Genomic DNA, 144,179 nt, shown 5'->3' with positions numbered 1-144,179 from the left:
CTCACACTCTCCCTCTGTCCCTCTCTCCCTCTCTGGCTGCTGGGGTCTGGGGGAGATAATTTTCGGCTACATTGGCAGCAGTCTCCATGTCCCTCCATTCCCCCAGCGAGCCAGCCAAGTCCCCTTGATGAAAGCCATCAGTCACTGCTGACCAACGGCTCTGGTCACTGGACTGTGAAGGGGATGTCTCTATAAGCACCTCTCTGCCCACCGCCAAATTATGATTTAATGCCTTTAATTCCCACCTTCCCGGGGCTTATCAAAAGGTTAGTTCAGGAGCACCCTGACAAGTTTATAAGGGCCTTGTTGGGTGTTTGGCTGGGGGACACTGCAATGCAATTGCTTTGGACTCCGGACACACAAGCTATGTATGGCTTGTTGAAAGCATATTTTGGTGGTTGTTGGTTACCACCGGGGCTGTTGGTGGTTGTTGGTTACCACCAGGGCAGTTGGTGGTTGTTGGTAGTTGTTGGTTACCACCGGGGCCGTTGGTGATTGTTGGTGGTTGTTGGTTACCACTGGGGCTCTTGGTGGTTGTTGGTTACCCCCGGGGCAGCTGGTGGTTGTTGGTTACCCCCGGGGCAGTTGGTGGTTGTTGGTAGTTGTTGGTTACCACTGGGGCTGTTGATGATTGTTGGTGGTTTTTGTTACCACCGGGTCTGTTGGTGGTTGTTGGTTACCACCAGGGCTCTTGGTGGTTGTTGGTTACCACAGGGTTGTTGGTGGTTGTTGGTTACCAACGAAGCTGTTTGGGTTTGTTGGTTACCACCGGGGCTGTTGGGGAATGTTGGTTACCACCGGGGCTGTTGGTGGTTGTTGGCATTACAGTCATATATTCTTTAGGCAGAGCATGCTCTACACTTTCCCAAACACACACACACACACACACACACACACACACACACACACACACACACACACACACACACACACACACACACAACCCTCTCCTGCCCCCAAACATACACACACTGGGAGTAAGAATGATGTTTGACTGAGTGAGATCAATGTGTGGAAAATGTTACATATGCTCTTGGTGTCTGTGTAGATGAAGAGTGATGTCTTGGGGAGTGACATGTTGAAAATAACATGGAGTGATGAGAGGATAGTCCCATGATTGTAGATAACACACAAACATTTAGAGGGGATAGTTTTCTTGACTGCTTAAACCAGACTAAATGCTGCAATCAACATTGTGAAACAACGTTCAGTCAGTTTCAACCAGGCTAATCCAACAACGTTCAGTCAGTTTCAACCAGGCTAATCCACCAACGTTCAGTCAGTTTCAACCAGGCTAATCCACCAACGTTCAGTCAGTTTCAACCAGGCTAATCCAACAACGTTCAGTCAGTTTCAACCAGGCTAATCCACCAACGTTTTTCCTACACATACATGGGTCTCTGTCAATCACCCTCATCATGTCTTCTTATGGAGTGATTTACACAAAATATATTCTGATCGAAAGGTAGTCATAATAAGATGCAGCTGCCATACTCGAACACACACACACGCACACACGCGCACACACACGCACACGCACACGCACACACACACACAGACATGCTCCCATGATTTCATGAGTGGTGTGCAAAACAGATCGTGCCTAAGCATTGGATTTATCTGTCAGCACCAATTTATGACTGTCATCATCATTATCATTGGGAGTAATGTCTTTGGAGTACATATGGAGCTGTAAATTCTATTCCTGGGTGGGTTGTTAATGGTGAATATTACTCCTACACAGCCTATCTAACAGAGGTGTCATACACTGTCTGTCTGAGTACATAATCTGGTTATAGGATGGATATGCCTGAGGATCCTCCCAATCTACAACATGTGGGAGAACAAGATAGCTTTTATCTAGGGGGAATTGGGATACTGTTGTATGTCTCTATAAGAATTGTTTTAAATGATGGTGATTATGTTGATGGTGATGAGGATTTTGTTGTTGATGATGAAAACATCAATGGAAAATACAAATATAATTGTTGATCTCCTCCTTTATATGATATGGGCTTGTTAGGAATGACTTACAAAGACAAGCATTTTGATATTCACTACACTCTTAAAAAAAGGGTTCCAAAAGGGTTCTTCTGCTGTCCCCATAGGTTGGGTTCTACATGGAACTCAAAAGGGTTCTACCTGGAACCAAAAGGGTTCTTTAAAGGGTTCTCCTAAGGGGATAGTCGAAGCACCCTTTCAGTGTTCTAGATAGCACCTTTATTCCTACGAGTGTACTGTAGGCCTAATAAAGCATTGTCACCATATGCTTATGGCTGTTCAATATGATTACCCATAGGTGCCTCCTCTCCTCAGCCCAGTGACAAACCATCAAATGGAGAACATAAAAGTTTACTAGTAGAGTTGTGAGAATGGCACGGATGAAAGAACCTGTTTTCAAAGGGACTCCTTTTCTTTGTACTGTGTCATGCACATTTAAACCAATATTCTCCAACACAACACAACACAGTGACCTGGATCTGATCTGAAGCCTGTGTGGAGGAAACCAAATAATGAAAGTAGCTATAGTTCCAGTGGATTTTTTTATCCTTAGATAATTAAAGATTTGCCAAACCGATTCCTCTGTAAGGTGTAACCACGTAAGTGAACGTTTGATTTATTTTATTTTAGAAAAGAGGATTTGGATTTGTGATTCTATATCAGACTCGTCATGGTTGAGGAAATAACTATCAAAGACTGGAGAAAAAATGATTCTCCCCAATCCCGAATGAAAAGGAAATGTATTTCTAAGATCTCTGAGCCAGATATGTCTTTTTGTTTTGCTAGAGGTAATTACTTTGCTGCATTTAATAACTGCTCTTTTTACATGTCCTCGAATCAAAACAAGACTGGAAATGTTTTATTCAAAACAAGTTATTTAATGAATGTAGGTCAGATCATTCTATATATATATATATATAAAGACATCTGCATATTTCTCTATTTCATTTAAAAACAATATTTCTGTTGTTGTTGGATGTCTGCCAAGATAGAATTACAGTTTTTTTTGATTGCTAAACGACAGTGGACACAACTGGAGTCACATGTGCAAAACTCTAACTACAGTCTGCACAGCAGCAGTTCATGTGGACCAAACTCTAGTTCATTTTTCATTGCTTGAACACAGTTTTCAAAACTCTACACACTTATCCCATGACTTTAACCACAACCTGCACAACACTGTGGATTTACAGCACTTTGTTCAAATGCTAACACACTGCTGTCAAATCTGTGAACCACACATTCAAAACGGAATAGATTTCAGCCTTGTGCCTTTCAAACACTGCTGATTGCAATTTCAGCTGAAAGGCTAAGCAGGTGTCTTGTTTTAGACTTGTTAGTGAACACACACACATATTACAGTATATATAGGTAGAGCTCAGAAAGACTCATTTTGGAAATGGAACAAGGAAGATGGGTTCGTGGAGGGAGAAGGGTGACAGGGAGAGGGCGGATGCGTGGAGGAAGACAAAGAAGACAAAGAGCTGTTATTTCAGATGAAATAAGGGCTACACTTATAGACCATGTCGTGAACCATGGTCTCTCATTGAGAGAGGCAGGGGTGAGGGTGCAACCCAATCTGCAAAGATCCACAGTGGCATCTGTAATGCGAATTTTCCATCATGCAAACAGGTGAGAGTTACATCCTTACAGTAAATGAAAACATTACAGGAATCTATTTTGTATTGAAATTATAGAATATTTACACAGATATATATTACAGTAAGTTTGACTGTAAAATATATTTTTACAACAGGACCCAAAGGCTGCCCCCAATAGGGGGAAGAGGAAAAATATTTTCAGATGTGCAGGAAAATGCTATTGTTGACATGGTTGTTGTCAACAATGCAATAAAACTGCGGGAGATTCAAGATAGAGTGCTGGCTGATAATGATATATTTGAAAATGTTAATTCTGTCAGCACAACTATTGCTCGAGTCCTAAAGAAACACCAAGTTACAATGAAACAGTTATACACTGTACCGTTCGAGAGAAACAGTGAACGGGTAAAAGAGCAAAGATACCAATATGTCCAGGTAAGACGTCTGAGGTTACGTACACAGCTATACAAAATATTTACAGTAAAAAAAAACACTAGCATTTCTACAGTAAAACTGTGCACTTACTGTTTTTCAGAGAGTAATGGAGGTGGAAGCACTGGAAAGACCACATTCATTTGTATTTATCGATGAAGCTGGATTTAACCTTGCCAAAACACGGCGCAGAGGAAGGAATGTTATAGGTCAAAGGGCCAGTGTGGAGGTTCCAGGCCAAAGGGGGGGAAATATCACCATGTGTGCTGCAATGGCCAATGATGGTTTGCTTCTCAACACACCACTCATTGGCCCATACAACACAGAAAGGCTTATAGCTTTCCTAGAACAGCTCAGCTAGTGCCAGCAGAACAGGGGGAGCCAGTAAGAAACCCCCAAGTTTTTGTCATAGTTTGCGATAACGTTGCTTTTCACCACTCTGCAGCTGTCACAGATTGGTTTGCAGCACATCACAGATTTATGGTTTTGTACCTGCCTGCATATTCACCCTTCTTCAACCCAATAGAGAAGTTTTTCTCTGCCTGGAGGTGGAAAGTGTTTGGTCATCACCCACATGACCAAATGTCTCTTTTGGAAGCCATGCGTGCCGGATGTGAGGACACGAGTCCAGAGGACTGCCAGGGATGGATAAGGCACTCCAGAAGGTTCTTCCACAGGTGCATGGCAAGAGAAAACATTAGATGTGATGTTGAAGAAAACCTGTGGCCTGATGCTAGAGAGAGGCAGGATTAGCCCCTCAATTATTTGTTCGAATTACAGTATGTACTTTTAGTTTCTACCTTTTTTTTCTCATTACTGTAATTCCGTAAATTACTACAGACTATTGAAGCAAACTGCAAATTTTCATTTACCTTAAAGAATTGTTATGTTCTAAAAATGTTAATAAATCATGTGAAAGAATGTCACTCTTTTCTTTGAAGAAAATATGACTTTGTATGAAGTCACTGAAATTGTTCAAACTGTAAAGATGAAAAGTTAGTATTTTCTGTATTGGTGATGCTAGTGTTTTTACTCTCAGTGTGTTCTGAGTGACAGTGTGTTATCTCAGTGAGGGTTGTGCATAGTGTTTTTACTCTCAGTGTGTTCTGAGTGACAGTGTGTGTTATCTCAGTGAGGGTTGTGCATAGTGTTTTTACTCTCTGTGTTCTGAGTGACAGTGTGTGTTATCTCAGTGAGGGTTGTGCATAGTGTTTTTACTCTCAGTGTGTTCTGAGTGACAGTGTGTGTTATCTCAGTGAGGGTTGTGCATAGTGTTTTTACTCTCTGTGTTCTGAGTGACAGTGTGTGTTATCTCAGTGAGGGTTGTGCATAGTGTTTTTACTCTCAGTGTGTTCTGAGTGACAGTGTGTGTTATCTCAGTGAGGGTTGTGCATAGTGTTTGGCTGCACTGAGCGTGTTTTGAGCCATGTGTTAAGAGTTGTGTTGCTTGGAATGAGTTTTGCAGGTGATGTGAACTGTTTAGCTCAGGTGACTGTTGGTAGTGCAGACTGTAGTTAGAGTTTTGCACATGTGACTCCAGTTGTGCCCACTGTCGTTTAGCAATCGAAAAAAACTGTAACATGGACAAAATAAGGATGAAATTATGATACCACTTATGTAGAGTACTTGTGAATGTGTTAAAATAAAATACTGAACAAAAATATAAACGCAACGTGCAACAGTTTCAACAATTTTACTGAGTTACAGTTCATATAAGGAAGTCTAAATTATATTATAATAAATTAATAAATTAGGCCCTAATTTATGGATGTAATTTGAATGGGTATAAGCACACCCACTTGGGAGCCAGGCCCAGCCAATCAGAATGAGTTTTCCCCCACAATAGGGCTTTATTACAGACAGTAATACTCCTCAGTTTCATCAGCTGTCCGGTTGGCAGGTCTTAGACAATCTGGCAGGTGAAGAAGCCGGATGTGAAGGTCCTGGGCTGGCGTGGTTTCACATGATCTGTGGTTGTGATCCCGGTTAGACGTACTGCAAAGTTCTCTAAACTGACATTTGTGGCGGCTTATGGTCGAGAAATTAATATTAAATTGCATGCTCCCTCAACTTGAGACATCTGTCGCATTGTGTTGTGTGACAAAACTGCATATGTTGGAGTGGTCCCCAGCACAAGGTAAGCAAACCTGTGAGCACACCAAGCACAACTGTGTAATCAGCTTCTTGATATGCCTCACCAACAGGGATGTATACAAAGTTGTGCACAACATTTGAGAGAAATACGTTTTTTGTGCGTATGGAAAACTTCCGGGATCTTTTATTTCAGCTCATGAAACATGGGACTTTTCATGTTGCATTTATATTTTTGTTCAGTAATAGTTTGGGCTAAATGAAGAAAACAAACAGTTCTTATATGAGACTGGCACCCTGGCCCATCCTCTTTCCCCGCCTCCCCAGAACTTATGTGGGTCCTCAAACTGACCTTTGACTGCAGTAGTGAGGAAACATGACTTATACAGTAAGGCAACCAAATACTTTGAAGCGCAACTATTTATTTTTTTAGACCCTTTTTCTCCCTAATTTTGTGGTATCCAATTGTTAGTAGTTACTGTCTTGTCTCATCGCTGCAACTCCCGTACAGACTTGGGAGAGGTGAAGGTCGAGAGCCATGCTGTCACGACTTCCGCTGAAGTTGGCTCCCCTGCCTGTTCGGGCGGTGCTCGGCGGTCGTCGTCACCGTCCTACTAGCCGCCACCGATCCCTTTTTCCTTTTCTGTTTGTTTTGTCTTATTAGTTGCACCTGTGTCTTTTGTGTTTGCTTGATGGGCTTCCTTATTTAAAGTTAGTATACCCGCCCTTGTTTTGTGCGGGATTATTCTTGTGTTACCTGTGTGTGTTATTAGGTGTGTTCGTGCTCTGGACCTGGTACCCTGTGTTTTGGGTTGGTCCATATTTTTCTGCGCCCTGTGTTGTGGGCATTGCTTTTGGTGCCGTATTAAAGTGCAATTCTTCCTGTGGAACTCTCTGCTCTCTGCACTTGATTCTTCCCCACACACCTAGTCTCTCGTGACACATGCATCCTCCGAAACACAACCCAACCAAGCCGCACTGCTTCTTAACACAGCGCGCATCCAACCCGGAAGCTAGCCACACCAATGTGTCGGAGGAAACACTGTACACCTCCCGGGTGGCGCAGTGGTTAAGGGCGCTGTACTGCAGCGCCAGCTGTGCCACCAGAGACTCTGGGTTCACGCCCAGGCTCTGTCGTAACCGTTTCCTCTGACACATTGGTGCAGCTGGCTTCCGGGTTGGATGCGCGCTGTGTTAAGAAGCAGTGCGGCTTGGTTGGGTTGTGTATTGGAGGACGCATGACTTTCAGTCTCTCCCGAGCCCATATGGGAGTTGTAGCGATGAGACAAGATAGTAGCTACTAACAATTGGATACCATGAAATTGGGGAGAAAAAGGGGTAAAATTCAACAACAAAAAACACACAAAGAGGAGTTGCTAGTGCGTGATGAGACAAGAATATCCCTGCCGGCCAAACCCTCCCTAACCCGGATGACGCTAGGCCAATTGTGTGCCACCCATGGGCCTCCCGGTCAGAGCCTGGGCTCGAACCCAGAGTTTCTGGTGGCACAGCTAGCACTGTGATGTAGTGCCCTAAACCACTGCACCACCCAGGAGGCACAGTGGTTTAATGTTTTAATGTTAGGATATTATGTTTACTCAGATAACCCAATTCAAGCCTGTTTAATATTCATACTGCCAGTGCATGTATGATCCTAATTTACTCTCAACATCACAGCATAATGTAGCATAATGTAACTGGCCACATAAGGACTCAAGCTTGTTTTGTATTGTTCAATTCTTCATTTTTTTTTTTTATCTTAAAAATAAACCAGAATTCCTAGGAGATGACTAAAGAATATGTGCAGCCACAACACTTAGCGATAATGAGGCAGACTACAAACTAAAGAGCGAAGAACTACAGACAACAACACAACTCGTTTCTGAAGTAGTGTGTGTGTGTCTTCTGTGCGGTTGAAGCAACCTTGAGTGTGTAGCTAAGCTAAGGGCTGCATACCCACTGATGGCTCTGTATCGAACAGACGGTGTCGTCTGCCACTCCAGGCCATTCACGCAGACTCTCGGCAGAGGATAGTGAAATATGAACAGCTGTCTCTTTTTGCAATTCATCTTATTCTGCTGTCCAGCAATGAGGTATGGTCCTGTTTCAAGGTTATTCAAGTTCTGTGTTTCTATATTAGTTTTAGTTTACTATAATAACCTTGTCTTGTATTACCGTATTGATCGCTTGGGAGGACTGTAATATACTGTATTATTGACAGAGAAAAAAGGAAAACGTTCTTGATAGAAACAGTTCTCAATGCCACCGAGGTAGTCAACGGATCATCTCACTGAAGGAGAAGTTCATAGCACTGAATGACACTGTACTGCCCATAGTTCAACTATACCATCATGGTATTAACCTGACCATGAACTTTCTTATTATCACCATTGTCCCACGTCTGCACTGACTATCCGATGAGTTCTACAGCAACGAAGGCAATAGTTGACCACTAACACTGTAGCGTTCCTATCTTCTTCTAGACTTTGCTGAGAATCGCAGTGAAACTGGCTTTAGTGGAATCCTTCACTCCGATATTACAGAACCAGACGAGGTCATGTAATCATTTGAGTCTCACAATTTTGTAGTGTATTGAATATCTAAATACCTACTGCTCTGTGGCCGGCGAAGCCTGAGATGCACTGACAATATTACCTCTAATATTGGAGATTTAGACTGGATCTGTCGATGTTAATACCTGGAACAATTCCCCTCCATCTCAACTTACTGCAGCCAGCCACTCAGGTCAGAACTCATAATCCAAAAACCTGAAAAGTTTCAAAAAGTTGTATTTCTCCTGTTGGCAAAGCGCGGACTGTGAAGTGAAGAAAATGATTGTGGAAGCCAGACAAATTTACACCTTGGCGGAATATCATGAGTCCTGCAATTTCACACAGACACAGTTTTTTGCTCCACAGAAACAGCCAGGAAAACAGCCAAGTCTGCCACTTTCCAGATGGAGGGTATGCTTATGAATAATGACTAACTCCGAAAGTTGACTCTGACTGCCGGTGTTACAATGTTAGCTAAGGCGCAAATTTTCATCCACATTACTTATATAATCGAGGATAAGTGTGTGTTCATTTGGGGCCAAAGTTTCTTCATTGTTACCAAGCACAGGGCTTTAAAGGTAATAAGAATATGCAATTACAGTATGACAGCATTGTAATATACTGAAGAGGCTATTTGTTTACTGACATGAAAAACACATACTATCAGGTATGAAGGTAAGACCCAGATGCAGACAACGTTGAATTAACAATGGTTTAATAATCCAACAGGGGCAATAGACAGGTCAAGGCAGGCAGGGGTCAGTAAACCAGAGGTGGAGCAACGGTACCGGCAGGCAGGCTCAGGGTCAGGGTAGGCAGAGGTCAATAATCCAGAGGTGTGGCAAAGGTACAGGTCGGCAGGCAGGCTCAGGGTTAGGACAGGCAAGGGTCAAAACCAGGAGGGCGAGAAAAAGAGAGACTGGAAAAGCAGGAGCTGAGACACAAAACGCTGGTTGACTTGACAAACAAGATGAACTGGCAACAGACAAACAAAGAATCCAGGTATAAATACACAGGGGATAATAGGGAAGATGCGCGACACCTGGAGGGGGGTGGAGACAATCACAAAGACAGGTGAAACAGATCACGGTGTGACACATTCAGCGCATTCGGAAAGTATTCAGACCCCATGACATTTTGTTACATAACAATTTTATGCTAAAATCAATCTACACACAATACCCCATAATTACAAAGCAAAAAAAGTTTTGGGGAAATGTTTGCAAATTTCATTTAAAAAAACCTGAAATATCACATTTCCATAAGTATTCCGACCCTTTACTCAGTATTTTGTTGAAGCACCATTGGCAGCGATTACAGACTTGCGTTCGGAGACCGAGCATCATACCCAGGTCTTCTTGGGTATGGCTCTACAAGCTTGGTGTACCTGTATTTGGAGAGTTTCAAATCCAATTTTATTTGTCACGTGTGGAATACAACAGGTGTAGACCTTACAGTGAAATGCTTATTTACAAGCCCTTAACCAACAATGCAGTTTTAATACCCCCCAAAGAGTAAAAGATAAGAATAAGCAGTACATTTAAATGTTGTATTTTATTTAACCTTCATTTAACTAGGCAAGTCAGTTAAGAACAAATGATTATTTACAATGATGGCCTATCAAAAGGCAAAGGGCCTCCTGCGGGGACGGGGGTCTGGGATTATAAAAATATAAAAATAAATACAATATAAAAATATAGGACAAAACACACATCACAACAAGAGAGACAACACAACACTACATAAAGAGAGACCTATATAACACAACAACATAGCAAGGCAGCAACACATGACAACAGAGTATGGTAGCAACACAACATAACAACAACATGGTAACAACACAACATGGTAGCAGCCCAAAACATGGTACAAACATGATTGGGCACAGTCAACAGCACAAAGCAGCCACAACTGTCAATAAGAGTGTCCATGATTGAGTCTTTGAAAAAAGAGATTGAGATAAAACTGGCCAGTTAGAGTATTTGTTGCAGCTCGTTCCAGTCGCTAGCTGCAACAAACTGAAAAGATGAGCGACCCAGAGATGTGTGTGCTTTGGGGACCTTTAACAGAATGTGACTGGCAGAACGGGTGTTGCATGTGGAGGAGGGGGGCTGCAGTAGATATCTCAGATAGGGGGGGGATTGAGGCCTAAGGGTTTAAAGAGATGACCAGTTTATAGAGGAGTATAGAGTGCAGTGATATGTCCTATAAGAAGCATTGGTGGCAAATCTGATGGCCAAATGGTGAAGAACATCTAGCCGCCCGAGAGCACCATTACCTGCCGATCTATAAATGATGTCTCCGTAATCTAGCATGGGTAGGATGGTCATCTGAATCAGGGTTAGTTTTGCAGCTCTGGGGTGAAAGAGTAGCGTTTACGATAGAGGAAACCAGGTCTAGATTTAACTTTAGCATGCAGCTTTGATATGTGCTGAGAGAAGGACAGTGCACCGTCTAGCAATACTCCCAAATACTTGTATGAAGTGACTACCTAAAGCTCTAAACCCTCAGTGGTAGTAATAACACCTGTGGGAAGACGGGCATTCTTCTTCTTACCAAACCACCTGCCCTTTGTTTTGGAAGTATTCAGAACAAGGTTACGGGTAGAGAAAGCTTGTTGGACACTAAGAAAGCTTTGTTGTAGAGCATTTAACACAACATCCAGGGAGGGGCCAGCTGAGTATAAGACTGTATCATCTGCATTATAAATGGATGAGAGAGCTTCCTACTGCCTGAGCTATGTTGAGTATAACAATAGCGGGGCTATATACAGGGGATACCGGTTGGTACAGAGTCAATGTGCGGGGCACCGGTGTCAAGGTAATTAAGGTAATATGTACAGTTGAAGTCGGAAGTTTACATACACCTTAGCCAAATACATTTAAACTCAGTTTTTCACAATTCCTGACATTTAATCCTAGTAAAAATGTGTTAGGATCACCACTTTATTTTAAGAATGTGAAATGTCAGAATAATAGTAGAGAGAATGATTTATTTTATATTTTCTTTCTTTCATCACATTCCCAGTGGGTCAGAAGTTTACATATACTCAATTAGTATTTGGTTTCATTGCCTTCCACAAGCTTCCCACAAGAAGTTAGATGAGTTTTGGCCCATTCCTCCTGACAGAGCTGGTGTAACTGAGTCAGGTTTGTAGGCCTCCTTGCTCGCACACGCTTTTCAGTTCTGCCCACAAAGTTTCTATAGGATTGAGGTTAGGGCTTTGTGATGGCCACTCCAATACCTTGACATTGTTGTCCTTAAGCCATTTTGCCACAACATTGGAAGTATGCTTGGAGTCATTGTCCATTTGGAAGACCCATTTGCGACCACGCTTTAACTTCCTGACTAATGTCTTGAGATGTTGATTCAATATATCAACATAATTTTCCTCCCTCATGACGCCATCTATTTTGTGAAGTGCACCAGTCCCTCCTGCAGCAAAGAACCCCCACAACATGATGCTGCTACCCCCGTGCTTCATGGTTGGGATGGTGTTCTTCGGCTTGCAAGCCTCTCCCTTTTTCCTCCAAACATAACGATGGTCATTATGGCCAAACTGTTCTATGTTTGTTTCATCAGACCAGAGGACATTTCTCCAAAAAGTATGATCTTTGTCCCCATGTGCAGTTGCAAACCGTAGCTTGGCTTTTTTATGACGGTTTTGGAGCAGTGGCTTCTTCCTTGTTGAGCGGCTTTTCAGGTTATGTTGATATAGGACTCGTTTTACTGTGGATATAGATACTTTTGTATCTGTTTTCTCCAGCATCTTTGCAAGGTTCTTTGCTGTTGTTCTGGGATTGATTGGAAACAAGGTAGGTTATTCTCTAGGAGACAGAACGCATCTCCTTCCTGGGCGGTATGACGGCTGCGTGGTCCCATGGTGTTTATACAGATGAACGTGGTACCTTCAGGCATTTTGACATTTTTCCCAAGGATGAACCAGACTAGTGGAGGTCTACAATTTTTTTTCTGAGGTCTTGGCTAATTTCCTTTGAGCTTCTGATGCCATGACATACTTTTCTGGAATTTTCCAAGCTGTCTAAAGGCACAGTCAACTTAGTGTTTGTAAACATCTGACCCACTGGAATTGTGATACAGTGAAATAATCTGTCTGTAGACAATTGTTGGAAAAATTACTTGTGTCATGCACAAAGTCCTAACCGACTTGCCAAAACTATACTTTGTTAACAAGAAATTTGTGGAGTGGTTGAAAAACAAGTTTCAATGACTCCAACCTAAGTACATGTAAACTTCTGACTCCAACTGTACATGTAGGTAAAGTTATTAAAGTGACTATGCATAGATATTAACAGAGAGTAGCAGCAGCGTAGAAGGGCAATGAAAATGGTCTAGGTAGCAATTTGATTAGCTGTTCAGGAGTCTTATGGCTTGGGGATAGAAGCTGTTTAGAAGCCTCTTGGACCTAGACTTGGTGCTCCGGTATTGCTTGCTGTGCGGTAGCAGAGAGAACAGTCTATGACTAGGGTGGCAAGAGTCTTTGACAATATTCCTCTGTCACCGCTTGGTATATAGATCCTGGATGGCAGGAAGCTTAGTCCTGGTGATGTACTGGGCCGTATGCACTACCCTCTTTAGTGCCTTGAGGTCGGGGACCGAGCAGTTGCCTTACCAGGCAGTGATGCAACCGGTCAGGATGCTTTCGATGGTGCAGCTGTAAAACCTTTTGAGGATCTGAGGACCCATGCCAAATCTTTTCAGTCTCCTGAGGGGGAATAGGTTTTGTCGTGCCCTCTTCACGACTTTCTTGGTGTGCTTGGACCATGTTAGTTTGTTGGTGATGTGGACGCCAAGGAACTCGAAGCTCTCAACCTGCTCCACTACAGCTCTGTAGATCCTCTTAAGCTTTGTCAGGTTGGATGGGGAACGTCGCTGCACAGCTATTTTCAGGACTCTCCAGAGATGTTCGATCAGATTCAAGTCTGGGCTCTGGCTGGGCCACTCAAGGACATTCAGAGACTTGCCCCGAAGCCACTCCTGCGATGTATTGGCTGTACGCTTAGGGTTGTTGTCCTGTTGGAAGGTGAACCTTCGCCCCAGTCTGAGGTCCTGAGCGCTCTGGAGCAGGTTTTCATCAAGGATATCTCTGTACTTTGCTCTGTTCAGCTTTCCCTTGATCCTGACTAGTCTCCCAGTCCCTGCCACTGGAAAACATCCCCACAACATGATGCTGCCACCACCATGCTTCAACTTAGGGATGGTGCCAGGTTTCCTCCAGAAGTGAAGCTTGGTATTCAGGTCAAATAGTTCAATCTTGGTTTCATCAGACCTGAGAATCTTGTTTCTTATGGTCTGAGAGTCCTTAAGGTTCCTTTTGGCAAACTCCAAGTGGGCTGTCATGTTCCTTTTAGTGAGGAGTGGCTTTCGTCTGGCCACTCTACCATAAAGGCCTGATTGGTGGAGTGATGCAGAGATGGTTGTCCTTTTGGAAGGTTCTCCCATCTCCACAGAGGAACTCTGGAGTTCTGTCAGATTGACCATTGGGTTCTTGGTCACCTCCGTGACCAAGGCCCTTCTCCCCCGATTGCTCAGTTTGGCTGGGTGGCCAGCTCTAGGAAGAGTCTTCGTGGTTCCAAACTTCTTTAATTTAAGAATGATGGAGGCCACTTTGTTCGTGGAGACCTTCAATGCTTCAGACATTTTTTGGTACCCTTCCCCAGATCTGTGCCTCGACACAATCCTGTCGCGGAGCTCTATGGACAATTCAACCTCAAGACTTGGTTTTTGCTCTGACATGCACTGTCAACTGTGGGACCTTATATAGACAGGTGTGTGCCTTTCCAAATCATGTCCAATCAATTGAATTTACCACAGGTGGGACTCCAATCAAGTTGTAGAAACATCTCAAGGAAGATCAATGGAAACAGGATGCACCTGAGCTGAATTTCAAGACATAGCAAAGGGTCTGAATACTAATGTAATTAAGGTATTTCTGTTTTTATTATTCATAAATTAGCAAACATGTCAACCTGTTTTCTCTTTGTCATTATGTGGTATTGTGTGGAGATTGATGAGGGAAAAAAATAATTGTATCAATTTCAGAATAAGGCTGTAATGTAACAAAATGTAGAAAAAGCCAAGGTGTCTGAATAATTTCCGAATGCAGTGTATATAGAAGACATTTGACAAAATGACTTGTTGGAAAGGTGGCATCCTATGCCCCGTTAAAAGTCACTGAGCTCTTCTTCAATCAGGCCATTCTACTGCCAATGTTTGGCTATGGAGATTGCATGGCTGTGTGCTCGATTTTATAGCATAGCCGAATCCACTCATTTGAAGGGGTGTCCACATACTTTTGTATATATAGTGTTTATATTATATAAAATAAACATGTGAAATGAAGAAGAAATACACAAAGAAAGCTTGCAGTGAGTGGTCACACTTCCTCCGATAGTGTAACTACCGTTGGTGGAAGAAGGTGAGGACCAAGATGCAGCGTGGTAAGTGTTCATCATTGTTTTAATAATCTGAACACTAAATACAACAAGGAACAAAAGAAACAACTGAAACAGCTCCGTCAGGTGCAAAACACACAAAACAGAAAATAACTACCCACCAACACCAGGTGGGAACAGGATACCTAAGTATGGTTCTCAATCAGAGACAGCGATTGACAGCTGCCTCTGATTGGGAACCATACCAGGCCAAACACAGAAATACAAAACATAGAACAAAAACATAGAATGCCCACCCCAACTCACGCCCTGACCAAACTAAAATAGAGACATAAAAAAGGAACTAAGGTCAGGACGTGACAGATATGTTACATTTCACTGAAGAAACCCCTCCCCTTTTACTCCTTTCAGGCTAGTAGGCATTCCCTCCATTCCTCCCCTCCACCCCACTTTCCCCAGAGCTCTCCACCTAGCAGCAGCTACTCCTTCCTCAAAATTGAAAAGCACTAAAACCTGACAGCACTTGCGGCAAGTCTCCGAGAGAAAGAGAGAGAGAGAGAGAGAGAGAGAGAGAGTCAATTGAAAAAAAGTGAATTGAATTGAATTGAGAGAGAGAGAGAAAGAGAGAGGAAGAGCAAGAAATACAAGTCTCCAAGAGAGAGAGAGAGGGAGAGAGCGAGCGAGAGAAATATGCCTGAGATACAAAGAAAGATAGCGAGAGATAGCGAGAGATAGAGAGAGTGAGAGCGAGAGAGGCACTAAAACAGCCGCCTGGCTGTGGCCTAGATTTTCTTTTCAAATCCACTCTGGAAGCCCTAGTCTCTCATCCTCAGCTGCACTGTACCACGAGCTCCGAGCTCTGAGTGGAGCTAGGCAGCCGTCTCTCGCCTCGCCGATCTGTGCAACACAGCACATCAAATCCCAATCTGTGTTAATTTGAGTGTGGGTCATTGTTTATTTTTAGCAACTGCCCTGGTTCTTGGGAAACAGGCAGTGATTTATTTTTGCTCTGATGACTCCAAACCTAGAGAGAGACTGGCTGAATATGTACTGTATGTAGACGCATGTTTCTCCTTTATGGATACTGTATTTGATACGTTCTGTATATTCATGCTGTTTCAATAAGTTGTGATAAATCAAGACTACAGTAGTTCTAGTTTGTTTTCTTTCGTCCATCTTCACAATTTTTAGAATTTAGACCTATTTAGGACTTAGACCAATTATTTTCTAATCCATATGGAGTAAAGTAATTAGCCTTAAATGCATTATAATTAAGGAGTAAGGCACGGGGGAGTGTGGTATATGGTCAATATACCACGGCTAAGGGCTGTTCTTACGTACAGCGCAACGCGGAGCGCCTGGATACAGCCCTTAGCCGTGGTATATTGGCCATATACCACAACCCCCTGAGGTGCCTTATTGCTATTATAAACTGGTTACCAACGTAATTAGAGCAGAACAAAAAAGGTTTTGTCATACCCGTGGTATATGTTCTGATATACCACAGCTGTCAGCCAATCAGCATTCAGGGCTCGAACCCCCCAGTTTATAATTATAAACAGTATTTACTTTCCTATCACTCCATGTAGTCCAAGTCAGGTCAGTCAGTGTGAGTGAGTCAAAGCAGTGCTGTACTGAGTTTGGTAGCCACCCACCCTGACACATTGTATGGCATGTTATGCAACCAGTATCAACTAAATCACCAGTGACAACACATAGTGTTCTATACTATAGCCTAATCCCTACTAACAGTGCAATATTATTGTCCAGGGCCCACTATTAGGAAATAGGGTGCCATTTCAAACACAATCCCAGTAAGCAACCCAATTTGTGACGAGTTTGGTAGCTGTCCACCCTGACACATAGTATGGTGCGTTATGCAATCAAGTGTCACAGCCTCCTAATTGCCAGTGACATCGCTCAGAATGCTTCACTGTGAAATGAATCACAACACAAGCGCCAGGCAGCTCTACATATTTTACACCCAGTGCGGCTTGTAATTCACAACAGACGAGCTAATTAATAAACCACATGCAACACAAATAACAATGAGCTACATTACAAAACACTTGATGTCTAAATGATCATCGGCCACCTGTAAAACGATGCGGGGGACTCCGAGTCAGAATACCAAGCGGATAATTTTTTATATCTTTTCTTTCACTAATTGGTCTTTTTGCCAATCACATCAGATCTTTCCCATCAGATTTGTTTCAGAGCAGATCTGATTGGGCAAAAGATCATTTAGTGAAAAACTCATTTGGGCTGCCTGTGTAAATGCAGCCTTAAGAGCAATATCCAGAATCAGTTTGCTTCTAGGTACAGCATGGACAGATAGAACTGATTGTATTTAGGACCACGGTGTACATCCAACTCAAAATACATTCAAAGCTCATTATAAATTGGGTGGTTCGAGCCCTGAATGCTGATTGGCTGACAGCTGTGGTATATCAGAATGTATACCACAGGTATGAAAAAACATAGATTTTTACTGCTCTAATTACGTTGGTAACCAGTTTATCTGGGTTTGTGCTACACTACCAGTCAAACGTTTTAGAACACAACTCTTTGGTCTTGGCCATAGTGGAGTTTGGAGTGTGACTGTTTGAGGTTGTGGACAGGTGTCCTTTATACTGATAACAAGTTCAAACAAGTGCCATTAATACAGGTAACGAGTGGAGGACAGAGGAGCCTCTTAAAGAAGAAGTTACGGGTCTGTGAGAGCCAGAAATCTTGCTTACTTGTAGGTGACCAAATACTTATTTTCCACCATAATTTCCAAATAAATTCATTAAAAATCCTACAATGTGATTTTCTGGATTCTTTTCTCATTTTGTCGGTCATAGTTGAAGTGTACCTATGATGAAAATTACAGGCCTCTCTCATATTTTTAAGTGGGAGAACTTGCACAATTGGTGGCTGACTAAATACTTTTTGACCCACTGTATGCTGAGCACTTGTTGGCTGCTTTTCCTTCACTCTGCGGTCCGACTCATCCCAAACCATCCCAATTAAGGTTGAGGTCGGGGGATTGTGGAGGCTAGGTTATCTGTATAATGTATGTTTTGTTCGATAAAGTTCATATTTATATAAAAAAAATCTCAGTATACATTGGAGCGTTATGTTCAGTAGTTTCAAAAACATCCGGTGATTTTGCAGAGAGCCACATCAATTTACAGAAATACTCATTATAAATGTTGATGAAAATACAAGTGTTATACATGAAACTTTAGATACACTTCTCCTTAATGCAACTGCTGTGTCAGATATAAAAAAATATTAACGGAAAAAGCAAACCATGCAATAATCTGAGTACAGTGCTCAACAAGCCAAAAAGATATCCGCCATATTGTCCAGTCAACAGAAGTCAGAAATAACATTATAAATATTCACTTATCTTTGATGATCTTCATCAGAATGCACTCCCAGGAATCCCAGTTCCACAATAAATGTTTGTTTTGTTCGACAATGTCCATCATTTATGTCCAAATAGCTACTTTTGTTAGCGCGTTTTGTAAACAAATCCAAAGTCACGAAACACGTTCACTAGGAGCAGAAAGTTCCGTTACAGTATGTAGAAACATGTCAAACGATGTGAATGTTTTTAACATGAATCCTCAATAATGTTCCAACCTGAGAATTCCTTTGCCTGTAGAAAACCAATGGAACGAGAGCTACCTCTCACATGAACGAGCGTCACAAGCTTGTGGCACTCTGCCAGACCACTGACTCAAAGAGCCCTTATGAGCCCCTCCTTTACAGTAGAAGCCTCAAGCAAGTTTCTAAAGACTGTTGACATCTAGTGGAAGCCTTAGGAAGTGCAACATGACCAATATCCCACTGTATCTTCAATAGGGAATTAGTTGAAAATCGACCAACCTCAGATTTCCCACTTCCTGGTTGGATTTTTCCTCAGGTTTCTGCCATACGAGTTCTGTTATACTCACAGACATCATTCAAACAGTTTTTGAAACTTCAGAGTGTTTTCTATCCAAATATACTAATAATATGCATATATTAGCAACTGGGACTGAGTAGCAGGCAGTTTACTCTGGGCACCTCTGGGCACCTTATTCATCCAAGCTACTCAATACTGCCCCCAGCCATAAGAAGTTATTAACACAGTTTGGTAAATGTATCCTTATTTCCAAATGACTGAGCTATTAATGTTGTGCCTGGTATTAATAATTTAGTTATTCTATTGTCACGATAGGTTGAATAAGATATAATATGAAGATAGCATGTCATGAAGTTACATTTCGAGAGCTTGGGTGTCATGTATCTCCCCAAGGAGAAGTGGGTGGGGAGTCAGGCGCAGGAGAGAGCAAACTTCGAAAAATAACAGGAACAGGACTACAACAGTAGCCTCAAAACAACCGGACACCGTCCAGAAAAAAAGACCTGTTCAACAGAACACAAGAAAACGCAACACAAACAAAATGACAGCTAACGTATCAATCCCGCACAAAACCCAGAGGGTATGGCGAGATTAAAATACCCCCCTAATTACTCTAAATCGAACACAGGTGAAACACAAGACAGACATAACCAAACGAAAAGGAAAAAGGATCGGTGGCAGCTAGTAGACCGGCGACGACGACCGCCGAGCGCCGCCCGAACAGGGAGAGGAGTCACCTTTGGTGGAAGTCGTGACATTGGGGCTATATCTGCAACAAGATGATTCTGAGATAATTTACTTTAAAGTTCCAAAACCTCATTGGTTTGAATGGTGTCAGCAATTTTTATATTTATATTCTTTTTTTGAGTACTATATAGGTAGAGAACATTGAACAGAACAAGACTATGTCAATAACTACATTTTGACAAAAATGCAGATATAACCTTATAGTCCTAAACTCTCGATTTGTTTGGAGAGGTAATGCAGGGAAAATGGCGGCCTCAGACCCATCATAAAGTTATGCTGGAAATGGTCTGTATCTGGGCACCCATGAAGAGAGTTTTATCCCCTCCCGTTTTCTTAGCATATAAATATATGAACGGTTCCCTCAGAAACACACATGACTGTACATAGAAGGAGTCAAGCATAATCGATGTGACATGCCTTTCACATTTAGTACACTTTAACTTCTGGAAGGGCTGGTTCTGACCGGTTTCTGATGTTTGGAACACATACGCCCGGCATGGAGAGATAGTAAGCTGCCCAATTTGGGACGAAGCACAGGCTAATTGGTTTGACATCTCGCTTTTGTTTAATGAGTGTTAAAATTAGGTTGGGATCATGTTTACCTGCTGGTAAACTGTGTTTCTTTTCAGGGTTCTATGATTAGCTTTGATCTTTGGCGAGGGCTTCGAAGTATAATTGCTCAGATTGTTTTTTTGTCTGAAAAATACAAAGAAAATAAGTTGCCTTTTCCGTCGAGACATCTTTAAGATGGAGAGCAGACAGACAATTAGTTTATTTTTACAACATTGAAAAAGATGTGAAAAAGTCAAACATTGCTCTTTAGATAACTGTTGATTCTGAAGTTCCTTATTGGTCAGAAGTTCTTTGTTATTCTCCACACGAATGCCCAATGAAGTTATGCTTCATCCATGAATGACATGAGATCTCAGTCTCAAATTTGATCACCAGTGCATCCAGACTGTCTTGTTCTCTGAATAGCATAGCTTCAAGGTGTCTGTGTGAGTTAGTGACAGGTCATTTCACCATATTTTTCCACCCTTCTCTGAGGCAATCCTTTGCTGCCTCCCACCTGCTCTGGTTGAGATGAGTGTATGTGTGTGTGCATGCGTAAATTCATACGTGTGTGTGTGTGTGTGTGGGTAGAATGAGTCAGATTGGGCAGACGGCGAGGAGAGGGAGACATTCAGGAAGCTGGCTACAGCCGCTGGTCGACCAGATTGAATACAGTACTTTAATCAATTTAAGAGATGTGGAGCACCACAAATCAACCAAAGAGAAGGGGAACACCACAGATTAACCAAAGAGATGGTGAACGCCACAGATTATCTAAAGAGATGGTGAACGCCACATATTATCTAAAGAGATGGGGAACGCCACAGATTATCTAAAGAGATGGGGAACGCCACAGATTAACTAAAAGAGAAGGGGAACGCCACATATTAACTAAAAGAGAAGGGGAACGCCACATATTAACTAAAAGAGAAGGGGAACGCCACATATTAACTAAAAGAGAAAGGGAACGCCACATATTAACTAAAAGAGAGGGGGAACGCCACAGACTAACTAAAAGAGAGGCGGAACGCCACAGACTAACTAAAGAGAGGGGGAACGCCACAGACTAACTAAAGAGAAGGGGAACGCCACATATTAACTAAAAGAGAAGGGGAACGCCACATATTAACTAAAAGAGAGGGGGAATGTCACAGACTAACTAAAAGAGAGGGGGAACGCCACAGACTAACTAAAGAGAGGGGGAACGCCACAGACTAACTAAAGAGAGGGGGAACGCCACATATTTAACTAAAGAGAGGGGGAACGCCACAGACTAACTAAAGAGAGGGGGAACGCAACAGACTAACTAAAGAGAGGGGGAACGCCACAGACTAACTAAAGAGAGGGGGAACGCCACAGACTAACTAAAGAGAGGGGGAACGCCACAAATTAACTAAAGAGATGAGATGGTGAATGCCACAGATTAACTAAAGAGATGTGGAGCGCCACAAATCAACTAAAGAGATGGGGAACACCACAGATTAACTAAAGAGACGGGTGTTAAGGTTTTCTAAGTGTGGTGAAGGAGAGTCGGACCAAACTGCAGCGTGTCGATTGCGATCCATGTTTATTTAAACAAACGTAAACACGACTAAACACGAACACTACAAAAACAATAAACGAAAACCGAAAACAGCCTATACTTGTGTCAACTAACATCAAACAAGGACATCAAGACACTCAGGACAAATAGGACAATCACCCACGACAAACTCAAAGAATATGGCTGCCTAAATATGGTTCCCAATCAGAGACAACGATAAGCACCTGCCTCTAATTGAGAACCACTCCAGACAGCCATAGACCTTGCTAGATAACCCCACTAGCTACAATCCCAAAAACATACACACCAAAACCCCAAGACAAAACACACCACAATACAAAAACTCCATGCCACACCCTGGCCTGACCCAATACATGAAGAAAAACACAAAATACTTAGGCCAGGGCGTGACAACGGGGAACACCGAACACAGACTAACTAAAGAGATGGGGAACACCACAGACTAACTAAAGAGATGGGGAATGCCACAGATTAACTAAAGAGATGGGGAACGCCACAGATTAACTAAAGAGATGGGGAACACCACAAATCACCTAAAGAGATGGGGAACACCACAGATCAACTAAAGAGAGGGGGAACACCACAGATTAACTAAAGAGAAGGGGAACACCACAGACTAACTAAAGAGATGGGGAACACCACAGATTAACTAAAGAGAAGGGGAACACCACAGATTCTCTAAAGAGATGGGGAACACCACAAATTAACTAAAGAGATGAGATGGTGAATGCCACAGATTAACTAAAGAGATGGGGAATGCCACAGATTATCTAAAAGAGATGGGGAACACCACGAATCACCTAAAGAGATGGGGAACGCCACAGATTAACTAAAGAGAAGGGGAACACCACAGATTCTCTAAAGAGATGGGGAACACCACAAATTAACTAAAGAGATGAGATGGTGAACGCCACAAATCACCTAAAGAGATGGGGAACGCCACAGATTATCTAAAAGAGATGGGGAACGCCACAGATTATCTAAAAGAGATGGGGAACGCCACAGATTATCTAAAAGAGATGGGGAACGCCACAGATTATCTAAAAGAGATGGGGAACACCACGAATCAACTAAAGAGATGGGGAACACCACAAATCAACTAAAGAGAAGGGGAACACCGCAAATCAACTAAAGAGATGGGGAACACCACAGATCAACTAAAGAGATGGGGAACGCCACAGATTAACTAAAGAGAAGGGGAACACCACAGATTAACTAAAGAGAAGGGGAACACCACAGATTAACTAAAGAGAAGGGGAACACCACAGATTAACTAAAGAGATGGGGAACACCACAGATTAACTAAAGAGATGGGGAATGCCACAGATCAACTAAAGAGATGGGGAACACCACAAATCAACTAAAGAGAAGGGGAACACCACAGATTAACTAAAGAGATGGGGAATGCCACAGATCAACTAAAGAGAAGGGGAACACCACAGATTAACTAAAGAGAAGGGGAACACCACAGATTAACTAAAGAGATGGGGAACACCACATATTAACTAAAGAGATGGGGGGAACGCCACAAATTAACTAAAGAGATGGGGAACGCCACAGATTAACTAAAGAGATGGGGAACGCCACAGATTAACTAAAGAGATGGGGAACGCCACAGATTAACTAAAGAGATGGGGAACACCACAGATTAACTAAAGAGATGGGGAATGCCACAGATCAACTAAAGAGATGGGGAACACCACAAATCAACTAAAGAGAAGGGGAACACCGCAAATCAACTAAAGAGATGGGGAACACCACAGATCAACTAAAGAGATGGGGAACGCCACAGATTAACTAAAGAGAAGGGGAACACCACAGATTAACTAAAGAGAAGGGGAACACCACAGATTAACTAAAGAGAAGGGGAACACCACAGATTAACTAAAGAGATGGGGAACACCACAGATTAACTAAAGAGATGGGGAATGCCACAGATCAACTAAAGAGATGGGGAACACCACAAATCAACTAAAGAGAAGGGGAACACCACAGATTAACTAAAGAGATGGGGAATGCCACAGATCAACTAAAGAGAAGGGGAACACCACAGATTAACTAAAGAGAAGGGGAACACCACAGATTAACTAAAGAGATGGGGAACACCACATATTAACTAAAGAGATGGGGGGAACGCCACAAATTAACTAAAGAGATGGGGAACGCCACAGATTAACTAAAGAGATGGGGAACGCCACAGATTAACTAAAGAGATGGGGAACGCCACAGATTAACTAAAGAGATGGGGAACACCACAGATTAACTAAAGAGATGGGGAATGCCACAGATCAACTAAAGAGATGGGGAACACCACAAATCAACTAAAGAGAAGGGGAACACCACAGATTAACTAAAGAGATGGGGAATGCCACAGATCAACTAAAGAGAAGGGGAACACCACAGATTAACTAAAGAGAAGGGGAACACCACAGATTAACTAAAGAGATGGGGAACACCACATATTAACTAAAGAGATGGGGGGAACGCCACAAATTAACTAAAGAGATGGGGAACGCCACAGATTAACTAAAGAGATGGGGAATGCCACAGATTAACTAAAGAGATGGGGAACGCCACAGATTATCCATCAATAGTCTAGCTAGATAGAGATGTTTATCTTGATCAAAACCAGCAACAATCCACAAAATCCACAGACAGACGCACACAGACAGACGCACACAGACATATACACACACAGGCACACACACACAGACACACACACACAGACATATACACACAAACAGGCACACAGACATATACACACAAACAGACACACAGGCACACAGACATATACACACACACAGACACACTGGAGGTGGCTTTACTAATCCCTTCCCCCTCCTGCCTGGAAAGTTATATCACAGTCAGTCTGACCCATTTAGAAAGCTTGTCTCCGTCTCTGCATTAGGGCTCACATCCAACAGGTTCAGGTCAGGTCACCAGGATCTAAAACCGCCCACGGAGCGCAGCGCAAGCCTATTCTATATGTTGTGTGTGTGTGGCTGAGTGCGTGTGTATGAGGAGAGAGAGAGAGATGTGTGTGTTTGTCTACTGTATGTGTAATTGTATGTATCTACAGTATATCTAGGTCTGCATTTGCGCAGGTGTGAGCCTCTGAATCTTTACAAGGTACTGCCAAATAAGATGACCTTGCAAGAGAGATGCAGTATATCATGGATACCAATTTATGCTCGCATAGACAAACAGTGACTAAAGTGTCATGAAAAACAAGGAACTCAGTTGAACTGCTATGCAAATGAATCTGCATTCACCTCAGCGGCTTAACTGAATCTGGCGCCCACCTATTTTCCAACAGATAATGAGCTAAAACCTTTTTGTTTTCTTAAAGAAATAACTTTCCTGGACAGAGAAAAAGGAGGACGGTAATTCAAACCACTAATTTGCCCAGATTGAACCCTGTCATATTTACTAAGCCTTTCACCTCTCTAGGTGTCTCGTTGTCGCTTGAAATCAACCTGCACAAAAACACCACTTATCATGTCAGCAATCAACTCTCTGCGACCATCCTCTAGCTGTTGTTGTTGATCCAAAATGGCCACTGATAATATATGATCCTCCCCCCTAAAACACTCTTTAAATAAAGCTGACACCATGTGGCGATGCATAATTCAATTTACAGTAGTGTCCTGGGTGTTCGGATTGGAACCAGGGGCCTTATTTAGAACTGTTGCGCAAATTTCACACTAAATATCTGCATGCGGATATTTTGTTGACATTTATGAACTTGGCATACACCATATGATTCCCGTAAGCCTATAAATCGTGAACAAGCATTATAAGTCTGCCTGGAAAACGCCCTTCATTCACCTTTTATGGTGACAGTAATGTCCATTATTTGCTGTATAATTTGGAACTATTGAAATTGGGTCACGCCAGTTTCTAAAAGAAAGAGCAATTAAACATTTTATCAAATGTTTTTGTTGGTGTTGGCAGAGTATTTTAATATTTTGCTGTATTTGCCAAAGGAGATAACAGAGATAACAGGTCTGTGGACAATGTTGTCAACATGGGCCTACACTACATCCTCAAACACCTCGATAACCCAAAGACAAATGCAAGGATATTGTCTGTGGACTTTAGCTCTGCGTTCAATACCATCATCCCAGAACTGCTACAAGACCAACTCTGCCAGCTGAATGTGTCCAGCTCTATCTGTCCATCTTTATCCCTCAGCACTGGAGCGCCACAAAGATACGTGGTATCACCTCTACTCTACTCACTCTACACCAATACCTGCACCTCCAACAATGCTGTCTCGTTCGTTATATGGAGGAGATCAAGGCACAGCGTGATGTGAATACATACTTATTTAACGAAGAAATCACTAAACAAACTTACAAAAACAACAAAACGAACGCGACGCTATAATATAATAGTGCCGACACAGGCAACTAGACATAGACAATAACCCACAGAGAACCTAAGGATTATGGATGCCTAAATATGGTTCCCAATCAGACAACGATAAACAGCTGCCTCTAATTGAGAACCAATCTAGGCAACCATAGACATACATAACACCTAGACTAGTAAACACCCCCATAAACATACAAAACCCCAAGACAAGACAAAAACACACATATCACCCTTGTCACACCCTGACCTAACCAAAATAATAAAGAAAACAAAGAATACTAAGGTCAGGGCGTGACACATGCATCTGTCAAACTACTCAAGTTTGCAGATGGTACAACTCTGGTCGGTCTCATCACCAACAACGATGTACTACTTGGGGCAGCAAAATCAGTCAATCTTGATCCAGTTTTACGTATCAATCATTGAGTCCATCTTCACCTCCTCCATCACCGTCTGGTTTGGGTCTGCGTCTGCCCGCTGCAAGGACAAACTGCAACACATTGTCCGGTCAGAGAGGGCCGTCAGCTGCCACCTGCCCTCCATCGGGGAAAGATCATCGTCGACCCCTCCCACCCTGGGTCCCCCCTTCTCCAAAAATTCACCTCTGGAAGGAAGTTCAGGTCACTGATGACCAAAACCTCCCGCGACCTGAAAACGTTCTTCCCCCGGGCTGTGGCCCTCACCAACTGGCCATGTGGCCCTCACCAACTGGCCATCTGGCCCATAGAGACTAAAGGACTATGCACTCCATGCTGCACACCGCATTAAGCCTTCTCTGAACTCTACACAAAATAAATGCACTATACTGCATTGTACTCTGTCCATCTCTCTGCATTTAGATATATTCATACTGATGGTGTAAATGTGTACATCCAATGTATATCAACCATATACCCACTATACATTTGTATATCTGCTAATTCTGTATTAGCTCTATGCTCACTCTACCTAGTTGTATACAGTATAATATAAGTCACCTTTGTTAAAACTCTGTTGTCTGTATTATGACTCTAAATGTTGTCTATCACTAGCTGCACCACGTCACCAAATATTTTTTATTTATTTGACCTTTATTTAACTTGGCAAGTCAGTTAAGAACAAATTCTTATTTTCAATGGCGGCCTTGGAACAGTGGGTTAACTGCCTTGTTCAAGGGCAGGACGACAGATTTTTACCTTGTCAGCTTGGGGATTCGATCTTGCAACCTTTCAGTTACTAGTCCAACACTCTAACCACTTGGTTACCTGCTGCCCAACATTCTGGGTATGTGTAAATGTACTTAGTGAACAAAAGTGATTCTGAAACATTGTCTAGACTATGCCCAAAAATGTAATAATAGTAGTTACAGTAGTTGAATACATTTTATTTATTTATTTTATTTTACCTTTATTTTTACCTTTACCTTTTACCTTTACATACTTCAATGTAAAAGGTCAACTGTCTATTCACCTGTTAAATGTGTATGTTATAAATGCACACAGCAAAACTTGAAATATATATTTTTACGAGGCTACTACCGCAATTAGATGAGAGACGTGCATGGTAATTTGTTGTATGGCAACTTTGGAAATGCATCACGCCAGAAAAGACGACACATTTATTCTGCAATGGTTATGAAGATGAAATAAATAGCAATTCGATTCCTGTGTAATTATTTTAGATTCACTAACAGACAACGGCTGCGTCTTGTTATGTTTTAATTGTGTAATATACAGTATTGCAATTAATAAGCATGCCATCATATTGCAAGTACTTATTTGCAATACAATACTTCAACCACTAGAAAATGTGCGTACGCATGGTCTGAAGTTTGGGTGGAGGTAAGGACATTCTCACGCCAAGTAAAATAACAAAACAAAAAAAAAGCTATGTTTTTAGAAATGACAACTTTTGCGGGAAAACTTGTGCACGCACGTTTTGAGGTGTATTATGTACTTACGCAATGTTTATAAATGAGGCCGCTGGCACCTTGGGCTATTTATGTTTTGAATGTTTTCCCTGCATCCCATGCTGCTTTGGCATCTGGTCCAACCCGGGCAAGGGGGAAGGAAGCGTGTGCTACAAGGCAACTGGGGAATATCAATTTGTAATCTACTTGACACAATTTCGTCAAACATCCCATTATGTAGTGATGAAAACGGACATGTTAATGTGCTGATCTGGAGTCAGGGGATGTAGCCTCTATACCCGGTGTTCCTACTAAATATTGATCATGTGTCTCATACTGCCAGGCAGCAGGAGTAAACAGGTTATTCAATAATAAACACGTTTCAGCTGGCTCGCCTATGCTTTAGTCAACAGTGTACAGCTGCAGGATCTTAATTCGAACCAGTTCAACCACTTTTGTGTGGGTTGATGCATTTTTCGTAAGGGAAAATCAATTTTGAGATTGGAGATTACAAACCTCAGAAGGAATTTTAAAGTTCAAGTACACTAAGCATTTTACAATGTCCTGCAAAAGGGTGATCAAATTAAGATCCTACATCTGTAGGCTAGTATTCACATAAATACTGGCTAGCATTTTATATAGGGAGTAGGTTATTCCAGGCTTAGGTGTTATATCAACCTGTCTTATATTTATATCAATACAAAAACATGTTACGGTGTACTACTGTGTCAAAGGCTGGAGATGGTATTTGTTTATATTCACAAAGTACCTCAGAGTAGGAGTGCTGATCTAGGACCAGGTCTCCTCTTCCATATAATCTTATTATTTATTATTTAAAAGAAGAAACAGATCCTAGATCAGCACTCCTACTCTGAGATCCTGTGCTTTGTCTCTGAATGAACTTAGTAAAAGGAGACCGCTAACAGTCAGTTGAAGTCTCACATGTGTAGGCTTAAGGTACGTTGCAAAAAGGATATTTAGACAGTCTGTCTTCGATTTCCATCGACCTCTATTATGGGAATGAATCAAAACTCTTAAACTTCATTTTGAGGGATCTAAAGGCCATATATTGGAGAATTTGACTTTTTTTTGCTGACTCTCTCTCTCCATCTCTTTCTTTCTTTCACTCACTCACTCTCACATAATCTCTGTCTCTCCTCCCCACTCTCCCTCTTTCTCTCTCTCGCTCTTTCGCTCGCTCTTTCTCCACATGAGGTTATTATGTAGTCTGGGCACCTGTGAAAACACCGTAACCTTTCTCAGTGTGCCCTTCCTTGGTATTGCCAAGAGGGACATACAAGCCATGGCCAGCCAGCGCCCAACAATGGATTCCTATGAAAAACATTAGTAATTGCCCTGATGGGAGAATTGAATCAGTTTTCCAATATCATTTTTAGTTTTCAAAATATTTGCACGTGAATTTCCACCAAATCAGACTCAAATGTATGCGATGATGCAACCGCCACCTCTGTTTTTTTATGTTACTAGTATCACTGCTGTAGGTTTGCTTTGCGCATGCGTCCATTTTCATTATTTCTCTCTGAATCACAATGTAGTTCAATGAGACAAATGGGTGGATGGACGGTTTATTACATTGTAGTACATTATGGCTAATTGCTCTTTTACCAAATTTGAATAAGTACATACAAAGGAAACACAAGTGTTATCAAAATAATCTGGCTGGCTGTAGGCTGTAGTTTCTAAGTAGGCTTTGGTTATGTTATTTCACAATAACTGGCATTATATATTTGATATCAACTAGGCACATCACATTCATGTTCAACTAACTCCACTGACCCAATAAACATATGACACCTAACAGTCTTAACATGAGTTATACATGTTTTGACTAAATGTAATTACGGTTGAGTACCTTAGCAGCATTCCCTGACCTATATACTGCACATTAAGACTCTGGCTAGCTCCGGTTTCAAAAGAGATGAGTTAAGCCATGCTAACAACACATACCCTTTAGTTGACCTTTATGGACTAGCTAGAGAGTTAGAACCCCACTGTGAAGACAATACTGTGTGTGCTGTACATGTGTGTGTGTGTGTGTGTGTGTGTGTGTGTGTGTGTGTGTGCATTGTACTACGCCCCATATGCATTATGGTGTGACGCCGCAATGCATCATGGACGTGTTAACTAAAGTCGGACACACACAGTGAGACCAGGTTGCTCATCCAATATGCTCCTGGCACGGCCGTGGATCCAACTCATTTACTAAAGAAATTGTTTACGGTGGCAAACGGACAGAGACTGTCATTAGAGACGTATCGTTGTGTCTTGTGTGTTCCCCAAATGAGTCACTGAGTCCAAAAAAACAACCTTATTGAAACCTACACCCATGGACCTGTTAGCCCACTGAAACGTCAGACACACATAGCATGGACGACGGATACAAAACGTGCCACACACAGGCAAGGCTGGTGAAAGTGGGTACTGGCCTGTACACTTGACCAGTAGCGTGGGTTTATCACAATCCAACCGCTTGACAGCTAAATATATTCACTGAGCTAAATAAAGAAGATGAGGTTGAGGAATAGCGTCATGAGACAAAACAAACTGTGTCATTAGACAAATTAAAGACACAATAATATAGGGAAGAAATGGCTTAAAGTTGTGTGATTTTTTTTTATTGTACTCAATACAAATGGTGACTGGTAGTGTCCTGAAAAAATCTCTTCACTATTGCTGGAATTGAACATTAGCCAGTCAATGGCTGAGAAGAAAAATGACACTACCGACATTCGAGAGTGGGACTTTAACAAAACGGAGGATGTCGGGTTGGCAGTTGGCTGATTAGAACTAACACCATAATTACTACATACAGTGGGGACAGTAACTTCTGCTGTTGCGGAAGTGTTTTGTTTTGGAGTTAACATGCTCCAATTCACCTGTCCCCATGAGGCACCCTGTACCTCTCCCTCTCATGATCACGTCGCTGCTGCTGCTCGAGTAATCTGCCGTACCGTCTACCGTACCGCCTGACTCCGATCACTGGAGCGAATGATGCCTCTAATCATAGTTATCATTCAACCAAGAGGACTAACTGTCACTACAGATGTTGGATGTTCATTTGATCACCCTGTTGCTGGAGAACTTGTCACGTCCTGACCTTAGTTCCTTTGTTATGTTTCTTGTTTAGGTTGGTCAGGGCGCGAGTTGGGGTGGGCATTCTATGTGTTGTTCTAGTTTTGGTTTTCTATGTGTTTGGCCTGGTATGGTTCTCAATCAGAGGCAGCTGTCAATCGTTGTCTCTGATTGAGAGCCATATTTAGGTAGCCTGTTTTTCCCACTTGATTTGTGGGTAGTTGTTTTCTGTTTAGTGTATGTCACCCTACAGAACTGTTTCGTTTATTTGCCGTTGTTAATTTGTTTAGTGTTCTCTGTTTAATAAATATGAACATGGACACCTACCACCTACCGAACGTTACAGAACTACCCATCACCAAAGGACCAAGCAGCGTGGTAATGGGCAGCAGCAGCAGCAGCGGCCGAAATCGCAAGACTCCTGGACATGGGAGGAGATTTTGGACGGCAAGGGACCCTGGGCACAGGCTGAGGAATATCGCCGCCCCAAGGATGAGCTGGAGGCAGCGAAAGCCGAGAGGCGGTGGTATGAGGAGGCAGCAAGGCAAGGCAGTGCGTCGAAAATACATCAGGTTTAGTGGCTGAAGAAAGTGAGATCCCAGAAACTATGTAAAATCTTGATAGATAAATACAGTAAATGCATTGATTTATACCAGTGAAGTCCTTATAGTGTCACACCCTGGCCATAGAGAGGCTTTCATTCTCTATTTTGGTTAGGCCAGAGTGTGACTAGGGTGGGCATTCTAGTTTCTTTATTTCTTTGTGTTTGGTCGGGTGTGGTTCTCAATCAGAGGCAGCTGTCTATCGTTGTCTCTGATTGAGAACCATACTTAGGTAGCCCTTGTTTCCACCTGTCTTTGTGGGAAGTTGACTTTGTTTAGGGCACATAGCCTTGTATCATAATGTATCATGTATCATAATAAAAAAGAATACAACTATAATAATAAACACACTTTTTTTGGGGGGGGGGGGGGTTGCCATCTACAAGTGGTGTATATTCCATTTTTGGAGGCAAAATTTAATTGCAACCTGGCCTTTAAAGATCCATACCCTAGAGAGAAGACAAGCCAGGTAAATGATTTAACCCATCACGAAACAGACATGTTTATGATCTTGTCTGTACCTATAGCAGGCAAGGATTGATTGGCGGCCATTTTGTGAGATAAATGAGGAAGAGCTGCCTGGCTGCCAGAGTGGAGGCGGGAAACTGTGGTGGTTATCACCTCCTTGGGAACAAATTTCCTGCTCTTTTAAGCAGGTTCCCAACCATGCAGGATTAACAGCCAGCAGAGCAAACCAGGGCAAGGCAATGCTGCAGGTTGGGCTCTGTCTGTCTGTCTCTCAACACTGTCTGCTGGTAGATGTACTGTAGGTAGCTTCACCTTGGTCATGGCCCTCAAATGAACCTGTAAATACCATAGATAAGTGCTCTCTCTCTCTACCAGTGAAGGCTGGTAGGAGGAGCTATATATGAGGACGGCTCATTGTAATGGCTGGAATGGAATAAATGGAACGGTATCAAACACAACACACGGTATACTGAATTCAGCCCACTGGTTATAACTGTAGGGTTATGTCTGGCTCAGGGGAAACTGAACTGGGATCAGGGGATACTGAATTCAGCCCACTGGGTACAACTGTTTTTGTTCCAGCCCAATACCTACAAAAATAATATACAAAAGTGAGAATGTTATCAAAGATTCAAACATGTCACACCATCATGACAACTTTAACTTGACTGTACGTACATACCCCAACCAACATCCACACTAAGCTAAAGGGTAGAGCTTCCGCTTCCAAGGAGCGGGACTCTAACCCGGAAGCTTATATGAACTCTCACTATCCCAAACAGGCAAAGCATCAATACAGCACTAAGACTGAATCGTACTACACCAGCTCTGACGCTCGTCGGATATGGCAGGACTTGCAAACTATAACATACTACAAAGGGAAATACAGCCGCGAGCTGCCCAGTGACACAAGCCTACCAGACGAGATAAATTACTTTTTTGCTCACTGCGAGGCAAGTAACACTGAAACATGCATGAGAGCATCAGCTGTTCCGGACGACTGCATGATCACACTCTCAGTAGCTGATGTGAGTAAGACAGGTCAACATTCACAAGGCCGCAGGGCCAGACGGATTACCAGGATGTGTACTCCGAGCATGCGCTGACCAACTGGCAAGTGTCTTCACTGACATTTTAACCTGTCCCTGGCTGAGTTTGTAATACCAACATGTTTCAAGCAGACCACCATAGTGCCTGTGCCCAAGAAGACTAAGGTAACCTGCCTAAATAACTACCGACCAGTAGCACTCACGTCTGTAGCCATGAAGTGCTTTGAAAGGCTATGAACACCATTATCACCCCCCCCCTCTCCCCTGTAACTATTCCCCAGGTCGTTGCTGTAAAGGAGGACGTGTTCTCAGTCAACTTACCTGGTAAAATAAGGGTAAATTAACATGTTAAAATATCCCAAAAACCCTAGACCCACTCCAATTTGCATACCGTACCAACATACCAGATGATGCAATCTCTATTGCACTCCACACTGCCCTTTCCCACCTGGACAAAAGGAACACCTATGTGAGAATACTATTCATTGACTACAAAACAGTGCTCAACATCAGAGTGCCCTAAAAAATCATCATTAATAAGCTAAGGACCCTGGGGCTAAACACCTCCCTCTGCAACTGGATCCTGGACATCCTGATGGGCCGCCTCCAGGTGATAAGGGTAGGTAACAACACATCCCCATGCTGATCCTCAACACAGGGGCCCCTCAGGGGTGTGTGCTCAGTCCCCTCCTGTACTCCCTGTTCACTCATGACTGCAGGCCAGGCATGACTCCAACACCATCATTAAGTTTGCCGATGACACAACAGTGGTAGGCCTGATCCCTGACAACAATGAGACAGCCTATAAGGAGGAGGTCAGAAACCTGGCCGTGTGGTGCCAGGACAACAACCTCTCCCTCAACGTGATCAAGACAAAGGAGATGATTGTGAACTACAGGAAAAGGAGGCCCGAGCACACCCCCATTCTCATCGACGGAGCTGTAGCGGAGCCAGTTGAGAGCTTCAAGTTCCCTGTTGTTAACATCACCAACAAACTATCATGGTCCAAACACACTTAAGACAGTCGTAAAGAGGGCACGACAAAGACTATTCCCATTCAGGAGACTGAAAAGACTTGGCATGGGTCCTCAGATCCTCAAAAGGTTCTACAGCTGCACCGTCGAGAGCCCTGACTGGTTGCATCACTGCCTGGTATGGCAACTGCTCGGCCACCAACCGCATGGCACTACAGATGGTAGTGCTTACGGCCCAGTACATCACTGGGGCCAAGCTTCCTGCCATCCAGGACCTCTATACCAGGCGGTGTCAGAGGAAGGCTTAAGAATGTAAAAGACTCTTGCCGCCCTAGTCATAGACTGTTCTCTCTGCTACCGCAAGGGCAAAGCAGTACCGAAGCGCCAAGTCTAGGTCCAAAAGACTTCTTAACGGCTTCTACCTCCAAGCCATAAGATTCCTGAACAGCTAATCAAATGGCTACCCAGACTATTTGCATTGCACCCCCCCACCCCCCACCCCTTTTACGCTGCTGCTACTCTCTGTTTACTATCTATGCAGAGTCACTTTAACTCTACCTACATGTACATATTACCTCAAATACCTCGACTAACCGGTGACCCCGCACATTGACTCTGTACCGGTACCCCCTGTATATAGCCTCGCTATTTTTATTTTACTGCTGCTCTTTAATGATTTGTTACTGTTCTTTTTTCTTTTTTACTGAACACTTATTTTTCTTAAAACTGTATTGTTGGTTAAGGACTTGTAAGTAAGCATTTCACTGTAAGGTCTACACTTCTTGTATTCCCGCGCATGTGACAAATACAATTTGATTTGATACGATTTGGAGTGCCAGATCAGAAACTGAAATATAGCGCCATCCTGTGGACACAATTTCTCCAGTCATAACATGTTGCAATACTGTACTAAAACTGAGAGCTCCACTGTATCGCATATAGGCTATAAAGCCGAGAGAAATCACTGAATTCACCTATATGACTTAGTGACGTGTCCAGTGTGCTGGTATTTATATATTATGGGTTATTAGTCGCTCCTATCTAAGATCAAAGGATGTAGTCAGAGGAAAAGCACCAACATCCTGTTTTGATTTCACTCTGCTAACACTACACAGCAGAATGTTTTTTTATCATCTGAACAAGACTTGTGTATTATCATGTATTATGCCCACTACATATCATCATTAAGGATCATTTGATGCTTATTTATGATTCATAGGCACTAAACACTTACTGTTGTTGATGGTTTTATCTTCATAACCTATCTCTGACTAAGAAAGGTTGATAGATTATGTAGCCAGTTCCTGCCAAGGGGGAAGATGTAACAGTCTCATTAGACCTATGCCCTATATGTCAGACAGTTATTAACATATATCCACGTCTGTGGGTGTTTTTGTCTAGTACTCAAACAACAAGTTGGCATACAGTTAGTATAACCCCACACCAGCCCATTATTACAGATAAATGTGCAAAATGTCAGCCTTGCAAAGCACAGTGCCATTGTCAAAGAGCAATAGTTAGATTTCAAAGTGGTAAACGATGCATACTATGCATAATATACCTGTTTTTTGGAACATGAATAGGCCTAATGTGTATTTTATTCATGTTGAATTTAGGCCTATTAGTATATGTCGTATTTATAGCCTACTGCAATGTATTATTCTGTTCTACACTATCTAAAAAAAATTGACAGCTGTCATGTTTATTTCAGCTCGTTCAACGATCTTGAGAAGGGTCTCCTCCTATCCAAAAAGTATTTTGAGTATTAAGTATTAAAACGGAGAAACTTAACCATACTTCAAATGTAAAGGTGCGACCGAACGCACTCCCCTCCCTCTCTCGTCCCCGCCACCCCTTCAGAGTTTGTATTGCACTCGCTACAGAAGGAGGGTTCATGTGCACAGAATGACGTCGCACTGCAAGTCTGTCTGACTCCTTCGCTGTTTTTATCAGTCATTCTATCGAAGGGCTAGAAAATCATAAATCTGCGGAATTATGGTCCGAATGTGAGAATATCTGATGCGTCCGATCTATATGTCGCTCTCGATCGGTGTGTCAAAGCAGCGTCTTGATGTTGAGGATTACGAGTGATATAGGCTACGCAGCTCAGCAGAGTTCTAGCCTACTGTTCTGTGCGTTGAGCTGTCAGAACTGAAACTAGTGGATGTATGGCAAGAGAAAATGCAGAATAGCTGATGAGGGGGATATTGTAAAGAAGAAGATATAAGGTATAGGCTTGGTTTCGTGTCTTTATTCTCTCTTCTGGATTATTGCCGCCCAGCAACACAGCCACTTGACAAATCTGAATGTCGTAATTAAGGTAAGGGCGCCGAATGATATAGCTCGAGGTAGGTAAACGTCTTGTGGTTATTATAATACTTAGATTAATATGTCAACTCCCTAAACGAAATGTACATCACTTTAATTGTCACCTGAATTATCCCCAGGAAATCTTTAACTTTGAACTATATCCTGGGGGACCGCTCAGGCAGATTGTGACCTACAGTATAGGCTATAAATACAATTAAAGGCTGCCCTCCTTCTCTCTAAACAATAAAAATAGCTTAATAATAATAACAATAATTTGACTTATTTGCGCCCAGCAAGCTATTGGCGCATTTATTTATTATGGAATCTAAACTTAAAATCAGTTGTTTATGACTTTTCAAAGATCAGTTAATAACAACTTGAACTTTGTCTCCAGCGACATTTCCATCAGATAATCATTCTTTACAATAAGAAATAATGGATAAGAGTACGGCTTGCTCTGCTTTCATTGCAGAACTGCGATGTCTGAAATGACCTGCATTCTTACTATTAATGCACTTTTGAAATAGTTTTGCACACTCTTCGATCAGTTGCCATCAATGTCAAAACTGTGATGTTCATTTTGGTAGATCAGATTGCCCCCCAAAATATTGCATAGCCTTCATCTGTCGTTACAACCTGGCATGTAGCCTACCTGTTTTTGTAGTTTGTGCGTCGACAACTATCCTATCTCATAAGCGTTCTCATTTAGTATAGCCTAACCCGTAATTAGGTCAATTCAATCAAAATATCAGTGTTTTTCTTTAGTCCTTCTCTTTGACAGTAGGCTACAACATAAGTTTACCAGAGTATAAATGTAGGAACAACAGCATTACATTACGCATAATATAAAGGGCTAAATGTGATAGCATGGGTCAATATTGCGCATTGAATTATTCTCGAAAGTTGTTATATGTTTTTCAGAAGACGCTCAAAGATAGATACCATTTTCAAGTTATGTCGCAGCTATGTTGTGTCTGAAAAAACAATAAGGGATTGACAGAATAGTCGGACCAATCCGTGAATGGCGTGATGAAAGTTTATGTGACGCTGGGTCTGTCTCTATCCAATGGAAGTGCCCAAGAGGAGGAAATGGACATAAAAGCACGTCATGTATTTTTTATTTTTTTAATCAAACTGTACTGACTTGGCGATTTAATAGTACAGTTAGTGCAATTACTCCTGCAAACCAGAAGTTATCATGTCATACATCTAAAGAAATGCATTATAATAAGGAACTTGTTATGTATGATAAGGTGTGATCGGGAATTGAGTCCCCCCCCCCCCCCTCAGAGATATTCTGAGGTCTCCAAACATGATTTAGGCTGTCCCAAATGACACCCTATTCCCCCATAAGGCTCTGGTAAAAAGTAGTGCACTTTAAAGGGAATAGGGTGCCATTTGGGACACGTACCATAGACAAAGTTTCCCTATATAACCATTTCAGGGATTCTTAGTTTAAAATCCAAAGCAAATAAACAGTTAACTAAGTGAGGAGGAATGTCTAAATGATTTTCCAGAAATGACTGACTTGATTGACAGAGAAAATGCTTGCTGATTTAAAAGGATACTTCACTTCGATACAGGCGATGTTTGGCAAAATTTTCCCGCTATAAAACACACTTAAGTCAATCTTAATGAAATCGCCACCCATTAAATAAATACTTTACACTGTTCATGATTTAATAAATATTCGTGTTAAATTACAGTTTTTATATTCAGTAGTATGCTCTCAGCTTCGGGAATGTGAGATTCCAGCGGCTTTTGCATGATATGTGAATAATGCATAAAAAATACCCTACCACTTTGAATTCATATTTAAACAGCATTTATCACATTAATGTATTCCTTCAACCTGCAGGTAAATCAATGACCCAACGATGGAGACCAAAAGATACCCAAGTTTCTTCGAAGGATCCACGGACACAGAGAAGAACAGATGGTCCCATGTCCCCAGCAGTGCCATGGACTACTGCTGCAGCGGAGCCGAGGAGGCAGACAGCCTGAACCTGAACAGCAACAGTGATGTCCTGATGGACATAGTCAATGTCAGCTGCTCCCCCAGCAGCAACACAGCCGACAGCAAGGAGAGTAACAATAACAACGAAGAGAAGAAGAAGCCAGAGCAGCAGCCTACTCTCAAACTGACCCAGAACCAACACCAGCCTTTTGTTCTCCCCCTCTTTAACAGTTCCCTCCATGGGAGGAAGCCAGAGATGATGGACTCCAAGGAGCTGTCCAAAACTGTGGCTGAGTCCATGGGCTTGTATATGAACGCGGCCAGGGAGGCCACAGACTTTGGCGGCTTCGGCCAACAGGGGGGTCATTGTAGTCCGGGGAAGATGTACCCAGCGGGAGTTTGCGGGCGCCCCTGTCTCGAGGACAGCCAGTGTGCTGCGTCCGGGGGGAGCCCCAAATTGAAGTCCCCTTCTACTGGGTTCCCGAAGCAGCCTAGCTCCACCCCAGGGGATTGCTGCTCATCTGGAACCCCAGCAGGGTCAGCCGTCTTGGGCTTGTCTCTGTCCTGCAGCCCCCAGACGCCCAGCTCCATCTCCAGCCCCGGGGGCAGCAACAACCTAGTTTCGTCCACCACCAGCCCCACCTGCTTTGGGGGGCCGTTCGCCTGTACGACCATCAGTAACCCCGTCAACCAGCATAACGCTGCCGGACCAGCTCTGGCCCACAACCACGTCCACAGGAGGAACTCTGCCACCTGCAGCCCGGCAGGCTCCAGCACGGTGGGGTCGCCTCCGCTCACCAGCCCCCTCAACGTGATGCGCTCGCCCATCTCCAGCCCTCAAAGCATGAGCAGCGTGCTCTCCCCACCTTCATGCAGCACCTCTACCAACATGAGGTCATCGTCTGTCTCCAGCCCCACTGGCAGCACCAACAACATGAGGGCTTCATTGTCTATCTCCAGTCCGACCACCGGGGGCCCCATGGCAATGTCCTCGAGCCCCAGGAACCCCTCTGGCGGCGGGGGTAGGTTTGCTGTGTCCAGCCCTGCTAGTGAACTGGGCCTGGTCCAGAATGACTCCAACAGTCCCGAGGGACGAAGAGACCAGCAGGACTTCAAGGAGTTTGAGTTCCCCAAGGTGGAGAGCGTGGACGGGGAGATGTTCAACGTAGGCCTGGACCACATGGGTATGGTAAAGTTCATCAAGAATGAACCCGACACGGACTATAGGAGCATGTGTCTGGGTAATGGTAGCAACAACACAAAGTGTAACCAGGCCACCGGCTGCCCCGGCAATGGCTCACCTTTCATCACACAGGTAAAAAGTGAGCCAAACAAAGATGGCGGCGGATGCATGAATCCTCAGTGCTACACTGAGCAGCAGCAGCAACACTCTATGGGTCTCTTCCAGTCAGGTCCGTCCGAGATTACCTACTTGTCTCTGAGGGACAACATTGACGAATACAGTCTCTCTGGGATCTTGGGACCTCCGGGCACGGAGATGAATGGCAGTTACGAAGCCGGTGTGTTCCCCCACAACCTCCTGTCTAAAGTTAAACAAGAGAACAACGATGGCAGCTACTACCAAGAGAACAACAACAACGTTGTGCCCACCTCGGCCATTGTGGGTGTTAATTCAGGCGGACACTCGTTTCACTACCAGATCGGAGCGCAGGGGACAATGTCTTTCTCACGGCACGACCCAAGGGATCACGGGACGAACCCCTTGTTGAATCTAATTTCGCCTGTTACCGCGTTAATGGAGTCGTGGAAATCCCGGCCCGGCATGTCGCAGGGTCCAAGAGGAGAGGGCTATCCTGGTCACGGCTGCATGCCAGACAGCATGTCAAGGTAAGAAAGAAATCGATGTATGGACAAAAACAAACTGCATTGTGGGTACTGTAGTGTTGCTGCACAACTCTAGCACAGTAAGAGCGGCTGGCTGGCTCAGAAATGTTTGTTACTTTCAATATAGAAAAGTTGAAGGAGAAAACAAACAGCATTGTGGGATTGTAGTGCTGCTGCACAACTCCAGTACAGTAAGAGTGCTGGCTCAGAAACTGTTGTTACTTTAGACTTGTTACTTTATGTTACTTTAGACTTGTTATAAGACATGATGGATTGTCCACAGCATCTACACAAAGCACACCCAGTGGTATAATCCAAGGGCTCTCATGTGCAGAGAGATGCTCCCTGCTATATAGCTTTCGGGTGGAACTGAGTCTGTTTACTACAGTGTGACAGGATGAATGAAGGGGACAGTGTGTCTGACTTAAAGACCATGTTGCTCAGGACCGAGGGGTTAAAGAAGGGCGTTTGCTCCGAGTTGGGGACTACCAAAACACTAATAACAACAAGGCTTGGGAAAGGGAAAAGTAGCGGGATGTTGGCTTGGCTGGGAGAACAGGAACTAAGGGATGGGGTCCAGCATGAGATAGTAACATCGCAACATACACTGCTGCCCTGGCCCTATTCTCTACTGTATCTAACAGAGGCTAAAGTTTGTTCTCTTATCAGAGCTATGTGTATGGACAAAAACAACATTTATTGTACTGTTATTGAGAGGTCCTGAAGGGACCTTGTGTAATGCAAATATATTTTTACGAGCCTGGGCCGGCCATTATGCGGCGACGTCATAAATTATTATGAATGATTGATCACATGCTTTTGTTGCCAGATGTAGGAAACAAACAGTCGCCTTGCAGGGCAGAGCCCCGGCCACCAAGCAAAAACAAACATGCAGAAAAACGTTTTGTTTTGCACAGTCAAATATGGCAACGTCTAACTTTGACACCGTTGTTGTTCGGACAGTTTATCTGATGTCCCAGTTGAGTGTGAAGCTAAATACAGCATTATGATATTAAGATTGAGGATGAATAAAACAAAAGTATCACAGCTATGAAACCAACCAGGAAATTGGAAAAAATTGTCCAACTTTGTTGCAATTTCAGTATGTGAAGGAGTTACATAAGGAATCCCTTCCTTGCAGATGGAGTTTATTTGTTTACAGTTAATTTAAAGATATGAAGATATGATTATGGTTCTGGTATTTGGAGAGTTTGGGAGTTGTTTTTGGTGTGATATATTGCTTCATTTTTTTTCATTTCACAGAGGGGATGTATATTAATGGTGGTATAGACTCTGAGCTGATCACCGAAGTCGTAAACGTATGCACGACATGGCACACTGTAAATGCCCTGCTTATTATTGCATTTTTACCAGCTCGAGTCAGTGCAGGAACCACTAAACAAATCTGCAAATGGTATCCCCTCCTGACTTACAAAACCTTGATACTCAGATGTTTCCCAAAGAGAAATATATATATTTTTTTTCACCTTTATTTAACCAGGTAGGCTAGTTGAGAACAAGTTCTCATTTGCAACTGCGACCTGGCCAAGATAAAGTGTAGCAATTCGACACATATAACAACACAGAGTTACACATGGAATAAACAAAACATAGTCAATAATACAGTAGAACAAAAGAAAACAAAAAGTCTATATACAGTGAGTGCAAATGAGGTAAGTTAAGGAAATAAATAGGCCATGGTGGCGAAGTAATACCAATATAGCAATTAAACACTGGAATGGTAGATTGGCAGAAGATGAATGTGCAGGTAGAGATACTGGGGTGCAAAGGAGCAAAATAAATAAATACATAAATACCAGTATGGGGATGAGGTAGGTAGATAGATGGGCTGTTTACAGATGGGCTATATACAGGTGCAGTGATCTGTAAGCTGCTCTGACAGCTGGTGCTTAAAGCTAGTGAGGGAGATGTGAGTCTCCAGCTTCAGAGATTTTTGCAATTCGTTCCAGTCATGGGCAGCAGAGAGGAGGAATTGGCCTTGGGGGTGACCAGTGAGATATACCTGCTGGAGCGCGTACTACGAGTGGGTGCTGCTATGGTGACCAGTGAGCTGAGATAAGGCGGGGCTTTACCTAGCAGAGACTTGTAGATAACCTGTAGCCAGTGGATTTGGCGACGAGTATGAAGCGAGGGCCAACCAATGAGAGCGTACAGGTCGCAATGGTGGGTAGTGTATGGGGCTTAGGTGACAAAACGGATGGCACTGTGATAGACTGCATCCAGTTTGTTGAGTAGAGTGTTGGAGGCTATTTTATAGATGACATCACCGAAGTCAAGGATCGGTAGGATGGTCAGTTTTACGAGGGTATGTTTGGCAGCATGAGTGAAGGATGCTTTGTTGCGATATAGGAAGCCGATTCTAGATTTAATTTTGGATTGGAGATGCTTAATGTGAGTCTGGAAGGAGAGTTTACAGTCTAACCAGACACCCAGGTATTTGTAGTTGTCCACGTATTCTAAGTCAGAGCCGTCCAGAGTAGTGATGCTGGACGGGCGGGCAGGTGCAGGCAGCGATTGGTTGAAGAGCATGCATTTAGTTTTACTTACATTTAAGAGCAGTTGGAGGCCACGGAATGAGAGTTGTAATGGCATTGAAGCTCGTCTGGAAGTTAGTTAACACAGTGTCCAAGGAGGGGCCAGAAGTATCCAGAATGGTGTCGTCTGCGTAGAGGTGGATCAGAGAATCACCAGCAGCAAGAGCAACATCATTGATGTATACAGAAAAGAGTCGGCCCGAGATTGAACCCTGTGGCACACCCATAGAGACTGTCAGAGGACCGGACAACAGTCCCTCCGATTTGACATATTGAACTCTATCAGAGAAGTAGTTGGTAAACCAGGCGAGGCAATCATTTGAGAAACCAAGGCTGTCGACTCTGCCAATAAGAATGTTGTGATTGACAGAGTCGAAAGCCTTGGCCAGGTTGATGAATACGGCTGCACAGTAATGTCTCTTATCGATGGCGGTTATGATGTCGTTTAGAACCTTGAGCGTGGCTGAGGTGCACCCATGACCAGCTCTGAAACCAGATTGCATAGCGGAGAAGGTATGGTGGGATTCGAAATGGTCAGTAATCTGTTTGTATACATGTGATTATTTGTGGCAATGGGGCCTGGCTTGGTATGTTTGTGTTTGTTGGTTTTCCCCAGAGACAAGCAGAGAAGATTAGGCCTACTACTGCTAGGGACTAGGCTAGCACAATGGGTCAATGTGTTCCAATTTGGTTGCAACCAATGATTTATATGTACACTAGTTGACTGATAGGGGGCGCTTATGTTGTAAAAAATATTTTGGAAGCTTTAGAAATGCAATTATTAATGTCTACATTAATTTTGCCACATGTATTATATTACAGACACCTTAATGCATAATCTTAAATTATATTATGTGAGCTAAGAATTTTATATATATTTTCTTTAGTATATATGTTTTAGCTTACTAATGTTACTTTCCCCACTATAGCAAAATATACTTCAATACATGTAATTTTGTCATTAAAACAAATTAAAATACTGTAGAATCCCATTCATTCACATGGAGGACTGCTCCTACTGGGGGAAGTGCCAATATGGCCGACCGGTGACTTCAAAGCCTCTCAATGGCCAATACATATCATCCGCCATCTAGGGTTTGTATACATCATTGGTCGTAACTAATGATTTCTCTCTCTCCCCAACCACTTTATTTGAACGCACTCACAAACAGATCTAAAACAATTATCCAGTCTCACTCAAAATAGCACCAATAGCACCATCAGGCTGGTTAAAAATGGGGCAATGGTCATGTCAGCCTTTGTCCTGAGGCTGTTATGTTGGTCCAGGAGGTTAGTCCCTGTCCCATTGACCTCCTATCGATAGACCATGCTACAATTCATCCAGTTGTTCTGGCTGTCTGATCAGGGCTATTCTTGTCATACTTGGCTATGGAATGGTCAGTCCACTTTTGGCATTCAGGAAGTACAGTAGAGTATGTGACAGGGGGTTAGGGCATGTATTCAAAAAGTGTTTTTAAGAGTAGGAGTGCTGATCTACAAAATGTTCCTAAAATGTTATTCATTATGAACTAAAAGTCGTAACTGATCCTAGATCGGCACTCCCAATCTAAAGACTCTTTGTGAATATGGCCCAGAGACTTAGTTGAGATCAGGTGGGAATGAGTTAGATTTACATGTAATTCTGTCAGCTCAATTTCTATGGTTAAATGCAAACTCATGTCATTGACTGTAACAACCCAATAGAAAAACTATTTTCTACTGCCCTTTATGACCTAAATACTTGACTCTGCTTGTATAATCCTCTCTAACCCCCTCTTTCAAGATATCTGGCCTGGTTTGACCCCCCCACTGATTTGAATAACGCTGGCTCATGATTAACAGAAATCAATTTCTCTTTCAACAGTGAGAATGATTATCCCTAGGGTACGAGCGGCAAATGAACTCAATGGTTTTTCCTAAACGGTTGGCCCACCCCTGGATTCATTGTGTTTTAAATCAATACTGGACACAGAGGAATAGCCGGATGTTTGATTGGCAGAGAGAGAGCTGATGTCTATGTGCAGTGGAGTGACTATACGTGTGTTTGTCTTTACACACGTGTATTGGGTGTGTGTGTGTGTGTGTGTGTGTGTGTGTGTGTGTGTGTGTGTGTGTGTGTGTGTGTGTGTGTGTGTGTGTGTGTGTGTGTGTGCGTGCGTGCGTGCGTGCGTGCGTGCGTGCGTGCGTGCGTGCGTGCGTGCGTGCGTGTGTTTGTATGTGTGCCAGCTGCGCCTGCCTACAGTATCTGTGGGTTTCTGTGGGAATACAAGGCATGCAGTTCCTGCCAAATGATCTGGCCGTTACCTTGGAGACAACCTGTCTCTTCCCCTATGGTGGGAGCCAGAGCTTCAAGTGATGTTGACGGGATCACTGCCACCCTAGGCCTAATGAGATACAGCTTAGCCCCCTAATGTCAGGCAGGATGACAGTCAGAGGTGGGGCCTGGCTTGGCCGTATGGCAGAGACCCGGATACAGACACAGCTCTGGAACTTCCCCTCTCTATAAAACTATACACTTAGCTCCTCACAAGAGAGGTTCAATCAAACACGCACTGGGGAAGACTAGCCAGAGTCCTGCTGTTCTCAGGGAAACAACAATTCATTCCAACTACACATAGCTCATCACAAGAGGAGGGGTTCAATCAAAACTGCACTGCAGAAGACCCATCTGCCTGTGGTTAAGAAATATTGCTTTATTTAGTTATATTCCTGTGCTGAGGTTGCTGTTCTTATGTGATTAATCAAAGTTTTTTGGACTCAGTTTTACTCAGTAAACAATGTATATGGTACCTATTAATTACATTTTATTAGGGTGTTTACAATCGTTCCAAGTAGCCAAGCGTTGCCGCAGTGTGATTTGGATTGACTTCCTGCCAGGATCACATAACCCCCAAAAGTCCAATTGCAGGAATTCTATGGTCCAGTTCAGCTCTGGATGGGTTAGTATTGTGCCCAGGCCAGTATTTCATCAGGAGAAAGTTACATAACCGTTAAAAACCAGCAAGAAACTGGAACTTCCTTTGATCAATTGAAGCCTTGGATGGCAGGGAGGGAGGGAGGGAGCGAGGGAGGGAGGGAGGGAGGGAGGGAAAGATTGAAACAGAGAGACAGAGAGTGAGAGAGGGAGAGAAAATCGAGAGACTGCTAGGTCGAAGTAGAAAGAGAAATCCCTGTGCAGTTAATATTTTTTTCAGGCTTCACTTTGGTTTCCTCTGTATATGGGGTAATGTTTTTAATTAAAAATGACTGTTCGTCGGAGGAGTCTGGATTACTCAGAGCGAAAGCGTTTTAACTTTAATTCACAAGAGCAAAAAAAAAGAGAGAGAGAAAAAGAATCTCCTTGGCCCAGAATGATTTTCCGTCAGAGCCTGGTTTGCTTCAGTGCTTTGGGAGAAACAGGTGGCCAGCTGTATGCGGTGCAGAGATTGACATTTTGAACACAGAGGATTTCCCCTGATGTATTTAAATCAGATTATATTTGACTGTATGTTTTGTAGGGAATCCGATGAGCTTGTGGGGGACCCTACAGTCCCATGTACAATACAGTACTACTTTAAAGTCTATGTAAAAGCTTAAAATCTTATTTTCAGTCTAGTTTCCTTACCTCCTCAATTGAGATATACACAGCCATGATCAAATGATAAATTATCTGAAGAAAATATATTACTATAAAATGACCTAGTTTTGGGTGCTGGATTATTTGTGTGCTCATTCCCTAAATCTCCAAATCTCTGTGTCACCCTATTTAGAGAGTGCCCTGTTAAGCATTGACTGGGACTATGCTACAGTGTGTTGACATTTCTAGAGTTTAAAACTCTTGAGACGCCATCCTAAATGACGAGCTACTTACAGGATAAATGCTGTCAAGCACCATTAAGTCATGGAAATGGTGTTATTGTTTAAATCAATGTGGCCAGGGACCAAATGAAGATATCATCCTCCCACTAAATGTTATGCTTATGGATAAAAGAGAGTATTGATTTAAAGTGACGCCGACGTTTATTTTTTGCACATACTACATCTAGTCATTGTACTTCTATGGCACCAGCCTGGAGAAGAGGAGTAGAATCGAGTCAGGCGGAGGAGAGGAAGTGCCGGTTAAAAGAGAACGCTTTGCCTCTGGACCTGGGCCAAGTCCCAATGTTCTACTGGCAGGATGAAAGGGCAGACTCCTGAGAGAACGCTAATAGCCCTTTAATTGTATGTTCTTCTACTAAATTAATGAGTAGCATTGATTTGATTAATTCAGACGCGGCTGGATACTAATATCTAATTAAATCCACGTCCTCGTGGTGTGGCTCGGTACGGCTGGCCCCGGTGCATTGTGGGTTGTGAGGCTGTGAGGGACGTTAGTTGCTCGTTTGGGATGTGAATGTGAGACAGGGGTGTTGGGGGTCATGTCCAAGGTTTCTTTCCCTGCCCTAGCAAGGAAGGTGTTCCTTGAGGAGGTAAAGACATTGAAGCCTGGGTCTTTGCTAATTCCACGTGGTCACATGAGAACTACTGTATGTCGGGTCCTCACCTTTGTGTTTGTGTGTGAGTGTGTGACTTACACACACACACTATTTTATGTTGAGTGCGGTATAATGCTGGATAAAAGAGGACTTATTAAACGACAGAGCTAACAGATGGGAAGTTAGTCATAGACTGGAGATATCACAGGGGTGATATACACCAGTCATTATTATCACTACAAGGATTATGAGAGAAATGTGCTCAAAAATAATTACTTGAAGCTATGGACTAAAATAAAATAATTATTACAGTTGTCTTATGAAATAAATGTTGTATTATGACATTCAAAGACTGCCTTAGTTAAAAACACTGAACATGATTCTCTTCATTAAAAGATGAGAGGAGAAAGGAAGGATATGACCTAATTAATTGATACTCATACAGCGGTAACTACTAGTTTCCTACCTCCCCGTCTTTCTCTGTTGCTGCATCTCCCCTCTCTCTCACTCTCTGACTGTACATTCCTCTCTCCCTTCCCCCCTTTTCTCTCTCGTTCACTCTCTGACTGTACCTTCCTCCCTCCCTCCTTTCCCCTCTCTCTCGGACTGTACTTCCCCCACCTCTCTCTGACTGTACCTTCCTCCCTCCCTCCGTTCCCCTCTCTCTCTTACTGTACCTCCCTCCCTCCCTGTACCTTCCTCCCTCCCTCCTTTCCCTTCTCTCCCTCTCTCTCTCTGACTGTACCTTTCTCCTTCTCCTTCCCTGCTGGGATCAGTATGCCTGTCCTCAATTCAACCTCTTCTTGAAACAGGGTTTGATGAAACTTGCCCAAATTTCCAGGGTGGGCCGTACTGTAGGCAGTAGGCACAGTGTGTGAGAGTGTGTGTGTGTGTGTGTGTGTGCTCAGACTTGATTACCTATCGCTGACATACAGAGGCTTGTCTCTGTCCGTCATTGAGCTCTTTTACATACTGTATAAAGAGAATGTAACTGTATACTTCCTACCACTGCAACACAAAGCATGAGATTATTGTGACGACTGCCCTGGTTTCTATCAATAAAAGCTGTGTGAAATGGATGAGAATAGTGTCAGGCCTAGTTGATGAAAGAGTTATCAAGACACTGAGGCTCCTATCATTAATATAGACGACTGTTTATGAGCTTCCACAGTGCCCCTTTAAGATTGTTCTTCATTGTTGGTGTAGGCTACGATTCATAACAGCAGAATTTGATTGTACGATTTTGATATTACGGTAACTTAATTGTGTCCAGATGGATTTTAAGGTAGCAAATGTTTGATTTCTATCGGTTTGATGGACAAGGACATAATTCACATTCATCCGAACTATAAAAAGCAATGTGATCCATAGTACATTTAGTTTAGTTCTTTGAGTTTTCTGAGTGGATTTCCCTCCTCTCCTTCTCAGCGCATCATTGTCTTCCTCCCTGCATTCTGATCTGCTCTACTGACGAAAATAAGGGCATGGTGCGATTCATCATTCATGTGTAATTGGAGTTTGTATTCAAGTTCTGAACTGCTGTGTTTACTTAGTCTAGCTAGCAGCTAGCTCATTGCTGGACATGACGGGACTCGATGTCACGCCCTGACCGTAGAGAGCCTTTTAATGTCTCTATTTGGTTTGGTCAGGGTGTGATTTGGGGTGGGCATTCTATGTTTTGTTTTCTATGATTTTGTGTTTCTATGTTTTGGCCGGGTATGGTTCTCAATCAGGGACAGCTGTCTATCGTTGTCTCTGATTGGGAACCATACTTACGCAGCCCTTTTCCCTCCTTTCTGTGTGGGAAGTTGTCTTTGTTTGTTGGCATTATAGCGTTTAGCTTCATGGTTTGTTTGGTAGTTTTTAATTGTTTGGTTCGGCGTCTTTTTTCTAATAAAAAGAGAATGTACGCTCACCACGCTGCGCCATGGTCCTCTTTTTTCAACGGCCGTGACACTCGACTCACTGACATAAGCGGAAATGGATGTCATTAAGGAAAACACTTCCAAAATTGTTTTAATTGTTCTGCTTCAGCAGTCCGTTAACTAGGTCAACACACACCCACGTACACACGCTCTGTTCTCTTCAGAATGTGTCTAATACATCTGAAGAAATGGCTATCACTATGGCTATGTGATGGCATCGACTTATATTAGTAGTAGCATACTCTCACACAGAGCTTCTCTTTATATTCTAAACCAGTGTGCTCTGTGCTTTGTCGGGTCTTGAGTTGCACCCATAAAAACCCACCCCATAAAATCCCTGGTAGATTGTTATGACTCAGGCTATTGGGAGCTTGGCTTTGTCACAAAAATCATGTATGTAGCGCCCTGGGGACAGGCTCTGATAATGTAGCACCCTGGGAACAGGCTCTGATAATGTAGCACCTTTGGGACAAGCTTTGATACAGTGACCCAGCCAAGGTAAAAGGAGACTTCCAGGGGTCTGGTGACAGTCCATAGAAAAGACACTGTATCACATTACACAGAGAGCTGACACGGACACAATTGGGTGACCAAGACTTAAAAAGGGGTAAACTGGTTTAGCAGGAATCAAAATGGCTGCCTATTGCAGGAAGGGATGGAGGGTAGGGTTAGAGAATCATCCTGTAATTGCCAGGGCTTTTGTGTTAATGACAATGACATTGGCCCACAATGGCCCCTGTTATGTAGAACAGATCCAACGGTATTGTGTACAGGTTGTGTGAAGGTATGTGTTGGGGTGGCTCTGGCGCCCTAGACCACTTGTGTGACTTACAGGCTGTTGTATTGTTGTGCATACCATGTTGTGCAAACGAAAAAATGTTGACTTGACAGTGATATTTTATACAGTAATGGTGAGAGATATTTGTTCCCATGTCTTGTTTACGAGTGTGCCTGGCTACCATGTCCAAATAGACAGATTGGTGTCTTTTTAGGAGAAGACCTGGTCATAGGGCAACCTGGACCAACCTAGATCCAAAATGGCAGATCAGGATACACTAGAACCATTGTGTTCCTTGTCAATTGGCTCCGTGGACCCACAACGTTTCTCTACAGTGCACTGCCCTAGGACTGGCACCCCCTGGCCCTGGTTTTACTGTACTGTACCTGGCACAGGCCAGACATTCCCTGTTTACTGTCTGCTGTTGTTTTGGCTGACACCAGCCACTTAGTTTCAGCTGCTTGGTTCAGTCTAATCGGTTAGGGAGACAGGGTGGCTTTTATTTGGATTTAGCCCTGTTAAGCAGGTGGGTTTCTGTCCCGGTTTCAATACGAGCCATGTTTTATATACAAACTGCCTGGGTTAGTAAGCCAGAAGGGGCTAGGGTGGTTGTGTTGTTAGTTACAGTGGCCCATACTGTGAGATTATGGTTCCAGCCACAAAAGACACCTATGAAGTTATGCTAGTTTACTTTTGAATAGTTACTATACATTATTCTCAACACAATACTTGTTGTCTTCTTCTTTGAGTAATGTATTCATTGGCAAGGTAATTGAGAGGGTAGAATGATCCTGTATGCTTCAGGTGTCTATGCATATGATTCTTCTTGTGCTACTCCTGATTTCTAGGAGATATACCTCCTTCAGCACACAAAACATATTTATCTTGCAGGAGCACCGTCTTGTCTAAAAAAAAACTAACAGAGAAAACAAACAGTGTTTTTTCCTCTCGATGCAAATTCAAGTAATACCCGTTGCAGAGTAAATCTTACTAATGCAAATGAGCATTTAATCCGGTGCTTAAGGCATAACTGGAGCACAAATCTGGAGTGATAATTTGCAGTTTTACGGTCTGAATGGATGGCTCACTCACATACTTAGAGGCTTGGGCCAGCCAGCCAGTCGGCACTTAAAACACAGGTAGTAATGCAGCTAGCTAGCTTGCTCCTTCAACCCAGCTTTAGCTAACACAATAACCCAGCTTCAGTAAACAACTCAAAACAACAACAACTAAATTTAGACCCTCTAGATGGCTGTGGCACATTGTTTTTGTGGAATGAAACTAGCTCCTTTAGCAGAATCGTCAGCTAACAGCTAACACTATGACACAGCTTCAGCTAACAGCTAACACTAAGACACAGCTAACAGCTAACACTATGACACAGCTTCAGTTAACACTATGACACAGCTTCAGCTAACACTATGACACAGCTTCAGCTAACAGCTAACACTATGATACAGCTTCCGCTAACACTATGACATAGCTTCAGCTAACACTATGACACAGCTTCAGCTAATTGCTAACACTATGGCACAGCTTCAGAAACAACAACTCTTGCCCCAACACTGCACTGTATCCCATCTAGATACGGCTGTGACATATTGTTTATGTGGTGCCCACTCTGGTAGAGCCAGTCCACTTTTCTCCCCATTATTCAGAGGGGGAAGTCTGACCTATTTATGCTCAATGCATTAGCTAGCAGTGTGCTTCAGCTTCATTTTGTATCAGCCCAGGCAACAGTTGTTATCTTTGGCCTTGGTAGACCATGATTGCATTCCAAATGGCACCCCTTTCTCTTTAGTGCACTACGTTTGACCAGGGCCCATAGGGCTCTAGTCAAAAATAGCACACTACATAGGGAATAGGGTGCCTTTTGAGACGCACCACAGGGCTAACAGGGCTGAGTGTCTGTCAAGCTACATCCAGGAGTGTTCATTAGGGCCTCTCTGAAAAACTAGCTGAGTAACCTGACTAAAGAGCTTGTAGGCTACAAATGTTTCCATGGTAAATGGCTGTGTCACTTTACTGGCCTTACATTTGCCATTGAAAACCAATTGTTTTCCCTATATCCATCCACACAGTCAAATGTACCCTGACTTCCACATACTGTAGTTTCTTTGAACAGAGTAGTCTATTGTCAGTTCATTCTCTAAACTTCTCCTCTGATGTCTTTCCCAGTTTATTGACAAGGAACACGTGCAAAAGCTTCTGCAGCCGGTTTGTTTTTGGAGGAGGAGGATGTTTTCTTGGGTTGTTTTTGACACGTTTGAGATGCCTGGAGTTCTTTCTTCCATTCCAGTGTACTTACTTACACCCCGGCAACATGTACACAGTAATTATTCTAGAATCGTAAGAACATCTGTTTCAAGAGCATAGACGTTCAGGTACTCGGCTGACACCATTCCATCAGGCCTGCGGGACAGCTTGTTTGACAGGTCGTGTGAAAGGTGTTGAGCAGACCTGTTTGAGACCAGCCCAGGGAGGGATCCAAGTCACTCACAATAGAGCCTAGAGGCATTTCCACAATCATCAAGTAAACCAGGGGACAGAAAGAAAGTTTGTGGCCTACATATGGTCTTACAGTTTAACAGCCTATATCTACAATGGTGGTGTGGTATAATGCATAGCCTTGGTTATTATTCTTGCCAGTAGAGCTTCCCACGCAATGTTAACCTGACACTCCTGGGCAAACGCCCTCCCTCCGATCCTATTCATCACAACCATAACTCCAACTCCAACACGTCAGTCCCAGATGCACAACCCGAACCCTTGACCCCTGGGCCCTGAGTTATACTAACAATGCTCTGTTAATAGGGCCCCTTTACCCTTCACGTGCTCATAAATAGATTTTACTATGGATATTTTCTACCTTTTATGGATTATTTTGTCCATATAGATTTTTCTTTCAATGACTGTCCAAATGAGGGGAATAAAACATCAGTGTACATTACACCGAGGTGTGGGAGGTTGAATAGTCCAATCACCACAATGTCCGGTTCATAGGCTCAGTCTGGAAATGTACGTTGTGTTTTGCCATTGCTTGTTATACTTCAGCCCACACCAGTTTCCTACAGTACAGTGCTGCTACTAACAGTCCATGTCCGAGGCAGTCACTAACAGATGCCATGGAGCAGACAAATCTATGTACAGTAAGATTCTGTTTATGTTGCTGGGCTGGTGTCCTCTGTGCTAAGAACAGGGTCACGGACATTCTAGAACCAGATGTTGAAAGCCAATAAAAATGTCATACCAGAGTGACTGTCAATTTGTCCCTGCTGTACAGTACGTGACAAATAGGGGCTCTTTCCATCTCTGTGACGGAAGTTTGCCGACACTTCTTATAAAGTCAGAAGAGCACAGATTCAAATCGAAATAATCTACAATAATAACGGGCCAAACTACAATATAAGACTCGGAAGGCTACACATTTGAAACTAAGCCATCTGCCGTAAAAACAGGTCAAACTGCAACGGGTCAAACCAAACACTATCAACGAGGGACGTTGTGTCCAGTTGTCTCCCGGCTGTGCTGTAATGTTTATTAGAATCCCCTTTGTGGTTGTATTAGACATGCTCCAGTGCCGGAGTGGCATTTTCAACATCCGAACAAAGCTACATCTCATTACATAAAATATGAAAACACACACAACCACAAATGCGTGCACACATACAATCGCACACACATTAACACTGAACGCAGGCACACAAAGACACACATACAAACGTGCGCACACACGCATATACAAACATACACTACCATACTATGAAAAAAAGTCCAAACACTCACAGTGTGAGGGGTGATTTCCCCATGTGATTACACTGGAAAGAGCCAAAACTCAACAAGAGAACATTTCCATACGGAAGAGGATGAAAACCTGTTAATAAGAACTGTGCACCCACAATGCATGCATGCGTGTGTGTGTGTGTGTGTGTGTGTGTGTGTGTGTGTGTGTGTGTGTGTGTGTGTGTGTGTGTGTGTGTGTGTGTGTGTGTGTGTGTGCGTGTGCGTGCGTGCGTGTGTGTGATGGAGGTTAGACCTGGCAGAGCGGGGCATGGGTCATAAAGGTTTTACTTCTTATCTCACCCCTCATATTCTCACCCGGCATATTCCCAAATTGTTGATTATGGTACTGGACCGATTTGATTTTGAAAAGGTTGAGAGAGGAGGAGAGGAGGAGGTAAAACACTTATTCCTGTCTGCCGGCAAGACGAGCGGGAGGGCAGAAAGTAGATCAAATGAGAAAACAATTACAGCGAGTCACCATGCAGGCACCTAAGGTTATTGTTTTTAATGACAGCCACATCCTGGTGCAGGAGCCAGACAACCAGACGACCATACCACCGCGGCTATGCTGCACTGCCTCAATGGGAACTGAGAACTGAGCGGTGGGGTAAGCTTTGTCCCTCATCACAAGACGAAAACAGTGTGTGTGTGTGTGTCTCTACCAACAAGGTGAGCATGTCTGCCGAACACACACAGATAAGCATGAACACATGCTTACCGTCCCGTGCATTGCCTTTCGTTTCACCTCAGGGTGAGTGTTTAATGGTCCACCCCCTCATAGATACAGAAATGTACAGCCCTAGGAGATCTTTACTTTACATTATCCTAGAGTATAAACTCCTCAGTACTCTTGACACTCAACAGCTGCTGCAGAAGACTGCTCTCTGTGACGCTACGACACACACACGCACGAACACGCACGCACGCACACGCACACACACACACACACGTTTGCCTATGACTAAACCCTCCGTTTCTCTGTTCACAAAATTCCTAACGACGAAAGATCATAGAAATGGATTCTACTCACTAATCCGATCCTCACACATTTACTGAACAATATGTAGCCAATCTTCCATTGTCTTAGTTGAGCCAGTGCCACCCTGAAGCATATGCCTACATTACATTGGTTTTGGCCACAGGGTGTGCTGGTTCCATCGTTTTCTTTCCCAATTGTGGTAGTCAGTAAACATCTGCAGGGCAGTACTATGCCAGTCATTCCCTCTGTGGTTTACTGTGGTTTGGCTTCCTCTGTGGTCCTCTAGTCTATAGACTCACACGTGTCTGTATTGGCTGTATGACAGACTGTATGATGGGCTGTGGGTTGATGATGTGGCTGCTGATTTGGGGCACTGGTAGCAATACACAAAGTAAGCATGTACAGTATGTCTTGTTTCATTGTACAATGTTCAATTATGTTATAATTGCAGACCTAGAATATTAAGTTTTCATCGCAAATCTGCCTGAATGAAGGTCATGGTGAGATGATGAGCTTTGAAAAACCAAACAACTATCTTTGGGTTTTGGGAGCCTATATTTCTTGGCCAGTTGTGATTGATTCTTGGATGAGAATGAGCGGACGCTGTGGTGTGGCGTTGGATTACAAATTACATCCTTATTGGAAAGACGAGAATTCTTTGCCGGAGGTCCGACCTTGAGGCTAGCCCATTAGAAATCAATAGGCCTTTGCGTCTGAATTGGCTAAATGCTTTCCTTAAGGACTTCTACCCCATAATCATCATATTACCGCCAATGTCTAGTGGAAATCTGTCTGTGGCAAAGACTAGGCAGTTTGAATCAAGATCAGGTGTGGGCTCTTTGCTAAACTTAAATGCCACAAGCTGTGATATTTACAGCTATAATACCCTCAACTTGATAGCAAACCAAGTGGCGGTCAATGGGTTGCCATTTTGTTGTTTTTCTAATTAAGGATTGGGCCTTTAAAAAAGGAGGGAAGTGTACACAGGAGCAATGTGACACGGAGGACTAGAGTCACTTACAAGGAGAGTGAATGTATGATTGGGCATTTCTTTTTTGGGACGACACCAATCTATATTTAGCAAAAGGGTAACGATACACGGCAGATACTGAAGGACAGGGAAATGTGTCAGACATACTCTTTTACTGCACGCTACATTGCTTATGACTGGGGAGGACATTGATGAAAATCTCATTATCCAATGAATTAAGAATATATTTAGTGGGTGTGTTAGGGACATACTCTGATTGGTTGGGTTTTAATGAGTGATTTGCTTTGTCATTCTACTATTTAATACTTTGTGACTTGGCCTTAAATGACCCTAGTTAACGTCGAAACCTATATATAATTGTATTATATAGGCCTAAGTCTAGAACATGTGTTTTACGTTTCATGAATGTCACATAGACCGTTATTGCAGAGGCCAGCTAAGAAGGTCAAATATACTGCCATGAGCTCAATCAACCATCCATAATTAGTTAATACTATATTCAAATTACTGTCAGTAAGCTGGGACATACACTTACAATACATTTCCTGCTGCATGAGTCTGTGCAAGACCACTGGCTGTTTTGTCCATTGGCTACTATTTTTATCCAATGAAACATATTGTACCTGAATCAAATAACATTGTATGTTCTTAAATGAGAAACATCACTGGCTTAGCTACATTGCTCAGTATTTCTACAGTAATGTAGTTAATCTCTTGTGGTACTGTATTTCTACAGTAATGTATTTAATCTCTGTAGTTAATATTTCTATAATGCATTTGCAAGAGCTTTCTATCTTTCACTGATTGCTCACGGTACTGTTATTTTCTATATATGAATTTTATGATAAATGGAGTGTATTTGCTTTGGCCCCCGATGTTTAAGTGTAGCCATATGTGAAAGCAATTTCAATTGGTTTAAGATTTAACTGTAAAGGATAATTATAGAGAAAATATAATTGTTTTTTAATTGAACACATTTGTAATTGTTTTGTTATTTTTTACCTCCAACCACCCATCTCATTCCCCCAACCTCACCCAGCCAACATGTCTCCACCCCCAACCTCTCATCACATTCCCCCAACCCCACCCAGCCAACATGTCTCCACCCCCAACCTCTCATCACATTCCCCCAACCCCACCCAGCCAACATGTCTCCACCCTCAACCTCCCATCACATTCCCCCAACCCCACCCAGCCAACATGTCTCCACCCCCAACCTCTCATCACATTCCCCCAACCCCACCCAGCCAACATGTCTCCACCCCCAACCTCTCATCACATTCCCGCAACCCCACCCAGCCAACATGTCTCCACCCCAACCTCTCATCACATTCCCCCAACCCCACCCAGCCAACATGTCTCTACCCCCAACCTCTCATCACATTCCCCCAACCCCACCCAGCCAACATGTCTCTATCTCCAACCTCCCATCTCATCCCCACAACCCCACCCAGCCAACATGTCTCCACCCCCAACCTCTCATCACATTCCCCCAACCCCACCCAGCCAACATGTCTCCACCCCCAACCTCCCATCACATTCCCCCAACCCCACCCAGCCAACATGTCTCCACCCCCAACCTCTCATCACATTCCCCCAACCCCACCCAGCCAACATGTCTCTACCCCCAACCTCTCATCACATTCCCCCAACCCCACCCAGCCAACATGTCTCTATCTCCAACCTCCCATCTCATTCCCCCAACCCCACCCAGCCAACATGTCTCCACCACCACGTCAGTCATCCACCACACCCCCCACCCTCCCAGCGACCAGAGAAAACCTCCCCATACCACTCCTTCCCCATGTGCCTGAGAGCAAAGGAAAAAAAATTGGAAAATAGGTATAAATATATTGTTTGTTTGTATGTGTTGGGCTTTAGCTAAGATTATTCTTTACATAGTCAAGTATTTTGTACAGGCCTCAATTGTTCCTTGACTAGCACCATTCATTCTCGCTGTTGATAATTCTAATGTTACAACTTCCATCTGTAAATAGCCCACCCAATCTATCTACCTCATCCCCATACTGTTTCTATTTTATTCACTTTTCTGCTCTTTTGCACACCAGTATCTCTACTTGCACATCATCATCTGCTCATTTATCACTCCAGTGTTAATCTGCTAAATTGTAACTATTCGCTCCTATGGCCTATTTATTGCCTACCTCCTCATGCCTTTTGTGTCATTTTTTTGTTTATTGTGTTATTGGCTTGTTTATTGTTTACTCCATGTGTAACTCTGTATTATTGTCTGTGTCACACTGCTTTGCTTTATCTTGGCCAGATCACAGTTGCAAATGAGAACTTAACTGAGAACGAGAACGAGAATTTGAATGAGAACTCAACTAGCCTACCTGGTTAAATAAAGGTGAAATAACTAAATAAATAAAACAGTAACTGTATCTATCCACTGGTGAATTGGGAGAGAGTGAGGTGGTTGCCATCTAAGAGCCAACATGTTTTTTGCGACAGTGCTGCCTGCCAGCAGTAATCGTCTCTGATTGATTGAGAGATTCAAGGATTCATTGTTAAGTAACACAATACTGTAGATGCATAGCATTGCATATTTATAGTTGTGCATTTCAAAATGAATTTTGTAACTTTGCCTCAGAATTATTCAACTGCAGGACATATCACATTTCGACAAAAACTTTGGCAACAGACAGTGAACTTTTGGATAGAGAATCACTTCAGCTGACATTTTTCCTATTTCACAACTGAATTCTATTTCCCCCTTCAAACATTTCATTATTTAATTACATATCTGAACTGTACAATACACCTCTCTACTCTCTATTCAACTCTCATCACAGTGTGGGGAAGGAAAACAAGTGGTATAATGTCAGAAAGGATGAGGGAAACGAAGAGAAAGGATGAGAGAGCAAAATCCCTTGAGGGCAAGAGGACAACCCTAGGTCTCCTATGAATCTTTATGTAATTTTCCACTGTAAAAAAAAACCTGGCCTATACACTTTTAGAAAAAAAGGGTTCCTAAATGGTTCTTCAGCTGTCCCCATAGGAGAACCCTTTTTGGTTCCAGGTATAACCCTTTCGAGTTCGAGATATAACTCTTTTGGGTTCCATCTAAAAACCCTCTCTGTAAAGGGTTCTACATGGAACTCAAAATGGTTATAGCTGGATCCAAAAGGGTTCTACCTAGAACCAAAAAGGGTTCTTCGAAGGGCTCTCCTATGGGAACAGCTGAAAAAATGTTTTAGGTTCTAGATAGCACATTGTTTTCTAAGAGTATAGAGCACAAAAACCTTAAAGGTCCAATGCCATCATTTATTATCTCAATATCAAATCATTTCTGGGTAACAATTAAGTACCTTACTGTAATTGTTTTCAATTAAAATGGTCAAAAATAAACAAAAAAATAGCCTCTTAGCAAAGAGCAATTTCTCAAGAATTTTGCTAGGACTGTCTGGGAGTGGGTCTGAGTGGGGAGAGGAAAACTGAAAATCTCCTCTCTGTTATTGGCAGAGAGGCTCCCACCAAAACAGGCTGAAATTTCAGGTGGTCTTTTCAAACAGCTCTTAATCTAAAAGGACATTATCATAATTTTCACAGTATTATTTCAACCTAATAGTGTGGAAATATATATAATTCACGTTTTTGAATGCACTTGGCCTTTAATATAGCCCCTACATTAGCACAACTAAAACGACCCTGTATCATTAAACATCTCATTGGACTTATCCTCCATCCCCTGGACCTATTAATAGATAGAAAAATAGGTTTACCCAGGAAATGAATAGTAGTATTCTTGGTAATCTATGCCTTATGTGTACAAAATCAGAACATTCAAATTTCCCCCTGCCGCCATCTGTGCATACAATTGTTTGCATTTAGGTATAATAAGATTAAGGCTCAATGCAAATGTTCTGCCGATCTGTCGTATTATACAGTATACCCTTAAGTAGGAGGCAAATACACACAGTAACAGGACATTGAACAGTCGATAAGGGGAATAGCATACAGTAATAGGACATTGAACAGTAGCTAAGGGGAATAGCATACAGTAACAGGACATTGAGCAGTAGCTAAGGGGAATAGCATACAGTAACAGGACATTGAGCAGTAGCTAAGGGGAATAGCATACAGTAACAGGACATTGAGCAGTAGCTAAGGGGAATAGCATACAGTAACAGGACATTGAACAGTCGCTAAGGGGAATAGCATACAGTAACAGGACATTGAGCAGTAGCTAAGGGGAATAGCATACAGTAACAGGACATTGAGCAGTAGCTAAGGGGAATAGCATACAGTAACAGGACATTGAGCAGTAGCTAAGGGGAATAGCATACAGTAACAGGACATTGAGCAGTAGCTAAGGGGAATAGCATACAGTAACAGGACATTAAACAGTCGCTAAGGGGAATAGCATACAGTAACAGGACATTGAGCAGTAGCTATGGGGAATAGCATACAGTAACAGGACATTGAGCAGTAGCTAAGGGGAATAGCATACAGTAACAGGACATTGAGCAGTAGCTAAGGGGAATAGCATACAGTAACAGGACATTGAGCAGTAGCTAAGGGGAATAGCATACAGTAACAGGACATTGAGCAGTAGCTAAGGGGAATAGCATACAGTAACAGGACATTGAGCAGTAGCTAAGGGGAATAGCATACAGTAACAGGACATTGAGCAGTAGCTAAGGGGAATAGCATACAGTAACAGGACATTGAGCAGTAGCTAAGGGGAATAGCATACAGTAACAGGACATTGAACAGTCGCTAAGGGGAATAGCATACAGTAACAGGACATTGAGCAGTAGCTAAGGGGAATAGCATACAGTAACAGGACATTGAGCAGTCGCTAAGGGGAATAGCATACAGTAACAGGACATTGAGCAGTAGCTAAGGGGAATAGCATACAGTAACAGGACATCAAACAGTCGCTAAGGGGGAAAAACATCAGCTGTTTGTGTAAATACATAGGATATTATGGGCTGTATACACTGTATATATATTAAGGTCCAAAATGACTATTACATACATAATACAAATACTGAGCTAAATTGTATGCGCCAATAGGTTTTTGTCTTGTATTATTTTATACTAATTCAAATGCTAAGAGAAATACATTTAGTTTAACAAGTAATCGTTGACTTTATACAAACAGGCAGGGGTCGTGACCTGTATAGCCTCAAGGCAGACCCTTTTGAAGTATACAGTAGTAGAAGGTTACATTATGTAGTGTAAGCAACAATGTCTACAGTGCATCTGTCCGTCTTAACCTAACACTGGCTGATGTCCAGTGGCTCGGTAGACTGTGTTGTACGTGTTAAAGCCCCAGCTTTATCTGCGTTCTGTACATTCAACCCACTCTTAGAAACAGAGATTCTACATGGAGCATACAAAACATTAGGAACACGTTCCTAATATTGAGTTGCACCCCCTTTTGCCCTCAGAACAGCCTCAACTCTTTGGGGCATGGACTCTACAAGGTGTCAAAAGCGTTCCACAGGGATTCTGGCCCATGTTGACTCCAATGCTTCCCACAGTTGTGTCAAGTTGGCTGGATGTCCTTTGGGTCATTCTTGATACACACGGGAAACTGTTGATTGTGAAAAACCCAGCAGCGTAGCAGTTCTTGACACACTCAACCATGTGCACCTGGCAACTACTATCATACCCCGTTCAAAGGCATTTCAATATTTTGTCTTGATCCTACACCCTCTGAATGGCGCACATACACAATCCATGTATAAATTGTCTCAAGACTTAAAAATCCTTCTTTAACCTGTCTCCTCCCCTTCATCTACACTGATTCAAGTGGATTTAACAAGTGACATCAATAAGGGATCAAAGCTTTCACCTGGATTTACCTGGTCAGTCTGTGTCATGGAAAGAGCAGGTGATTGTCACGTTCTGACCTTTATTTCCTTTGTTTTGTATTTATTTAGTATGGTCAGGGCGTGAGTTGGGGTGGGCAGTTTATGTTTGTGTTTCTATGTTTTTTCTATTTCTGTGTTTGGCCTGATATGGTTCTCAATCAGAGGTAGCTGTTTATCGTTGTCCCTGATTGAGAACCATATTTAGGTAACCTGGGTTTCACTGTTGGTTTGTGGGTGATTGTTTCCTGTGTCAGTGTTTATGCCACACGGGACTGTTTCGTTTCCATTTCACGGTGTTATTTTGTATTTGTGTCATGTTCAGTCTTTTCTATTAAAACATGGACACTTACCACGCTGCGTATTGGTCCGATACTTGCTACACCTCTTCAGACAAAGAGGAGGAAATCTGCCGTTACAGTGATCCTAATGTTTTGTACACTCAGTGTATATTGGCTATGAAAGCAAAGTTCATATCTACTGATACCTGGCCTTTTCACCTTGTCCCTATCAGCATGGTTCCAGCAATGATGGTGGATGCATAACCAGGCAAGCTAAGTACTTGTTTTGGTTCTGTTCGGTCCAGTAGTGTTAAAAGCCCTAGACAGGGTGTTAGCCCCACTGCTGAGGACAAGGTAACCTGACTGACCTGGAATCAGCGGGAGAGCAAATCTCACCTCAGGTCTGTTACGACCCTATCACTCCCTTATCAATATTCTGGACTTGTGTGTGATCCAGTCTCCTATCCTCACATCACCTACACAGGACAGCCCCCCTGGAACCAAATCCCTTGACGTAAACCCGAGCCCACTTAGGTAACAGACCCAACACAGGTTAATGCAATAGCCACGAGCAGGGTGAACGGCTCAAAACATATGGGAACCTGACTTGGACTGACCTCAGCCTATACATTACACAAGTACTACTACTTCTGTCTGTAACCTCGTTCCACACAGCCCCAATTCAATTCAATGCATATATTTGGATAAGCAGATACCACACACATGGGTATAGAATTAGATTTAAACAGTGCAGAGGGTAAACATGTGTAATGAAAGTCAGACAAAGCAGAACGGGAAGGGAGAGGTCTGTTTGTGCTGGTCCACCTGTAGTCACTTACATGCCTCAACAGAACAGAGTGGAGGTATACTCTTCCTCCGTGCTGTTTCACAATGCCAGCGCAAACGCATAGACAGATGCTACTGGGCTACGTTCCAGCTGCTGTGATCATTTGGGCCACACAAATAGCTTCTACCTTCATAGTCTGTTACTGTCAGATAGTTAATGGATAAATCATTAGAAATGGCTCCTGAGGTTCCTTCCTTGAGACTGGCTGAATTGAATTCTGGGTAATTGGATTGAATGGGGCCACCTCATTGGCCTACATACGTATTTATATTGTACTTAAGGCGCTTAATGCCAATGACACTGATCTGATGGGACTGACATGAAAGCTTTTCTATCCGTAGGGCTGTTATGAGGTCTTTGGACGAGAGGGAGGGGGGGGGGGGGGAAAGAAGCTATACCCAGAATAGAATAGAAGAGAAACGTCATTGCAGCCGCTTTTGTTAGAAAGCTCCGATCACGTGTCAATTTCAATGTGTCATTTTTACTGACGTCGCCGGATGAACACGGCGGTTGGGGCTCGCACTCGAGCGGCCACGGCGTCTTGCGTTCCGTCTGAGAAAGCTCAGGGTGCTGAAACCAAATTACGGAGGAACGTTTCTTTGCTAATACACGCTGCTCGACTCGAGCGAGGAGAGAAAGTATGCTAAGTACTACCCATGTTTATTCCCTTGACCTAGAAACTCCACATCCCTACAGTCCTTGGCTGGCACACACACTGCATAGGTACATGCCCATAGCAGTCATAAATGATGTCCTCACTCACTACCTGTGCTACGTCTCCCTTGCAAGTTCAGTCCCGAAAGTTATCAGGCTAAGTAAACGTGTTACCAGGGTAAGTAAAACGTTATCAGGCTAAGTAAACGTGCTATCAGGGTAAGTCAAAAGTTATCAGGCTAAGTAAACGTGCTATCAGGGTAAGTCAAAAGTTATCAGGCTATGTAAACAAGTCCTCTGATGAAATTAAGAAAAAAAATGAAAAATGATTTATTCTGTTTGCTCAGAGATTGACATACTTTCAGAGATGAAACACATTCAAATGACTATGGGTCTATAATCTGCAATGAAGGGAATAACAGAGATCTAATGACCCACAGTCTTGAGGGCATGAGCAGTTGACGTCAGGTAAGAGCATGGTACAGACTCTTAACCCTCGAGAGCCCATTCTTCAAGACACCGGCCTTCACAGGTTAATTGCATGGCTTAACATATAGCATGAACACATAGCATGCTATCTGCCCAATGGGCAGTCGGTAGGCTTGTCGTTATGCTCAAATGTACATTACATTTCCATGAATGAGGCAGAGAGACATGAGTCAAGTTAACACGTTTACTGAGAAGATATCATGGCAACAATACAGGTTATGGATCAGGGTCTTTTAACTTGACCATTACAAAACAAACTCTTTACAAGACATTGTTTACTACCGTGTTTGTACAATGCCTTTCTGTAAACAGGAAGTAAACAGGAAGTCAGATTACGAGCCCTGTATGCTGCCCATCTTGCCATTAACATGCATTGAGCGAGATCCAAAATCCATTTAGCTAAGAGCAAACAAGTTTGGTAATGTGCTATACTCCAAGTTATCCCGAAGCATTCATTCATTCATACAAGTGCATCATTAACTGATTGATCTTCGGAAGCCTTTGAAAGAGGCGGCTAGTTGGATACCCATGATGAGACTATTAAAGAGACAATCATTTACTTTTTTGAAGTCACCTCTATTTGGTATTAAATACGAGCAATTGACCCTGGACAACATGTTGATTTAACCAGTTAATTACTTATTGGCTTACTGCTGCGTGGCCCTCTTTGATGACTTCTTACTTCCTGGAGAATAATACAAACATTCCATATTGATCTGCTGCGTCTTACTCTTAGTTTGCTTACAGATTACTCAATAAGACAATTATCACTGAGAATGCAAGATGGAGTGAGGGAGAGAGAGAATTAGAGAGAGAAAGTGATAGAAGGGGCTGGGAGAGAGAAAGTTATAGAAAGGGCTGAGAGAGAGAAAGTGATAGAAAGGGCTGAGAGAGAGAGAACATGATAGAAAGGGCTGAGAGAGAGAAAGTGATAGAAAGCGCTGAGAGAGAGAAAGTGATAGAAAGGGCTGAGAGAGAGAAAGTGATAGAAAGGGCTGAGAGAGAGAAAGTGATAGAAAGGGCTGAGAGAGGGAACATGATAGAAAGGGCTGAGAGAGAGAAAGTGATAGAAAGGGTTGAGAGAGAGAACATGATAGAAAGGGCTGAGAGAGAGAAAGTGATAGGAGGGGCTGAGAGAGAGAAAGTGATAGAAGGGGCTGAGAGAGAGAAAGTGATAGAAGGGGCTGAGAGAGAAAACATGATAGAAAGGGCTGAGAGAGAAAGTGATAGAAAGGGCTGAGAGAGAGAACATGATAGAAAGGGCTGAGAGAGAAAGTGATAGAAAGGGCTGAGAGAGAGAACATGATAGAAAGGGCTGAGAGAGAGACAGTGATAGAAGGGGCTGAGAGAGAAAGTGATAGGAGGGGCTGAGAGAGAGAAAGTGATAGAAAGGGCTGAGAGAGAGAAAGTTATAGGAGGGGCTGAGAGAGAGGAAGTGATAGGAGGGGCTGAGAGAGAGAGAAAGTGATAGGAGGGGCTGAGGAAGAGAACATGATAGAAAGGGCTGAGAGAGAGAACATGATAAAAAGGGCTGAGAGAGAGAACATGATAGAAAGGGCTGAGAGAGAGAACATGATAGAAAGGGCTGAGAGAGAGAAAGTGATAGAAAGGGCTGAGAGAGAGAACATGATAGAAAGGGCTGAGAGAGAGAACGTGATAGAAAGGGCTGAGAGAGAGAACATGATAGAAAGGGCTGAGAGAGAACATGATAGAAAGGGCTGAGAGAGAGAACATGATAGAAAGGGCTGAGAGAGAGAAAGTGATAGAAAGGGCTGAGAGAGAGAACATGATAGAAAGGGCTGATAGAGAGAGAAAGTTATAGGAGGGGCTGAGAGAGAGGAAGTGATAGGAGGGGCTGAGAGAGAGAGAAAGTGATAGGAGGGGCTGAGGAAGAGAACATGATAGAAAGGGCTGAGAGAGAGAACATGATAGAAAGGGCTGAGAGAGAGAAAGTGATAGAAAGGGCTGAGAGAGAGAACATGATAGAAATGGCTGAGAGAGAGAAAGTGATAGAAAGGGCTGAGAGAGAGAACATGATAGAAAGGGGCTGAGAGAGAGAAAGTGATTGAAAGGGCTGAGAGAGAGAACATGATAGAAAGGGCTGAGAGAGAGACAGTGATAGAAAGGGCTGATAGAGAGAGAACATGATAGAAAGGGCTGAGAGAGAGAACATGATAGAAAGGACTGAGAGAGAGAACATGATCGAAGGGGCTGAGAGAGAGAACATGATAGAAAGGGCTGAGAGAGAACATGATAGAAAGGGCTGGGAGAGAGAAAGTGATAGGAGGGGCTGAGAGAGAGAAAGTGATAGAAAGGGCTGAGATAGAGAAAGTGATAGGAGGGGCTGAGAGAGAGAAAGTGATAGAAAGGGCTGAGAGGGAGAAAGTGATAGAAAGGGCTGAGAGAGAGAACATGATAGAAGGGGCTGGGAGAGAGAAAGTGATAGGAGGGGCTGAGAGAGAGAAAGTGATAGAAGGGGCTGAGAGAGAGAAAGTGATAGAAGGGGCTGAGAGAGAACATGATAGAAAGGGCTGAGAGAGAGAAAGTGATTGAAAGGGCTGAGAGAGAACATGATAGAAAGGGCTGAGAGAGAAAGTGATAGAAAGGGCTGAGAGAGAGAAAGTGATTGAAAGGGCTGAGAGAGAGAAAGTGATTGAAAGGGCTGAGAGAGAGAACATGATAGAAAGGGCTGAGAGAGAGAAAGTGATAGAAAGGGCTGAGAGAGAGAACATGATAGAAAGGGCTGAGAGAGAGAACATGATAGAAAGGGCTGAGAGAGAGAAAGTGATTGAAAGGGCTGAGAGAGAGAACATGATAGAAAGGGCTGAGAGAGAGAACGTGATAGAAAGGGCTGGGAGAGAGAACGTGATAGGAGGGGCTGAGAGAGAGAAAGTGATAGGAGGGGCTGAGAGAGAGAAAGTGATAGGAGGGGCTGAGAGAGAGAAAGTGATAGGAGGGGCTGAGAGAGAGAAAGTGATAGAAAGGGCTGAGAGGGAGAAAGTGATAGAAAGGGCTGAGAGAGAGAACATGATAGAAGGGGCTGGGAGAGAGAAAGTGATAGGAGGGGCTGAGAGAGAGAAAGTGATAGAAGGGGCTGAGAGAGAGAAAGTGATAGAAGGGGCTGAGAGAGAACATGATAGAAAGGGCTGAGAGAGAGAAAGTGATTGAAAGGGCTGAGAGAGAACATGATAGAAAGGGCTGAGAGAGAAAGTGATAGAAAGGGCTGAGAGAGAGAAAGTGATTGAAAGGGCTGAGAGAGAGAAAGTGATTGAAAGGGCTGAGAGAGAGAACATGATAGAAAGGGCTGAGAGAGAGAAAGTGATAGAAAGGGCTGAGAGAGAGAACATGATAGAAAGGGCTGAGAGAGAGAACATGATAGAAAGGGCTGAGAGAGAGAAAGTGATTGAAAGGGCTGAGAGAGAGAACATGATAGAAAGGGCTGAGAGAGAGAACGTGATAGAAAGGGCTGGGAGAGAGAACGTGATAGGAGGGGCTGAGAGAGAGAAAGTGATAGGAGGGGCTGAGAGAGAGAAAGTGATAGGAGGGGCTGAGAGAGAGAAAGTGATAGGTGGGGCTGGGAGAGAGAAAGTGATAGGAGGGGCTGAGAGAGAGAAAGTGATAGGAGGGGCTGAGAGAGAGAAAGTGATAGGAGGGGATGAGATAGAGAAAGTGATAGGAGGGGCTGAGAGAGAGAAAGTGATAGGAGAGGCTGAGAGAGAGAAAGTGATAGAAAGGGCTGAGAGAGAGAAAGTGATAGAAGGGGCGGAGAGAGAGAAAGTGATAGGAGGGGTTGAGAGAGAGAAAGTGATAGGAGGGGATGAGAGAGAGAAAGTGATAGGAGGGGCTGAGAGAGAGAAAGTGATCGGAGAGGCTGAGAGAAAGAAAGTGATAGAAAGGGCTGAGAGAGAGAAAGTGATAGAAGGGGCGGAGAGAGAGAAAGTGATAGGATGGGTTGAGAGAGAGAAAGTGATAGGTGGGGCTGGGAGAGAGAAAGTGATAGGCGGGGCTGAGAGAGAGAAAGTGATAGGAGGGGCTGAGAGAGAGAAAGTGATAGGAGGGGCTGAGGGAGAGAAAGTGATAGGAGGGGCTGAGGGAGAGAAAGTGATAGGAGGGGCTGAGAGAGAGAAAGTAAGCCTGTGTGCGACAGAGTGTGAGAAAGTGAGAGAAAGAGAAAGGAGAATAAGTGAGAGAGTGAGAGAGAGAGAGAGGGAGTGTAAGAGAGAGTGAAAGGGAGAGAGAGAGAGGGAGTGTAAGAGAGAGTGAAAGGGAGAGAGAGAGAGGGAGTGTAAGAGAGAGTGAAAGGGAGAGAGAGAGAGGGAGTGTAAGAGAGAGTGAAAGGGAGAGAGAGAGGGAGTGTAAGAGAGAGTGAAAGGGAGAGAGAGAGAGGGAGTGTAAGAGAGAGTGAAAGGGAGAGAGAGAGAGGGAGTGTAAGAGAGAGTGAAAGGGAGAGAGGGAGTGTAAGAGAGAGTGAAAGGGAGAGAGAGAGAGAGGGAGTGTAAGAGAGAGTGAAAGGGAGAGAGAGAGGGAGTGTAAGAGAGAGTGAAAGGGAGAGAGAGAGAGGGAGTGTAAGAGAGAGTGAAAGGGAGAGAGAGAGAGGGAGTGTAAGAGAGAGTGAAAGGGAGAGAGAGAGAGGGAGTGTAAGAGAGAGTGAAAGGGAGAGGGAGAGAGGGAGTGTAAGAGAGAGTGAAAGGGAGAGAGAGAGAGAGAGGGAGTGTAAGAGGGAGTGTAAGAGAGAGTGAAAGAGAGAGTGAAAGGGAGAGAGAGAGAGGGAGTGTAAGAGAGAGTGAAAGGGAGAGGGAGAGAGGGAGTGTAAGAGAGAGTGAAAGGGAGAGAGAGAGAGAGGGAGTGTAAGAGGGAGTGTAAGAGAGAGTGAAAGAGAGAGTGAAAGGGAGAGAGAGAGAGGGAGTGTAAGAGAGAGTGAAAGGGAGAGGGAGAGAGGGAGTGTAAGAGAGAGTGAAAGGGAGAGAGAGAGAGAGGGAGTGTAAGAGGGAGTGTAAGAGAGAGTGAAAGAGAGAGTGAAAGGGAGAGAAAGAGAGAGAAGGAGAATAAGTGAGAGAGTGAGAGAGAGAGAGAGGGAGTGTAAGAGAGAGTGAAGCAAAAGTTACCTCACAACGTGTTGACCTTGGGCACATCAACGCTACATTCAAGGAGGACTGTACGTGGCCCAGAGTTAGATTGAATTGTTTTCTGCCAGGGACAAATAAAGGCCCTAAAGGAAATACTGTTGGTATTGTTTTGGGGTTCTACATTGGTAATAACACTAAAATCTGTCCCAGTATAATAGTGTCTAGTGTAGGGCCCAACAGTGTTTGTCCACAGGGGAGAAGTCCACTGTTACAAATTCCCTGCCGGTTACTGTTAGCAGCACCTCACAACCCTGAGCTGCACACTCCCCTCTCTATCCCCCATGACTGACCGGAGTCTGAGAGTCTAGGGGGTACCATAAACCTGCCTCTCAAACTCTCCCTGACCTGTGGGACCTGTGCCCTGATAGATTGCTAGAGATGTTACTAGGGGGCTGGACATCTGCCCATCCTCTTGACTCAAGTCACACAATACCATCAGTTTCTCTCAAGCAGTGGCAGAGTGCAACATCTCTGCCTCTGCTCATCAACAACTGGACTCAATAACACTTTCTGGACTGGTGGGATGCTGTGCCTGCACAAAGGGAGTTGTGTGACATTTGTATATTGTTCTTCACAGTTAGTTGTTACTATGGTGGTACACTGCCTTTGTGTATGGCTGGATTGTAATATGTACAGGTAGAATACACATTGTCATCCTTCCCTTGTTAATAAGCTTGTTGCTATACTTCTGCTATCAGTTGTAGTATTGTGTACAGTGAATGGATTACCTCTGTTTCAAAAACCACCATCATGCCACTACCATTCTACTACTATTCCACTACCATTCTACTACTATTCCACTACCATTCTACTACCATTCCACTACCATTCTACCATTCCACTACCATTCCACTACCATTCTACTACCATTCCACCACCATTCCACTACCATTCCACTACCATTCCACCACCATTCCACTACCATTCCGGGTCGCTCTCCTTCATCCACAGATAATGATTGACATGGTACTAACCCTAACCCTAATGATTGACATGGTACTAACCCTAACCCTAATGATTGACATGGTACTAACACCTAACCCTAATGATTGACATGGTACTAACCCTAACCCTAACGATTGACATAGTCCTAACACTAATGATTAACATGGTACTAACCCTAACCCTAATGATTGACATGGTACTAACCCTAACCCTAATGATTGACATGGTACTAACCCTAACCCTAATGATTGACATGGTACTAACCCTAACCCTAATGATTGACATGGTACTAACCCTAACCCTAATGATTGACATGGTACTAACCCTAACCCTAATGATTGACATGGTACTAACCCTAACCCTAATGATTGACATGTTACTAACCCTAACCCTAAAGATTGACATGGTACTAACCCTAACCCTAATGATTAACATGGTACTAACCCTAACCCTAATGATTGACATGGTACTAACCCTAACCCTAATGATTGACATGGTACTAACTCTGCATCTAAATTCACTACACTTCTGCTCTAAGTGTGCACCTGTTCACTTCCTCTCATTGCTTTTAGATGCATGGGGAGGAGTGCACAAGTGTACACTTTCCTAGAGAATTGGGATTTAGGCTAACTAGTCGTTATTGCCATGGTTGAGGAGGTGATTTACCCAAAACCAGAACACAGGAAGAGGGATTTGTCCATATATTAAGAGTCGAATTGTCTGGCCACCAGAAAATAAAAAATCTCTATACAGTCCTATGTGTATGTTTGACAAACAGAAGGAACTAAGAGACGAGGAGGAGGAGGAAACAGCTGAAGAAAGATGTGGTGTTTACAAGACCTTGTAGAGTACAGAAGTGGTGGCAGGCACAGGCCCTGTGGCGCTACAAAAAGCCAGTCCCTTGTGCGTCCAAAATGGCATCCTATTTCCTATATGGTGCACTTTGTAGTGAATAGGGTGCCATTTGGATGCAGCCCCACAGAGGAGGACAAAGGAGAACCAGGGGGCAAGGACTGGACAGACGAGTGGATTTACTGCAGCCAGTGTAGCACATAGGGAAATGTGAATCTTACTCCTCAGCTTGAAGTGTCGCCACTTGCGCCACCGAATAGCTAGCCTTGGTCAGGCGTTTCAGGAGGGCGGTGACGTGTGCTAGCAAAGCAGAGGTCCTGGGTTCGAGTCTCAGTGTGAGCTGAATCAGGAGGAAGCTGTACTCGCTAAGCAGGCAGTGTGATGTCTGTTATACCAGGACATGAGGGGGAATTCAAAGCAAAGGTCAGAGGTCATTGAGGTTAGATTTACTGTTATGTTTTACATTGTATACAAATCTGGGTTGGGGTCAATTCAGAAAGTAAACCAAATTGGAATTCCAGTGTATTTCTTGAATTGAAATGGAATAGACCCCAACCCTGAAAAACATTTATATATTCTGGGGGCTTTTGTGTTGGGATAAGATGTGTTAGCAGAGGGGAAAGTGCCATGGAAACCATGGCAGTTTGATGAGTGGGGATATAGTTAAAAATATATACATCAAAAACCTATTTGAGTTAAAGGCTATGTGGTATTGATGCTTGTGGGGTGGCATAGCCTAGCTCTGAGTCCGGAGTGACTGTAATGTATGTCTAAGTGACAACCCGTATGACGGTAGTGGTTGCCCAAAGACAACAGATTATATATACCATTGCTGGGCAGTTTATCTAGTAGAAGTAGACTGTGACGCTAATGTGTGTGTAGAGACCGGAGGTGCTAAACGGAAAATATGACCTATTGGTTCTCTAAAGACTAGCAGCGGTAAACCAGTTCAAAGGAGTGTGTGTGTGTCACCTCCTCTGGGGTTAAACTGTAACCAGAGAGTGTGTGTGTTTTGGCCCGGGATCATCCCAGCACAGGGCACTACTTACACTATAATACCGTGTTTTGACAAGCTTTCTTGTAAAAGTCGCTAAGGACAGGCAGACCCCAAGGGCAAAATACACACAGAGAGAGAGGGGCGTATAGTCGAACCTCAAAGGCTGCCAATGTCCTATACCTGGTGTCAAAACAGCACTATGTAGTATAGAGCACAGGGCCCATATTCAAAAAGCCTCTTAGTAATGCTGATCTAAGATAAGGTCCCCCCTGTCGATATAATCCTAATCATTATGATCTTAAAGGCCAAACTGATCCTAGATCAGTACTAGAGCAGATGGGAGATTGCATATCCCTCGTTGTACTCCCCCCGTCTTAGTATTGTATTTCTAGCTCTCAATCAACCAATCATGCTTTATTTTCCATTAACAACAGCGAAACAGGGTTTTACAAGATGAATCAGAATCGTGAATATATAAATGCCACGGCTACAAGCAGCTTTTCCGCTGTGCGTACAAAGCCCTGTCTTTTCAATAGGAAATCCTTTGTTCGCCTTACAAATCCCCACGGCCTCCCATTTAAGCACTCCTGAAAACGAACCTCACTTGAGACTAAACTCCAGCCCACAAAGAGTAATTAAAGAGGCCAGAAATCCACACTGACTGACTGACTGACTGCAGTAGTGAAGCGCTGTTAGGACTTTTAGGAAGAGATCCATCTCCACAGATCTAGAACCCTAGCCCGTCTCCAGCGCCTGTAAAAATGATACATTATTTTCACTTCCCACTTGAAACAAAGCAAACTCCCACACACACCTTCCAAATAAAGCACTATATATATTCCCCCTCCATCCCTCCCTCCCTCCATCCATGCCTGAGACCTAGCCGTCTCCCATCATTCCTAAATATTTATGAGTGAACTCGGAGGGATGTCATGTATTTATCCTAATCTTTAGAGTTTTATACACCTCCAACAATGAGACGTACTGTTTGCAGAAGACGGCAGCGAAAAAGAGGGGGATGAATTGACAGTATTTCATTGGGACGGAAAATAGTGGGAGATATTCCTGGAGGCCCCAAGAATATTTGAGTTGGGCAGAGTTCTATTTGAACTGAGGCGTCTGAGCTGCAAAGCCTGGTCGGTGTGATGATTCATTAAAAGTGCGACGTGATAGGAATTATGATGGGGCTGCTTTGGATCAGCTGGGGAGAGAGAAAAGATAGAGGAGAGAGGGAAGGGGTCAGATGAGTTGAGAGGAGAGGAGGGAGCCTGGAGAAGGAGGAGAAAGGGACAGAGATGGAGGTAGAGAGAGAGAGAGATACAGAGAGTGAGAGAGTGAGAGAGAGTGAGAGAGACAGCGAGACAGAGAGAGAGAGAGAGACAGACAGACAGAGAGAGAGAGCAAGAGAGAGTGACAGACAGACAGACAGACAGACAGACAGACAGACAGACAGACAGACAGACAGACAGACAGACAGACAGACAGACAGACAGACAGACAGACAGACAGACAGACAGACAGGACAGACAGACAAGACAGACAGACAGACAGACAGACAGACAGACAGACAACAGACAGACAGACGACAGACCAGACAGACAGACAGACAGACAGACAGACAGACAGACAGGACAGACAGACAGACAGACAGACAGACAGACAGACAGACAGACAGACAGACAGACAGACAGACAGACAGACAGACAGACAGACAGACAGACAGACAGGACAGACAGACAGACAGACAGACAGACAGACAGACAGACAGACAGGACAGACAGACAGACAGACAGACAGACAGACAGACAGACAGACAGACAGACAGACAGACAGACAGACAGACAGACAGACAGACAGACAGACAGGACAGACAGACAGACAGACAGACAGACAGACAGACACAGACAGACAAGACAGACAGACAGACAGACAGACAGACAGACAGACAGACAGACAGACAGACAGACAGACAGACAGACAGACAGACAGACAGACAGACAGACAGACAGACAGACAGACAGACAGACAGACAGACAGACAGACAGACAGACAGACAGACAGACAGACAGACAGACAGAGAGCGAGACAGACAGACAGACAGACAGACAGACAGACAGACAGACAGACAGACAGAGAGCGAGACAGAGGGAGAGAGAGGGAGAGAGAGGGAGAGAGAGGGAGTCTGGAGAGGAGGAGGAGGAGAAGGTGGGGGGAGAGGAAAGAAAGGGATAGAGAGGGACAGTTGTACTAGATTACTGTTTCTGGTGGTTACATAACTGTGTTCTACTGCTAGGTAGCTAGGCTACTCTCATTTAGCTGACTTGTAGCAATATTTTATGAGCAGGATTTCAAGCATAGTGTACATACTGGTGCAAGCACCACCACAACACTGTCTGCTGGTAGATGTACTGTAGCTAACTTCACCTTGGTGATGGCCATCTCTCCAGCCCCCAAATGAACATGTAAATCCCATAGAGAAGTGCTCTCGCTCTCTCTCCCTCCCCCTCTCAACTGTACTGTACCGCCTGCCTGCTGACATCCAAGGTCCAAGGTGACATTGGCGCCCGGCTGAAAGGGCACAGCTTCTCGCGCCACTGCAAATATTCTTCACCTTATTAAATATACATCAGTAGATGGGTCCGGGGCCATTTCTGAGGTAGCTCTCTCTCACCTGAGCCAAGGTTACTGTGATTGATGTTATTTCTAACCTCTTGTCTTGAACGGCCGGCTGGTTTTTAGTTTTAGGGCTTTGCCCTCCCGACGAACGGTTGTCTGTGTGGAAGGACAGCAGGGAGAGAGGAGGGGGGGAGTAGAGGGCAGGGAGGCTGTTCTTAGAAAGCATCCTGATCTTTGAAGCATCTCTGACTGGCTAACTGCACATGGTTCTCTCTCTCTCTAAACACATGTCTACATTGCCAAAGCAAGTGAAATAGATAATAAACAAAAGTGAATGAACAGTAAACATTACACTCACAAAAGTTCCAAAAGAATAAAGACATTTCAAATGTCATATTATGTCTATATACAGTGTTGTAACATGTCTCTCTCTCTCTCTCATGTCAACACAGCCGGGCATAACTGCCTGGCAGTGCCTGGTTTGGGGTGCTGAACCCACTGTGTGATTGGAACTGGGATCACAGTCGATTCAGAGACATTGATGGTGAATCACTGTATTCCACACGGTTACAGTCCAAATCGACTCTCTGTGCATTTGAATAGTCTCCCTCCCATTACGGTTTCTCTGTCTTCAATGCTCCTTGTTGCACAACCAGCCGTGACCTTTCTCTTTGTATTTTTGAATAACACAGTCCAAATTGTGTGTAGAACTGGTTTAAAGGAGAAAGCATCTTACAACTTTAATGTGACACAGCTTCTTCTTCTCATGCGACTGACTGACCGCATTATTATTGTTCTGATTAGAATCAGACGTTTCACAAGAACATTGATATCATCCACAGGAGGCTGCTGAGGGGAGGACGGCTCATAATAACGGCTGGAACGGAGTGGATGGAATGGTAGCGAACTTATGGTTTTCATGTGTTTAATACCATTCCATTTGAGCCATTACTATGACCCTGTCCTTCCCAATTACGATGCCACCAGCCACCTGTGATATCATCTGAGTTTGAGGATTTTAAACAACATATAGCACTGCTGGGATTGTGGAAAAAGCGTCATCAAATGCATTACATTCCCTGGATAGTCTATTATTGTCTGTTTGAGGTTTTTCTTCATTATGGTTTTGTTTTTCACTGGGATGTGATTGCAGCGCGTCCTAGAACAGGTGTGGCATTGTTCGTCCAATGGCCATATGTGCCAGTAATCCGCTGACGTGCACAAATTCGATAAAGGTCATCGGGCAAGGACACATTTAGCTTTAGCAGAACCAGGTACGTGTGTGGTTTTGTGTATGTGTGTGGTCCTAATGCTCTTGGTCCTTAACATTTTGTAGCACGTCTGTGTAGGACCCTTTGTACTACTGTGGTGGGTCAGAATCTCAAAGTTGACCTTTCAGAAAAAAGAAAAAAAAACGATGCTTTGGGCAGTGGCGGCCACGATATAGGTTCGCCTCTGCTAAATGCATGTAGAGGAAACACCGAAAGCCTTGTTTTATTTTATTGACTCAGGTGTAAAAATAAAATAAAAAAAGTTACAAAAATAATTGTATTGGGGTGGGTGGGGGGGGGCTGGGCATTCTACAACTACATCCATTATCCTCAGTTGAACCAGGATTAGAGAGTATTATGTTACACTTGAGTATCATAGATGTGACCTCCCTTATACTGTACTCTACCAGCCTCATATGGCTGATTGGACGTTGTTCATGTAATTACAGAAGCTGTGCAGGTTAGGTCAGGTCAGGTCAGGTGTTAGGCTTGTAGGGGTTTTCACTGCAAAATATGATGAGAGTGAAGACGTCGTCACACACTATTCTCTCCCAACAAACACAGAGTTGTACAATGAACATAACAAAGTTATTATATAGAGGTATCATATAGCTATGTTTCTCATTTATAAAAGACCTGCACATTTGATGGGAGACAGGAGAGTTTCATGCATCATCAGGTCTTATGGTATATGGTACAGGCCTAAAGAAAAGGTACAGGTTCAGGCAAGGACAGGTACAGGTACAGTAGCCAATAGCATAGTAGTCTATAACTACATTTACCCAAAATGCCCGCAGAAACCTACATCTCAGTTGGTGGTCCAGCTATCTAGCTAGCAAGCAGCTAGCTTAATGTTATCCTGGTGAGCTAGCTAAAACAATAAAACCTTTTAAAACTATATATTTTTGCGTATTCATACCTGTCATTACACCCAGTCAGTTGATGTGTTGTAATATTCAACCCAGCTTACCTGTCAGAAAACTCTGAGGGATAGTTGTGCCCGGACTAGTCCATTTTAGAAATCAGTGGACGTGGAGACAAAGTACAAACTCAGAATCATCTTAGAAATACATTGTGAGATTGCTACAGATACAGTTTATTCTTCATAGTCAAATGGTAATTTGTGCATTCTTGAAAATGAACATAATACATGCAATTTGTTTGCCACTCTGTCTATACTTGAAAGAGTCCCTCCCTTTGCAGGGGGATGCATTTTGCCATTGCCCAATGCTCTCTATACGTTTTTTTATTTTACTAGGCAAGTCAGTTAAGAACAAATTCTTATTTTCAATGACAGCCTAGGAACAGTGGGTTAACTGCCTTGTTCAGGGGCAGAATGACAGATTTTGACCTTCTCAGCTCAGTGATTTGATCTTGCAACTTTCCAGTTACTAGTCCAACACTCTAACCACTAGGCTACCTACCACCCCAAGACATAGACATAGTTTACCTGAAGTTGGACATGATTTTAAATATGCTAAAGTTGTGATAACTGCATAAGCTAAATGTATATTTGGGTGATTTTTTTAACACAGTAAACAATGCATCAAAGCATCAATTCGTGCAGGGATCACATGCATAATACTTAAATGTATGCACTCTGTAGGCCTACTGTTGAACTGCTTGGGATAAAAGCGTCTGCTAAGTTGCATGTATTGAAGTGGAGGTTGGCCTCACATGACACCTTGTTGTGACGGCTGTAAGCAGCTTACAGAGTTTTGCCTGGTCCTAGATGAGGGAATAAGTGTCTGTGGATAGGGCTTCTTGTTGGGCTCCAGAATGCAGCTATTCCATAGCTCAGCATGTCAAGATATCCAAAACAGCATCCTATTTCCTATGTAGTGCCAAGGGCCTTGGTCAAAAGTTGTGCACTATGTAGGGAATAGGGTGCCATTTTAGAATTCAGACGTCGTCAAATACTACATAAAGCCTGACTGGAAAGATTCAACAGTGCTAGGCAGTCTAGCTAGCACTCCCAGTCTTATGCAGAATGTGCTGGTCTAGTGCTAACCACCTGGCAGTGTGCCAGCTAACGAGGGCCTTGGCTGGCAAGCAGTCCTGTGCAGTGCCTGCCTGCCTTGTAGTTTCTTGTGGTTGCGGTTTCATACTCTGTGACTTTACTGAGATGCTCAACCCTTACAGATGTAGGCTCTTAATTTGAGCCAGTTTGCTACAGTAGGAAAATAATCCTGCAGCAACAGGAAATGTGAATAATTATGTGGATTATAATTAATGGGATTGTTTTGTAGGCGTTGATACATTTTTCATTAGAGCAAATCATTTCAAAGTGGAAATTACAAACTTCAGAATCATTTTATTTTAAGGAAAAGTCTCAGCAATAAAAGAATGGTAACATTAAGATCCTACATCTGTAACTGTACATACAATAAACCCTACTGGCAGATCTGCTAGCTTGGCAGCTATACTGTAGTCTAGGAGGGGACACTGAATATATATTGATGTACTGTATATCACTGGAGGCTGGTGGGAGGAGCTATAGGAGGACATGCTCATTGTAATGACAGGAATGGAATGGAAAAGAGTTAAACATGTGGTCCAGCCATTACAATGAGTTTGTCCTCCTACAGGTCCTCCCACCAGCCTCCTCTGATGTATATACAGTAGGTTAGAGAATTAGGCTACAGACCTACACCCACACACTCAATATTTTGAAGCATAGTACTATACTGTAGGAGTACAGTATATATGTATATATGTACTGTATATCGTGTACATAGTACAGTACATTAGAAGTAAGCTATATCCCCATTGCATAAGACATCTCTCAACCAGTCTCCTTCCAAAACCTATTCAATCTTTTATTTAGAATTCACTGACTGGTGGTTGGTGATGGATATTGCATGTGACAGCTATGCTAACGTCTATGGTTGCTGGCAACACGTCACTGCTAGTGTAGCCGAGCTTCTCCATCTGCATTGCTTGCTCTTTGGGGTTTTAGGCTGGGTTTCTGTATAAGCACTTTGTGACATCTGCTGATGTAAAAAGGGCTTTATAAATACATTTGATTGATTGATTGATTGATTGCCTACCTACATTACTGCTTTTTGTGCCCAGCTAACACCCACAGACTTTTTTTTATAAATATCCTCATGTTACGATGAAGGTCATTCTTTGAATACGTTTCTGCAGATTACAATGTTATGCCAAGCTTGACTATGTGTTTTAACCATTAACGTACTAATGCACAATGGGGGTCAATGGGCGCGGCCTCCTCCTTAAGGCTCGTTTCTATCATGGGGATGAGAGAGAAAAAAAACAGTTTTAAAGCTAATTTCCTTGAATCTACACATTTTTCCATGGGGCTGAGCGAAAACCCAAACATAATAACAATGGGGGCCCCATGCCATGACATTTTTTGAATTTTACATTCTCCCTGAATGTGTAGTTTTAATTTGTGGTTGTTAGTTCTCAAAGATGATCTCGTAATAGCGCCATTATCTTTTCTACATACTGTATATCTGGTTTAGTTGTTCAAGTTAAATGAATATAGGGGAAACACTGTGTTTCTCTTTGTATCAATGCTGAGTGATTTTCACTTGTTTGCAGACATCTGGCTACTGTAGCTATAATGTTTATATTGAACTGCAGGGACTCTCATACTCTCACATTTAACTCATTAAGATACTACGATTGGTCAAGTTGGCTGTCTCACAAGCAGGAGGAGGAGCAGTCTGGGCCTGAGTTTGGCTTGCTCATTGTTTATTGTGCTGTAGTGTAAACACAGTCTAGATGCAATCTTCAAAGCTCAAGAGGAGGTTAGGGGTCATTGTACAGATGGAATTCATAAGGGAGGCTGGCTGCTGGGTTTACTGTAGTCACGTGACTACGGCATGAAGCAGTGGAACGAATGGGACACGCCGTATATTACATCATTTCTTTAGGGGACTCCCAAGTGGTGCAGCGGTCTAAGGCACTGCATCTCAGTGCTAGAGGTGTCACTACAGACCCTGGTTTGATTCCAAGCTGTATCACAACCAGCTGTGATTGGGAGTCTCATGGGGCGGCGCACAATCGGCTCAGCGTTGTCGAGGGTAGGCCGTCATTATAAATAAGAATTTGTCCTTAACTGACTTGCCCAGTTAAATAAAGGTTAAATAAATAATGGTGCATAGTTTACTTGCATGCCCTAGATCAACATCTGTTTTTAGCTGCACTTTTAGAGTTCTACTCTTTACATTTATGCATGCTCAGGTCATGACCTCCACACACTTGAGTCTCTACACTTTCTCCCTACTTGTGCACAATCCATCTTACTGGCCCAATACTACTGTACTCTGTGATGCGACACAAAGCATGGGTAAAAGTGTGAAATAACTGTTGCTGCAAAGTACAATAGAGAGGGAGGAGGGAGAGAGAGAGAGAGAGCTGTTAGCCTGGGTCGAGGTGCATGGCTCAGGTCAGGGCTAGGGCCTGATCCTCACAAGATAATCTTGCACTTTAGAGATTTGCTATTCCTGTTTGTCATAGCTACTCTAAACTGACTGTGTTTTGGTCCATACCCTGGCTTGGCCTGTAGGGCCGAACAGACAAGGCCTGGTATTGGAGCTGTAGAGAACCGTGTTAGGGCGGGGGGGGGGGGGGTTAAACGCTAAGGGTGGCAAGGGTCACAAGTTCAACTGTGTCACCGAAAGCAGAGGATTTGTTGCCTTAGAGAAACAGGATTTAGCAGTGCAGCTTTGACGCAGCAGGTTCTGTTTATGTCTATGGGCTACGCCACTAAACTAGATTAGTGTAAATAGTGTGCCGGGTTACCCCAAAGGTGCTGAAAACATGGCCTTTTCTTCAGTTTGATTAGATTTAACGCCTAACGCCAACTCGTTCGCTTGTTTTCCTTGCTATTGTACAGGTTTTATTTTGAGGGGGTGAAATACGATCAAAGTCATTGCGTGGTGGTGTTTATTTCATGTTCTGTTCTGTTCTTAAAGCTCATTGTGTATATGACCAGGCTTCTTGTTTGGGGTATCTCACAATTTCCCATGGCCTGGAAATCAATCCTATGCCCAGTAAGTTTATTTCTCAACAAGTCGTCTTGCCAGCTGGTTGCCGACTGTGTAGGCCTATTACTGGGAATTTTCTGGCTGCTTCCAGCACAACGTTCCTGGAAGTTTGCAACTAAAAACAGAAACAATGAGGTTCATTAACTGATCAGAGAGCTGTACTGGACTTGTGAGGCCTTGATTCTTCGAGTCAATACAGATATTGTCTCAGCTCCAGATCAAAGTGGTTCAGACTTGGGTCTGCGTCCCAAACGGCAGGGCCCATAGAGCTTTGGTCAAAAGTAGTGCAATGTAGGGAATTGGGTAATGGTGCAATTTGGGATGCATCCTTGGACTGTTGATCAAGAGGTTTTCTCTGGTCAGATACAGAGCTGGCACAACTGGAATCAGTCATTACTCATTATCGGCCTAGTAGATAATTCAGTTGCAAAACAACAGCAAAGATGTCTACCAAGAACCATTTTAATCTGATGAACCCTATTTGGAAAAAGGTTCTACCTAAAAATCTAATCTATTAGTAGTTGGACTTATTGCACACATTACTGAGATGGTTGTTCCAGTTTAGATGATTTAGGGAGTCTCATTACTCAGTCTTGCCTATCCTGGCAGTTATTCTGAATGCAGGTAGCAGGTGATTAAAAGTTCAAATTGTTGTAAGTGTTCTACAAATCAACAGTGATGGAAAACTACTCAAAAGTCATACTTGAGTAAAAGAAAAGATACCTTAATAGAAAATGACTCAAATAAAAGTAAAATACTACTTGTGTAAAAGTCTAAAAGTATTTGGTTTTAAATGTACTTAAGTATCAAATGTAAAAGGAAAGTATTCTAAGTCCTTATATTATGCAAACTAGACAGCAACATTTAAATTGTAAATTTTTTAAAACGTACGTATAGCCAGGGGCACACTTAGACCTAATTTACAAACGAAACATGTGTGTTTAGTGAGCTCGCCAGATCAGAGGCAGTATGGATGACCTGGGATGTTCTCTTGACAAGTGTGTGAATTGAACCATTTTCCTGTCAAAATGTAACAAGTACTTTTGGGTGTCAGGGAAAATGTACAGAGTAAAAAATACATTATTTTATTTAGGAATGTAGTGAAGTAAAAGTAGCCCAAAATATAAATAGTAAAGTAAATTACAGATACCCCCCCAAAAACTTCTTAAGTAGTACTTTAAAGTATTTTTTTTTAAGTACTTTACACCACTGAAAATCAAAATATATTTTAAATTTGAGATTCTTCAAAGTAGCCCTTTGCCTTGATGACAGCTTTGCACACTCTTGGCATTCTCTCTCAACCAGCTTCATGAGGTAATCACCTCATGTAAAAATGAGGTAGTCACCGGTAAAATAGTAGAACCATTTACAGGTGGTTCTATGAAAACCCCTCTGCAAAGGGTTCTACCTGGCACCAAAAAGGGTTCCTATAATGAGACAAACCAAAGAACACTATATTATTCCACTTGGCACCTTTTTTTCTACGGGTTTAGTACAGAGACATAGTTTGTGCGCCAGGCTAGACAGCAGCTCATTCAAAGCCGTATCACATGACTGAGGCCTATGGATTTTATTACTACTTCTGTCTCTCTAGACTCTCTGATGTTGACAACCGGGAATTATGGGAGTTTCCAGCCAGGAGTTAGTTCCTTCCCACTGAGATAATAACAGCCTGTCACTCACATCGCCGTGGAGATTCACACGAACATTCTTAGATGGTTTCATTATCTCAGGCAATTAGTTACAGTCAGTGCTGCATCTGTAATGGCACCCCATATTATACCATATATAGTGCACTACATTTGACCAAGGCCTATAGGTGTGACAGTGAGTGATGGAGGCTAAATTTAAGTTGCATAATGGATTACTTTGTCCTCAGGCTTAGTTTTAATCACTAGATGTCAAGGTTCTAGCTTAAAGGAGGGTTATACCAGGTCAGCTCTATGTCTCTACTAACCTTTCAGCTGGTATTCTAGGTTATTTAAGGTAAAGGTCAAAGTTCTCGGTCGGGAATGGGATACTGTGTTGTGAAATACTAGCTTACTAGCATACCCATAGACTTGCATTCATTACGTTAACGCTATGGACACAGAGACATAAAAAGGGTATCCACATCTGGGGAATTAGATAAAGGGCCTCGTTGCCAACATCCTGAAGTATCCCTTTAACTTGCCATAAAACGGGCTATTCTCAGCTATATGTCAGGAGATACACTAGGCGAGGTGCAGTTAGACCTGTGAATCTGGTTGGGCTGTTTTGCTAGCAATTAGGGCGGGGGTGAGTTGAGATATAATGTACAGTATGTATGTACATAGATCGCATGAATCTTTCACCTACAGTACAGAGGGAGCCCTTATAATTTATTGGCATGGGAAATGTATGTTTACATTGCCAAAGCAAGTGAAATAGATAAACAAAAGTGAAATAAACAAAAACATTTTTTACAGTAAACATTACACTTACAAAAGTTCCAAAAGAATAAAGACATTTTAAATGTCATATTATGTATCTATACAGTGTTGTAATGATGTGCAAATTGTTAAAGTACGAAAGGGAAAATAAATAAACATAAATATAGGTTGTATTTACAATGGTGTTTGTTCTTCGCTGGTTGCCCTTTTTTGTGGCAACACGTCACAAATCTTGCTGCTGTGATGACACACTGTGGTATTTCATCCAATATATATGGAAGTTTATCAAAATTGGATTTGTTTTCAAATTCTTTGTGGGTCTGTGTAATCTGAGGGAAATATGTCTCTAATATGGTCATACATTTGGCAGGAGGTTAGGAAGTGCATCTCAGTTTCCACCTCATTGTGTGGGCAGTGTGCACATAGCCTGTCTTCTCTTGAGAGCCAGGTCTGCCTTCGGCAGCCTTTCTCAATAGCAAGGCTATGCTCACTGAGTCTGTACATAGTCAAAGATTTCCTTCATTTTGGGTCAGTTACAGTGATTAGGTATTCTGCCACTGTGTATTCTCTGTTTAGGGCCAAATAGCATTCTACTTTGCTCAGTTTTATTGGTAAATTATTTTCAATGCGTCAAGTAATTATCTTTTTGTTTTCTCATGATTTGGTTGGGTCTAATTGTGTTGCTGTCCTGGGGCTCTGTGGGGTCTGTTTGTGAACAGAGCCCCAGGACCAACTTGCTTAGGGGGCTCTCCTCCAGGTTTATTTCTCCTTAGGTGATGGCTTTGTTATGGAAGGTTTGGGAATTGCTTCCTTTTAGGTGGTAGTGGAATTTAACGTCTCTTTTCTGGATTTTGATAATTAGCGGGCATCGGCCTAATTCTGCTCTGCATGCATTATTTGGTGTTTTACGTTGTACACAGAGGATAGTTTAGCAGAATTCTGCATGCCTAGTCTAAAATGTTTCCTCCTCCTCCTCTCCAGAGAGAGAGAATGTAGATCTGTTGTTGTTATCAGGAGGGTCAGGGACCGTTTATGCGGTGAGCAGACAGCACAAACACAGATAAGATACAGTAAGGAATGCAATCACAGCCCAGATACAATCGGACAGTCAATTCATGTTCTGTTGCAAGAAATTTTGGGGGGGATGAAATACCCAGAATCCCAGATATGCCCCACTTTGTACACTACCGGTCAAAAGTTTTAGAACACCTACTCATTCAAGGGTTTTTATTTATTTTTTTACTATTTTCTACATTGTAGAATAATAGTGAAGACATCAGAACTATGAAATAACACAAATGGAATCATGTAGTAACCAAAAAAGTGTTAAACAAATATTTATATTTTAGATTGGAATGTCTTTCAATGAACAGGTGTTCCTTCTTAAATGTTAATTTGTGGAATTGCTTTCCTTCTTAATGCATTTGAGCCAATCAGTTGTGTTGTGACAAGGTAGGGGTGGGATATAGAAAAAGCCCTATTTGGTCAAAGACAGCTCAATTAAGCAAAGAGAAATGACAGTCCATCAAAGGCCATGATTTGAAGAGGGAGTGGTTGCAGAATTCATTGGACAATACCCAGTAAGCAATACAAAAGAAAGGAAAGGAAAAGGGTGGTACCTAGTCAGTTGTCCAACTGAATGTAGTCAACTGAAATGTGTCTTCTGCATTTATCCCAACCCCTCTGAATCAGAGAGGTGTGGGGGGCCTGCCTTAATCTATACACATTCAAAAGTGAAAAACTCCAGATATGTTGTCAAAAATGCAACTCAAGGCTAGAAGCATCAGAACACATACAGTGGGGCAAAAAAGTATTTAGTCAGCCACCAATTGTGCAAGTTCTCCCACTTAAAAAGATGAGAGAGGCCTGTAATTTTCATCATAGGTACACTTCAACTATGACAGACAAAATTTGAAAAAAAAATCCAGAAAACCACAATGTAGGATTTTTTATGAATTTATTTGCAAATTATGGTGGAAAATAAGTATTTGGTCAATAACAAAAGTTTATCTCAATACTTTGTTATATACCCTTTGTTGGCAATGACAGAGGTCAACTTTTTTGCCCCACTGTAGAAACAAGCTTTGGCCACAGTTAACCGTTTACCACCCGTGCAACCACAGTGGCCAGTGTACAGTACTGTAACCATAGTATGACTGTAACAGAAGTCTGGCGTAGGGATACACATATTACATTTCTGTGTGCTCAGGTACTCTCCAAACAGGCCTTATGCTAGGGTCACCTTCACAGAGGCTGAAGTAAAGTAGCTCCCTAACAACAGTCTCTAATTCCACCTCAATAGACCTCTGTGTCTCGTTGGGAGGTGGTGAGTGGGTGTCCTAATGTTTAGGCTGTCTGACTACAAGTTACATAACTCGTTTTATCCGTTCTCTATCCCTCTCTCTGTTTGTTTTACATAATCTTTTTCTACATTTCGAGGTGTGGATTATATAAATAGTGTACTCTAGACCATAGCGGGTCACTGTACTGTAGCGCTATTGTTTGCACAAGTCAAGGGTACTTCTCTTTCAAGACTGTGGGTTCAGTGAGGCTATGGCTCTTGTCTGACCCCTGTAATACAGTATAGCTAAGTGGAATTAGTCAGTGACTATATCGCTGTCTATGTACCCAAGGTAAGCCTACACACACACACGCGCGCCTAGTCACCTTACCCATATACATATCTACTGTATCTCTATCACTCCACTATCCCTGCACATTGTAAATATGGTATTGGAACTGACTCTGCATGTAGTTTCTTATTTCTTCTTCTTATTTCTCGTGTGTTTTTGTTCTACCTTATGTTGTTTTTAGTGCTACATTGATATTGATTACTGCTTTGTTGGGTTTGGAGTTTGCAAGAAAGGCATTTCACTGTACTTGCTCATGACATTAAAATTTGAAATATACACACACACACTCACACTCTCACACACACACACACACACACACACACACACACACACACACACACACACACACACACACACACACACACACTTCCATGACCCCCATCCTTTACGTCCACTCTGTGTATAGTTCAGATGTGGGTGACAGACAGAGAGATAGAAAGAGAGCAGTATAGTACATGCCTGATGACATCGTTGTCTTCTATCCAACAGGGCCCTTGTGAGGTTATCCAGGTTGTTTACGTGATATGTAATGTTAATGTACTTATCGGGGTCAACGGGTTTGATTCCCTCACATGGGTTCTGCCTTCATGGTCACAGCGATGACATCTAACATCACCCACGTAATGCGTTTACACGAGTAACCTTCTGAGACTGCCTCCCATTACTTTGTCAATGACGGCAGATACCTTGTTATTTTCTGTTCAGTTTCCACGGTAACCATTCCGACATCCAACCTCATTTCAGCGTTCATCTGACCCCAAGGGCACTCTCCTTTCCTGACCTGTGTTCTGGTCTTGGAGGCTAACTGACAGTCTTGAGCTAAAAACAAACCAACTCTTTCTCTCTCTAGCCGGGCAAAATACAGAGGCAACTGACACACTAAAGACAGATTTGTAGTGAATAAATCAAATACATATGGAAAAAAACAAATCTGTATCGACAGACAATTATTGTAGGATATCCAATAGGCTGTTTATCATCCATAGAGATAAACAATCTCCAATAGTATCCTTCTATGAGGCTGCATCCCTGCCTTTCCCCCTAATACCACCACCATTAACTATAGCTAAATCACCCATCTTCACTAACTTAACTCATTCTGACCAAGCATTCCTTACACAGCTGAGAAAGTGTCCAGATATTTGAAGCATTCTGAGTATTCTCAGTGTTATCCCAGTGTGACATCCAAATTAGCCTGGTGTCTAGTTTGAGCTCCAACATCTGTCCTGCTGTGCCCAATAACGCATTCGCCGCACAGTCAGTGAGTGGCTCTTTTCTGGCTTCACACCCACAATCACATCTCCGGCCTTATCTAGTTTTCCCATTATCATTTAGTCCCCTGAGACAAAATAGAGTCTCTAGTGAGATATTGCTGGGGGAAATCAATCCCATAGATATTTTACGGATTCATATGGAGCGAGGCAGGGCGAGAAATAAAGGTTGTTTGCTCAACTTATTCTGACTAGAGATTTGTGCAATGAAATAAACTGCTATTGTATCGCCTGTGTTATTGTTTGAAGATTAAAGGTAGACTACAAACAATGAAAATTCTTCCCTGGGACTTTTTGTATAGAAATATATTTAAAAAGGACTGGGGGGGCTTTGATCTTCTGGTAGCATTGGAAGTCCCCTTGAGTTAGTCTCCAATGGTACATGTCTAATGTAAAAGAGACTGGGGTCAAGAGTGAAAAGAATAAGAGCTCCTTTTTAGACATGTATCTTGAGGCTAGATATATCACCTGCTTTTGCATGTGTCTGGTGGTGGTAGAACATTGGGCTCTTAAAGGGATAGTTCAGGATTTTGGCAATGAAGTGGTGTTTTTTTTTAGGGAGTCGCCTATTGGAACAGCTAGCATGCTAGCTAGACTTAGAGTCATTATGCTAATGGTTCGCAAAACCACCTCTAACTTCCTTCATACTGGATGCAGAGACAAAAATGGTATCCACGATTTCATCTAACTCTGGGGAAATCCCGAACTAACCCTTTAAAAGTAGTTATATCATTTAGGATGAATTCATTATAAACGAAGTAAGTCATATACACTGAGTATACAAAACGTTAAGGACACCAGCTCTTTTCATGACATATTCTGACCAGGTGAAAGCTATGATCCCTTATTGATGTCACTTGTTAAATCCACTTCAACCAGTGTAGATGAAGGGGAGGAGACAGTTTAAAGAATAATTTTTAAGCTTTGAGACAATTGAGACATGGATTGTGTATGTGTGCCATTCAGAGGGTGAATGGGTAACACAAAATATTTAAGTGCCTATGAATGGGGCATGGTAGTAGGTGCCAGGTGCACCAGTTTGTGTCAAGAATGGCAACACTGCTGGGTTTTTCATGCTCAACAGTTCCCCGTGTGTATCAAGAATGGTCCACCACCCAAAGGACATTCAGCCAAGTTGACACAAGCAATGTTGTCAACATGGGCCAGCAACCCTGTGGAACGCTTACGACACCTTGTAGAGTCCATGCCCAATGAATTGAAGCTGCTCCGGGGGGGAAAGGGGGGGGGGGGGTGATGAAACTCAATATTAGGAAGGTGTCCCTAATGTTTGGTATACTCCATGTATAAAGAGTTGAACTGAAAAATTGGTAGATATTGACATTGTGATTCTGATTCATCGCAGTGCTGGTTGAATGTTGCGTCATATACTTATGCTAACTGCAAGGGTTGATAGCATACTTAATGTTCAAAACAACACCAGCAACACCCGAATATCCACAGACCAAGGAAGTGATTCTGTTCATCAACTCGTACTCGGCGAAACATATAAAATGACTGATTATTAGTGTTAGTTTGTTGCTGCAGCCTTATAAAGCACATTTGGGTGTTGGCACGGTTTTAGTCAGGAACAGATGGAAGGATGACACTAATATCTGGCTGTAGTATTAAAAGAGGTTGAGCTCATTGCAATAAACAGACATTACTGGGGAGAGCTGTGGTTACGCTGATTCTGGTGAAAGTACATTAGAGCTCTTCATACAAATAGACAACTGTCTCTGTTTCTCCATAGAGCAGTGCCATGCAAAGTTGGGGTCGCCAAAATGTTTAGAACAAATTGAGTACAGATTGTTGAATGGGAAAATATACAAATGTTTTTGAGAAAGCTCATTTGAAAAATACAATTTTATTGCGCAAATGTATTTATTGGTTTCTTTTCATTTTGATAAGAGTTAAAAATGCAACAAATTTACCGATTTTACCGGGTCACAAGAAAATATTGGGGAAAAATAAGGTCCACAGAAATTCTGGGTACCAGCTGAAAAAAGGTTTAACAGTACTGTATAAATATGCTATTGAAATAAAGATATACCAACTAACAAGTATTATATTCCAGAATGTTTGTTGTTGGTAGGTTCATGTAAAAAACATTCCAGAAACAGGTATGCAGAGATAGCCCATAGGGAATAGGGTGCCATTTCATATGTATCCATGTCTGTATGTAGCCTATGTCAGTTCTCTATCCTGACTGGGCTGGGTGTTGTCTTCCTTCACTATACTACAGTTCTGTTGGAGCTGTGTGTGTGTGCACAGTCACTGCAGCCAGCCTTGGCCCGCTGTCTGTCTGCTTGTTTCATAAGCAGGAGTTGGGATGACCTACATAACTCCTCCCAGGGAGGGGAAGTCACCTTGTCGGGGACCGGCCGGCAGCGAGGCAGGGGCGGGGGCGTGGGGTGGGTGGATGAGTTTATTGTGACGTGGCAAGGCAACTGGCTTACTGGCCCTGTATTCACCACGCATCTCTGCATCGTTTTGCTGATATTACAGAGTCCAGTCAATGCATTTTGGTGTGGGAAAGATGACTGGGTTTGTGGGAAATGAGGTCTGCTTAGCAGGCTGATCATGAATAGAACCACCCACACATACACACCCATATACACACACACACAGGCCCTGTGCCAGATCCACACACACACACACACACACACACACACCTCGATAGAGACTCCTCTAAGCGCGCTAAGAAATTGAATGTGTGTGTAGATGGTCAAGGTTGAATTAGATCAGCGCTCCTGATTGTATCTGCTTGCCGCTGTTGGTTTACCCCCTCCAGCAAGCCCTGGCAGGAAGTGTGTGTGTTGGAGCCAGTGTGTGTGCCTGAGTGTGTGTGTGTGTGTGCGTCTGTGAGAGAAGACAGCTCGTTTGATGAAGGATGTCGGTAGAATGCTAACCAGACAATCACCTTGTGTGTTATTGATTGAGATGAGAGAGGTAATTAGATGGAAGGAGGGGGGCTGGAGGGAGGTCGTTTTTAATGTCTTGATACGATGTGTCCTGTTTTTGTACCTATCTCCTTGTTTTTGTTGTTTCGGTGGGGGGTAGGGTGTGTGTGTGTTTCTATGCATGTGTGTTTATTTGTGTGCAAAGGTTATTTTTGTGTAAATCAGCAAAAATGTGTATTATAGACTAAACATATATATTTACCATGTACAACATTTACTCCACATGTAACTTACATTAAACACTTCAAATGCCCCGGGAATAATAAGGCTTCTTGTCAATAACAAAGCTGTGCTCTGTCTGGTTTCTACGTCTCTCATCTACATCCTCTTTTGGTTACGGCTGACTCAGTATCTGGAGTAGACATTAATAACTGACATTAATGAATGTCCCGCCCTGAGAAACAAGCCTTCAATATGTTACCCACTGTACACAGTGTATTCACGACTGCTCCAGAGTTTACTCCCGCAATTTAGGCTGATGCCATGTGCATCATTTGAAAGGGTCACTTTCAAACCTTTCCACAGGACATCACTGTGCCGCTGTCGAGTTCCTGCCCCGAAAACTATGTCAGGTTTCACCCAGCGATTTAATCTGATCTCTGCTGATTCAGCAAAACTATATGGAGCACCCAGGCCTGGTCCGTTTTTAAATGTTTGGGCAAAATGTATACTTCTCTCCTTCCCTTCCTCTCTCTCAGTGCTCAGAGAGATGTATTTTATGGTGCGTGTAACTTACAGTATAGATTTGAACTTATCTACCGTAACAGCATAGCCATATCTTATCAAAGACTCATTTTGACCTTGCAGGCCAATTGACCAATCACACTGGCTACACAGTACAATATTGAGTCTTCACTCAGTATTTCTTGCATAACCCCAGTACGCTCTGGTTAAGTTGACCTAAGGCATAGGTGAACTCGTCTGGCATATTATTAGAAAATGTCCCCGTAAGCCATAATGACCCCGTAAGCTATAGCATGACTCACAACATAGAAATGGAGAACAACATGATTGAGCAAACTTGTGTGATGTGTCATCACATCAATGCATACATAAGTGACCTACAATGCCCTGAGCCCAGTGACTAAGCGAGCCACCTATATACCTGTGTGTGTGTGTGTGTGTGTGTGTGTGTGTGTGTGTGTGTGTGTGTGTGTGTGTGTGTGTGCGTGCGTGACTAAGTTTTCGACCTATCTGTGTCATCAATAACAAGTTAAGTCCTCGCCCGATTAGCACCTGGAGAATCATTAACTATGGCGCAAGACTCAGTGACATGACAGGATGTGAACTCTGCAGCCAGGTCAGTCCATAGTGGGAGCTGTCCCATTATCAACTTGGCTGATAGTCTATCTACATTGGTTTGACATATCTCTCCACACGGGGACAACGGCGTAGGTCAGACCTATAGCCTTCATATCTTAGAATCCATTATTTAGGAAACAGTTGTTTCAATGTTGACCTTAGACATCAGCAATAGGTAGTTGAAGGGGAGATATTGTTAGGTCAGCCTAATGTAACATCTGCTAACAGTTTCTGACTTTAACCTGTACTCTGTCATCTGGGCCAAATCAACTCCACAGTCTTGCTGTTATTTTGCACGAATACGCACGCACGCACGCACGCACGCACGCACGCACGCACGCACACACACACACACACACACACACACACACACACACACACACACACACACACACACACACACACACACACACACACACACACACACACACACACACACACACACACACACACACACACACACCTCCTCACAGGCTCTTGTCTGTCCTTTGTATTTCTTAGCCTGCTAAAGACGTCTCCTCTGTGTTTCTGTCAGCGTCATTTCCAACTCGCTGCAGTAAATCTGACAAGTGCAAAGTCTCTTTTCTGTCAGTTGGCAGGGATCCTCATGGTTAGCCACATTGTGCGGCTAATGTACTGTTTACGTAGTAAAAATGTGAATGTTTCACAGCATCTCAGAGGCCTCCGTTTCTTTAAAGGCTAAACTGTGTCGTCTCTGTGCTTTTGTTTCAGCGCGTCGCTGAGACACCCGTCGTCCACAGCCAAAGTGTGTCTGGTTTGCGGGGACGAGGCGTCGGGATGTCACTACGGGGTTGTTACATGCGGCAGCTGCAAGGTCTTCTTCAAGAGAGCCGTAGAAGGTAGGAAAAGTATGATATGCCTTTCCGTTTGGGTCTGGGTTTGGGTGCTTACTAGCGTGCCTCCTGTTGAAGTCTGAGGAACCCTCCCTTCTATGGCCTCAGACTCCAAATGGGACACATTGTAAAGTAAAGTCTTAAAGAAAGTGTGAAATGCATTTTAAAGAGCTTCTGTTTATAATCTGCTTTTTTGTCTATAGTAGTACAGTTGTTTGGGGACAGAAATATGCCCTGGTCAGAAGATGTGAATATGGCCTTTAAAGATAATTGTCGGCCATTTTGGTTGTGTGCGAAACACAACCCCTCCATTAGCGGGTTTAAACCTCAGTGCTAAGTTAAGTTAGCGCCCTGGCGCTAGGCTAACTCACACCAGTCTCCATATAGTCTCAGAGGAATAACCTTCAGGATAAAATGCTGAGCTAGCAACAAAGTAGCCCAAACCCAAAACATACTCACCCAGAGAGAGGTGACACCAGACCAGTCAGTCTAAAAAAACACCAGTAAAGTTTAAAAGGAAGTCGTAAACTGGTGTTTACGAATAACTCCATTTTTGGAGCTTCTAGATAATTACCTGTGAAATATTTATAGTTTTAAATAGAAATGTATGACTCATTCAGAAACAAATAAGGTTAAATTGCTCAGCATGTACAGTTTGTGGCCTAAGATGACTGAAAACGTCATAAAAACCTCACAAACTACATACTTCTCCCATAACAGCCCTTTATGCTGTGTTTTAGCTGGGGAAAAGCAACAAAAACTCATAATGCGCTTTTCATTTCTGTGTAGCGTGAGGCGCTGGACTAAATCTCTCACACACATATACGTGCACGGATACACACACACACTCTCCGAGGAGGCAGGCAAGCAGAAACAAGGCAGTCGGTAGGTGTTTTTTCAGCAGTCAACTGAGGAACTCCTATTGAATTATGTCTTCATTTGATGCTATTTACAAACAGTCAATATATGTATCCCTATGAAACCGGATTAGGTCTCCTGGGTTATCGGATCAGAAATGATATCATTCCACTCTGAGCGTGCCCGGGAGGGCTGGGAAGAGTTAACATCTAACAGCTGAAGATCTGTGTGTGTGTGTGTGTGTGTGTGTGTGTGTGTGTGTGTGTGTGTGTGTGTAGCTGTTTGTCCAGAAAGCAGGCAGCAGAGTTGGCCACATGAGGTTGGTTAAGAGTGTTATCACCCAAGCCTATTCAGTCTTATTTTAGGCTCATTCAATTCCAAATGGGATACACAGTTGGAATCTGTAGACTGTTTGCCTCATGGGAAACTGCTGTGATTTCTGTGGAACAACTGCTGCTTTGTTTACTTGTTCAATTAGCCCCTAAACATGTCCTCTTTCCGTGTGTTAGATAGCCATGTCAAATGATCAAATCAAATTGTATGTCACATGCGCCGAAAACAACAGGTGTACACTTTACCGTGAAATGCTTACTTACGAGCCCTTTCCTAACAATGCAGAGTTAAAAATGAAGACAAATGTATAAAACATGTAAAAGGAAATAAGAAAAAAAGTGTAAAAGGAAGCAATAAAATATCGAGACAATATACAAGGAATACTGGGTAGTTGATGTGAATGGGGGCATTCTCGGCCCTCTGTTTCCTGTAGTCAATGAACAGCATACTCACGTAGGTGTTCCTTTTGTCCAGGTGTGAAAGGGCAGTATGGAGTGCAATAGAGATTGCATCATCTGTGGATCTGTCGGGGATGTATGAGAATTGGAGTGGGTCCAGGGGGTTTGGGATGATGGTGTTGATGTGAGCCATGACCAGCATTTCATGGCTACAGATGTGAGTGCTACAGGGTGATAGTAATTTAGACAGGTTACCTCGGCCATCTAGGCACAGAGACTATGGTGGTCTGCTTGAAACATGTAGGCATTACAGACTGGGTCAGGGAGAGGTTGAAAATATCAGGGAAGACACTTGCCAGCTGGTCAGCGCATGCTCTGAGTCCTGGTAATCCGTCTGTGAATGTTAACCTGTTTAAAGGTCTTACTCACATAGACTACGGAGAGCATGATCACACAGCCATCCGGAACAGCTGGTGCTCTCATGCATGGTTCAGTGTTGCTAGCCTCGTAGCGAACATAGAAGTCATTTCGCTCGTAGGCTCGGGCAACTCGCGGCTGGGTTTCTCTTTGTAATCCGGGATAGTTTGCAAGACCTGCCACATCTGATGAGCATCAGAGAGGTGTAGTAGGATTCGATCTTAGTCCTGTATTGAAGCGTTGCCTGTTTAATGGTTCGTCAGAGGGTGTAGCGAGATTTCTCATAAGCGTCCGGACAAGTATCCTACTCCTTCAAATGACTTAAGGAGAAGATTGTGTCACATCTAAACTGGTACTGTCAGGTATTGTAGGCCATCACTCTCTCTCTTACTGTAGTATGTGTACTTTGTGATGTGTGCAGTGAACCCAGCTAGCGCATACCTTACCTGACATCAGCATAGCTGCTATGAGGGGAAGGGTGGGGGAGAGAGGATGAGAGGTAGAGGGGGAGGGAAAGAAATATAGAGGTGGGCGGGAAAGAACCGGGGGAGGGAAAGAGAGGTAGGGTATAGAATGAGAGTAGGAGAAAAAGACAGGGGAATTGCAAAAGAGAGACAGAGGGCAGAGAAACAGACATAGAAGGGAGGGGGAGTGAGAGAATGAGGCAGACAGAAATAATGAGAGAGAGAGAGAGAGCGAGAGGGGGAGACAGACAGACGCAGAGAGGAGGAGCTGAAAGAGAAAGTAAGCGAGAGAGAGGGAACAAGAGCGAGAGAAAGAAAACTAAAGTGATGTGTCAGCACCGAGCTCCGGAGAGGTGTAAGTAGGACGTGAGGAGACGTTCTAGTTCTCCTCCTCCCCCTTTCTCCTCATCCTCTCTCCTCCTCTTCCTCAATGTGAAAAACCTGGCCTCTGTGAGTCTGATAATGAGCTATGAGAGGAGACTGCAGAACAACGTCAATACAACGGGAGAAATAATCCATGTTTCATTTCTGTCAAGGCGCCCCCCAGCTGCCTCACAGGCACGACGGCCTCCTACTGCCTCCGCCCATTAGACCCAGTTACAGACTCAGAGTCTCAGACCCATTTACAACCCACAGCTAGTTAGTATTCTTTACTCATCGTCAGCTCACAGTAAAATCCTGTGTACCAGGGAGGGGCCACTTCCTCTCAATGACAAAGTCGAGTAGTCTATAGGCTGGTCTCAGATCTCTTTGTGTGGCTTTGGCAATAACCATAGGATTAGGTGATACTGTACAAAGGACCACTGTGAGTAGTGGAAGGAACTGGAATATAATCTATAATTCAGGTTATCATTTTGGGTTAGACTAGGTATGGACTGGGTTTGTGTGAATGGTAGTTTTTGGTGGTTTGGTAAGTGTAGCTTTAAACTGTGGTCAGCTGAACAGTATACCACTCTGATCTCAATGGAACTTCTCATATACAGTATATACACCACTTGGGCCAAGTAACCGAAAGGTTGTTGGATCGAATCCCCAAGCTGACAAGGTCAAAAATCTGTCGTTCTGCCCCTGAGAAAGGCTGTTAACCCACTGTTCCCCAGGCACTGATGACGTGGTTGTCAATTAAGGCAGCCCCCCACCCACACCTCTCTTTGAATGCATTCAGTTGTACAGTTGTCCATTTCCACTCCATGCTGCCTCCCACCAGACTGAAACCGGATGATGTTTAATTCCTTTACGGAAATGTTCGCCCACTAACTGTTCCCTTAAAGATCTCTCATTTCAATGAATAAATATTCCATCGCAACGGTGTATGCATTTTAATACTCGTTCGTTTGTCTTTTTATATACATTTAGCTGATATGACAAATAGCCTTCTCTGTGTAGCTGAGCACAAGGCATCATTTATTTAGCTGTTGCTAAATGGAAAGGGTTACGGGGGCTTATGAATAACACCCAGAGGTATTGCTGTAGAATCATTATCTCCTATAAAGTTGTAGACAAATTATCATTCATTTCTGAGCCTTGTTGGTCGTTGTTTCACCGCATACAGTACCTACAAAACTAACTTTTCAGGCTTACTGTAGTCTCTGTTACCTCACGTAGGAAATTGGTTTTGTACGTGACTTGAATTGACAATGTATATAAAAGCGGTTAGAAAAGTGTGGATATAGTACCTTATCCCTACCCTATCCCAGTGTGGATATAGTACCTTATCCCTACCCTATCCCAGTGTGGATATAGTACCTTATCCCTACCCTATCCCGGTGTGGCTATAGTACCTTATCCCTACCCTATCCCGGTGTGGATATAGTACCTTATCCCTGCCCTATCCCCGTGTGGATATAGTACCTTATCCCTACCCTGTCCCAGTGTGGATATAGTACCTTATCCCTACCCTATCCCAGTGTGGGTATAGTACCTTATCCCTACCCTATCCCAGTGTGGATATAGTGCCTTATCCCTACCCTATCCCAGTGTGGATATAGTACCATATCCCCACCCTATCCCAGTGTGGATATAGTACCTTATCCCCACCCTATCCCAGTGTGGATATAGTACCTTATCCCTACCCTATCCCAGTGTGGATATAGTACCTTATCCCTACCCTATCCCAGTGTGGATATAGTACCTTATCCCTACCCTATCCCGGTGTGGTTATAGTACCTTATCCCTACCCTATCCCAGGGTGGGTATAGTACCTTATCCCTGCCCTATCCCAGTGTGGATATAGTACCTTATCCCTACCCTATCCCAGTGTGGATATAGTACCTTATCCCAACCCCATCCCAGTGTGGATATAGTACCTTATCCCTACCCTATCCCAGTGTGGATATAGTACCTTATCCCTACCCTATCCCGGTGTGGATATAGTACCTTATCCCTACCCTATCCCGGTGTGGATATAGTACCTTATCCCTACCCTATCCCAGTGTGGATATAGTACCTTATCAATACCATATCCCAGTGTGGATATAGTACCTTATCCCTACCCTATCCCAGTGTGGGTATAGTACCTTATCCCTACCCTATCCCAGTGTGGGTATAGTACCTTATCCCTACCCTACCCCGGTGTGGATATAGTACCTTATCCCTACCCTATCCCCGTGTGGATATAGTGCCTTATCCCTACCATATCCCAATGTGGGTATAGTGCCTTATCCCCACCCTATCCCAGTGTGGATATAGTACCTTATCCCTACCCTATCCCAGTGTGGATATAGTACCTTATCCCCACCCTATCCCAGTGTGGATATAGTACCTTATCCCAGTGTGGATATAGTACCTTATCCCTACCCTATCCCAGTGTGGATATAGTACCTTTCCTACCCCCTCCCTTATCCCTACCCTATCCCAGTGTGGATATAGTACCTTTCCTACCCCCTCCCTTATCCCTACCCTATCCCAGTGTGGATATAGTACCTTTCCTACCCCCTCCCTTATCCCTACCCTATCCCAGTGTGGATATAGTACCTTTCCAAGCCCTCCCTTATCCCTACCCTATCCCAGTGTGGATATAGTACCTTTCCTACCCCCTCCTTTATCCCTACCCTATCCCAGTGTGGATATAGTACCTTTCCTACCCCCTCCCTTATCCCTACCCTATCCCAGTGTGGATATAGTACCTTTCCTACCCCCTCCCTTATCCCTACCCTATCCCAGTGTGGATATAGTACCTTTACTACCCCCTCCCTTATCCCTACCCTATCCCAGTGTGGATATAGTACCTTTACTACCACCTCCCTTATCCCTACCCTATCCCAGTGTGGATATAGTACCTTTACTACCCCCTCCCTTATCCCTACCCTATCCCAGTGTGGATATAGTACCTTTCCAAGCCCTCCCTTATCCCTACCCTATCCCAGTGTGGATATAGTACCTTTACTACCCCTCCCATATCCCTACCCTATCCCAGTGTGGATATAGTACCTTTCCAAGCCCTCCCTTATCCCTACCCTATCCCAGTGTGGATATAGTACCTTTACTACCCCCTCCCTTATCCCTACCCTATCCCAGTGTGGATATAGTACCTTTCCAAGCCCTCCCTTATCCCTACCCTATCCCAGTGTGGATATAGTACCTTTACTACCCCCTCCCTTATCCCTACCCTATCCCAGTGTGGATATAGTACCTTTCCAAGCCCTCCCTTATCCCTACCCTATCCCAGTGTGGATATAGTACCTTTCCAAGCCCTCCCTTATCCCTACCCTATCCCAGTGTGGATATTCTACCTTTCCAAGCCCTCCCTTATCCCTACCCTATCCCAGTGTGGATATAGTACCTTTCCAAGCCAAGGATCTTCACATATTGAACTAGTCTCTACTACCCCCTCCCTTATCCCTACCCTATCCCAGTGTGGATATAGTACCTTTACTACCCCCTCCCTTATCCCTACCCTATCCCAGTGTGGATATAGTACCTTTCCAAGCCCTCCCTTATCCCTACCCTATCCCAGTGTGGATATAGTACCTTTACTACCCCCTCCCTTATCCCAGTGTGGATATAGTACCTTTCCAAGCCCTCCCTTATCCCTACCCTATCCCAGTGTGGATATAGTACCTTTCCTACCCCCTCCCTTATCCCTACCCTATCCCAGTGTGGATATAGTACCTTTCCTACCCCCTCCCTTATCCCTACCCTATCCCAGTGTGGATATAGTACCTTTACTACCCCCTCCCTTATCCCTACCCTATCCCAGTGTGGATATAGTACCTTTACTACCACCTCCCTTATCCCTACCCTATCCCAGTGTGGATATAGTACCTTTACTACCCCCTCCCTTATCCCTACCCTATCCCAGTGTGAATATAGTACCTTTACTACCCCCTCCCTTATCCCTACCCTATCCCAGTGTGGATATAGTACCTTTCCAAGCCCTCCCTTATCCCTACCCTATCCCAGTGTGGATATAGTACCTTTACTACCCCCTCCCATATCCCTACCCTATCCCAGTGTGGATATAGTACCTTTCCAAGCCCTCCCTTATCCCTACCCTATCCCAGTGTGGATATAGTACCTTTACTACCCCCTCCCTTATCCCTACCCTATCCCAGTGTGGATATAGTACCATTCCAAGCCCTCCCTTATCCCTACCCTATCCCAGTGTGGATATAGTACCTTTACTACCCCCTCCCTTATCCCTACCCTATCCCAGTGTGGATATAGTACCTTTCCAAGCCCTCCCTTATCCCTACCCTATCCCAGTGTGGATATAGTACCTTTCCAAGCCAAGCATCTTCACATATTGAACTAGTCTCTACTACCCCCTCCCTTATCCCTACCCTATCCCAGTGTGGATATAGTACCTTTACTACCCCCTCCCTTATCCCTACCCTATCCCAGTGTGGATATAGTACCTTTCCAAGCCCTCCCTTATCCCTACCCTATCCCAGTGTGGATATAGTACCTTTCCTACCCCCTCCCTTATCCCTACCCTATCCCAGTGTGGATATAGTACCTTTCCTACCCCCTCCCTTATCCCTACCCTATCCCAGTGTGGATATAGTACCTTTCCTACCCCCTCCCTTATCCCTACCCTATCCCAGTGTGGATATAGTACCTTTACTACCCCCTCCCTTATCCCTACCCTATCCCAGTGTGGATATAGTACCTTTACTACCACCTCCCTTATCCCTACCCTATCCCAGTGTGGATATAGTACCTTTACTACCCCCTCCCTTATCCCTACCCTATCCCAGTGTGGATATAGTACCTTTCCAAGCCCTCCCTTATCCCTACCCTATCCCAGTGTGGATATAGTACCTTTACTACCCCCTCCCATATCCCTACCCTATCCCAGTGTGGATATAGTACCTTTCCAAGCCCTCCCTTATCCCTACCCTATCCCAGTGTGGATATAGTACCTTTCCTACCCCCTCCCTTATCCCTACCCTATCCCAGTGTGGATATAGTACCTTTCCAAGCCCTCCCTTATCCCTACCCTATCCCAGTGTGGATATAGTACCTTTACTACCCCCTCCCTTATCCCTACCCTATCCCAGTGTGGATATAGTACCATTCCAAGCCCTCCCTTATCCCTACCCTATCCCAGTGTGGATATAGTACCTTTCCAAGCCCTCCCTTATCCCTACCCTATCCCAGTGTGGATATAGTACATTTCCAAGCCCTCCCTTATCCCTACCCTATCCCAGTGTGGATATAGTACCTTTCCAAGCCAAGCATCTTCACATATTGAACTAGTCTCTACTACCCCCTCCCTTATCCCTACCCTATCCCAGTGTGGATATAGTACCTTTACTACCCCCTCCCTTATCCCTACCCTATCCCAGTGTGGATATAGTACCTTTCCAAGCCCTCCCTTATCCCTACCCTATCCCAGTGTGGATATAGTACCTTTACTACCCCCTCCCTTATCCCTACCCTATCCCAGTGTGGATATTCTACCTTTCCAAGCCCTCCCTTATCCCTACCCTATCCCAGTGTGGATATAGTACCTTTCCAAGCCAAGGATCTTCACATATTGAACTAGTCTCTACTACCCCCTCCCTTATCCCTACCCTATCCCAGTGTGGATATAGTACCTTTCCAAGCCAAGCATCTTCACATATTGAACTAGTCTCTACTACCCCCTCCCTTATCCCTACCCTATCCCAGTGTGGATATAGTACCTTTCCAAGCCAAGCATCTTCACATATTGAACTAGTCTCTACTACCCCCCTCCCTTATCCCTACCCTATCCCAGTGTGGATATAATACCTTTCCAAGCCAAGCATCTTCACATATTGAACTAGTCTCTACTACCCCCTCCCCTCTACTACCCATCCCCTATCCCTCCCCTCCCTTATCCCTACCCTATCCCAGTGTGGATATAGTACCTTTCCAAGCCAAGCATCTTCACATATTGAACTAGTCTCTACTACCCCCTCCCTTATCCCTACCCTATCCCAGTGTGGATATAGTACCTTTCCAAGCCAAGCATCTTCACATATTGAACTAGTCTCTACTACCCCCTCCCTTATCCCTACCCTATCCCAGTGTGGATATAATACCTTTCCAAGCCAAGCATCTTCACATATTGAACTAGTCTCTACTACCCCCCTCCCCTCTACTACCCATCCCCTATCCCTCCCCTCCCTTATCCCTACCCTATCCCAGTGTGGATATAGTACCATTCCAAGCCCTCCCTTATCCCTACCCTATCCCAGTGTGGATATAGTACCTTTCCAAGCCCTCCCTTATCCCTACCCTATCCCAGTGTGGATATAGTACCTTTCCAAGCCCTCCCTTATCCCTACCCTATCCCAGTGTGGATATAGTACCTTTCCAAGCCAAGCATCTTCACATATTGAACTAGTCTCTACTACCCCCTCCCTTATCCCTACCCTATCCCAGTGTGGATATAGTACCTTTACTACCCCCTCCCTTATCCCTACCCTATCCCAGTGTGGATATAGTACCTTTCCAAGCCCTCCCTTATCCCTACCCTATCCCAGTGTGGATATAGTACCTTTACTACCCCCTCCCTTATCCCAGTGTGGATATAGTACCTTTCCAAGCCCTCCCTTATCCCTACCCTATCCCAGTGTGGATATTCTACCTTTCCAAGCCCTCCCTTATCCCTACCCTATCCCAGTGTGGATATAGTACCTTTCCTACCCCCTCCCTTATCCCTACCGTATCCCAGTGTGGATATAGTACCTTTCCAAGCCCTCCCTTATCCCTACCCTATCCCAGTGTGGATATAGTACCTTTACTACCCCCTCCCTTATCCCTACCCTATCCCAGTGTGGATATAGTACCATTCCAAGCCCTCCCTTATCCCTACCCTATCCCAGTGTGGATATAGTACCTTTCCAAGCCCTCCCTTATCCCTACCCTATCCCAGTGTGGATATAGTACCTTTCCAAGCCCTCCCTTATCCCTACCCTATCCCAGTGTGGATATAGTACCTTTCCAAGCCAAGCATCTTCACATATTGAACTAGTCTCTACTACCCCCTCCCTTATCCCTACCCTATCCCAGTGTGGATATAGTACCTTATCCCTACCCTATCCCAGTGTGGATATAGTACCTTTCCAAGCCCTCCCTTATCCCTACCCTATCCCAGTGTGGATATAGTACCTTTACTACCCCCTCCCTTATCCCTACCCTATCCCAGTGTGGATATAGTACCTTTCCAAGCCCTCCCTTATCCCTACCCTATCCCAGTGTGGATATTCTACCTTTCCAAGCCCTCCCTTATCCCTACCCTATCCCAGTGTGGATATAGTACCTTTCCAAGCCAAGGATCTTCACATATTGAACTAGTCTCTACTACCCCCCTCCCTTATCCCTACCCTATCCCAGTGTGGATATAGTACCTTTCCAAGCCAAGCATCTTCACATATTGAACTAGTCTCTACTACCCCCTCCCTTATCCCTACCCTATCCCAGTGTGGATATAATACCTTTCCAAGCCAAGCATCTTCACATATTGAACTAGTCTCTACTACCCCCTCCCCTCTACTACCCATCCCCTATCCCTCCCCTATCCCTACCCTATCCCAGTGTGGATATAGTACCTTTCCAAGCCAAGCATCTTCACATATTGAACTAGTCTCTACTACCCCCTCCCTTATCCCTACCCTATCCCAGTGTGGATATAGTACCTTTCCAAGCCAAGCATCTTCACATATTGAACTAGTCTCTACTACCCCCTCCCTTATCCCTACCCTATCCCAGTGTGGATATAATACCTTTCCAAGCCAAGCATCTTCACATATTGAACTAGTCTCTACTACCCCCTCCCCTCTACTACCCATCCCCTATCCCTCCCCTCCCTTATCCCTACCCTATCCCAGTGTGGATATAGTACCTTTCCAAGCCAAGCATCTTCACATATTGAACTAGTCTCTACTACCCCCTCCCTTATCCCTACCCTATCCCAGTGTGGATATAATACCTTATCCCTACCCTATCCCAGTGTGGATATAATACCTTTCCAAGCCAAGCATCTTCACATATTGAACTAGTCTCTACTACCCCCTCCCCTCCACTACCCATCCCCTATCCCTCCCTTATAGTACCTTTCCAAGCCAAGCATCTTCACACATTGAACTAGTCTCTACTACCCCCTCCCCTAAAGCCTCCCCTCCACTACCCATCCCTCCCCTCCCTTATCCCTACCCTATCCCTGAAGTCATCCCAGAGACAGTGTGTTGATACAAGACAGCTGGGCTCTGTAAACCACTCCATGTGGACTGCTGCTCTGGGCTTGCGTCTCAAATGGCACCCTATTTCCTAAACAGTGCGTAGGGCTCTGGTCAGAACTAGTGCACTATAATAAATAGGGTGGCATTTGGGACACATCCCCTTTCTGGTCTGTAAGACTAACTGTTGAGTGCTGCTAGCTTATTATTCACATGTCATCAGTGGTTTGGCATACCGTTCTGTTTAATAATATTCAGTACAGTTCCTTTATTCCATGACTTATTACTTTACTGGCTTTTACTTTATTGAACTCAAAGGTCTACTGTGAACCCGTTCAACCGTGTTACAGGCTATCTGTGTATATTATTACAGTATGTGGCACAGGGATGGTTAGCATTACACTGATGTAAAGTTCTCCCTCTCTAACGTTCCCTCTCATTCTTTCTCTCTGTCTCTCTTCGGGCATCAGTTGAAAAGTTCATCTGAGGACACGAATGGTACTGTTTATGAGTTGACTGGCAGGTCCGTGCTCCAATCAGATGGTTTATATTTTGACTGACAGGTCTGTGCTCCAATCAGATGTTTTATATTTTTACTGACAGCTGGGCTGGGTGTCTCAGGTTGTCTCATATAACAGCATCTGAAACCCAGCTATTTATTAGACTCAGTCCCCGTCTCAGTCCCTCTCAGACGAATGGCATACATGTCCTTCTATCAGACTTACAGTAAACATACATTGATGTAATGTATATTTATTACAATCACGGTATATGCATTTTCACATTTTATAGAGATGTGATGTCCTTTGACTACTCTGATATATTTTATATGAATTAGTCATGCTATATGCAGAATAACAATAAGCATGGTGTTCCAAAATGGCATATTTATCCAAGTTGTACCATACAATGAACACCACTTGTCCCTTTAACGTAAGGTGAAGTAAGCAATCATGGATTGTATCAAAGCAGGCATTATAGCAATCTAATCCATACTAACAACGTTACATAAACTAACAGGAAGTCATTAAGACCACCTCTTAGGTTGTGTTTGACCCACTTCGTTAAGGTTACCTTAATCCCGGTAAACCCAGAACTCAAATCTCGCCTAATTACTGTAGGTCAGATGCTCGTAACATTTATATTTACCTAGTCTGGCCACGAGAAATTCATGTTACCAAAACACCCAGTGAAAGCAGTTTTTGATCATGCACCTGTATTAGAGCCTATAGACACCTATATAATCCATATAATAAAACGAGTGCCCTCCCCTTGACCCCATTAATGACTGTCAACGTAATTAGTGAACAAGGCCAGACAGTGACTGACTGAGGGTGTAGAATTTCCTTAAGCCTCTAGTAATTATGCGAGATAATTAAAAGTAATTGTGTCATTTAATGGAAGCCGAACCCTTTCACACCACAGTTGTATTAATTAAATGTTGCAGGCAACAACAGCTGTGGATGATGCATTGATAAAACACTAGGCCTGAATACTATATATTTTTTTGCAGATTATAGTAATTGGTTTAGCAAGATGAGTAAGTAGGCCAAGTACCAGGGTTACCCAAGGTTCATTCAACTATTGTCTATGCTCTGAATGCTAGTCACCTTAGCAGCAGTCCTGGTTTATCGTATAGGCCTTATAAACAGTGCTACGTGAATGTAGGCCTACGGCTGGCCTTCAACTTGTCCAGCTCCAGACCCAAATGAGCCTACAGTATCAGTGGTTGCCAGTTACTATTAATTGGTTCATTTTAGTATTTTGCAGTTTAGATGAATAGTAGGCAGTAGTCTTAGTAGCAGTCCTAGTCCATTGTATAATAGACCTATGGCAGTGCTATGCGGATGTATCGTAACCGTGAGTGCCAGTTAATATCTAGCCAACAGACCGACCGGTCCCTCCGTGTTTCCTCTGTGTCCTTAACTCAACCTGACCTGAGATGACCCATGTAGATATGTGTGTGTGTGTGTGGAGCCACTCATGCCCTCGTTGCCCCGCGGCACTAAAGGCCTCAATTACCACCCATCTACTTCCTCTTCCAAGCTGATACCTTTGTTCTTTGACATCAATGCAAAGAGGGTTCCGAGCACTGGGTCGCTGGGTAGGATACACCTTAAGTGTTTAACCAAATAACACCGCCAGGCCAATCAGATGGGCTTTATCAATGTTATCACTGGCTCATTGGTTTGTGGTTGATATGCGCAGGAGCAGTGTTGATACAGTTGTGGTGTGGGGGTAAGTGTGTGTGGGTGGGTGTGTGTACTGTTGATGTGTGTATTGGTGTTGTGACTGTGCTTTGCAGAACGTTTTTGAAGAAAATGTTATTTTTTTGTGTGTGTGTTATGACTGAAATTAAAGTTGTATGACTGTACCTACTACACCAAGCTAGATCAAATTGCGTAGGTCTATATTATGCTAAATATGCAAGTGTGCGAATTATCCTACACCTACAGTATTGCATGTCATTACATAGACTGTTGAATTATTGCATCACAAATGGTATAATTCCTTTAGAGTGACTAAGCACTGTGGTTGTCGTGGTAAAGCGGGAAGTTCAACCTGTAGGGGCGGATGTGGTTGCTATGGTTACTGGGTTACCCTTTAGGATAGGCGGTGAGTCAGGTCAGTGACTTTATAAAAACAGTCAATCATGCACACACTGTTGTGACAGACAGGGCAGTTGGGAAATCCAAGAGGGTTGTATATGTGTAACTATTAGCCCCAGAAACAGGTAATTAAGCACTTTCTGATTTGATTAATTTGGAAGAGAAGTCACTTTTGTTTTGGCCCGCTGCCGGAAATGTTTATTTTCAAAACCGCTCTATAAAAGAACGCTGCTCCTTCCTCCCAAATAGAAATCAAATATATTGTCTTTCATGTTCATGTTTTTAAATATATGTAAATTGTAAAGTATTTTGTCTGTAATGTCTTTTTCGCTATGTGTTGGACCCCAGTAAGACTAGCTGTCACCACTGGCGTTGACTAATGGGGATCCTAATGAATAAAATGATGGAGGTCCAAGAGAACATCGACCACTGTGTGAGAGGGAAGGATGGAGAGGTAGGTTAAAGAATGGGGACTATACCTTCATGGATATAGACTATACCCTCATGTTGAAATAAAACCACATTAGAATGGGGACTTGATATAGACTATACCTTCATGTTGAAATAAAGCCTCATTAGAATGTCCCGGTGAGAGAATAATGACCATGGAGACATGTAAGGCTGTGAGCCTGGGGTAAAATAACAGACGTTTGAGATAATAGGGGAGTAGATGGGAAACCCAGATCAACTTGGTTGGGGGGTGCCTATTCCCTCTCTTTGAATACAAAATGTATAGAGTGTGTGTGTTTGAATGACTTCAAGGTGTACCATGAATCTAATAGGAACGTGTTGAGAACTTCTATTGGAAAATACCACTCTGACAGACGTCGTCATTGAAAACAAATGAGTGCTTTTCATTCTGAGCCTGTGTCAAATTCTCCAGCGTTTTTTTTTTTTATCTGGTGAAAGCCATTTAGGAGCCGACTGCCTTAATCCAACAACAACAGTCGTTACACAGCTGTATGCAGCCAAGGTGGCCTATGTCAAATGTGTTGGATGTGTGGTTGAAGACATTGCCTGGCTTGAATAGACATACCACTGGCAGGATCTCTGTTGTTGTCGTCGTGTGTGCGTGTGACGCTCGGTAAACACTAAATATAGCCTAGCCCAATGACACAAGTGTCTTAGACAACGCCTCTTCACTCAATGCGGGACAGATATCGGACAACCTATGACCACGAAACACGAGCCACGGTCTCAAGTTCAGACTATTTAAATAGGAACTGCTTAAAGGCTGCAGTACTGTATGGCCTAAACCTGAATCTGTGGAGGACATGGGCCTCTCAGACTCTTCTTTCAAGGACATTCTCAGTATCTGGCAACCCAGGCCAAAAAAGAGTTTCTCAAAAGGGTCTCCCATAGGGAGACATAGTATTCCCCACATAGTAATATCCCCATAGCGGTTTTATGCTCCAGTTGACAGACATGGTCCGCTCATAGGCCGGTTGCCAGATGTTGATGTCACAAATGCAGCGAAAAAGAGACATCAATGGAGTCCATTCAGGAACTCCCTCGGTTGCCATGTAATGTAATGGAGTTCTCTCTCCTGGAGCTGGTTGAGCACTTACAGTAGTAATGTAGCCGTAGCCCTTTTAAGATGATTGCAGGAGATTTTATATTGTATTAAAGTATAGTATTATAGGAAGGAAACTATGTACAAAATGTGTTTTTGGTATCATTATAAAAAGTATAATGTTGATTGGATCTGTTCCTTGGTATACGAAAACATTATGATGTAATAATGGTCCACCATGTCCATCAGTGCACATTCACATTCTAGGAACGCTTCTATGGAGTACAAATAGAGGCAATGGTTTCTTGGATTAAATCAAATCAATTTGTATTTGTCACATGTGCCGAATACAACAGTAGACCTTACAGTGAAATGCTTACTTACAAACCCTTAACCAACAATGTCGTTTAAAAAAAAATACCTAAAAAAGTAAGAGATAAGAATAACAAATAATTAAAGAGCAGCAGTAAATAACAATAGCGGGGCTATATACAGGGGGTACCGGTACAGAGGGGTAGAAGCTGTTTAGAAGGCTCTTGGACCTAGACTTGGTGCTCCAGAACCACTTGTCGTGCCGTAGCAGAAAGAACAGTCTATGACTAGGGTGGCTGGAGTCTGACTATTTTTAGGGTCTTCCTCTGACACCGCCTGGTATAGAGGTCCTGGATGGCAGGAAGCTTGGCCCCGGTGATGTACTGGGCCGTGCGCACTACCCTCTGTAGTGCCTTGCGGTCGGAGGTCGAGCAGTTGCCATACCAGGCAGTGATGCAACCAGTCAGGATACTCGATGGTGCAGCTGTAAAACCATTTGAGGATCTGAGGACCCATGCCAAATCTTTTCAGTCTCCTGAGGGGGAATAGGTTTTGTCGTGCCCTCTTCACAACTGTCTTGGTGTGCTTGGACTATGTTAGTTTGTTGGTGATGTAGACACCAAGGAACTTGGCGCTCTCAACCTGCTCCACTACAGCCCAGTCGATGATAATGGGGGCGTGCTCGATCCTCCTTTTCCTGTAGTCCACAATCATCTCCTTTGTCTTGATCACGTTGAGGGAGAGGTTGTTGTCCTGGCACCACACGATCAAGTCTCTGACCTCTTCTCTATAGGCTGTCTCATCGTTGTCGGTGATCAGGCCTACCACTGTTGTGTCATCAGCTTAATGATGGTGTTGGAGTCGTGCCTGGCAGTGCAGTCATGACGGGGAGTACAGGAGGGGACTGAGCACGCACCCCTGAGGGGCACTGTGTTGAGGATCAGCGTGGCGGATGTGTTGTTACCTACCCTTACCACCTGGGGGCGGCCCGTCAGCAAGTCCAGGATCCAGTTGCAGAGGGAAGTGTTTAGTCCCAGTGTCCTTAGCTTAATGATGAGCTTTGAGGGCACTATGGTGTTGAACGCTGAGCTGTAGTCAATGAATAGCATTCTCACATAGGTGTTCCTTTTGTGCGAAAGGGCAGTGTGGAGTGGAATAAAGATTGCATCATCTGTGGATCTGTTGGTGCGGTATGCAAATTGGAGTGGGTCTAGGGTTTCTGGGACAATGTTGTTGATGTGACCCATGACCAACCTTTCAAAGCATTTCATGGCTACAGATGTGAGTACTACGGGTCGGTAGTCATTTAGGCAGGTTACCTTAGTGTTCTTGAGCACAGGGACTATGGTTGAAAATGTCAGTGAAGACACTTGCCAGTTGGTCAGCGCATGCTCGGATAAACGTCCTGGTAATCCGTCTGGCCCTGCAGCCTTGTGAATGTTGACCTGTTTAAAGGTCTTACTCACATTGGCTACTGAGAGCATGATCACACAGTCTTTCGGTACAGCTGGTGCTCTCATGCATGTTTCAGTGTTACTTGCCTCGAAGAGAGCATAGAAGTTATTTAGCTCGTCTGATAGGCTCATGCCACTGGGCAGCTCTCAGCTGTGCTTCCCTTTGTAGTCTGTAATAGTTTGCAAGCCCTGCCACATCCGACAATTGTCGGAGCCGGTGTAGTACGATTCGATCTTAGTGACGCTTTGCCTGTTTGATTGTTCGTCAGAGGGCATAGCGGGATTTCTTATAAGCTTCAGAGTTAGAGTATCCACTCCTTGAAAATGGCAGCTCTACCCTTTAGCTCTGTGCGAATGTTGCATGTAATCCATGGCTTCTGGTTGGGGTATGTACATACAGGCACTGTGGGGAAGACATCCTTGATGAACTTATTGATAAAGCCAGTGACTGATGTGGTGTACTCCTCAATGTCATCGGAAGAATCCCGGAACATATTCCAGTCTGTGCTAGTAAAACAGTCCTGTAGTTTAGCATAAGATATTAATATAAGATATTCCAGTTTTTAATGTCCCGTTGGTAGGATATACCTGCTTTCAGTTCGTCCCACTTTTCCCCCAGCGATTGAACATTAGCTGGCAGGACAGAAGGCAAAGGCAGATTAGCCACTCCTTGCCTGATCTTCACAAGGCACCCTGATCTTTTCCGCGAAATCTCAGTTTCCTTCTCCAGCGAAAGCTGGGCCTGGTCGGGTGTCTGTAGTATCTCCCTCCTGTCCGACTCAAGAAAAACTCTTCGTCTAATCTGAGGTGAGTAATCGCAGTTCAGATGTCCAAAAGCTCTTTTCGGTCAAAAGAGACAGTAGCAGCAACATTATGTACAAAACAAGTTACTAACAAAATAGCATGGTTGGTTAAGAGCCGATTAGACGGCAGCCATCTTCATATTTATTATAGTGGACTAGGTGATGAATCTGGAAATGGGGAAATCTGTTGTAGTAAGTTGAGTTTCTAATTATGTGAACAAATAGATTCTCTGTAGAGCCGATGAGGATAAACAATATTTGCCCGGTTCATATAAAGTGTACGGACCAAAATCCCTGGAAAAGGGATTCATCACTTATCAGCACACACACCTTTTGTAAATGTTGAGAAACATAAAATCCACACTCACCCACCAATGCATACAGGAACAAACAAAATACTGTACATGTACACACACAATTTGGAGTGTGTAACTTTCTGACCATGATTAACATGATTAATGGGAATGAGCTGGACACTGGATAGAAGGGCTCCAAGACAAGTTTTCCTTTTTTCAGAGTCTGAACCATCCAGTGAGGGGGCGGGAAGAGGGCAGGAGGGGGGGTGGGGTTAGCGTTGTGCGTTTCCTGTGTCGCAGTTTACTGTTTTTTAGAGCAAGAAAAATGGGCTTATGTAAGAGTCATGTGATATAGACAGAAATAGTGGAGGACTGGAGGGAGCTAGACCTAGCTACAGCTGCTGCCTCTCCTCCCTTCCCTCCTCTCCTATCTCCTCTCCCCCTCCCCTCCACTTTCCCTGGCAGAGATCAGACTACACACACACTGTGCAGCTTCACACACACACACACGGTATGGTCACACATACTGTACATTGACGCACAGTCATGCATGCATGCACACAGAAGGCCAATGCAGCAATACGCTTGCATGCCAACACTCCCACACACATGCTCAGAAACAAGTATGCATGCAGGTACGCACGTACAGTAGGCACTCTCACACAGAAACACACATGCATGTACCAGTGGAGCCTGCCGAGGGGAGGACTCATAATAATGGCTGAACTGGAGCAAATGGAATGGCATCAAACACCTGGAAACCATGTGTTTGATACCATTCCACTGATTCCGCTGCAGCCATTACCACGAGCCTGTCCTACCCAATTAAGGTCCCACCAACCTCCTGTGGCTCGTACGCACACCCCCACTTACGTAGACACTCAGACTTTGTAGACACTCAGACTTTGTCAACATCAGATGAAATGTAATGAACTATGTCACTGTATCCTGTTTTCTGGCTGTACTCTGTGCATCTTGCTTGGCCACTTCCTGTGGCTGTGACATACCATAGTGAAGGTTTTTGGGCCATAGCTCGGGTCAGTGTGTGTGTGTGTGTGTGTGTAGCTTCCGTGGAGCAGTGGAGGCGCGCTAAGCTGGCCGTCCCTGGCCTGAGGAACGAATGTGTGTGTGGGCGCGTGTGGCACTCTGAGGCTGGTGGACGTGTAGAGAGGAAAAGAAGAGGGGTGAATAGAGGAGAGGAAGAGGAGACGTACAGCGCTGGTCCAGTGGCGCGGAAGCTGGCTCTCTGAAACAGGAGATCATTTGGTTTAGCTGTGGGCTAGGCAGGGAGGAAGAGGGGGATTCTCTGCCTGTTAGCGTCACTGTCAGAGACTGGAGCAGCCCAGGCACTAGTCAGAGAGAGACCGACACACACACACAACCGATGCCTCAGCCAGCCACACTCTAGTGTTTAGATATAGTACCCATGTACCATACAGAAACACCATTCGTGACTATTTATAGTTCTAGTGGAATAATCCCATTTGATGTTATGTGCAGTCAAGTCTAAAGCCTACGTTTCTATGATTGTAGTATTCATATCACGAGACCATACTGGCCAGTTGAGGAAGTCCTCAGTATATGTACTGTATATGTCTGTGTACAAGAATGGCTTAAGGTATCAAGATTTCTTGGAATTTTAGGTTGTTACAGTATATTATGGAAACACTCCAATGCATTTGAGTACAGATGTAGGATCTTAATTTGAGCCAGTTTGCTACAACAGGAAAATAATCCCGCTAACAGGATATGTCAACAATTATGTTGATGATAATTAGTGGACATTTTTGAAGGGGTTCATAAGTTGTTCATAAGGGAAAATCAAGTCTGAAGTGTCAAAGTCTAAATAACTTCAGAATAATTTTTAAATGTTAAGTACACAAAGTTTTCCTGCAATAGGGTGATCAAATTAAGATCCTACATCTGTAAGTTATCCTATTGTCCTCCATATGTTTCAGCTTCCTGCTGTCTTGTCTCTCAGCGTTCGGCTCACTATTAAACTTCCTGTCTTCCTGTCTGTGTGTGTGTTAAGGCCAGCACAACTACCTGTGTGCCGGAAGAAATGACTGTATCATCGATAAGATCCGGAGGAAAAACTGTCCGGCCTGTCGAGTACGGAAGTGTCTCCAAGCCGGGATGAATCTCGGAGGTACGGAATCATAAATGCCAGATATCCTAAATCTGAACCGATGCATCTGAAATAACACCCTATTCCAAGGAATAGCTTTCTAGGACTAACGGCTATTATTGCTGAGCGGCCAATCAGATTCCTAGTCTGATCATAGGCAGGTTCAATGGCAGGAACCTGAGAAATATGTCGGTGCCCCGACTGGTTGTAGAACCGTAAAAACAACAAAGTTGAGGGTTATTGTGTGGAGTCAAATTGGTGCTACTTTGAGATGTTCTGTATCATTACAGAATCCACAGCCAAATACAGTTTGCAGGCCAATATTAACGTGTGATACAGAGTTTGGATACTGCCAGGGAACCAAAATAGACTTGCTTATACAGCAAGAAAAGGTTTTCCGTTTTACCGCTATTGCAATATCCAGAACAAATGTTTTCCTTACTGTACTTTGTCAAAGGTGGACAGTCTCCAAATCCTGATTCACTTCCTAACATACTTTCCCTCAAAGTTACAATGTCCCTGGAGAGGCAGAAAACACTTCTGTTAGGATATCTTGAGCACTACTACATCTGACAAAAGTGCCGATAGAATATTTTATTGAACCTTTATTTAACTAGGCAAGTCAGTTAAGAACCAATTCTTATTTTACAATGACGGCCTACCCCAGCCACACCCTCCCCTAACCCTGACGATACTGGGCCAATTGTGCACTGCCTTGTGGAATGGTCAAAATGACACTTAGCTTCCAAAAGTCCAACAATTGCCAAACAAAGTTAAGCTCAAATTCAGCTTGAATATTTGTAGTTACTTCAGTACGTACACTTTACATGCTCTCCTCTCAACAGAACATTTTGAAACAACACAATGCAGAAACATCATGGTAAGTTGTACTTTAAGTTGGAGCGTCATTCTCTCTTCCTCCCTACAGCGCGGAAGTCTAAGAAGCTAGGCAAGCTGAAGGGTGTGAACGAAGACTCGACCCCCACCAAGGAGGGGGGGCAGACGTGCCCTGGATCTGGAGGTGGAGGGGGGTACTTGTCCTCGGGAGAGAAGGAGCTGAGCACCAGCCCCACTAACGCCCTGGTGCCCCACGGCCCTGGAGGTGGGCTGGTGACCCCCTACCTGCCCCCCTCCATCTGCAGCGTGTTGGAGCTGATTGAGCCAGAGGTGGTGTTTGCGGGCTACGACAACACCCAGCCTGACACCACCGACCACCTGCTGTCCAGCCTCAACCAGCTGGCTGGGAAACAGATGATCCGCGTGGTCAAGTGGGCCAAAGTACTTCCAGGTTAGAGTGAGATACAGTATCTTCCTTTTATTTCTAATATCTTTGATGACTTTGGTGGAGGCCAAACTACTTCCAGGTTAGACAGACATGGGGGTTCTGGATGGGATTGGGCGGTACGGATGTAAGGAAGAGTGGCTTCCTTTCCTATACAGTAATATCTTTGAAGGGGACATCTGAAACAGATAAATGTCTAGAGTCAACTTGATCCCATTCCATTCTAAATGCTTGGGGGCAGAGACATGGGTAAATCTCTTGAGTGGGCGTATTGGCTGTTAGGAGAAATCACTATCATGTATTTTATACTCCAGGCATATTTTGACATGGTGTGGTATTATTAACATTTGTGTCTTCTGAATATATCCGTCAGAAATTTTCCCGATCTGGTTAGGAAATGATTCTGCAATGCGTTAATGAGATTAGCGATAGCATCCTATTTAAAGTGAAAATGTAATCAAGATTTAAGATTTGGAAACGGAGCTAATTTACATTCATCAGCCTTTTATAAATAATGTAAATCGAACTCGTTTATGCTAAATTTTACTTTAATATACCATTTGTTTTTTTAAAAGAGGTGAGTAAGTTCCTAAAAACTGTCCGTTGGGGAAATATTCAAAAGATGCCTTACAGGCTTACAGTCACAGGTACCTCTTTGATGCTGTTTAATTCGCTGTATTGCAAATATTTGATACCTCTTCCAGGGTGTCTGCTTGCCGTATCCGGACATATAAATAGAAAGACACACAGTAGGTGGAAACCAGCCCCTCTCTCTCCCCTGTCTCTCTGAGTCTCTCTCTGACTTTGAAAGTTCCACTGCATTCAGTTTACATTTGGACTTAGCTCTGCTAATAGAAGCTCAGAAGCTCAACTCCAGAAGACTCGCACTAATAAGGCAGACTGCTTTGCGCTACATGGCTGCTGTAGACTATATACAAGCCTTGGTCTGAACAGCCCAGTTCCACAGTACATAGGAAGCCTAGTATATGCTGTGTGCAGCATCCTGTACTGTAGTCACTGTAAACACTATTGACTTGTTGAGTGTCTTCAGTCTTCAAGAACTTTGATGGGCGACCCAAAAGTTAATCTTTTAATAAGCATCTTAGACCCAGCTATAGATTCTTCCAGGGAGCACCATTGACATACAGTAAGCCGGTTATTTGAATCAAGAGCTTTGAGTCCTTTTTAAAAAAGCCACAGGCGTAGCCAGCAATACAACCCACACACTAATTCAACAATGAATTGATACCGTGACACATCGCGGGCTTGGCAGCGGCTGCATGGCTGACGACTGACATGCAAAGCCTGGAATAGTACCTAAGCTCTGATCAGTCACTTTCAGTTGCAGCATTGGCATCCTCGTTGGGACTCTGCATTATAGAATGAGGCAGAGTTCATATGTAATGCTCTGTATAAAGTCGGAGTGAGAGATTGGCAACTTTCCCGCCTGTCTTTTTAAGGGCCCACATAGACAACAGGCCAATAATTAGAAGCCTTGGGGGATTTTGTGTAAAACAACACCGGGCGAATACTCTGCAGTGGTTTGTTCATGTCTGAACAAATATTGGTGCTGCTGGGGCACCTTGCCATATGCGTACACACACACACACACACACGAGACAGAGAGAGAGGAAAGACTGGGTGAATGCCTCATGGGTTGTTGTACCTGTGTCTCTCTAGGTATGTCACTGGTCCTGCATTCACTACTGTACTCAATTTAAGACTCACTACCTCTCACCGTGTCCCTTCCCATCAGCCCCCTTCGATTCAATTCAATAGCCTTCATTAACAGTGGACGTCAGGGACTTTCATTGCCAAATCAAACATGCAGGAACATATCACATCAATAATGGTCCTCTCTCTCTCCCAGGTTTCCGGGGCCTGCCCATAGAGGACCAAATCACCCTGATCCAGTACTCTTGGATGTGTCTGTCCTCCTTCAGTCTCAGCTGGAGGTCCTACAAACACACCAACGGACAGATGCTCTACTTCGCCCCCGACCTCGTCTTCAACGAGTAAGTCTGTCTACCACCGGCCTAGTCTCGCTTTACACTTTACAGATATGCAGTTTTCAGAAAAACAAGTTATAGAGTTCCCGAACAAAGCCAAACGGCAAGTCCATAGTTCCTCCTACTTCTCTCAGAGTGACGACGGGATTGAAAAAACTGCTCAGTGTCTTCAGACTGTTAGTCAGATAGCCCTGCTCCCTAAAGCAAAGGCTTTTGTACCTCTAAACGGCTCCTCGATCCCCAGAGCACAGTTGATCAGAGCGGAGCGGGGAGTCAATGGGGCGTGTGATCCGCTCTAATATCTTTGAACAGGAGAACAGGAAGAGGAAATGTATATGGGGCAGCTGCTTATTGGAGCTGTGGTGCATGACTGGTGCATTGAAGTGGAGGGTAATGGGATGGGACCTGGACAGGGCCAGGGCAGAGGGAGAATACTGGCCCCTACAGGTGGCTGGGGAAAGTGCATCAATCCCAGATGGAATGAAATTGATAGTTGGCTTGTTTGATTTGGTAAAAGAAGGACTTCAATGCAAGGTTTCATGGCACACAGACAAAAAAGACAGACAATAATGAAGTCATTGCAGAGACCAAGTATGCTTGGATACAATGTCATTACATGTAAAGTAAAATGAGAAAGTTACATTCTATCATTTAACTAATTCCATCTATGATCATAAAGTTACCTACATTAGATGCCTTCCTAAGCATGTGCTGCTGATACATATTCTAAGACCTTCTGAAACGCCTGTGTGTGACGCAGTTACAGTGGAACTGCCTGTCTGAGTGACAGATGGTCCAGGTATTCTGGGTGACAATCCCCATGAGAAGTATCCTACACCAACTTGATTTACTGCATGGCCTGGATGTCGGCTGGAATGTCCACAGTGCTCTGTCACGAAAACCTGGATGTCACCCTAGTGTCCCCACTATCCCCGGTGTGTCAGTGACTGACCATGGTATCAGGCCAAGGTCCCCAGTTAGGAGGATGGCTACAGCATGTCCCTGTAGAGACAGAGACGTATAGAGAAACAAACCTGTCTGTCGCTCTATAGAGACATACAGAGTAGAGAAACTAACCCTTGTCGCTCTATAGAGACGAGTAGAGAAACTAACCCGTGTCGCTCTATAGAGACGAGTAGAGAAACTAACCCGTCTGTCACTCTATAGAGACGAGTAGAGAAACTGACCCGTCTGTCGCTCTATAGAGACGAGTAGAGAAACTGACCCGTCTGTCGCTCCATAGAGACGAGTAGAGAAACTAACCCGTCTGTCGCTCTATAGAGACGAGTAGAGAAACTAACCCGTCTGTCGCTCTATAGAGACGAGTAGAGAAACTAACCCGTCTGTCGCTCTATAGAGACGAGTAGAGAAACTAACCCGTCTGTCGCTCTATAGAGACGAGTAGAGAAACTAACCCGTCTGTCGCTCTATAGAGATGAGTAGAGAAACTAACCCGTCTGTCGCTCTATAGAGACGAGTAGAGAAACTAACCTGTCTGTCGCTCTATAGAGACGAGTAGAGAAACTAACCCGTCTGTCGCTCTATAGAGACGAGTAGAGAAACTAACCCGTCTGTCGCTCTAGAGACGAGTAGAGAAACTAACCCGTCTGTCGCTCTATAGAGACGAGTAGAGAAACTAACCCGTCTGTCGCTCTATAGAGACGAGTAGAGAAACTAACCCGTCTGTCGCTCTATAGAGACGAGTAGAGAAACTAACCCGTCTGTCGCTCTATAGAGACGAGTAGAGAAACTGACCCGTCTGTCGCTCTATAGAGACGAGTAGAGAAACTGACCCGTCTGTCGCTCTATAGAGACGAGTAGAGAAACTAACCCGTCTGTCGCTCTATAGAGACGAGTAGAGAAACTAACCCGTCTGTCGCTCTATAGAGACGAGTAGAGAAACTAACCCGTCTGTCGTTCTATAGAGACGAGTAGAGAAACTAACCCGTCTGTCGTTCTATAGAGACGAGTAGAGAAACTAACCCGTCTGTCGCTCTATAGTGATGTGAAGATAAACTAACCCGTCTGTCGCTCTATAGTGATGTGTAGAGAAACTAACCCGTCTGTCGCTCTATAGTGATGTGTAGAGAAACTAACCCGTCTGTCGCTCTATAGTGATGTGTAGAGAAACTAACCCGTCTGTCGCTCTATAGAGACGAGTAGAGAAACTAACCCGTCTGTCGCTCTAGAGACGAGTAGAGAAACTAACCCGTCTGTCGCTCTATAGAGACGAGTAGAGAAACTAACCCGTGTCGCTCTATAGAGACGAGTAGATAAACTAACCTGTAGGAGGAAGCAGTTTATTCATCTCTAGTCCTCGAGGAGGAAGCAGTTTGTTCATCTCTAGTCCTCGAGGAGGAAGCAGTTTGTTCATCTCTAGTCCTCGAGGAGGAAGCAGTTTGTTCATCTCTAGTCCTCGAGGAGGAAGCAGTTTGTTCATCTCTAGTTCTCGAGGAGGAAGCAGTTTATTCATCTCTAGTCCTCGAGGGGGAAGCAGTTTGTTCATCTCTAGTCCTTGAGGAAGCAGTTTGTTCATCTCTTGTCCTCGAGAAGGAAGCAGTTTGTTCATCTCTAATCCTCGAGGAGGAAGCAGTTTATTAATCTCTTGTCCTCGAGGAGGGAGCAGTTTATTCATCTCTTGTCCTCGAGGAGGAAGCAGTTTGTTCATCTCTAATCCTCGAGGAGGAAGCCGTTTGTTCATCTCTAGTTCTCGAGGAGGAAGCAGTTTATTCATCTCTAGTCCTCGAGGAGGAAGCAGTTTGTTCATCTCTAGTCCTCGAGGAGGAAGCAGTTTGTTCATCTCTAGTCCTTGAGGAGGAAGCAGTTTGTTCATCTCTAGTCCTCGAGGAGGAAGCAGTTTGTTCATCTCTAATCCTCGAGGAGGAAGCCGTTTGTTCATCTCTAGTTCTCGAGGAGGAAGCAGTTTGTTCATCTCTAGTCCTCGAGGAGGAAGCAGTTTGTTCATCTCTAGTCCTTGAGGAAGCAGTTTGTTAACTTATGGTTTCTATGGCTCCTTAGTGACTTCCTTGTCTTGACATTGTTTATTGAATTAATTGGCTGGAGCTGGATAGTCCGCCCACTTGGATTTTTTGTCCTAATTTAGTTAGGTCTACTGATTGAGAGAGAACAAAAAAAAAAGACAAATGTGCTCTTGATGTCAAAGCCAAATACATCTAAATTAAAGAGCAACTGCCTTCAAAAAGCAACGAATCCCTTTGAAAACTATGTGGCATCGATATGAGTCCGAAACAGTTATTCTAGTGTCAAAATTGACTACAACGTGTAAATAGGATAATTTTGGTCATAAAGTCAGTCTCGTCTAAAATGAAGTTTGGAACGTCTGTCCATGTAAATGAAGGTTGGGTTTTGATTTGATTTGGCGATTTGTCCATTTTCCCACTAACATGGGGTGAACAGCTGCAGTGATTGCTGTCTATCCAATAGCATAGACAGTGAGGCAGACCTACCCAGCAACTCCCACTTTGTTTACAAAAGACAACACATTATTTACTTGAGAAATACTGCACCAAATACCTTAGATGTAAAATTTCACTACTAAAACATCATTGGCATAAACGTAAAAATGAATGAAAGATTTGTTGAGTTCTTAGATTTATTCTGGGGATTATGAGGAAGTGAAATAGGCTTCTGCACCTGCAGTGTCTCATGGGAGACCAACGTCATTAACCAAATGCAGAATCGGTCAGGAACACACTTCCAAGACTGAAATCTCATCTTTCTAATGAGCAACAGAAGAAAAAAAACACCAATCTGTGTTCAGTGGCTCTTTAAACTTAATTTATGCATTAACGTTTGATAATAGCTTGCAATAGCTGTATTAAAACGGTTATTCCAACTTTTGGGCCCGTAGTGGGTGCATCTAGACCTAAACTGTAGCAATTGACAGAGGAGGGTCAAGAAGGTCATGCAAAGTTCCTTCTCGACCCAAGAGGATAGAAGATAACGAGGTATAAACAAGACTCTGAAAGACGTTTGCCAATAATATCCAGTGACCCCAAGAAAAACAACACAATACAAACTATTGTATTTTAAGTAGGGGTTATAGAGTTGTAGTTGCTCTGTCTATCAGGGATATTCACATCAGTAAAGTGAGTCTGACTTTTTACGTCCTCGCTCTTGCTTCCTGAATCTCTCTCCATGGCAACGGTGAGAGCCGGAGAGAGAAAAACCAGGGGCAGTGAGTTTCTTCTAATTTTGGGCAATGATTCAGCAAAATTGATTTCAGACAAAATATGTAGAGACATTTTATTCTCAGACCCAAGGTTCTCCAAATAATGAAATGCAGTTTGCAGAACTCCAACACAATGCTACTCCTAAAACACATACATTTTTCATATGTTCTTAAGTTAGACAAAGTCAGACAGACAGAAATACAGTCAGACACTCAGAAAAAGAACGAGACACTCAGCTAAACCAAGCCTCATGCAGCCAGATGAACATCGTATACAGTAAACTAATTGGACTAATTAGTATTTGAAACCTACTTTATGCTTATAATGAGAACATATGCACCAATTCTCCCTTGTTGCTGCAAATCTGTTTCAGAATGTTAAGACCGGTTCGATCCACAGAGCAGAATCTCCCTCCTCTGTCCTAGTGTCACGATGCGGTTTCTGCAGTAGTATCACATGAGCTGCCTCCCAAATCGCACCCTAGCCCCATAGGGCTCTGGTCAGAAGTAGTGCACTAAATAGGGCACGGGGTGCCATTTGCTATGCAGCTCCTATGGTGAACTCCCTTTCAAGTGGAGCCACACCGCTTGCATTTGATTATTCGAGTCTCGACATGATGGGTGATTTAAAGTGGAGAAGGTGGCTTCCAAAACCCATAATTCCCTGGGATTTGCGGCATCTGCATAACACATTGCTCATTAGCTCTCCCCCTCCATCCCACCCAACCTACTCTACTGTCCCTGTGCCCCGTTGTTGTTGGTTGGCCGTTTCTGCACTTTGACAGGATCGAGATCAACGTCTCTGATATGGTGTGTGAGTGACTATGTTTAGAACGGAGTGTGTATGTTTAGTGTATCTGTGTGTGTTCAGGTACCATGACTGGGGTGATGCAGTAAGTCTTTCTCAGCCTTTACACAGCGTACTGAAGCAGCGAAGTCATCTGCGTTGTGTTCCTGTGGGTGTGCAGTGCTCTGTACTCTAGAGGAATTTGGCTCTCAACTCATCCTATCTCAGCGAGTAGAATAACGATGTGGAAAGATGTTCCAAAGGGTTGAGGCGCAGTAGTATGTGTGTGTGTGTGTGTGTGTGTAGGGGGGAGGATACAAATATGTTGTATGTTATCATGTGGTGGATGGTGGGAAATGTACATATAAGAGTTTACATGGATGATTCACAGTGTTTTGGGGATGTTGGCTGTATTTCATGGACATCTGAGATGAGTTTGGCTGGACACAATACATTCAATGCTAATGGGAGCTTACTGAGCCATCCCACTTGGCACAGACGTCACTTCAACGTCTACTCCACATTGGTTCAACGGAATTTAATCGAACTGACGTGAAAACAACGTTGATTCAACCAGTGTGTTCCCAGTGGGAATGCACTCAAACAGTTGTTTTTAGAGGTAAACGTACAGCGCTGTATAGTGAGAGCAAGAACCAATACGCCTCAGGCACTGACCAACCATTCTTTCTCCCCCCAGGGACCGCATGCAGCAGTCAGCCATGTACGACCTGTGTCTGGGCATGAGGCAGGTGAGCCAGGAGTTTGTCAGGCTGCAGCTCACCTACCAAGAGTTCCTCTCCATGAAAGTGTTGCTGCTGCTCAGCACAGGTAAGTCAGCTGAAGGTGTGTGGAAGGGGGGGGGGGGTGAGTTCCTTTGCCAGGAAAACATCCAACTCTAAGTGAGTGTGTGCATACAGCAGTGTGTGTGTGTGTGAGAGAGAGTGTGAGTGAGAAAGAGAGTCTATATGGTGTGTGTGTGTGTGTGTTTTTGTTGCACCAATAAACAGATAGCTGCAGTGAGGTAGTGTGTATCAGCCACATGTCAGTATACAAGCAGGTTGACAGAGTAAATAACAGGTACATCACTTGTCATTTGTTTGCTGAGCTTGGAGTTGGAACACAAACAGGAACCAGGGAATAATAACAGGTATACATACAGGGTCATGTCTATAATAAGCTGGAGTTGTATACATTCTAGGTAGGCACAGAAAGCGGGATTGGGTGACACTACAGGATGCAACGATTATGCTATACCTCTGGCATGCAAGCTGTCATGGAACTAATGTGCCAGAGAGAAAGAGGGCAATCGATGGAGAGAGGTAAAATAGTGAGAAAGCACACACAGAGAGAAGAATCTCAGTTTGAGAGAGGGATTTACATTTTAGGCGTTTAGCAGACGCTCTTATCCAGAGCGATTTCCAGTAGGGAGTGCACCCCTTTCTGTACTGGTCCTCCTTCGGGAATCGAACCCACAACCCTGTCATTGCAAGCGTCATGGTCTAACAACTGAGCCACACGGGACATAAAGAAAGCGAGACCCCCATATTGTTTCACCATATGGCAACTGAGGACAAGGTTCTTGTTGGCGTTCAGCAGTAAACGCAGTCGGGGCAGAGCAGGCAGGCAGAGCTACAGGAGGGCAAGGCTACATAGGCCAGTTATGGGAGCTATTTTGGGAGGCCAGGCTTCAGCCCTCTGCTCTGCTTTGAACTGCCGCCGTGCGGATTTGTAGGAATGTTTATTAGACTTGTCAGGCAGGGCCTCCGTTTGGAGGATCCTGGGTAGTCTCACTTGGAGCCAGAGGCAGCACTACTCAGCTTTCCATGGATTTCTGCCTGATTGATAATGGATGCCTGGCTAGGAGTGTTGTTAGAGCAAACAGAGCAGAAAATGACAAACTATTAAAGGGATGCTTTGGGATTTTGACAATGAAGCCATTTATCTACTTCTGCAGAGTCGGATAAACTCATGGATTACATTTGTACGTCTCTGCATCCAGAGGAAGTTAGAGTTAGTTTCGCGAGCCAGTGCAAGCTAGCGTTAGCAATTACGCCAATGCTAGTTAGCAAATTCCTTCAAACGACATCGAGAGACAAACATAGTATCCACGAGTTCATCTGGCTTTGGGAAGTAAATACAGGGCTTCATTACAACAACAAAAAATGTAGGCACCTCCACCCCCAAACTACTTCCCGCAGCTATGACCCTTTTAATACAAAATTACGTTATCGACACCTAATTTAGTTGCATATTGCTTTATCTACCTGCAAGGGGCGGCATTTAGCCTCGAGGTTAGAGCGTTGGGCCAGTAGCCCAAAGGTTGCTGGTTTGAATATTGGAGCCAACAAGGTAAAACATTTTATAATAATCTGTTGATGTGCACTTGAGCAAGGCACTTAACTCTAATTGCTCCAGGGGTGCTCCAGTGGCACTGACCATGACCCCACTCAGAGGATATGCATAAAAAAATACAATTAACTAAAATGTGTATCTTAAATGAAAAGGAGATCAATCAATGACATAACACACTTGTGTAATTTGAATTAAATTAGATTTTAGTCCCTAAATTCTAAGCATTCCCAAAGGGCATTGACACTGGCCTGACATAACCTGAGTGTCAGTAAATTAATCTGAACGCAGGAGTGCTGTTGGAGTGGAAGGATGGAATGAATATATATGAGTGAGTGAGAGTGAGTGAGTGAGTGAGTGAGAGTGAGAGAGCACAGAAAGAACGAGAGCGCTCCGTCTGTTGTTGCCTCTTCCCTCCTCATCCTCTAGAGCCTCTCCAAAGAGCCCTGCTGTACTTAATAAAAGTCCAGTCAAGCACTGGGCAGCACTCCAAAACCTGCTGTTTTTCTCCTACTTCCTTCAAACATGGCCCAAATGGAGGGAGAGAGAGAGTGCTGTGGTGATCTGACTGATCGTATGTGGCTGCATGAATCTGTCAGAATAGGGTTTTAGTAGTGTCCGTCAGAGATTGCATCCTACTGTAGGTCTTCTTGTGGATGATGATAGAGGTTCTCATTTTAGCATCTCAATCCTTCTATACTGAAGTGACTATGAATTGTATGTTGTTTACTTTTTAGGTTTGTAAAAGGCTATTTCATCCTCTTTTAATATTTGTGACTAACAGTGAAATTAGATCTGATACTTGAGGCAGAGAAAACATTTCCAGCTACCAACTTCCTCCATATCCTTGAGCACAGACTGTCACCAACTAATAAAGTGAGATAAGGATGATGTGTGTGTGTGTGTGTGATGAGTTATTGTGGAAAAGTGTTTACAGAGAAGTAGTTGTGTGTGGAGCTTTTTTTTTGTCTTTGACCTTGGTTAAGGGTTCACTTGCCCTGCAGTGTCTCATGAGACACTGTAGAATGGGTGTGATCTGATAAAAACAGATGTACCCTTCGGCTCCACAGTGATAGTGTATGGAAACATTATCCTTTAAACAATACTCGGTAATAGAACGCCCCCTAATACATATTGTGGTGGATGATTTGGTCATCAAATGGTTTCTAAACTTGACATGCATTAGCCTCACTCACTAGGTGGGTGCTACACTAATGGTATATAACGTGAGTTACCCCACATAAAGTAGTGTTCTAAAACTAGTACAAAAAAAGCAATATAATCATATTATATAAACCACAATCCATAATTATAAGCTGATTTATTTGTCAGATAGATAATAATCTTTTGAGTGTTATTCATTAGGGGGGCTGTTTTTGACATTGTTTTATTAAACGTTTCCAGTGCGACAGGATGCGATATCTTTCTGGATTAACTTTTATCTAGGAGCAGAACAGTCTACAGGCATATTTGTACGGCAGTCTTTATTTATTGAAATACCCTGCATTTCCCTTTGTAAGCCGGTACATCATGGCTTGAATCAAGGCCAAGACACACAGTCAGTGAGGTATGAGCTGGTAAGACTAAAGCAGGAAGCTACATGTCATGTGTGTTTAACGATAGGATATTTTCACAATGACACCCAATATAATATATAGGTTATGTACAGAACATATCAGGAGGCAGAAGCAATGCAAGTATTTCTAGGTTGTGAAAAAAAAGAAGAAAAAAAAGAAGAGAGTTCAACAGGTTGCAATTCATAACAAATCCTGGGTCATATTCATTAGGGAGCACCGTTTTTTATTTGTTTATTTCACCTTTATTTAACCAGGTAGGCTAGTTGAGAACAAGTTCTCATTTACAACTGCGACCTGGCCAAGATAAAGCATAGCAGTGTGAACAGACAACACAGAGTTGCACATGGAGTAAACAATTAACAAGTCAATAACACAGTAGAAAAAAAGGGGAGTCTATATACATTGTGTGCAAAAGGCATGAGGAGGTAGGCGAATAATTACAATTTTGCAGATTAACACTGGAGTGATAAATGATCAGATGGTCATGTACAGGTAGAGATACTGGTGTGCAAAAGTAAAAAAAAAAAAAAAAGTAAATAAATAAAAACAGTATGGGGATGAGGTAGGTAAAAAATGGGTGGGCTATTTACCGATAGACTATGTACAGCTGCAGCGATCGGTTAGCTGCTCAGGTAGCAGATGTTTGAAGTTGGTGAGGGAGATAAGTCTCCAACTTCAGCGATTTTTGCAATTCGTTCCAGTCACAGGCAGCAGAGAACTGGAACGAAAGGCGGCCAAATGAGGTGTTGGCTTTAGGGATGATCAGTGAGATACACCTGTAGGAGCGCGTGCTACGGATGGGTGTTGCCATCGTGACCAGTGAACTGAGATAAGGCGGAGCTTTACCTAGCATGGACTTGTAGATGACCTGGAGCCAGTGGGTCTGGCGACGAATATGTAGCGAGGGCCAGCCGACTAGAGCATACAAGTCGCAGTGGTGGGTGGTATAAGTTGCTTTAGTGACAAAACGGATGGCACTGTGATAAACTGCATCCAGTTTGCTGAGTAGAGTGTTGGAAGCAATTTTGTAGATGACATCGGCGAAGTCGAGGATCGGTAGGATGGTCAGTTTTACTAGGGTAAGTTTGGCGGCCTGAGTGAAGGAGGCTTTGTTGCGGAATAGAAAGCCGACTCTTGATTTGATTTTCGATTGGAGATGTTTGATATGAGTCTGGAAGGAGAGTTTACAGTCTAGCCAGACAACTAGGTACTTATAGATGTCCACATATTCAAGGTCGGAACCATCCAGGGTGGTGATGCTGGTCAGGCGTGCGGGTGCAGGCAGCGAACGGTTGAAAAGCATGCATTTGATTTTACTAGCGTTTAAGAGCAGTTGGAGGCCACGGAAGGAGGGTTGTATGGCATTGAAGCTCGTTTGGAGGTTAGATAGCACAGTGTCCAAGGACGGGCCGGAAGTATATAGAATGGTGTCGTCTGCGTAGAGGTGGATCAGGGAATCGCCCGCAACCGTAGCAAAAGGTTTTGCAATGGAAAATGAAAACAAGCATTTCTTATTGGACAAGTTCAGGTATAGATAGTCCCTCCCTATTTCAGTCATTTTTCTTCCGTTTGGTGCTTATTATTATTTATTAAACCCGGTGCTGCTTAAGACATATTTGCGTGCGTGAGTGTGAAATATGGCCTGGTTGACACATCTAGGTTGGGTACCTGCGTTGAGTATTTGCCCCACTTTGTTGGCCACACCCCTAAAAGACACACTTTCTGCCGGCCACGCCCCTAAAAGACACACTTTCTGCCGGCCACGCCCTTAAATGACACACTTTCTGCCAGCCACGCCCCTTAATGACACTTTCTGTAGGCCCTAGACACTAAATGCCAACTGGAGCTGAATTAAATTAGGGACTGAGTCAGTGGGGCGAGAACACAGGGCCCAAATGTGGCACTGGTTTTAGCATGTTCCTGTTAATAAGGGCCACAAAACAAGGCGCGAAACAGAAAGAACAGAATCCCTCTCTCTCGCCTTGATGCTTTTCCAGAGAGCTCTAGCTACTGCTTTGTCGTTCTTTTGCTCTTGGTCTCTGCTACGTTCTAGGCTAGGTTTGTGTGTGTGCGTCTGCATCTCTCACGGTGTCTATGCCTCTGTGTGTGTGTGTCGTGCCTGCGTACGTACGACTGAGCATTGCCATTCGCTGAGCGATTTCCTCCAAGATGCAATGCTAACTGACAGGCTCTAGTCCTACTCTTGCCTGTGGCTGTGTGTTCTAAGAAACAAAAAGTCCTGTCAACTGTATTTTCCCACATGGCTCTCAGCATCAACAGGTGTGTGTTTCTGTCTGCCACATGTTGGTTTGGGTTAAGTCCTCAAATGCAAAGCTTCAAACTAGGCTAATTAAACATAAAATCAAATCAAGTGTATTTGTCATATGTACATGACACACATGGTGTACACAGTACAATTAAATGTTGACTTGCAGGTGCACCACATTTACTACAGACGGAGTATAGTACAGATGTAGGATCTTAATTTGAGCCAGTTTGCTACAGCAGGAAAAATAATCCTTCAGCAACAGGAAGTGTGAATTATTACGTGGATTATAATGAATGGGCATTGTTGCAGGGCTGGTAACAGAGGGAATCAGTTGGATGGGCATTTGATTTCTAAAAACGAGCCATTTTTTTTCAGGAATTGTGTTATTGGGTGTTATAGTAAAAACCACAGGCAGCTCGTAGTTTCAAGTTTGGAGAAGTTTACAATTTATCCGACCATTTCTACCGATCTATGTTCCAGTTATGGATTATATTTTATATAAAATGTTTGTGGAACAGTTTCATTTCAATAATGTTTTTGTTTCTCAAAATTATTGTCAGGTGGTTAATCATAAAAATCTGAATCAAAACGATAAAATCTCAAATTTAACTAATGCAAGAGTACCAGCCTTTGCCATATGAACACATATACAACGTGATACTTTGGCAGCTAAAGAAATGAGTGCATGTTACCCAGAGATAGCCTATAGGCCAATACAGCAGTAGGCCAATAACTTCCATCGTCAACTAAGTAAAATACATAGGCCTAAAGCCAACTAATAAATAAGCCTGATGAAAATTCAGGTTCTGTCAATCGTATTAATCTCTATACTCTGCCTGACTGCCTCCCTTTCAACCTGTCTTGACGTGAGCTATCGCTAGTAAAGTGCAATATTGTATCAACTCAGCAGGTTGGCGTGCTCGTGGGCGCGCGCTCCCTCAACCACTCACATCCTCATTGCTCACATGGAGCACTCCAAACAAAAGACAAACATTTTTTAAACTCCTAAATTATGGATATAAAATTAACTTAAACGGATTTCTCTGCAAACAACGTTTCCACTCTTAGAATGAGAATAATAAATGTCTGTAATACATGCATTAACATAAATTAATGCAGCCAGATGGCAGGGATGAACGGTACATTTAGTAGACCTACTCGTTACATATGTAATGGTGAATTTATTAAAACAAATCTAATCAAAAGGGCAAACAATTCACACAATGAAACAATGCAGCAGACAGCGGAGCACATTCTAGAGAAAGACGCCCATATCGTCTCCACACACCACTCCCCTTCTTGTCTCAACACTTTAAATGATACTCGAGACACATTATCTTCACACATTTAAGATCATTTTCACTGACAGCCGCGACTAAATAATCAACTAGGCCTATTGCCAAGCGCGCTGCCCAAATTGCTGGCTTCCCAAATAGGCATAGGCCTATACATGTGATATGAAACAATCCACAGATTTAAGTACGACGTGCCATACTCCTTTTGTCCAGACTGTATCAGATACATGACCTGCACATACAGAGACAGAGGGGTGCTGTTTCGCTCACGCTGATACTTTATCTGAGATTTGAGTCTTTCTGTCAGCGTGCATCTGTCAGATCAATATTTCATTTGGATGGGCAAGTAGGTACGGTAGGGCGGGCCAGACCCCCTAAGGGAAAATGAAGTCCGGAATTTCAAAGTGGTATTAGCTTCACAAGCGTTTTTAAACCTCAAAGAAACTACAAGTTTCAAATGGCCTGCGTAGCAGGAAAGGTCTCCCGGAACAGGGTGATCAAATTAAGATCCTACATCTGTATATCAAATGCAGGCCTCAAGGGTCAACACAGTGCCTCAACTCAGCCATAAGCAACCCAAAAAATAGCTTTTTTAATTTACATTTTTAAAGGTATCAAAACTGACCATGGAAACAGTACAAGGAGAGCAGCTTGTCATTAGCGTACCACTGTGAGGCAGGTCGAGCCACGCTGTGACACCAGAAGGATCTAGCCAGGCAGGTAGCCTATCCTCCTAGACTGGTCCTAGATCTGTTTGTGTTATCTTGCCATCTCCTAGGGTTATTGTCATCATGTGGGCAAAAAACAGATATTGGACCAGGCAAGTAGCCTAGGCTTCTAGACTGATCCCAGATCGGTTTGGGCTGTCTTGCCAACTGCTATGGTCACTGTCATGTAATGTTTGGATCAGATCTGGGACCAGGCAGGTCCTAGACTGATCCCAGCCCTGTTTGTTCGGCATGATTATTCTGACCATAGAGTTGGCTATACAGCATATACAGAACTGGGACCAGCTAACGCCACGTCTGACCATAGGAGTTGCCTATACAGCACCAACAGATTTGGGACCAGCCCGGCAGGTAGCCTACTAACCTGGGCTATGGTGTGTCATCCTTCTCCCTATGAAACAGGATGTCAATTAGACTTTAAAGTGTGTCATTTGGAACAGTTGGTTGCTCTGGTTTGAGGTAATCATTACCTGAAGCTGCTTAGTCAATTACCAACATTAGGTAGAGAACACCTGCTTTAGTGTGCCAACACGGTGTGTGTGTTTGTTTGTGTGTGTGTGTGTAGAGTACCTAACTAACACTGTCCCGTGATATTGCACTTAATAAAACTAAACAATTGTTTTTTGACCTATAGACCTGTTTTCAATATATGTCTGAATAACATGTGATGCCTCTCTATGACCATAATAATGTAGGTTACTGTGTACTATGATCATCTACTGTAGTAGTAGCAGCTATGATAATCAACAGTGCACAGGAGGCTGCTGACGGGAGGACGGCTCACTATAATGCCCGCAAAAACATAAAAACCATGCTGATACAATTCCACTGATTCCGCTCCAGCCATCACCCCTCCCCAATTAAGGTGCCACCAACCTCCAGTGCAACATTGGAATAACAGTGGCAGAGTTGCAGGCTACTAGGGATAAAGGCACTGTGCTGGTTAGTTTGATTACTGTACCTGCAGCACTTTGTTCATCACACCACAGTGTATATCAGAAGTGTTCCTGTAGGCCTCCACTAGAAGAAAGATCTAAGAGAGACTGTGTTGGGAGACTTGAGAGACAGACATTCTTTGAGAGACGAGGTGTTTCTTAATCAGTTAGCCAGCCAGACACGGAATGTCATTTAAGATGAGGTTGGCAGGCAGCCATATCGCCGTTAGTTTGTCCTCTACGGAGATATGAGCGAGGGAGAGAGAGAGAGAGAGAGAAAGAGAGAGCGAGCTAAAGGGAAAGAGAGATTTAGAAAGGGAGAAATGGAGAGGATACCTGTATCCATCCTGAGAAGACACTCTTATCTAATTTCTCACTTAAAATACTGTCTGTACATCCTGTTCATCACTCTTAGTTATTTGGCTGACGCTGTAAGTCAAAAAAGAGGACAACTACCATGAACTGAATTAAATGGGCGAAGTGACAAAGGGTTGATGTGGTTGGTCAACAAAAAGGTCATTGATTAAAATACTTATGACATGGTTAGAACTGTCGGGTGTTCAAATGAAATGTTCTCAGGTTAAGTTTAGGTCAAACTGCCATGTGCTTATACAATACATGTATCTTGTGTTATGCAGGCTAGTTGTTTACACCTCCCATTAATACTTATCTTTTGGCTTCCTCTCTCCTCTCAGTTCCCAAAGAGGGCCTAAAGAACCAGGCAGCGTTTGAGGAGATGAGAGTGAACTACATCAAGGAGCTGAGGAGGTCTGTGGGCAAGGCCACCAACAACTCTGGACAGACGTGGCAACGCTTCTTCCAGCTCACCAAGCTACTGGACGCCATGCATGATGTAAGCACTGGACCCACATCACTGTATCCATAACATCAGGCACTGGACCCAGCGCCACATCACCATGCCAAGTCCCATCAACAAGCCTCCTCTATGCTATGCATACACAGAGCAAGTTCAAATAGCAGGTCCCCATCACTGATTGGAGTTTAACAATGTATGGTAGTATCTCTGAAATAACATATTGCATTCCAATGACTAGCCCTAAAGGGTGTTTATTTTGGAATGGGCAAAGATTGCCCTGTATTGGTGAATGAATGGAACATGGAGGAATCAATGTCCAGGCTCAGAGTGGTGGCCTGGTGGGTCAATACAACTGTCCCCCTAACTAAATGCACTGAACGCACTGACTGTAGGGGTTATGCAAGGACAACTTAGCATGTGGTGAAACATTAGGAGCTAGAAGCATTAGGGAAAATACTCACATCTCACAAAGGGAAAAGTCCCTGATATTGGGGCTATGACAGTCTAAAATCAGTCTGTCAAACCATACTTTTGAAAGAAGTAGGATTTGAAGTGATTGACATGCATCAGAAAGGTATTGGGAAGTTCAGAAGATCAGGCAATAATCTTGTTTTTTTCTACACTGAAGATCATAGATCTTCATTGATGTTCTTTTTTCCCCCAGTCTGATTTAGTGCCTGGTCTTGTCCACTCTAATGAGTCCTGCACTGTTTGTGGGCATTGTAGACACATACGTGTTCCTGAGAGTCTTCTCCTTCAGTGATGGGGTCATAATATTTTGTAGCTTAAACTGCTCAAAAGAGAGACGCATTTGTGGGAAGAAAACAAAAAACGCTCTGTTTATTACAACCGCATCTAGCAGCTACCGGAGGTTACTGACGTAACCCTGGTTCTATGAACCAAGCAATTATTATATTTATTTTTCCCCCAGAGTTTCCCTCGTGATCCCATTTTCAACTCATGCAACCCCTAGTTTGGGAAACGATGCCCTATGTAGAAGAGCAGGTATAGTCTATTGAGAATCAGTAGCACCCCCTAGTGGTATGTCAGACTCATGAGTCGTGACCCCTAACCGATAAACAATTACAGTCATATCAATGCCATGACAAAGTTAACCTAAGGATCTGGCTATGGTAGGTGGCATCACTCTGAATAAGGTACAGTAAACGAACACACGTCAGAAAAGGGGAATGCCAATTCAAGGTTTCCCAGGGCACAAAGTTAACCCCAGCTTCCAAGAACAAGGCTTTGATTGTACTGTGTATTATTCACACTTCATGATAAGCCAATGAAATCCCTATGCAAACACAGCTGGACTCTATCAAACTACAACTCTCCTTCCCGCTCTCTCTCTACCCCTCTCAATGTGTATTTTCTACATTTATCTCTCTGCATTATTGGGAAGGACCCATTTCACTGTTAGTCTCTATGTGACAAATAACATGTTATTGATTGAGCCCTCCCTCTCTCTCTGTCCTCTAGCTGGTGGGGAACCTGCTAGACTTCTGTTTCTACACGTTCCGTGAGTCTCAGGCTCTGAAGGTGGAGTTTCCAGAGATGCTGGTGGAGATAATCAGTGACCAGATACCAAAGGTGGAGTCGGGCAACACACACACCCTCTACTTCCACAAGAAGTGACTGTACTGAGTCCTTGGGAGGAAGAGAGGAGAGAGAATGAAATAACGAGAGGGGAGGAGTGGGAGAGGAGGAAGGCCAAGGAAGGACCCTAGCCTCAGGAGTGGCCTAACTACTATGCCAGCCAGTCAATCTGCTGCCCCCTCCCCAATCTCAAATGGGAGAGGAAGTGACACGTGAGGGGCAGGAAGTGAGGTGGAGGAAGTTGAGTCCCCCACACTGCAGTCTCCGTCCGCCGGTTAGAGAGGTGACGCTGAGTGAGTGACATCTCAGCACCAAGGAAAACGCACTGACGAGGACTTTTTAAAATGTGACAAAGCAGCATCCCGACCCTTAGCGTGCCCCCCCCACCCAAAGACGATGATGTTTTTCTATGGATTCGAAGCCATACATTTTTTTGGTTGCGCTACAATCCATACATTCACACAGACCCACGTGTACAGTAATGCAGCACGCACACAGGTAGACAGTAACACAGACCATCTTACCATCCTGAAAAATGTCAGATGATAACTGTGCTTTTGCATTGATTCATGGATATTAGTTCTACTACTCTGACAATATGGAAAACAATGCTTAGATGTTGCTATGCAGTGTATTGTCATTAGGTTACATGGCAACATATACTTTTTTCATGACAAAGACTAAATGTAGGGTTTCTGTGAGAGGATCAAGGTCTATTTGAACATACTCCAAGGGCTATACAAGCTTAACAATAAACTGAATAGTTGCTTAAAAAGCTAACCAATTCCACTTTTGTTCTGCAGTGGTGTGCATTACAACACCCAAATGCCCGCATAACTAAAATTGTTTTAACGTTGTATAACGATCAAAAACGTAACTCGTATTAATATGCAAAAACTTCTAAATGAAGAATTTTCAAAAGTATGGTGTTTTGTGTGATCCAGTGTGAAAAAAGTTGAGTAACAGTTAAAAGTGAATCTGCCATGTCATACGTGAAGGCTTTCTGATATGTAGATGATTAACTACGCAACATTTGTCAGTAGATTAATTCCATCCAAAATAGGTGCAGGAGTATGGAAACACCTGATGGATTCACAATGACGACTTTCCCTCACATCGTAACGGCGGTACACCCAGTTAGTTATCCAGGGGTTCTCAACTTTTTGGGGCTGTGACCTCTTTTTTCATAGCAAATTCATCAGGAACCCATTCATAAATCAGAACACAACTCTAATGACTAAAAATAGCATAAAATGATTTTTACTAGGACTTTGGCTGTGCATGGCTGGGCGAATCAAGTCTTGGGCCCTGGGAAAGACCATTTTAAAAGGCCCTTGGCATCGGAGAGAAAACGTTGCCGTTTTCAAGCTAATTTCCTGCAATTCTACACATTTTGTCATGGGGCCGATTTGTTGTTGTAGCTTTAAAGTTAATATCCTAAAATTCTACACATTTTGCCACGAGGCAGAGAGAAACCTTAGCTGTCTAAAGCTTGAATGACAGTGCTTATAAAAAAAACATTTTGGGGGAATACAAGGATAATTAATATTGAATATTGATAATTGGTTGAGTACTGTGGATACCAATATCCCTGTGAGCCTCCCAGGCCCATGTTCCCCAGGGTTAAGAACATCAATTGTACAGTAGATTAATAATATGTATTACACCCTTTATATAGTATTATTCCACAGATCCCTTGGCCCAGATTTGTTTAATCTGTTAGTAATAATAAAAGTACAAAAATAAATGATATATTTTGAGATGTGGAGCCCACTTTGAGAACCCCTGAGTTATACAGTATAGTGAAAACATCAGAGCACCCATTTCTTGGTCTATTTCTACGTACTTACAGTGCATCCAAACCAGCACCCTTTGTGAAGTCAACCGACACTTATCTACCGTTTCCAGAAATAATAATGAAGCATTTGTGTTGTTGCAAAGGTTTTCGGTTTCATAAACCAGACATTTTACACCTAAGGTGCTTCTTTTTGTAAACGTAAAGATGAAATAACACTTTTCTGGTAACTAACACATGTACAATTATCAGCATTAGATACAGGGTTGGGTAGGTTACTTTCTAAATGTAATCTGTTACAGTTACTAGCTACCTGTCTAAAATGTTCATCAGTAATGTCATTTTGGTATTACCCAAACTCAGTAATGCAATCTGATTACTTTCCCCTTAAGAGACATTAGAAGATGACAAAAAATAATCCATCAAACGCATTGTGTGTGTCATCAGTGGTCTCCGACTTGTGATCAGATCCACTCAGGTGGAACTTAAACTTGCCTTTCTCATAGAGAAAACGGAAAGGTGTCGTAATGGATTTTTTTTCCACAAACATCCATTCTGAATTTAAAAGTAATCCAAGAAGTAATCATCTGTTTTTAAAAGTAGGCATCCGTAATCGGATAACAACATTTGTGCTGGTAAAGTAACTGATTATAGTTGCATTTTTTTGTAATCAGATTACATGTAACTCCCCAACCCTGATTAGATACAATAACCTTCAAACATACTGTATGGCGTTGATATTGGAACTGGATGTTGGAAAATGCCATTACTCTACAGTCACAGTGCTTTCAGTAAATGCATAATGTATTCAAATTTACCTGGCAAGCAGCAAATACATACAGTAAATGCAATGGCACTTGCTTAGGTTACAGTCACATTTCCCCCACTGTTGTACAGAAACTGTTTTGGAAGTACATGTTGATACTGCTGATAAATGATTGACTCATTGCATTGACCACCTGTCCTGATTTTGTGTTGTCCATCTTGTCTTTGGGCCAACTCTAGATGTATGGCCAGTCATCTGGACCATTCTTACCAGACCTGGGTTCAAACATGATTCAAAACCTTTCAAACTACTTTGAGCGTTTGCTTTAGTCTGCCGGGACTGTCAGGTGGGTGGGGTTTGCATTTTTTGGGACATTTCAATTGGTTCTATTGCAAAAGTCAAGCTCAATTAAGTACAGCTAAAGAATTGGAAACCATTTCAAATATTACTTGAACCCAGGTCTTATTCTTACTAGTTTCACACCAGATTGACTGACTGCTTAACCATTGTGGAACACTATGATGCTACTGAATAGCGCAAGAGATAGAGAGTCGTTTGAGAGGAAAAACAGAGGGGGCGTTTGGTTCCATCGTTTCACCTCGTTTGTGAGTGAGTGTGTGTGGTTGTTTGTTTGTTTTTTCCTGGCAAGCACGAGCATAATTGATCTGCTTTTTTCGAGGGCATTGTTAGTTTTCCTACGTTCTATAGGATTATGCTGAATATCCTAATTGCCTGAATTAGATTTGTACAGAAGAGATGTGACAATTGAGGCATTAACCCAACTAGAACATTGTGTGTCTGGTTGATAACTAAATGTGAATAAAAACAGGGAGACCCTGCATGAATAAGGCCTATAGTTTAAAGAGATAGTTCACTTCAAAATGTGAACTCCCCCTTTAAGGTGCTGTTGGTGTTTCACTATAGGTTCTACTTTGTAGGAAGCTGTCCAGAGTTGGACATAGAGAACAGACAATGGCAGGAGGATCACGATTAAAGAAAAAGCCAGTCCCTATGCTTAAACGGTCTCATTTTGCAGACTGTCCATCCATGTCCCTTTTGTACATTGCTGTGTTGAAGTTGTGAACTGAAGGACCCTAAAGACACGCTGTAAAGAACTGCTATTCTTTTTCTTCTTGTTTTACTCCTCTACCCTCTCCTTTTTATTTTTTAAAAATAGTGTCAAAAAAGGTTCATAGGACGAATGGGAAAAGTATTTTTGAAAGAATTATATTTTGCTGGAAACAATATTTAAGTACTTTGTCTAAAAATAAAAAACATAACTTTTTTTGTAAAGTGAAATGTTTATGCATGCTTTTTTTGATGAGATGTTTACATTGTATTTAAGAAGGGAAAATTGTGCCTTTTTATCTCACCTGATTTAAAATTTTACAGTATATATTGTAAATAATAAAGAAAGTCATTATGTTTGAGTAGTGTAAAAAACATTTATACTTTAAAGGAATAATCTGGTCAGAAACTATATTTTGGTATTGGTTTCATTAGTCCACTGTTAATAGTGTTAAAAATAATAATAAACTACTTCATCAGTCAAGTTTTCTAGATGTAAGATTTTCAAGAAGCAAATGCTGTCGTGGTGTGGGGGGTAATTTTCAACTAGGAATTCAACTCGGAAACTCTGGCATATTTCTAGAGCTCCGACTTTCTAACCCTGAAGATCTCTGACATGATTTTACCCCGTTTTTTTTGTCTTGAAAGCACCAAAGTTGCACTTTGCTTAATTGAAAAAGATACATCTTGAAAACTTGGCTGCTGACATGCAAAAACATTGAGACTGTATCAACAGGGGACGAATGAAACAAATTAAATATATCGTTTTTGAGTGGATTATTCCTTTAACTTACATCTTGTTGGAATATCTGCAGTTCATGCGGCTCCCACTTGTTATGTTGTCGTTTTGGATCATAGAAAGAAATGGCACAAGGTTCACACGAAAAAGCTAGCCTGCTCCCAGATCTGTTTGTGCAGTATTGTCAACTCTTGCCAGCCATTGTGATGCCAAACATGATAACGATTGGCAGGAGTTGGCAAGACAGTACAAACAGATCTGGGACCAGGCTACAAAAAGCCAACGGGTTAGAGTGAGTTATGAAAGTACCAAACATTGTGACAGACACTTTACTACCTGAATGTTAGAGAAAGAACAGAAATGTCCTCTTTTTTTTCTTCTTCCTTTACAAATAATGTTAACTGTTTATCTGACACTGTTTTGTACCTTTATTTTGCATTTTATGTCAATGTGACTTTAAAAAAAAGTAGGCAAACATATGTAATTTCTTTGTTACAGAGAGTAGACAGTACCAAACTATGGATCAATGAGTTCTTGCTGTTGACATGATTATCTCCCAAACCCCTTGGCGATATGTGATTTAATAGCACCACACAAATCAAGCAATCAACAAAAAAAAAGAAGAAGAAGATTAAAGCTGAAATACTGTAGGTTGAAAATACTCTTGCTTCTTCAGTTTGTTCAGCTATTAAGGTTCCAACTCAGATACATTGTGAAAGACAGGTTGATGTGGTCACCACAATTGGGATTAATTTTACTACACTTCCAATCCATTTAGGAAATAATCTGGACATACCATTTGAATTGGAAGAAAAGGCTCATTGGGGTATAACTCTTGGATTGACTGAAAGTCTGACACCTAAATGGATTTGACTCCAATACTGGTGATAATATAGAACCCAAACCGTGCTACCCTGGGATGTCTAGAAAAAACCATTTGTATCATTGAGATATGGATGCATCATGACTGTTTACAGGTTTAGTTGGCTTGGTCTCAGGTTTTGCAGTGCTCCCAATGGAAGTTCTACTGTATATGGCTTACTGCCTTGCTCAGAAATAAGTTAGTGGTTATCTGCTCATCCTTTTACAGTACAACACTATGCATGTGTACAAAGGGATTTCCAACCACCATCTCATTTACAGTATGCATATAGAATAACAAATGAGGACTTTCAATTCCGATATATTCTAAACAAAAGCAGCGTATTACTCATATTTTACAGCATTCATTTATCTCTGTGCAAGGACATGGATGTACAGTAAACTCCAAAAGTATTGGGACAGTGACACATTTGTTGTTTTGGCTCAGTATTTCAGCACTCTGGATTTGAAATGATGCAATGACTATGAGAGGTTAAAGTGTATCACTATGCTAGGATATGGGACCAAATACTGAACTTTAGACTATTTTATTACACAAGTGAATTTGTCCGAGTACTTTTGGTCCCCTAAAATGGGGGGACTACGTACAAAAAAGTGCTGTACTTTCTAAACTGTTCACCCGATAAGGATGAAAATACCCTCAAATTAAAGCTGACAGTCTGCTCTTCAAACTCCAGTCATTGTATCATATCAAATCCAAAGTGCTGGAGTACAGAGCCAAAACAACCAACAATGTGTCACTGTCCTAATACTTTGAGCTCACTACGTAGCTTACCATCGATTTCTGTCCTACTTCACCAATTATTTGACGGTTACAGTTGTAATGGAGCCACAGCATTCACATTTTTTTTAAACAAACATTAACCCCGTATATTGAGACTAAGCCATATCCCCAAAGCCACATCCAAGCTCAGCATTTCCTATTAATAGCACCTGGTTTGTTTTTATCCCAAAATACATTTTTAATCCAATGCTTTGTACAATATTTGTCAGCAACTATCCACAGTACATGAATATCCTTCAGCGTGAATAAAAACAACTAGTTCCTACTACAAACTGTATATCTTGAAGCAGATATTTGCCATAACTGTGTTTGCAAAACTATCAAGAGATTCCAATAAAACCGTTAACAAATAAATGTCATTTTTGATTTGCAGTTTGTAAGTAACATCGAGTGTGTGCATGCGTCGGAAGACCCCAATGAGATTGTCTGAAAGAGGAAAACCAGAGGGAATGCACACAGCTCGGGCCACTGGCTTATCCAATATGTATATATAGATCCAAGACTGGGAAAATTGGAGTAGGAGGATGGGAGGGATAGAGAGCCAGATGACTAATTAAGATGTGCCAGGAAGAGAAGAAAATGAGTCAAGAGACAGAGGGAGAGAATTTAGCATGTTATCCAAATGCATGTTTATTTGTTTTGCTAATATCAACTTATTTTTTATATTTTTTTAGCTCATACAGACTTAACAATTCAATAGATAATGAAAGAGGGATGGAAAACAGCAGAGGAAAACAGAAGAGAAAGAGAAAGAGACTAAAGAGACATTTATAATATTATAACTCCCCCCCCCCCCCCCCCCCCCCCCCGCCAGCCACCCTTGTAGACAGAATCACCATTAACCTCATTAAAAGCTGATCTGAAAATACTCCCGGATGCCAGACTGCAGCAACAGAACCAGACCAGACAGTATTACTTTTGCTCATTTCTTTTCTCACCCTTGCTCTTGAAAAATCCACAGCCCACTTCCAAATCTCCCCCAGATTTCCAATAGCTTTCACTGTGTAGTCGTGCCAGATAAACAGAATCTATTGGATCAGTCCCATTTCACGGCTGCACCCGGCGCACCCGGCAGCTTCTGTGGCCCCCTTTCTCTCTCAGCTACCTCTTTTTCCTCTCTCCCAACATTCTACACTCTGCTTTACATTTATTTCTCTCTCATTTCTTCATCTGTTCTTTTCACCCTGCATTGGTTCTTATCGCTTTCATTTTCTGTTGCTGCCTAATCGCACTCTGGAAAATCCTTTCCCACCAAGATAGGCTAATATTCAGATATTCCGATTCAAGGGAATTGAGATTTTAATCTGGTGTATTAGGATAACAATCACATTGTGTTCGTCATATTCTTCTAAATGCTTTACTTACGGGTAATAGATACACAATGAGTAACTTGGCTATATACACAGAGTACCAGTACCAAGTCAATGTGCAGGGGTACGAGGTAATTGAGGTAGATATAAACAGCAATAAAGTGACAGGATAGACTATAAACAGTGCAAAGGGTCAATGCAGACACACTGAACAAAAACAAATGCAACAATTTCAAAGATTTTACTGAGTCACAGTTCATACTGTATTAGGAAAGCAGTCAATTTAAATAAATTGATTAGGCCCTAATCTATGGATTTCACATGACTAGGAATACAGATATGCATGCGTTGGTCACAGATACCTTAAAAAGTAGGTGTGGATCAGAAAACCAGGCAGTATCTGGTGTGACCAACATTTGCCTTATGCAGCACGACATCTCCTTTGCATAGAGTTGATCAGGCTGTTGATTGTGGCCTGTGGAATGCCCACTGCCACCATGGGGCACTCGGTTCACAACTGACACCAGAAAACTGCTCGCCCACACAACGCCATACAGTACATGCTGTCTGCCATCTGCCCGGTACAGTTGAAAACAGGATTCATCCGTGAAAAACACTTCTCCAGCGTGCCAGTTGCCTTCGAAGGTGAGCATTTGCACACTGAAGTTGGTTACGATGCTGAACTGCATCAAGACCCTGCTTATCTCAGACGATCCCGCAGGTGAAGAAGCCGGATGTGGAGGTCCTGGGCTGGCATGGTTACCGGTGGTCTGCGGTCGTGAGGTGGTTTATGGTAGAGAAATGTACATTGCATTCTCTGGCAACAGCTCTGGTAGACATTACTGCAGTGAGCATGCCAATGGCATGATCCCTCAAATTCTGTGGTATTGTGTTGTGTGACAAAACTGCACATTTAAGAATGGCCTTTATTGTCCCCAGCACAAGGTGCACCTGTGTAATGATCATGCTGTTTAATAAGCATCTTGATATGCCACATTTGTCAGGTTGATGGATTATCTTGGCAAAGGAGAAATGCTCACTAACACAGGGATGTAAACTAATTTGTATGCACAATTTTAGAGAAATAAGCTTTTTGTGTGTATGTTAATTTTCTGGGGATCTTTTATTTCAGCTCATGAAACATGGGAACACCACTTGACATGTTGAGTTTATAGTTAACCAAATACCGACCCGGACTAACTACTTAGCCATCTTATGGCTTGGGGTAGAAGCTGTTTAGAGTCCTGTTGGTTCCAGACTTGGTGCATCGGTACTGCTTTCCGTGCGGTAGCAGAGAGAACAGTCTATGACTTAGGGGGTTGGAGTCTGACAATATTTAGGGCCTTCCTCTGACACCGCCTGGTATAGAGGCCCTGGATGGCAGGGAGCTTGGCCATAGTAGTGTACTGGGCAGTACGCACTACTCTCTGTAGTGCCTTGTGCTCGGATGCCAAGCAGTTGCCCTACCAAGCAGTAAGGCAGCCTTCAGTTTCCTGTAGTCCACGATCAGCACCTTTGCCTTGCTGACGTTGAGGGAGAGGTTGTCCTGGCACCTTACTGCCAGGTCTTTGACCTCCTCCCTATAAGTTGTCTCACCGTCGTCGGTGATCGGGCGACCACTGTCATGTTGTCAACAAACTTAATGATGGTGATGGTCGTGTGTGGCCACGCAGTTGTGGGTGAACAGGAGGGAACTAAGCACGAACCCCTGTAAGCACGAAGCCCTGTAAGGTATTACAGATTGAATCAGAATATTAGCCTATCTTGGTGGGAAAGGATTTTCCAGAGTGCGATTAGGCAACAACAGAAAATGAAAGTGTCTACACATTTCAGTGTAGACACTTCCCAGCTGGTCACCCACATATTATTTTATAAAAAGGAAAGTGTTGAGACTTCTGTTACATTGTTATAGCATAAACTGAACACTGTCACTAGGCTGTGGTCTAGGGGCCATGATGTAATAAAAGACAAGGTCTACTTTCAGGTGCTCAAGGACACCACACCGCAGGTGGTGGACGACAGCTGAGGAGTGGCCGAAGACTGCTGGCCGAAGAAATTAAAAACCTCCAGCTAGATTTTTACTGTATCAAAGTACACAACTATAAGTGACGACATGGATGATTGGGGCTATACTGTAAGTGAATCTCACGAATAGACGGAAGGGCAGAGACAGACAGGCAGGCAGCCAGTCAACTTTTTCTAAGTGAGCAGCAATACACTCATTTTCATCCCAGCTTCTTCAAGTCCTAATATAAGTAATATTGGGTTAGCTCCTCAACAAGAGTATCAGTGATTTTCTTAACAAATTACCTAAACATCTGCAGGGAGGGTGAAAGAAGTGGAGCAAACAGACGCTGAGTGAGACTGACAGAGCGAGAACGGGGCAGACAGAGGCTGCCCACAAAGCTCGCTTTGCAAAATAAAACGTACACATGCATGTTATTCAATCATTGCACCCACACTGCTCATGAGCGTCTGCGTAGCCAGGCGCTAAAAAAGAACTTGGTTCTATTTGTGACGCTTGATGCGCTGCAAGTCCTGACTCTCCCATCTCATCATTGGTTTTTAGGAGCATATACCCATTTGGGTGATTGAAAGATGAACTGAGGTCCACACTCCAGGCCAGTTGGTGGTAACGCATCTTAAAGTTGGTTGCCAACCACCATATAAAGTACAAAAAAGAAGCCAGAACCCTTTTACCTGTGGATTAATTGTCAGATGACTAGAGGACCTTGTGCATTTCAGGTAAAATAACCAAATGTTTATATCCCAGGACAAATTAGCTAGCAACAAACAGCAAGCTAGCTAAATTTCCATAAATGTTTGCTTATTGACCGGTCCCGATATTAATATAGTTGGTTCAGAGTTCGTTTTGATATCTCAATCGGCGTAGTCCTGATCAGATCTGGTGTGGGGGGACAAAATTCAACATGCGCGCGAGCGGTCTGGTCAGCATGTGAGGCAGTAACATGCTGACCAGACCAGACACATCGCAAAATAAATGTAGAAATCCATGTTATTCAATTATTGCGTGCGCCATCAAGCGTCTGCGATGCCAAGGGCTAAAATAGAAGTCAGTTCTATTTCTGAAGCAGATCGTGCTGAAAGTCCTGCCTCTCCCATCTCATTGGTTTATAGAAGCAGGTACCCACGTGCCATCTCCTCATTGGTTATACCCACATGGGCGATTGAAAGACAAACCGTTTTGCCGGTCGTCATGGAAATACTATGAAAATTTTGATGGATCACCATATAAATGCAAAGATGAAAAAGGCTGGAAGGAGGAGAGATGACTAGAAATGATTCGGTTGGCCGTTATGTGTAGATTAATTGTCGGAGTAGAGGACCTTGTGCATTTCAGGCAAAATAACTCCTCAACGTTTATATCCCAGGACAAATTAGATAGCAACAGCAAGCTAGCTAAATAGGACAAATTAGCTAGCAATCGCTAGCTAACTATATAATTTCCATACATATTGTATGCTTTTCGACCTGTCCCCAAATTAATGTGTCATTGGTTGAGTTTGTTTTGACATTTTAACCTGGGTGTCGTGATCACGTTTGGTGTAGGGGGACAAAATACATTTATGCACGATGTCGCAAGCGCAGCCTGTTTGGGTTCCGCGTCAGATGGACAAACGCAAAAAAGAGACGAAAAGAGAAAAAGTGCAAATTAAAGCGACACATAAAAGACAGAGACAGACAGATAGTAAAGACATACAGACAGAGTGAGAGAGACAAAATCGAGGCAGTCTGATAGTGAGAATAATTTGAGTCTCATTAGCTCAGCCTTGTTAGATTATGTAACCACTGCTGTCACAGCCTCTTTTGCCGTCTTCATTTCGAGCCATGACTCCTCCTTCGCCACTACCCTCCCCCTGGACACAGACCACCCTGTATTTATTTTTAGCCTAAACATCCGACCCAGCTATTCGGCATGCCCTGCTCTCCAGTACAGACTACGTAAGAGTGGATGTCTTATGGTGCTTTCAAGACAACTGGGAACTCTGGGGAAAATAAAACTAGGTAAGATCATGACGTTAGTGATCTTCAGGTCGGAGCTCTAGAAAGAGGCCCAAGTTTCCGACTTGGCTGACCATTCAAAACAATGTTTCCCAGTCGGAGCTAGTCCCCCCATCATGTTGCAAGCGGTCTTGAATGCGCTGAAGTCAGATTTCGGAGTTCCGTTGTTTTGAACTCGGCAAGACTTGGAGGCCAACGACGCGTGATAAGTATCTAACACTGCATCACATCCCAGTGGCCCGCTGGAAGCATTTTGTACATTAATTACGCCAGATGAAATCCCAAGGATTTTCACATGTGAGTGGAGGGTTGAGGTTTGATAGAGACATCACGTGGCCTGTTGATACAGCCCATGAGCCTTCGGAAAATACTGTAGTCGTACAGCTCCAATTGACTTGACTAGAGCTTTGTCGGTCTATCCTAATGTATAATGCAAATTTAAGTAGGCCACCATTAAAGTGGAAGACCAACTCGACTGCAGACAGTCGGGC

The 144,179-nt window shown here is 43.4% G+C and overlaps 1 protein-coding gene across 3 annotated transcripts; it reads left to right on the top strand.

The window, feature by feature from the left end:
* Positions 1-36,181: 36,181 nt before the first annotated feature.
* LOC109881008 (mineralocorticoid receptor) lies at positions 36,182-138,709 on the top strand. Of its 3 annotated transcripts, none has more exons than XM_031828369.1 (9): positions 36,182-36,625; positions 38,474-40,420; positions 92,128-92,255; positions 112,387-112,503; positions 113,411-113,770; positions 115,635-115,779; positions 121,450-121,580; positions 130,601-130,758; positions 132,205-138,709. In XM_031828369.1, the coding sequence occupies exons 2-9, from the start codon at positions 38,493-38,495 to the stop codon at positions 132,358-132,360; spliced, it is 3,123 nt and encodes a 1,040-aa protein (XP_031684229.1). In that variant the 5' UTR covers positions 36,182-36,625; positions 38,474-38,492; the 3' UTR covers positions 132,361-138,709. The 3 variants fall into 3 exon arrangements, with proteins under 3 accessions (XP_031684229.1, XP_031684228.1, XP_031684230.1); XM_031828368.1 differs by having other exon boundaries at positions 92,128-92,264; XM_031828370.1 differs by lacking the exons at positions 115,635-115,779; positions 121,450-121,580; positions 130,601-130,758; positions 132,205-138,709 and having other exon boundaries at positions 92,128-92,264; positions 113,411-113,775.
* The last annotated feature ends 5,470 nt before the right edge of the window (positions 138,710-144,179 follow it).

The sequence above is a fragment of the Oncorhynchus kisutch genome, linkage group LG7 (assembly GCF_002021735.2).
Source record: "Oncorhynchus kisutch isolate 150728-3 linkage group LG7, Okis_V2, whole genome shotgun sequence".
NCBI classification, from domain to species: domain Eukaryota; kingdom Metazoa; phylum Chordata; class Actinopteri; order Salmoniformes; family Salmonidae; genus Oncorhynchus; species Oncorhynchus kisutch.
The sequence above is the reverse complement of the archived record's forward strand: the minus strand, read 5'-3'. Positions and strand labels throughout refer to the sequence as shown.

Coding starts and splice junctions, on each gene's coding strand:
- LOC109881008 (XM_031828368.1), top strand. CDS start 38,493: ATGGAGACCAAAAGATACCCAAGTTTCTTCGAAGGATCCACGGACACA. Junction 40,421..92,127: donor ATGCCAGACAGCATGTCAAG/GTAAGAAAGAAA, acceptor CTTTTGTTTCAG/CGCGTCGCTGAGACACCCGT. Junction 121,581..130,600: donor GTTGCTGCTGCTCAGCACAG/GTAAGTCAGCTG, acceptor CTCTCCTCTCAG/TTCCCAAAGAGGGCCTAAAG.